This window comes from Podarcis erhardii (assembly GCF_964252035.2).
Source record: "Podarcis erhardii genome assembly, chromosome: 2".
Taxonomy (NCBI): domain Eukaryota; kingdom Metazoa; phylum Chordata; class Lepidosauria; order Squamata; family Lacertidae; genus Podarcis; species Podarcis erhardii.
In genome coordinates this window covers 64,090,056-64,205,631 of record NC_138498.1, presented here as the reverse complement: position 1 = coordinate 64,205,631, position 115,576 = coordinate 64,090,056, and the positions used below count along the sequence as shown (strand labels likewise).

Sequence of the window (115,576 nt, the reverse complement as noted above, 5' to 3'; positions counted from 1 at the left end):
ACACATAAGCTGCTATTGGCTCCTAATGAAGACAGGTGTGTGTGAGAGAGAACAGCTGATACAGCCAACTGCCGCCATAGGGTGAGGTAGATCATATTAAGCTCCTGGAATTGCACTTGAGCTACAGCCAATTTTGGCTCAAGAGAAATGAAAGGAATATTGGAAGGAGACATGGGATAAAAATGATTTAATGTTTTAATTGCTGGCTACGGGGAATCCAGTCAGTCTGCGTCCCACTTCATACAAGGTAAAGGCTCATTTACACATTCCTTACTGCTGTGAATTATCACTGTTTCGTCTGCTCAAGTTCTTCCCCATGAGAATGAGTATGTCTTAAATGCCTTTATCACTCTTGTCTGTCCAATTTTGTAGTACATTAGCATCTTGGGCATACAAGCACTCAAATGTGCTTAGACATTAATAATTAACATTTATATTGTGCATTTCCAAGTGCTCAAATTGCTTATTTCAGTTATCCTTACATGATTGCTGTAAGGGTTAAGGATAAGAGATTACATAATGCTTCCTAGTGAATTTGTGACTGAAGTAATATTTGAACTAGAAAGGTACAGCTCCTAGCTGCTGGCAGTAAGTTATCACTTGCTACTGACATTACTTGGTGATGGTTAAATTGCTATAAGACTGCCCCTTTTTACAGCCAATGGTTGCTGCCATGTAATGTTTAAATTGGCCCCATACTGCAAGTACCTGTGCTTAAATTGCCACCTATCATAATTTTTTAAAAATTGCTATATAAAGAGCCAATTGGAATCTTTGCTATTATCAGACTAATATTAATTGGGCATCACTCCTAGAAATTATAACCTATAGTTCCCATTTTAGGAAAAGCATCTTTCCTTGTAGACTCATGGAATGTCTGGTTATGAGATGATCCCTGGTGTGAGATACAAATTCCTCCATCTGAAAACAATACAAGAGCCACCTAGATTAGGCCAGTGGCCCTTCTAGTCCAGCACCCTGCTCTCAAAATGCCTGGGGAAAGCCTGCAAGCAGAATATGAGAACAACACTGCCCATCTGCAGGTACGATTTCATAGTGGCTCCAGTACAGAGCAGTTGGGATGCCTCTAGGTTCCATCTTGTTCCCCTGTGCTGCTTTAACACCTACATAAAACTGTTGGGAGGACTCATCCGGAGGTTTGAGCTAAACCCTCTTCAGTGTTGTTATAGATTCCTGGGAGCTAGGGTTAAAGCACTGATTATGCAGACTAACCTTGTTTTTCAGACCAGGGCACCACCTAGGTAGGAGATAACAGGTAGATCATGATCTATCTGTAGATCACTGGACGTCTGTGGTAGATCACTTTATAGATCATCACTGGCTTCCCCAAAGAAGCTCAACAACTTTTGCTCCCCTAAAAAAAAGCCAGTTTATAACTCTGTGAGTAGATGACAGTCTCTTGGGAGTTGGCCACCCCTGATGTAGGCAGAAGTAAAGGTTTGAAAAGAAGGTGAGAAGGGAGGGCAGATCTCTTGGTGGGCTGGCTGGGACAAGCTGGAAAAGAGAGGCGGATGGCTGTTTGGCTGCCTTTGAATCCAATGCTGCAAGCTCCTCTTGAGATGTGAATGCTGGAGATCCCTCCACTGTATATATGTGTAAATGGAACACTTAATCATAAAGACACCACAGTCCCTGCTGTACCTCATGCCGAAGGAAAAAAATCCCTGGGCAAGGGCCAAGACCTCTGGAATCTTGCACTGCTCAGAGTTTGGGGTGACCTGTAATAGTATGCAGACGACTGGTCTGGAGGGTAGGATTTGAACCCATGGCTACAAGAAAGGAGATTCCGACTCAACAGGAAAAGCTTTCTGACAGTAAGACAGTGGAACGGTCTCTCTTGGGTGGACTCTCCTTCATTGGAGGTTTTTAAGCATGTGCCATGTGCCATGGATGCTTTAGTTGATATTCCTGCATTGCAGGGGGTTGGACTAGATGACTCTTGGGGTCCCTTCGAACTCTATGATTCTATGACACAGCTCTACCTCTCACGTCTCGCTTCTACCCACTGGCCTGTGGGGGCTGTAACTGAGCACTTTCCCACTAGGCATTTCCTACTAAACACCACGGAGGGGGGTGGGACTAGATGACCCTCGTGGTCCCTTCCAACTCCACGATTTTATCATTCTATGGCTTCCAGACAGGCTGCAATCCTGTGCAAACAGGAGCAGGACACCTGTGACCTCTCAGTACAGCTGAGCTCTCTGGACACCGGCCATGCTGCCTTGGGTTGATGGGTTGATGGGAGAAAGAGGTCTCCCTCCCCCCCCAAAAAAAGCCCCCTCCCCCGGTCTGTAGGGCCACCGGTTCCCCGTTGCAAAGGTGGGGCGGGGCACTGCCACTCTACCCGTCTCTATCTCTATGGCGAGGTTACGTGTGGAGCGCTTCCGGCGTGCGGACAGTCTACTTCCGGGCGCCCCTGTTTGGCGTGCCAAGATGGCGACGTCTCTGGGATCCAACACGTATAATCGGCAGAACTGGGAGGATGCGGTAAATACTCCCCGGGGCCGGGTGGTTCCCTCGGGTGCCGGGGCGGGAAGGAGAAGGGTGCGGGGGGAGGTACTCGGGGCTCTTCAGTCTCCCGCGGGCGAGGGATCCGCTGCCGCCCGCCCGCCCGCCCAGTGAGGCGGCTGGGTTCCTGCTTCTTGCCGGGTCAAGGGAGTCCTGGGAGTCGGCAGCGAGAAGCCTCGTGCTAACCACCGAAGTCGATCCGATTTCCCACCTTGCAAAAGAGACGTTTTTGGGGAGAATGTAGCTTAGCGAAGCTAGTGAGGTGTTAACTGTTGCTGCGCAACAGTGCAGCATTGGGCGTGTGGGCTGTTCGCCTAATATGCCGAAGTGCAGTTAGGAGGATGTATTTAACTGCATGCTTTAAACGTGAGAACTCATTGCTGTGCTTTCTCTCACGGGCTGAAGAAACCAGGAGATTTGAGTTGCACTCATTTGTTCTCCTCTTGCCGTTTTTTGCTATTGTGACACAGCACTTAAAAATAAAGCTGATACTGTACACATAAGTAGCACCCAGCCCCAGAAGTGCCCGTGACACTGAATGCTTTACATCAGATCCATTTACTGATATTAGGAATGTCTGAGTTGTTCGTTCTCACATTCAATTGGAAACGTCCTGTTTATAGACATGTTTATAGACACCCTGTTTATGAATTCAGGGTTGGTGAAATGTGCTTGCAGTGAAATTATTTTCTTTCCTTCTGTGTAGGATTTCCCCATTTTGTGCCAGACATGTCTTGGAGAAAACCCCTATATTCGAATGGTATGTGTTTATTGTGGGCTATTACTAAAGATCAGCAGAATGAAACAAAGATAAGAGGATATTAACTTGCAGGGAACTTCCAATTCTGACTTCATTGTTATAAAGTATGTACTCTTTATGTGATGGATTTTGCTTCTAAGAAAATATGTTTTAGATTAAGGTATTGCTCTTGTGAATAGGGACGCGGGTGGCACTGTGGTCTAAACCACTGAGCCTAGGGCTTGCCGATCAGGAGGTCAGCGGTTCGAAAAACCACAACAGGGTGAGCTCCCGTTGCTCAGTCCCAGCTCCTGCCAACCTAGCAGTTTGAAAGCACATCGAAGTGCAAGTAGATAAACAGGTACCACTCTGGCGGGAAGGTAAATGGTGTTTCCGTGCGCTGCTCTGGTTCACCAGAAGCGGCTTAATCATGCTGGCCACATCACCCGGAAGTTGTTCCGACTCCCTCGGCCAGTAAAGTGAGATGAGCGCCGCAAACCCAGAGTTGTCAGCGACTGGACCTAATGGCCAGGGGTCCCTATTGTTCTTGTGTATTCACTTGCAAGAATAAGCAATTATTGTATTATAGTTTCCTTGGTAGAAGGTTATGCTAAATATATTGAGATGAATATCTTAGTAGGTATTTAGATCACTTGTTTGTCTGTGATTGGAAATTAAGCATTTATAAATCCTTTTAAAATCAGTTTGACTGATCATAGTGATGTGCCTCAATTTGTGTTTGCAGGCTCTCCATAAGAATCATTTTTCTCTGAAGTTATTCTTTACTAATGCTCAAATTTACACTCTGGTGTACATGCACAGCTGTTATGTAACCAGCCATTCCCACAAAGATTTAATGTAAGAAACATTTCCCTTTTGTGTATAAAAAACGACTACTTCCATTGAATCCCTGGCAGGCAGTATCCTTTATGCTTGGAAGGGAGATCAAGATAACATTTCTTGTAGAAATATGATTTTCAGTCTCTTTAGAAAGAGATGTGAGGTCAGAGGTTTTTGCATATTCTTATCAGAGAAAGTGTGAATTCTCTTCTGTTCCCTAGGACAGTCTGAGCAGATAAAGTAACATTCAGTACAGTTAACATATATTGTGGAGATAATTTGTAGGAGTTGACAAGGTAAACTGGATTTCAAAAGGCATATAATCTTGGGATACAGTTATTTTTTCTAACATGTATTTTCCTTTATTTTAGACCAAAGAGAAATATGGAAAAGAATGCAAGGTATGTTTGTCATTCAAAAGAGAGTATGTTACAGTGACATAATTTTAAAGGGTTGTTGTATTACTGGTAGAAATATTTCCTGACAATTTAGTGTCACAGCAATAAAGGATAAGCATTAAATCTTACTCATGCAGTTTAGTTTAGTTTAGTTTAGTTTAGTTCAATTCACTTCAATGGTGTCAATAGAACATGTATACAACAGTGTTGCTAGATCTACACAGCAAAACGTATCATTCATTTCCACAATGGAATAATGGAGAACAGCAAAAATATCATTGCCTAAAAAGGACTAAACACACTGCAATCAGTTCCCATCCTCATTGAGTCTTCCAATAATTACTTCCCTTGTTTTGAGTTTATGTAGTGTTGACAACTGAAAGTGCACTAGTCATGTGTTCTTCTATAGTTAGATAGGCTGCTACATGTTAATGCAATCTTGTCTCAGATCTGTGCTAGGCCATTCACAGTATTTCGTTGGTGCCCGGGTGTACGGATGCGCTTTAAGAAGACAGAAGTGTGCCAAACATGCAGCAAGCTGAAAAATGTTTGTCAGACCTGCCTTCTTGACCTGGAGTATGGTGTGTAGCTATCATTTAACTGTACTGTGCAAATACAAAATTAACATATTGTTGCCGAGTATAGAATGTTGTTGTTGTTAAAATTTTATATCCTGTTCTTCATCTCAAAGGATCCTGGAATGCTGAGTGATACAAAATTTAAACATCTAAAATCAATTTCAGTACAAAAACAGATTGTATATGGACTCCCCTTCCACATTTGGGCCTGCATGGCACATACTAGTGCTATTCCCTCTGCTTGGAGAGTCTGAATTTAGCATCAGCTTTCCAAAGCTAGGCAGTCATTGCTGACATTTTTTAATAGTGGAGATGAAGTTGAAATTGTCTCTTGCAGTATGTGCTCAGCCTGCTTCTCTTAAGGGAAATAACTGGACAGAGGTCCATGGTTTTAGTCCATGATCTACTTTCAAATGCTCTCAAACTATTTGCTTAAATACTTTGCTTATAACGTTTGTGGTCATTATTGTTTTGCTTTTATATTAATTTTGTGTTTCCCCATTATATATTAGGTTTGCCTATTCAGGTTCGAGATGCTGGACTCTCGCTTAAAGATGATATGCCCAAGTCGGATGTTAACAAAGAGTATTACACCCAAAATATGGAAAGAGAGGTGAAGTAATGTTTCTTGTGTAATTAGTGGCGTTAAAGTAAATGAACCAGATCACTAAGACATGTGTTTTCCACCTGGTTTTATTGTGTACATCCCTGTTTCTCTGCTTTTGTAGATCATGAACTCTGATGGCACCCGACCTGTTGGTGCTTTAGGAAAGGCAACGTCTACCAGTGACATGTTGTTGAAACTGGCTCGGACCACACCTTACTATAAACGCAACCGTCCACATATCTGTTCATTCTGGGTGAAAGGAGAGTGTAAAAGAGGAGAAGAATGTCCCTACAGGTATAATTATGGTGAAATAGTAAACTTTATCAAGAAAGCAGATGGCTGAGTAATTAAAAGGTTAGACGAGACAGGTGAAATTGGCACTTAACAACAAATGTCATGAAATATTGCTCTTGAATCCTTAGACATGAGAAACCTACAGATCCAGATGATCCGCTTGCAGATCAGAATATCAAAGATCGTTACTATGGAATTAATGATCCTGTGGCTGACAAGCTTCTCAAACGAGCTTCCACAATGCCTCGTTTGGACCCACCTGACGACAAGACAATTACAACGCTGTATGTAGGTGGCCTGGGTGACACCATCACTGAGACTGACCTTAGGTAAGTGCATTTTTGGATCTACTTCAGGCTTGGCAGTGTTGGTTGCATGTCTTTTGGTATGTCTGCACAATAAGCTTTGAGGTTGTGGAGTGTATTAGGTTTGAAGCATCTTAGACTTCAGGAATGTGAAAAGGGGCATTTCTTTATTGGAATATGTTTCCTCCTCAGGAATCACTTCTATCAGTTTGGTGAGATCCGGACAATAACTGTTGTGCAGAGGCAACAGTGTGCATTTATCCAGTTTGCTACCCGACAAGCTGCAGAAGTGGCAGCAGAGAAGTCCTTCAACAAGCTCATTGTCAATGGTCGCAGGCTTAATGTGAAATGGGGCAGGTGAGTGATAAGGAAATCAAGTGATGGCAACATGTATTTTTCTTTCAGAGATTCTGCCTTGACAGTTTCTGCAGTTAGCTGAGAGCACCATCTTGCTTATTCTCCAAGCTGAACTCGTGCAGCTTCTCATAGAGTTATGACACTTCTAAGAAAGCTACCCGGTTCTCTTCCTATCTATACAGTGAGGGGGGAAAGTATTTGATCCCCTGCTAAATTTGCCCGTTTGCCCTCTGATGAAGAAATGACCAGTCCATAATTTTAATGGTAGGTTTATTGTAGCTGTGAGAGACAGAAGAAGAACAACAACAGGAAAACCCCCAGAAACCCAGAAGACAAAAGTCAGAGATTGATGTGCATTTGATCCCCTAACAACCAGCCAGATGTCAGGCTACTTGGTATCTTCACTCTATGTAACAAGCTGAGATTAGAAGCAGCTACTGTAAGGGAGAGGTCTTACCTGTAATCCCAGCTCGTTACAGTACGTGTACAAAAGACACCTTTCGACAGAAGCAATCAATTCAGCAGATTCCAAAGTAGTCACCATGACCAAGACCAAAGAGCTGTTTTTAAAATCTGGAAGTCCAGCATCCACCAAGCTTAATACTTGACCATAGTTCAAATGCTTTGATTTGGTTTCAGGTCTCAAGCAGCCAGAGGAAAAGAAAAGGAAAGAGAAGGAATCACAGAATCCGGTATAAAACTGGAGCCAGTGCCGGGATTACCTGGAGGTAAGGAAAGTGCTCCTTGTTCAGAAACATGGGTTTTCTGACATTCTAGACAAGGTGAATTGTAGAAAAATTGCTCTTCTTGTTCTGTTTATTTGGAAAACAGGGGCGCAATAAACATTTTTATTCTGAGAGGTTAAGAAGGTCTCATTTTGAAGTTGGCGTAGCTAGAGACTGGCTGAATTAGGACTAGAGCAGTGTTTCCCAACCGGTGTTCCGCGGCACACTAGTGTGCCGCGAGAGTTGCCGGGTGTGCCGTGGGTGGGAGGCGGGCGAGTCGGGCTGCTTTAGCCCCGTGCGTTCTCTCCCAGCTGGAGAGGTGACGCACGCCTATGGCAGGAGCCTCCATAGGCGCGCGTCACCTCTCCAGCCGGGAGAGCACGCACGGGGCTAAAGCAGCCCCCCGCGACCCTCTCCCCGCTGGAGAGGTGACGCGCGCCTATGGCAGGAGCCTCCATAGGCGCGCGTCACCTCTCCAGCCGGGAGAGCACGCACGGGGCTAAAGCAGCCCCCCGCGACCCTCTCCCCGCTGGAGAGGTGACACGCGCCTATGGCAGGAGCCTCCATAGGCGCGCGTCACCTCTCCAGCTGGGAGAGCACGCACGGGGCTAAAGCAGCCCCCCGCGACCCTCTCCCCGCTGGAGAGGTGACGTGCGCCTATGGCAGGAGCCTCCATAGGCGCGCGTCACCTCTCCAGCTGGGAGAGCACGCACGGGGCTAAAACGCAACCGTCTCCCGGCTGGAGACGCGGGGCTGGGGCGGGGGAAGCCCGAGCTTCCCCCTCCCCCAGAACGGGACCCAGAGCTCTGGGAGCTTGCGGGGCTGGGGGAGGAGGAAGCCCTCCGCCAGCCTCCAAACCATGTTGGGAGTCAGCGGGTGGGCGCGCTACGCCTCTCCCGCTGTCTCCCGAGTTTGCGGGGCTGGCGACGGGGAGGAGCAGGCTTCTCCCCCCGCCAGCCTTCTAGCCAAGTCGGGGGACAGCGGGAAGGGCGCGCTACGCCTCTCCCGCTGTCGCCCGATTTTGCGGGGCTGGCGACGGGGAAAAGCAGGCTTCTCCCCCCCCCCCCCGCCAGCCTTCTAACCAAGTCGGGGGACAGCGGGATGGCGGCGTTCCTTCGGAGGACGCCCGTGCTCCGCGCTGGTGTTGGCCAGCCTTGCGCACCCGGGGGATCTCCCCCCAGGAGCGCAAGGCTTGCAGGCGGCGCAGAGCACGGGGCGCCCTTCAGAGGACGCCCCGTGCTCCGCGCTGTGTTGGCAAGCCTTGCGCACTGGGGGGGCGCGTGGGGCGCCCTGAAACAGTGGGTTCCCCATGCTGCGGACTGTAGCCTGCCGCCCGATGCGCGGGGCGCCCTGAAGCAGAGCGCCCCTCGCGCCAGGCAGACATGGGCCAGCCCCACAAGCTCGGGGGACAGTGGGGAGGCGCAGCACCGCCATCCCACTGTTCCCCGACCTGGTTTTTGGGGGGGAAATAAAGGAAAAAAAATTTTCCTTTATTTCCCCCCCCCCCCAAAAAACGTAGGTGCGTCCTATGGGACGGAGCGTCCTAAAAATACGGTACTTACTATTTCATAATAAAGTAATTATAAAATACCGGTACTTTCTTTGTGTTTATTTGATGCCTATTAAAGAGAGTTACTTTATATATAGTCAATATAGGCACAGAGTTAATTTTTTAAACATTTTCTAATGGTGGTGTGCCTCGAGATTTTTTTCATGAAACAAGTGTGCCTTTGCCCAAAAAAGGTTGGGAAACACTGGACTAGAGAAGGAAACTGTGCTTACGAGAGAGTCTGTGAATAAGTTTATCAGCAGGGAGGGAGGTAAAAACTAAAGGTAAAGGACCCCTGGATGGATGGAGGGAGTTAAATTATACTTTAAGGCAGAAATGAGGAAGCTGTGGTCTTCCAAATGTTGTTGGGCTCTAGCACCCATCAGCCCCAGCCAGCACAGCTAATGGGGCAAGGATGATGGGAGTTGTAGTCCAAGAACATCTAGTGCCTTGCAGATTTCTCCCTCCTGCTTTAAAGGTTGGGTGGTTGAGCTTATTTGAAATCTAATAATATAGGCCTTGGCAAGATGAGGCATTTGATTTAGAGTCAGGTAGCTTTGATAGGGAAGGAAATTCCTTTACTGAACCTATAAGAACAATAATAGACATTGAGAAAATGGACAGCAGTAGTGCTCCATGGACTTGGGTTGCTCTCGTCTGCTGAAAAAAGTTGACATCAAAGCTTTTGTGTCCCCACAGCTCTTCCTCCTCCTCCTGCAGCAGAAGAGGAGGCAGCCTCTGCAAACTACTTCAACCTACCTCCCAGTGGCCCTCCAGCTGTGGTGAACATTGCCCTGCCACCCCCGCCTGGCATTGCTCCACCACCACCCCCAGGTAATTTTCCTTTGTTTTCTGGGGAAATATGTGGCAGAATGTCTTGTCTTTGCATCTATGGATCTACTTTCTATTGCTTAGTTAATCTCTAGGACAGGTATAGGCAAACCTGGCCCTCCAGAACATCTTTTATTGGTATTCACTTAAAGAGAAGGCTAGTTGAGCGTGTTTGCTTCTTTATTCATCCCGCTCAACTTTATCATGGCATTTAGCAACAGAGAAGCGATTGCTTGTGAAGCAACATTGTGGGAAATGTAATTGTGGGGTCAGACTATTTTTCTATGGAAGATTTGCAGCCCAGTCTTGTGCTTGATTGCTAGGAAACAGCCCACAGAGTGCCATGTGGCTTACCCAAGCAAAATGGATTAAAAAAACAAATAATAAAAAAAAGAAAGAAATTGTGTTAAAGACAACAAAATCAAGGTATCTGACATTAATTAAAGGAGTATGTCAGGTGCCAGTCACAAATTTTCTCTTACCTATAAAAGCTTTGATCAAGTGTCAAAGATTGTCTGTCCTCTTTTCCGCAGGTTTTGGGCCACACATGTTTCATGCGATGGGTCCTCCACCTCCTTTCATGAGAGCTCCGGGTCCTATCCATTATCCTTCTCAAGATCCACAGAGAATGGGTGCCCATGCCGGGAAGCACAACAGCCCCTAACATCGCAAGATCATTCTCATTGTTTATTTTCTTCTTCTTCTTTGTTTTTTTTTAATGGAACTTTACGTTGGTAGCATACCACATTCAGTTACAATGTGCAGGAAACAAAATATCTCTCCTTCATAGTCACACGGCCCTGGTTCAGTCCAGCTGTGTTACACAAACAAAAAACCAGATCACTTGTATAACCAAAGAACTTGATACAAGTATTTTGAGGAAACAGTGGCTTCTTTTTTTTAAATGACCTAGAGGAATTTTAATTGTAGTAGAACTACAAATCCCATCAGCGTTTTCAATTTTGGATACTTTCAAATAAACTAGTCTTTGGCAACAAAACGAGACACCCTCCTTTAAGACAGTTTGGTAATCCCCAGTGGAAACTACCCAACATTGTTCAGAATGGCCTGGAAAGCCCTTCAGTAGTAATCTGTTTGAATGTCAAATTACTGTGTTGCCATTAAAACTAGATTCAAGTTTCTCTTGGCACTGAGCTGGAATGGAAAGATACAGGGAGGTCATAGACTATAATGAGGGGCATATGGATGCTGTGCCACTTTCTATTCAACACTGTTTCCCATCATTCATGATTCTGTCTGTGATGCATGCTACCAAAATGTTGAGGCGGCGGCATTGCATGCTTGTTAAACCTCTGTTAAAGGGGTTGGTGACTCTTTGAGTTGTGACTTACGTGGCCTTCATGTCCATTTGCTACTGAAACTAGTCTGGTTTATTTCCTAACGCAACACTTGATTACTGATGGCTCTTTTAGATATGTGTTTTCGGTATTTACCCTGTACCATCTGTTTTTCTGCATCAAGTCTGTCATGTGTCCTAGTAAAGAGAATCATATTTTTACCTATGTCCAAGTCTTATTACCTTGTGTGCATTTTTTTTTTAAAGAAAATACAGCACTTTGCAGGTTCACTCAGTGATATCTGGAATTTGCTTCCAGAGGCAGTTGTGTAAAAGAAATGGATTTGGCATTGCTTAGTGTTTGCCTCATTTACTAAAAGGATGGAATATAAAAGTGACTGATGAACATTTGCACAAATGCATGTTGATTTTTTAGGCCCCCACACTGGTGTGAAACTGCAGGTGGTATGCTATTTATCAAAAGTGCCCAAGTCCTTATTGAAGCAATTTGAATGCTTTAACAAATTCTAAAATGACATCAGAGATGAATCTCAAATATTGAAGTGTTTTACCAAATAACCAAGCAACAAGCATTTTAAAATATAGTTCATTTTATTTTCCCACATATTTCCAAATGTAAACATCACTTCCAGTTCATAAATTTAGAACTATTCCTTCACTGACAAGGATTTTGTAACAAATAATAGTCTGATATTTCTACCTATTAAATTGCCTATATGCTGTGTTATGGGAGCTGGAATGGAAAGTCTACTCTCGATGTTTGGAATAGCTGTTGAAGTGCCCCCTTTGGTAGGAATTCACTTTTAAGTTCCGTTTTAAAGAGTCCTTCTGACAGCTAATGTTCTTAATATTACATTTATTTTACATGTTGTAGCCCCTCAATCACTAACAACAATCTAAGAAAAACTGCCTAGTTTAATAGCCACATAAATACCAATAATTTAAAAATTACACAGGAGTTCCACAAAGCTGAATAAACAAAATAATAATAGCAGCAGCAGCTATAAATTAATGAAAGTTGATATTTAAATGAAAACTCTCCTATTACTGCTGGTATGTTCTCATCTATTCCAAGATCTGGAATATGTAGGTCTGCTTTATAAAATGCCTGTAACAATACAGGCAGAGTAGAAAACCCAGGACAGTGTGATCAGACCAGTGGCGCCCACTCACGGTCCATTTTGGGAACTGTATTAGTAACAAACAGGTCAGTTCAGTGGCAATCCTTTTTCCTGTTTTAATTTCAGTCCCTTTTTCCTGTTTTATTTCCAGTTTGTGGGTAGGGAGAACTTAAGTTGCAATCCTAGAATGCTGTTTACATGCAATTTCCATTGAAATGGCAAGCATTAATTTACCACCCTGCTTCCCCCCCTCCTTGAGTCCATTTCCCACTAATTTCTCTAATCCTTAAGTTCAAATTTAAATATTTTATATTAATGGGCTTCTTAGACTTCACATATCCTGCTACATAGTTAATGAGGCTAAATAGCGAGAACTAAACTTTGTGTTGCTTTCCGCAAGAGCTAATGGGAAGAGCTCCTCTCATCAGATGGCAGAGTTGGCTCTCTCAGCGCTAGTTCATTAGCACCATGGTGATGTTGTATTTAGGTTCCATAGCAAACTGCTACTGTGTCCCTGCAACCTAATTTGTCTTGGGCCTTAAAGATATGACTCATCCCTCCCTGTTCTCAAGTTAGATGTTGGGTCTTGTCTCGAATGCAAAAAACTATCTGCAAATAGCTTCTTGGACAAGCGAAAAATGAAGTTAGAAGACAGCTTTCAAATCTTTATTGCTATTACCTATATATTAATGTGATTTTTATTGTTACAGCATCTTACTTTGATGGCACCCCATAGAAAATTTTGGGGTGGTATTTGACACAAACTTGGCATCCAGACTTGTTTTTCTCTTTAGACCAAAGGAAATATAACTCATCTGAACTTGAATGTAGCTTCATGCTTCTCAGAAGGAAATAGGTTCACTTTCCTGAACAAACTAGGTTCCTTTTGAGAGTTAAGCAGCAACCTGACATCTTGGCTTTTGCAGTTCTGGGCTTGGTAGAAGGCCTCACTTCACTGTAGGATCCTTTCAAAAACATAAGAAATCCCAATATGAAGTGGGTTGCAGGCCGTGCTTGTACAGTTAAATCGTACAGTAAAAGCCCTAGGCAGGAGCTTGTGAAGAACGCATGTAATAGTAACAAGCATAACCTACTATTCCAACTTTGCCTTGTGTGTGAGTACGGTATCTATTCTATGCTAGAGAGATTCCCTTTTAGCAGGTATATACAGTCGTGGGAAAAACAAAGTGCACCTCCTTTTAATTAGGGGTTTTTACATATCAGGACATAATAGCAATCATTTGTCCCTTAACTGGTCTTAAAATTAGGTAAATGCAACCTCAGATGCACAACAACACATGATATATCGTGCCATGATTTATTTAACAGAAATGAAGTCAAGATGGAGAAATCATGTGTGAAAAGCTAAGTCTACCCTTACTGTTTCCATAAGAATTAAGAAGCTAAGTAGCAGACAGGGGCTGTTAATCAAATGTCATTGCTTAATTGATGATCAGCATGTGTGCCCACCTCTATAAAAGGTGAATTTTTAGCAGTTTGCTGGTCTGGAGCATTCAGGTGTGTTTTAACACAATGTCAAGGAAGAAAGAGCGATCCTCAATGAACTGAAGCAATGTTGTAAAGAAGAATGGGCCAAAATTCCTCCACAATGATGTGTGAGAGATAAAGTCCTACAGAAAACAATTGCTTTGTGTTATTGCTGCTAAAGGTGCTTCTACGAGCTACTGAATCACAAGGTTTACTTCATTTTTTACACATGGCTTTTCCATTTTGGCTTTATTTCTGTTAAATCATGACATAGTGTAATATGTCATGTGTTGTTGTTCATCTGAGATTGTATTTACCAAATTTTAAGACCTGCTAAGGAACAGATGATTGTTACATCTTCGTGTGTAAAACCACAGAATTCAAAAAGGGTGCTTTCTTTCTTTTCCCCATGATTAGGAGGCTAGCATGCATTGGCTTTGGAAAAAGTCAGGCAGCAGCACTGTAGCAAGTTACAGATCTTCAGATTCTGGCATCGCCTGTATCCAGCCCCGAGGTGCTCTGTTGAAGCTGGGCCTGTTTAACATGAGTTCCAAGCTGCTCATGTCTGATGGGGCTTCATTCATCTCATACCCAAGGATCACATCATTCAGTAATGGTCCGCCAAATGGGGTTGGGGTCCTGCGGGTACAAAAAGAGAAGGCTGTAGTGTGTAGCACACATTCAGTCTTAAGTGGGGAAGAGATTGCGGTATGTGTTGGTCCTCCGTGGTCATGTATTATTAAATTTATTCTCTACCCTTCGCCAGCAGGTCCCAAGGTGGGTTAACAGCAATTTAAAATTCAGAAATTAAAAACAAGTTAAAGCAAATTACATTCAGAAGAATAGTGTGGGTCCTGACAATCTGTAGTGGTCATGGCGATCGTTTTATCTAGAATTTTAAGATGTTAAAGACTAGCATTTATTCAAGTGTATTATGCAAACAAAAATGTTGTGTAAAACTCAGAGCCAGTTTATTTATTTTCACTTGCAACAGGGCAGTAAAAACTGAAAATCTGGGTGTATCTGAGAAAATAAATCAGTGTTGTTGGCACTGAAATGAAAGTAATTTTCAAGTCAAAAGGTTCTAAGTTGGAATGCTAAAGAGAAGCTTAACCAGAAGAAAATATTTTTTCCAGTATATATATTTTTTCAAAGATCCATCTTGGCACCTAGGCTGCCTTTGAAGACAGCCTTGACATAGTACCCCATGGTGCACTGCCCACTAGGCAGATCCCAATTGCAGCCTTCACTTCATTTACCTATCAATAGGCAGCCATTTTTATTTCCCATAATACTTCCTGATGTAGCATTCCTCCAGGGCAATGTGGGAAATTAAAATGAGTGCAGGCTGCTCCTGTCAATAGAGAAGCCTGCATACCAAATGCTGATTCTGTGTCCTCTTGGTCCCCTAATGGCCATGGTGGGTTTTGTTTTAAACATACAATAAATAATAATTTTCTTTTAAAAATTTTCCTTGCCTTTCAGTCAGGTTATTTGCCTTGAAACATTTGTTTTCTTGAATTGGTTTCTGGCAAGTCATAATCACTGAAACATTCAAATGAAGGCGTGGTAAGCACTGGATTCAATTGGTATACAGTGCTACTAAGGGTTCATTTAAAACATCGGAGAGAGGAAGAAACCAGGCAGCTATGTCTGTTTAGCATATATGAATGTATTTCTGCTACAGGGCCAGAAATAAACAGAAACATGAGCAGTAACCAAAACTAAAAGAGTAAGTCTTTGGAACAGTTCCCTGGTCCAACATATGTTAAAGATATTGAGACGCAGGAAGATTCTGTTTTTAAAAAAGACGTTGCAAGACAGTAATGGGAGCAGGGCTGGCCCAGGACATTTTGGCACCTGAGGCAAATCACAGAATGGTGCCTCCCTCCCTGCCAGGGTAGAAGGGGTAAGTGAAGATCTACATCAGGAACTAGAGGAGGAATAAATATCTACATCCAAATCTGCTGTCCCTGTGGATCCTGCCGCCCAAAGCAGTCGCCTCACCTTGCCTCCGGGGTGGGCCGGCCCTCACTGGGAGTGATGAAGACTAGTTGGGCATGGTTTCAGCAAGAATTTTTTTATTTAGATGTGAAGAGGCTATGAATTATGCTTTGGCACATACACTGCAGATGATGAAGTTTTGAAAGTTGCCAATTAGCAGCTGATGAAGACAAAAATACGAGTGGCACCTTGACTGCATTGTGTGGATCTCTAAGATTAAAGTTGGTGACTGTTTTCATTTGCAAAGCTGTGGGTGGAATTGGATGTGGCAAGAGGTTTCCTGGTTTATGCCGGGGCAAGGTCATCAGGGGAGCTGTGGACAAGGTAACAGCAGCAGTATTTCTGGTGCTGGTAGCCAGGGAAAGGGTCTGAATGGGACAGATTGTGGTCAGGGAAGGAGTGAAGTAGGTCAGCCAAAGATCCGCTGGGTCATAACCTGGGCTAGCAGTTGAGGAGGAGCCCAGTGTCGACTACTCTGTTGTACCAGCTTGGAGCTAGCACAAGAAAAACAAAGACAAATACCCCCTCTTTTCTGTCCTGGCTTGCAGGTGGGAAGCCTACATCAATCCATTCCTATCCAACGAATCCTTGGTTAGGAGTTAGGATTGCTTTATAGAATCAAGTTGGCGGCACTGTTAAAACTGGGAAGTCTAACTTGCAAATTATTGCCTTATGAGTTGTGGAAAATTTTCTGCCATGAACGTGATAGGTTTCATTTAATTTCTGTTGCCAGTGTGGCTACCATATGGATTAAATGGATTAAAACTGTGCTATCAAATCAGAGTATTTCCCCTAGACCTAACAGCATTGCCCTCTTGAATCTTTTCTTATAATATATACCCCCGCAAGTGAAAGACAGCAGTCAGCTAGTGCGTTAAGGAAAAGTGCCACTGTTCAAGTACGCGTGGAAGCTACACTTTCAGTGCCAGGAGTTAGGGGTGCTTGAAGCATTAAATCTTAATTAATTCATACATGAAATAGCTTTTTAGATAATGATGTACGGATTGAAATTGAGCTCCACAACAGATTTCACACTTCTCCAAATGTCAGAACACAGTTCTCGGCAATTTAAGCATATCAAAATATAGATTTACATATGACTTTGAGAAAAAATATATATTTAGATACGTAATTAAAATAACCTTTTCAGTGTTGTCATTTTTTAATTTGCAGATTAATGCAGAAAGGAAACAGAACAGAACTCTTGGTTAAAAGCATGTGAGAGTGGCATGGGATGTAAACAGAATCCTCACTTGATTCCTCTTCCTCCAGTTCCAGTGACACAATGATGTAGGAGACTTACCAGTACAATTTCAAAGTTCTGTTACTAGCAGTTGGGAACAAATTCATAAGCCCAATCATCAGTGAGCCCCAAGTCCTAAAGCATTTTTTTATACTTACTTTGTATCCCTGCAGAATGGGACTTCTGGAAAAACACTTGCAAGAAGAAGGATGCAAATGCGTTAATAGCTCCACCCACATGCCCTCCAGCTAAGTCCTGGAAGTGATACCAGACTCCAGAGCAAAGCCCTACCTCAAACAATAGCTATCAACTTTTCTCTTTTGTTGCGAGGAATCCTATTCGGAATAAGGGAATTTCCCTTTAAAAAAGGAAAACGTTGACAGCTATGCCTCAAACCAAGCACTGCCTAGGGCAGGCGTGTCCAAAGTCCATTTCAGGGGCCTAATCCAGCCTGCCAGTTGGTGTAATCCGGCCACTGGGGTAAAATCCTAAAAAACACCTCAACAACATCAATCCTAAAAAAAGGTCAACAACTTTGGTTGGCCCTTTGGTCCTCACAGCCCTTCACTTCACCACTGGCCTAGGGCAAGGTGAGGGAATCTAGCCCTCCAGAGGATGCTGGACTACAACTCCTATCATTCCTGACCGTTGGCCATGCTGGCTGGGGCTGACAGGATGTGAAGTTCAGCAACATCTGGAGGGCCACAGGCTCCCCATCCCTAGTTGATGGCGATGGGGGTTGTCCTGCACTTTTCTGAAAAGTTGGTTTATGATTATATGCTAGATTTTCTGGGGCCATCTTCCAACATTTTCATACCATAAGCCATGATGAACTGAAAATATTAACTTGTGAGAATTTTCCACAAGGTAATGAATGGCAAAGCAGTGGCACATGCAAGCATGTCTTCTACACAATTGCTGTTACTTTAACAGTCCTATATTAACTACTGCTAGTGAGCCATGGTGCTGGAAGGGTTGCCTGCCTAACAGAAGAACATCTTGAGACGCCAGCAGCGCTGCAGCTAGGGATGCAATTTAAGGCCAAAGCCTGTGGCCCTGCAGCACTCCTAAATGACCACCCAGAGAGTGGCAGCAACAAACAGATCCTGCATCAGCCCCTTGGGTGGAACAGACCTGCCTCCAGTCACCACAGCATCCTTTCTTTATTTTGTTTTTAATTCTAGTCAGCGGGAGGCAGGAATGTTCATGGCTGCAGGTGCTCGTTTTATTATTTTAAACTTACAAAATATATTATCCCATTCTTTCCACAATGAAACAGTGCTTATTCCCAAATAAATGGGAGGAATTCAATCTTGTGCTAAGGGAATTGTTCCACCAGGGCAAGCGTTTTGGCTTGACAGACAGAACAATCACCCCTCTATTCCCCCTGCGTACAGTTCTACAGGTTTTTCTGACACACACTCTAATTTCAGGGGTTGTTTGTTGTGGGGCATAATCAGCCATGAATGCTGATTGCATAATCCGCCATGAATGCTGATTAAACTTTATGCTGAACATCCCAGCTCAAAATCCCACACAGAAATTGAATGAGGCCTTACCTATTGAAGCTCCTGACATCAAAACTATTCACTTTTCTGGGAGGTTCAGGCAAACGGGTCTCATGGTCTACCTGGTAGTCCTCGCTGCTAAGGAACTCCCGCCAGGGGGACTGGTAGCCTTTGGGTATGGCTGTCCTGTTGAACTTCTCTGGTGGTACACCAGTTAGAGGTCCAGAATAGCCTGTGGTTCAGAATGACACATTCAATGAAAACATCTTAAGTACGATGGCAGAGAAACCTGAAGTATCTGGTTTCAGAGGTCTTGTTCCTAGCAGAAACTAGAACAGATGATGTGAAAGAGCAGGCTGTTTCCAGATTTCGGAGGCATTCAACAATATGGCCCTCCTGTCCTTAGTAGAGGATCTGCATGGCATCTAGAAGGTCCCATGATCAATCGCAGCATCTCCAAGTAGAGCTAGGAGAAAACTCTGCCTGAAACCAGGGAGAGCTGCTGCCACTCGGTGTACTGAGCTAGTAGTGGGTCAGTAGAAGGCAGCTTCTCCTTGCCTTGGCATGTCCTGTCCTGCTTTTTGTAGATGTGCAGTTCACACACACACACACACACACACACACAGGCAGCACTGGCTCCTTCCCCAGTCATTTTGACAAGCAGGGTGGCCGCATCAAAGGCCAGTTGCCATCCTTAGAAGCTCCCTCTTCCTTCCCCTGCCTTTCTGTATTTAATGAAGGACACCAGCTTGTCTCTGATTCAGCTGTCCTCTGCATCAGTCTGCTTAGAGGGAACGGGTATTGAGATGTCTCGTCAGACATCTCAAGGAACGTTGCTGGTGAAGTGAAGTTCCCGAAACTACAACTAACCTGGAACTAAATCTTGACTCCACCTGCGGTCAGGTACAAATGGCACCTGCTGATGCTAAGGGAGATTAAGAACAAAACAAAACAAAACTATAACAGTGTCAAGGGCTCAAGGGAATGTTTGAGATAGCTCTGGAGTGGGGCTTAACCTGGCAGCAACTAGGATCCTTCCAACGACTGCTGTTACCATTATTTGGACATTTATTGACATTAATGAAATTTAGGAAGCTGCCATGGTCCACCTAGCTCAGTATTGTCCCCACAGTCTCTCCAGGGTTTCATACAGGGATTTTTTTCCAGCCCGTTTTCAAATTCTGGGATTGAACCTGGGACCTCAAAGCAGGTGCTCTACCAGACTTGTAGAAGACATCTGAAGGCAGCCCAGTTTAGGGAAGCTTTTAATATTTGATGCAGTATTGTATTTTAATATTTTGTTGGAAGCCGCCCAGAGTGGCTGGGGAAACCCAGCCAGATGGGTGGGGTATAAATAATAAATTGTTGTTGTTGTTGTTATCATCATTAAACTGCCTACTTGCACTCTTGCTTTTGTGCTGAATAAGAGTTCTGGTCCCAGTGGTGCTGTGCCTAGATCATACCTGGAGCGATGGCATTGGGATTCAGGGCTTTGCTCATCCGCAAGACTTTGTTTGTTTTCTTTGGCACTTTGGGAGGTGTCGCCTTTCCTGAGGCTGCTTCGTGAAGTCCAGCCTGGTAGTTCTCCTTCCCTTCGGCATTATGGATAGACTAGCAGACAAAGGGAAACAGGCATAGGCTCCAAGATGTTTTCTGTCACCAGAAAGGTCTCCTCACCATGCTTTCAAGACTGAGGTAGGCATGGAAATTCAGACAGAAGCAGAATGATAAAAGGGGAGTGGAAGAAGGCCAACCAGGCCCCTGGTTGGATGAGCTTTTTTTAATTCACCATTGAGGAAAATAATTTTGCTTGAAGGAAATAGAACACATCTTGCTGCTTCTGTGAATGGACCACAGTCCAAAACTGCCTGAATGCTTTCCAGTGCTTCCACCTCCTGCTACCCAAGTGCCATGTATTCTACAATGGGATTGTTAGAAACTAGCATATCCACACTACAGTCTTATATTGGTTTCAGAGTACAGAGCTTCCCCCAAAGACTCTTGGTGGGCTGAGGCTTCTTGTTAGAAAGCCCTATCCTACCCCTCACAGAACTACAATTCTAAGAATTCCTTGGGAAGAGGCAATGATAATTATACCAGTTGGTCTGTAGTGTAGGTTCCCTTTCTCAGAAGAAAGGTACCAACAAATTTCACTTTTCAAGCTGTGCAAGATATTGAAACCTAATCAGCAAGCACTGAGAGCTACGCTTCCATCACATGCTACATAAATGACAGGACATGCAGATCAGGTACATATTTGGGTGCATGCATGAAGACAGTTACACTGCCCCCACTGAAATATTAACTTGGAATAGTTAGTGAGTCTGCTCCCTATCAGGGAAATGGGTGACTATGGGAAAGAAGTCCAAATGACATAGGTTCAGGGTGAATCTGCCTCAGTGTGTCACTTTTTGGCTTCTCCAGGTCTCATGATGGACCCTAAACTCTAGCCTAAGCAAGTGAGATCTTCCCCATGCAGCAGTCATGCACACTACCTGTCCTTCTGACATGCCAACTCCATCGTAATTAGCGTGTGAGCCTCCTCCTCCTTCAGAAGCATTTGAGATCTTGCAAAGAGAGCAAGGAAAATAATATTAATACAAGACATGGGCAAGGGCCATGGAGAAGCCCTAAGGCTGAGAGAATGCAGACACTAGTAGATTAAAGCTAAATATGGCCTCCTGTTAGAATTGGCAGTCCTGCAGCTTATTCTGCAGTGGTTCATAATTTTGCCTTTGCATTGTATGCCCATTCCCATAGCAAATATGGTGGCCTCAGTTGTGAACCTATTTTAGAAGATGGGGTGTGTGTGTGAGAAGTGGTTTGTCAAATGCATACTATATGAGCCAGGTGATTTAACTTAAAAAGACTACTAGAGAATATATGTGTAGGTTAAATGCTGGGATGACTAGATGTGCTCCAGCTACTCACGGACAGAGGTGTTAACAGTTAAATTACTTTAGGAATGAGTTAAAGAAAAGCCGTCAAAGACATTTACTGTCAAAGGCAGTTATTTGGCCTTAATGTAGCCGCTATATAAATGAAGAAGATCACAGGCCCACCACCCAACTGATTGTGCCTGTATAATTAGAAAATGGGGACTTTTTCCAATGTGAATGCATTCAGCTCTAAGTCTCTGATACTGACTTTTGCTGAGCAAAAGAGACTGCAAAGCATGGCACCGACTCCTCGAGCAGGCCCTGTTCAGGGGCCTGATCTCTTAAACACTCAGTTTGGGCAGTGGCGGCAGCAGCAAAATGAGGGGGGTGAAAGGGAGAGAGGGAAATGCACAATGCTGTTGTGGGCACAGCCCCATGATCTAGCAGGGGTGTAAATTGTCCCCTCACCATCATTTGGTGAGCAGGCAGGTAGCAATAAAGTCCTCCTCCTCAGTTGATCCACAACTGAGAAAGTGAGGAGGGAACTGTGTATCTGCCTGCCTCTATTATATGTACCGTATGTGCTGTGCGTGTGTGCCTGTGAGAGAACGACACGCCAGGACATGTGACCCTTGGAGGATTGACTAAGAGTGACTGTGGCCCTCTGGCCCAAATAAGTTAGGCACCCTTTTTCTGGAAGATTCATGTCACAGCACAACAGCTGGTGCAATAAACTTACAACTGGGTTGCATCCAATGCTGGTCCTACTCAGAGTAAACCCACTGAGGTCAATAGACATGGCTATTTTGGGGTCATTAATTCCAACGGAACTGCTGTGAGCAGCATGCAGTTGCATACAGCCCACTAATTCATTTTATTAGCCCATCGAATAGCATGTGAACAGAGATAAGTCGGTAATTGTTTAGACCAGGAGGGGTATTGCTGGCCAAGGAGAGGGTCAGAGGTGACTGCCTGCCTGCCTGCCTGCAAGATGATCTTGTCCATGCATTGAGTGCATGACCACCATGGCAAATCTTGCATGCCTTGTGAAGCTCAAAGGACAGAGGATGACCTGAGAGCAGAAGTGGCTTGACATCTTATTCTGTCTGTCATCAGTAGGAGCAGACATGCCTTGGCATCTGTTCTCAAGGCACCCTCTAATAGCTCCTAGGTGTTTAGTTGTTAAAGCCTTTCCCCCTAAACGGTTTAGGATAAGGCTTTTTGGAAGATTGCCTTCTCCCACACTGCACATCCACTGAGACTTTGCTTCATGTCGTGTGGCACAACCCAGTTTGCCCCCATCTTACTGACATTTTTGGCACATGTTTTGTTTCCTCTTATCTTTAGTTTGGTTTCTCTCCCCTCCTTTTATGGCTTTATGATCTGGCTGCCAATGCTTAGTTCTTGCTTGTTTTTACACTATTATTGGCTGTTGCTTTTAATCAGCAGTAGACAACCTCTGGTCCATGGGCCTCATTAAGCCTGGCAGGGGTTCCAGTTTGGCCCATGAGACTGTTTTCCCCAAGCTATGCCCAATCTCAAATATAATCTCAGGGTGAGGCTCTGATTGGCAGCCCCTAAAAGCCCCTTGCAAGCACTGACAATCAACTAATGAGTGGTGCCTGCAAAACTTTGTGCCTGGGCCAGAGCAAACCATCAGCTGACTGGTGGTGCTTGCAGAGGCACAGGCCCACCTGATATCACCACAACATCACATGAAGTGCTTTTCCTGTGTACGGGTGCTTGCAAAGCCCTGTTCCTCTGCCGATGCCGTTTGATTTCAAACTGTGTGGGCAAATGAAAATGCTTCTCACAGCTGATGGCTGGATCCAGCTCCCTGACCTTGCTTTTAACTGATGTTCCATGGACTATCTTGGGAAATGCTAGTGGGGCAGAAAAGTAGTGTGCAGATATTTCAATGAATAAAAACAAACAGGTGGAAAATAGAGGCGAGGATGGCATGGAGGCCGTGGATGAAGATGGAACATAGCTTACCCACTACACTTGATGCCAAGCAACAGGATTTAAGAGGCCTGCCATTCCCCCTACCCATCTCAGCAACCTAACTGGGAAGGATTCGCTTTCTCATTCTTAGGCAGTCAGGGATCCATGGTTGAGAAACAAGAGTCCATTTGGTCAGCACTGCTGCCTCCCTTGCTGCACCTGTTGCTGTGGACCCAAAGGTTGTTCTCACAGAGCTTCCTGCCTCTTCCCTCAGGATGGAAACACAACTCACAATTCTGTAGCCCGAAGGATGCTCCAGCACAAAGTTCTGCACTCTCCTCTGCCTCTTCTGGTACAGCCTGGAGCCCTTGTTGATTGGCAGGGAGAGCTCCTCCATCATCAGATCCTGAGGAATGCTCACCTTCTTTCCTAAATCGAGCTCCACCAGAGCTGAGAAAAACAGGCGTATGTCACATGGAGGCAGCGGAAAGGCTTTAATTTACAAAACACTGGTTGTAAATTAATTAAAGGTGCCCTAATGTAAGGCGGGGAAGTGAGGCAGCTCATGCTGGAGGGGAGAGAGGAGAGGGGGAAGGAGGTGTTGGAGAGCAAATCTGCATCTGCCCCATGTGTCCTGCCCTGCCCACTCCCCTCACCTGCCCCCAACTCCCCTCACCTGCCCCCAACACTCCTCAGGCATGATGGAGAGCAGTACTGAAGTGGTCAGCTTCAGTCTATGGAATGGGGGCACCATTTTGTCCTTCACCTCAGAAAGGTTGTTTACTGAGCTATGAGAAGAGCCATCTAGGCTCCACTTAGGCGAGGCTATAGAGGAGGAGGAGTTGGAGTGAGTGAAGGCATCTGCAGCTGAGCTAGTCTCCCAGTGCCAGTGGAAGGACACAAGAACTAAAATCCCCCTTCTGGTAACTGGGCATGCTGACAGGAAGGTGGTATCTTGGTGGTATCCCTACTGTCAAAAAAGCACTTAAATTGTTTGTTCTTTGGGTGGGTGAGAGGTATGAACCGGCCTGGGATCTGCTGGAGCCTTAGCCAGTCTCATTGCCCTTTGTGTGACATTGGGCCTAACCTGGAAACAATCACGGAGCCAGCCTGGAGCTGACGGAGGGATCCAGCCCTATTGTCCTGTTCCCGCTGCTACAGCCACCATGAGCTGCTGGCTATGAACGCAGTGGTGGATCCACCTCTCCTTAAAGCCCCACTGGCAGGGGGCAGGGGCAGTCTGCTTGGGACTGCAGCCTTTGCCTTTGTGAGCTAGAGGCTGTAAACGAAAAGCCCAGTGAAAACACGCCAATGCACGAATCCTGTGAAGGTCAGCAACCTCTGAAGATGATGGCAGTTGAGGACAGCTTACCTTCTCCATCTGTGAGCTCCCCCATAATGGTCTGGACCCGTTTCCTCGGCTCTCTGCTGTGATCTGAATGAAGGAGGGGGAACATTTTCTTGACTGCAAAGGAAAGCAAGAGTTTATCAGTCTCCATACAAGCTTCATTAACATTTAGAGGGGGATCCAAAATTTTGGGGTCACACGTTAACGAAGCTATTCACACACATCTCTCGTGTGTGTTGTTGTTTCTACCTAGTATTGCCTAACAACTGGCCCTACTTGGGATGTTTGTCTTTGTAAATTTGCTCTTTCTTCTGAATGTGAAAATGCTGGAAATGTTGCCACTGTCCTGGGCATGAAGCCAAATACATTTGTGCAATAATAACAAATGTGCAAGTGGATGAGAGACTAAAACTGGCTTTCTAGGTTATAGAAATGAGCAGTGAGTCATTTGAAGGACAAAACGTTTTAAGACCTTTCTGCCATTCAAAGCTGTTGTGACCGTGGAATGGGCTGCCTTGGAAGTTTTAAAACAGAGTTTGGATGGTCATCTGTCATGGATGCTTTAGCTGTGATTCCTGCATTGGAGGGGGTTAGACTTGATGACCCTTGGGGGTCCCTTCCAACTCTACAATTTTATGATTCTATTTTATTTCACCCGTTTTTAGAAACAGCCCATTCATCCGGCTTGCTCTCTCCATACTTTGAATTTTAATCCAGTTATGAAGCATTCAAAGCCCTAGAAAGAACTGAACTTTGCTCTTGGAGGTGGGGACCTAGTTGTCTGCAGGGGACTTGCCCCCCTTCCTTTCTCTGGTATCCATTGAAGAAGGGCTGTGGCTCAGTGGTAGAGCATCTGCTTTGCATGCAGAAGGTCCCAGGTTCAATCCCTGGCATTTCCAGGCAGGGCTGGCAATGTCCCCTGTCTGAAATCCTGGGGAGCCGGGGCCAGTCAGTGTAGCTACATGGATCAATGACCTGAGTCAGGAGCATAGGAACCTGCCTTCTGCTATCTCTTTTGTGACCCAAACAGATCTTGTCTCTCTAACAGTTTGGGGACAGGTTGGGGTACATTTGTAACAATTTGACTGATAAAATAAGCTCGGTATACAAGGTCGTCTCCTGAAACGTCTCGGTTCCAGAACCAAACTGCAATTAATGGTTATATTCATTTGGTCTGTATCATTATGCAGAATTATTCTCACTTAGGCAAGAAAAGGAGCCTTGTTTTTAATGCCCTTGGGTTGTAAACAAATGACCTTGAGGATAAAAAATAAATAAAAAGCTTGAGCTCAAGCTTTTTGAATTGAGCACATTACAGTGAGCAAAGTTCAGCTTCTCTGAACTACATAGTTCATGTAGGGCTGTGTGTTCCTCCTCCGTGCTGCTAGAGAGACTTCCCTATATCAGCAGCAACTATTTTAAGTTACTGACCTGGGAGGATTGGGAGATGTAACCCTGATCCTTGGTCCGTGAAGGATGGAAGCAGGCAGGCAGGCAGGCATGGATTTCTGACATGATGATCTCATGGGAGTTGGACAAAAGTACTTAGCCCTGAGATTTCAAAGGGCCTAATATTGCTAGGAGTTAAGCTGTGCAAGTACACAACCATCAGGTCTCCAACATCATGAGCAACCTTGGTTTTATGAACAATGGGGTGGCAATCCTAAGCCCTTTTAGCTGGGCATAAGCCCCATAGAATTCAATACAAGTTACTATTGGCAAGGTTAGGACTGTGGTGTTTTAAGGCATCATCCATTATACACCCACTTCAGCTGGCATCATTTTGCAAGCATGCCACTGGCATAAACAGATATGCTCTGGAGGGTGGGGGGTGGCATTCCTGTCATTGCAGCATGGCTGAAAAAAATTGCTTGTAGATTATCTCCAAACCTGGCTCTCGGATACTGAGTTTGTGCCATGTATATTCACCAGGCAATGAGTCAGAATTCAGGATGGAAATGCAATTGCCATCATTGCCGGTTGCAGAATCATGCTCTCACTTCCTTATTACTGCTTCCTGAAATCCTTTCACCATTAGCTCTCTTATCCTTTAATCCATTTAGCAGGTCTGAAATGTTAACAGGTCTCACATATCTACTATGTATTTTTTTAAAATTTCTCCATCTATTTTCTATGCAGTTGGTCACCTCATACAATACAGTGGTACCTCAGGTTACATACTGTCAGGGACTCAAGAGCGGGAGCACAGGGAAGGGAGGAGATGGAGAGCGAGGGGGAGCAATCCGACGGCAGCGTAGGAGAAGATGACAGTAGCCCGAGAGATTCCATGAGCCTCTCCAGCGAATTGGAAGATTCACAGAAGGGGGCGCCGGTGGCCAGGGCAAGGGGGGCCCCAAGGGGGACACTCCAGAAACAAGGGGCCAGCGGGGACTCCCAGAGCAGCAGTTGGAGATCAGGACCAGCTTCCCCACCAGAGCGTAGTGGGGGGGAGGAGTCCCAGGTATCGGGGCCAGCGTATTCACCACCAGCGAGAGAAGATGAGTCAGGGTTGACCACGCCTCCATCGGAGAGCCAGGGAACGGTCAAGAGGAAGGTTGCCGGCTGGGCGCGCGCGCCAAGTTCAAATGTACAGGCGAGCGGCACAGCAGGTAGCCCAGATAGGGAACCAGGTCCTAAAGCCCGCCGGAGGGAGGGGCAAGAATCAGGGGAATCAGCGTCAGAAGAGTCCAGAAAGGGTGAAACCCCAGCGGGCAGGGGGGCCCAGAGGAGGAAGGAGCTAAGGAAGAGGTGGAGCAAGGCTAGAGTCTTAAACTGGTGTGGAAGGGGAGGAGATTCAGACGGAGCTTCGCCGGTCTAGGGTTTAAGACGTAGAGCTGCGCGCTACGGCTTTGAAATGGAAACTGAACTTCAATAAAGACTTTTGTACATAACGACAGCCTGGCATTGGTCCTCTGTGAGCTGGGACCTAGGGGCAGCTCTGACACATACGCTTCAGGTTACAGACTCCGCTAACCCAGAAATAGTACCTCGGGTTAAGAACTTTGCTTCAGGATGAGAACAGAAATCGCACGGCGGCGGCAGGAGGCCCCATTAGCTAAAGTGGTGCTTCAGGTTAAGAACAGTTTCAGGTTATGAACAGACCTCCAGAACGAATTAAGTTCTTAACCTAAGGTACCACTGTATTATAACCATACTTCACCTGATGGAGGCTGAGATCAAGGGGCAGGTTTTTTGTCTGGATATGGACATAATTGGATGCAGTTTTGATCAAGATGGTGGAATTAGCCTTTCAAAACTGCACAGATTTTTTTGGTTTCTTAGAATTATCAAGCAGCACCAGGTATGAGGCGACTAGTCTGATATAAGCAACCTGGACTTGGGGAAGTTGACAGGATATAAATGTAAGAAAATACACACATATTCCTGCCTTTTCCACTGTCCTTCTCCATTCATCTCCTCCTACTCTTTACCTTTCATGAGCCTCGGAGTCAACCCAAATAGAAGAGTTGTTTAATTAATCAAGCAACAATTGCAATCCTGAACATGCCTGTTCACATAACAAAGTCCTGCTGAATGCTACAGGGCCAGCTCCCTGGTAAGCAACCATAGGATTGCAGCCTACAATGCCAGCAAAGTGTTCAGACTAATTTTGCATTGACCTGCCATCCAGCTATCACTTAGACACACTGGCAATTTCTTCAGTCTTGAACGTGGCCTGCATCTAAAAATGTGATGTGGAATCCATAAATGATGATAGTAGGAAATTGAACTTTGTGGTCACATCCTCCCTTATTTGAGAAATGCACAGACAATGTTGGCTGGGTGAGAGAATTTACTTCCCCCTTGCTAGTTCCAAGCTTCGGCATATATAACATCCCTCTTTCTTGTCCTGTTTTCAGGCCAAGCCTCTGGCTGCAGGCTGGAGCAAGTCACATTATGCCCCGTAATTCAAGAACCAGAATTGTTTGGCAAATTTAAATGGCTTTACCTCCCAATAGGAAGCCTTTTAACCATCCTATGTTACTTACTGCCACAGGACAGTCCAAAGAGAGACACACTGTGACATCTGCAGAGCGCATTAGAAACTGGAAAGCTAATTATCGCTTAGCCGACGGAGCTAATGTTACAGAGGCAAGGGCTATGTATTGCATGGCCTGACGAGATTGCCAGCTTGGACTGGGAGCACATTTCCATGCTTTTGCTCTGTGGGGGCATTCAGCATTCTTCCATTGCAATTTTGTGTTGGACAGGGTCTCCTAGAGCAAATGGTTAGTCCCGATCATAGTCTTATGATTTCCTGTGCCAGAAGCCATTTTCCTTTATGGACTGAGCAAACACCCATCAACTCATGTTCTGGGGCTAAGTGCTAATATTTGCCCTGTGGACATTAAGCTGGGCTGCCTAGCCATTACAAAGAGTGTTTTCTATATGGATACACTGAACAGCCACTAAATCTCCCTTTCCCCTTCTTCTGCCCTCCTGTCTAAGTGACCTTGCAGTAATGATGCCTCATCTAGCATGCTCCGTAGCATGGGTTATCTGCTACCCACTTTGTGTCCTTGGGGAACAAGCTTTCGCACTTATGGCGCCCCAGTTGTATCAGAGAAACATCACATGGCACTAGAAAACAGATCTAACGCCCTTTCATGCAGTAGGGATGGATTTGCCATCATGTACATGCTCTCTGCTGCTTTCCCACATCAACAGCTGCTGGAACATCTCCTGCTTATTAAAGCCCCAAATCTGCATTTTAGAAGGGGGAAGGAGAATGTCCCAAGTTTCAACTCTACAAGGATCTTTCTGTGCAAGATATACTTGGTGCATAGTCCTCAATAATATAGATATTATCCAAGTCACTAGAAGACATTGTCCAGATTACCAACATTTTTCCTCTGACGTTTCCTCACAGCAGCCTCTCCCTTCTAGCTAACTACCCCTTGAGTCCAGAGAAAAGATTCCCCCATACCTGCTTGAGCCCTTCCTCAGACCATAAAGCCCTGTGGTGAAGTCTTGAGATGGCAGACACTTCCCAGGTGAGGATTACAGCCCAGTTTGAGTTTCCTCGACCCCTTTCCTCGCCCAAGAGCGTTCCAGCTGTCCCAGGTCTTGCCCCCTTGTGTCTTTTTCGATCTCCTGCCGCCGAGATGCCAAGACCCTAATCCTCGTTACATCAGACATTTATTTCTGGCTGAGAAAAGGGGTGTGGTCTGAGGAGAGTCTTGGCGAGCTGAGCTGGTGGCAAGTGTTGAAAGCTAGGAGTTGTTTCTTTCTGTTTTCCAATGTATTTCTTATCAATTAAGAAAAAATTGGTGCGGCATGAGCAAGTTTTTATTCTGAAAGTGTGGCACAGAGATAAAAGTCTGAGAACTGCTGATTAAAATACTCCCCCCCCCCCCGCTATTTAGGATGGCTTGAAACATAATGAGCTGTAAGTTGAAAAATACAATAGTAGAACAATTTAGGGTGTAGCTCATAACCATGCATCCTATGTTCGCTTAGTGGTTCTCAGCCTCTCTCCCCGCTCCCAGGTGAACCAAATGAAAATTGCTGATCTTCTTATAAATAAATCGAGTGTAGGGTCAGTGCAGATGATCTCAACTGTAAAGGTAAAGGACCCCTGGACGGTTAAATCCAGTCAAAGGTGACTGGGGTTGCGGTGCCCATCTCGCTTCAGGCCGAGGGAGCAGGCGTTTGTTCACAGACAGCTTTCCGGGTCATGTGGCCAGCATGACTAAACTGCTTTTGGTGCAACAGAACACTGTGACGGAAACCAGAGCGCACGGAAACACTGTTTACCTTCCCGCCGCAGTGGTGCCTATTTATCTATTTGCACTGGTGTGCTTTTGAACTGCTAGGTTGGCAGGAGCTGGGACAGAGCAATAGGAACTCATCCCATCACACAGATTTGAACCACTGACCATCTGATCGGCAAGCCCAAGAGGTTCAGTGGTTTAGACCACAGCGCCACCCATGTCCCTCTCAAGTGTACAGCACCTTGTCCACCTGAATGGAGCTGGCAGACTACCAGACCACCAGTGCTCTACAGAAATTCTGCACACATATAACAGTGCTCCAGAATACTTAAAAAGAAAAACGCAAAGGATTCCTGAAGGAGGAATTTAGACCAGATTGTATCCCCAAGCTGTTTCCATCCTGTAGGGCTCTGGGTGTGTTTTTACTTATTAAAAAAAAAGACTTTGGGGCACTGTTACATGCATTAGCATGTCTTGCTAGGCCCATAATCATAATCAAGGTGGGATTTATTTATAAAATTATTGATAGGCTGCCTTTTTCAGCACAGCCCATCTGTGGGTTGCTTACCTCATGTAAAAAACCCCACAAGAATCCAAAAACTATTTCAATAGCAGCGGTGCAAGAAATTTAACACAGGCCATTTAGAATAAATAAAGCAGCAAAAAAGGAGAGAGTATCTCTCTCTGCTCTGCGTCCCAAGATAATCAGCCAGGTTTTTCAGACAACCACTTGGCACACCCTTTGTAAAAGATTTGAGTTTGTTTAGTGCACAATAGACCCATTGAACATTCTGCTATCAAGCACAATTTAATACATGTTCCAGAAAGAAGTCTACGTCTCTCCTGAACATGTGTATTAAATTGTATTTAATATCAGAGCACTCAGTGGGGCTATTGTGTTATAAATGAGATGGCAAACAAATATTTCATAGGGTGTGCCAAATGCTTGTCCTAAATGCCAGCTTGACACCCCACCCCATGGGGTGAGAAAAAGGCAAAATACAGGGTATCTCCCTGGATATCAAGAAGGGAAAGTTGGTGTGAACTTTCAGGACAACAGCCTATGTTCAAATGTGAAAGTCCTGCTGGAGTCACTTGTTTCCAAGTGGCCCAACAAATATGTAAAAAATAAATAAAAATGCAGTACAATATTTCCCTTGAGCACTGTGATACTGGAGTGAAACTGGTGGACAGCATTTTATATCTCATGTTCAAACCCAACTTTAACCACTGAACCCATTTTGAAGAGGGAAGGGTATAAGCAAAACCCGCGTTCTGCTTTACTGTGGTTGCCATCTTGTGGTCATTCTTCACCACTGCATTCTCAGAGGTAGGAAAGAAGCTTTCAATTGCATCCTTTAATTGGTATACAGTACTTAAACATTAAATGGTTTTCCCACACGGCTTAGTCTGAAATGAGAAGGCATCCACTCCTTAAATGTCATCCCCTGACCCTCCATTACTGAATTACTAGGGGAGGAAGCAGAGGATGCAAAATCACAGCCCCCCCCCCCCGGTAGTCATTGTTTTAAATGGCTCAGATTATGGGTTTGGGGATTTCACTGTTCCATCGCCACCACATAACACAATAATTTTCACACAGTAATAATGACTCAGGACTGCGATGGGGTGTGCAAGGTGGAAATTGTTTCATTTATCTATTCATTTTCATCTTAAAGCTGCAATTTCTTTCATTTTCACTTAGTTGAAATCCATCCTCTTTCCTTTTAAATCTTTCATTCATTTCATTTTTCTTTGCATTGCACTTGCCTCATTTTTCATTCATTATTGGCTCATTCATTTTCAGCTTTCATACATATACACCAAATCACATAGCCATATTCTGAAAGCAACTTCAATGTTTTCTATCCATTGATATGGAGCTTTCAGGTGTTCTGCTATTCACTCAAGGCATCATACCCTTCAAACTTGTGTCTATCTTGTATTTTATTCTGTGAGCCACCCTGAGATCTTATGATGAGGGGCAGGATATATAAATTTAATTAATAATAAGAACAACTTCATACAGATTGATAAAAAGGGCTCCCCACTGAAGAGTCCATTGATCTTTCCATTGTTTTGGGAGGTAGACCTAGCTGTATTTCTCCTGCTTTAATGTCTGTGCTTTACAGCATATTTGCATGATATTTTCAAGTATTCTACTACTCCTCTAAAGCATCAGACCTCTCAAGTTCCAGGTAGATAAGTTCTTGGCTTGGAACCTGATGTTGAACCTGAGGCTGGCAGGCAGGCAGGCAGGAGTCCACCGAACCAGGTTTCCCAGTATCAGGGCTGCAGAGCTGGAGCCAAGACCTTCATAGGCACCTTCCCCTGGGCCTGAAGAAGTGTGCCTCCTTTAGTACCTCACCAGTCATGAAGCACAGGGAGCATGCCAGGCAGGAGGTCATGGAATGCAGGAAAGGAGCCTGTCAGAGGGCTGGCCCTTTAAGAGATTTTTCTGCAAAAGGGGGCGGGGCCTATGAGAGGCAAACAGGGGAGGCTGAGGCACAAAGGGCTTCAGTTCACATCCAGCTCCCCTCAGAACAAGTTGCTGACCCGCCTTGCTCAGAGCAAGCCACCCTCACTCAAGAGGTGCCCTGAGGCTGGGGCAGTGCATGGAGCAGCAATACCGCCTCATATTCCTACTCCACATTTTCAGCAAACTCTTTGACCATCGATCTCTCTCTCTCTCTCCTTTGCAGGATGAAATTAGGCTTTGCTTGCTAGAGGGCAAAACAACAACAGGCAGAGCAGTTTGTGTTCAATGCAGTGATAAGCCAGATTTCTCTTTGTGCAGCAAAAGGTTCTCTCCCTATGTGAGCTCACATTCTGTTCTTGGGGTTCCCCCATCACCCTGGAATGGATTTTGAGGTGAAATGTGTGTGAGGCAGGGAGGAGGGTGCAAATCATGTCCTGTTAGTGCTAATCCTCACACCAGTGCAAGAATTTAAACCGCCCAGTCTTCTTCATATCCTACTGAGAATGAAGTGTAGCAATTCAAGGATGTGTTTCTCAGCCTCAGAATTCAAACTCTGGTTTTAACCTGAACAGAGACTGCCTCTTCTCTCCCCCCCCCCCCCGTGTCTCAGTGGATGTTTTGATGCCTGTTGTTGGTGATGATACGATCTCTGCATCAGGTTCACAAGTAAGGGCACAAAGAGAAGAGTTTTTTTGGTGACTGATTCTTTCCTCTCAGCTGACTTGCCAAAGTTTGAGCCTGAACGCCTTTCGGAAAGGTTACTGCAAAGGTTGCTGTTTGCACCGGGACTTTAAATCAGAAAAGGGTGCGGCAGTTTCAATGATATTTTAACACAAGGCTTATTTTGCCTTGCTAGGGGAAGCCAAAGCGATTGTTTTTGTTACCTTTAGGATGGAAAGGACCATGAAGCTAAATAAACACATTGGATTAAGAAGAAATGCAAACACACTTACTTCAACAGAGTCTCTCCCCGACCCCTGCCCCAGTGACTGACCTCAGCAAGCTATGTTCCTACAGTTTCGCAGCACTATTATTTTTATATCCAGCAGCCATTTTTGTTGTCAGGTGATAGCCACCAGAGGCATTAAGATCATTCCCCTAGGGAATACAGTTACAGTGTGCTTTAAGCAATGACTTAGCTGTGCAGGGTAACTGCTCTGCCCTCTCCTTTCCCTGCGCACCACCTAAATCTGCTCTGGAGAGTTTCAGGGAAACCTGGAGCGTATTTTGGGAGGGCATGGGGGAAGAGAAGGGGACTTCAGTGGAACTTCACTTGGATACTGCCCCTTCCCAGTAAAAGAAGATTATTTCTGAGATTCTGAGGCCCTTCTTCATGTGCCTCCTCCTTGAGAAGTTTGGAGGGTGGCAACATGAGAATGGGCCTTTTCTGCAGTGACTCCCTGTCTGTGGAATGCTCAACCCAGGGAGGTTTGGCTCGTGCCTTCATTATACACCTTTAGGTGTCAGGCAAAAACATTCCTCTTTAACCAGGCCTTTGGTTGATCTGATTTACATCCTATGCCCTTTTAAAATGTGGGGTGTGTTTTTTCCGGGGGGGGGGGGCTACAGTGGTACCTCGGGTTTAGTACTAAATTCGTTCTGGAGGTCCGTTCTTAACCTGAAACTGTTCCTAACCTGAAGCACCACTTTAGCTAATGGGGCCTCCTGCTGCTGCCGTGCCACCGGAGCACGATTTCTGTTCTCATCCTGAAGCAAAGTTCTTAACCTGAATCACTATTTCTGGGTTAGCAGAGTCTGTAACCTGAAGCGTATGTAACCTGAAGTGTATGTAACCTGAGGTACCACTGTATTGGGTTGTTATTTTTATTTTTATTATGTATTTTGTGGTTTTATATCTTGATTTTATTCTGTGAACTGCCCTGAGACCCCTGGGTATAGGGCAGTATATAAATTTTAACAACAACAACTATTATTATTCTCATTTATCACTACATTTATCACTACAACTGTATCCCACCTTTCCTTGGAGTTTGAGATGGAGCTCAAAGGCGGCACACACAATTCCCCCCCCCCTTTCCATTTTATCCTCACAACCCAGAAAAGTAGGTTAGGATGAGAGATAATAACTCACCTGAAGTCACTCCATGAGCTTCATGGCCAAGTGGATATTTGAACCCTGATCTTCTGGGTCCTAGCTGAATGACCCCTACACCACATTATGTGTCTATGGAAGTGAACCCATGGAGACTGCATGTAAGCATGGCAGAGAGAGAGAGAGAGAGAGAGAGAGAGAGAGAGGGGGGGGCCTCTTTTCTTGTGGCTAATAATTTAGTTTCCAAATAATACGAGATGACCAGGCCATGTGGGCTAATGTATTTATTTTGGAGTTTTGTTATACAGAGGCATGGTGCAGTGCTAATGCAAAGAGCATCTGGTGAAGAGACAGCAAGCCCAGTGTGTTCTTGTTTATAGAATTTCAGAACAAAGATGTCCCACAAGCCAAAAAGTCATGAGTCGCCCAAGAGGCCCCCTAAGTGAGACACTTGCAATATTTAATTAACAACATCTTTTCTCCTCCAGCAATTCCTCTGTGTTCCTCTTGAATTGAGCTGCCAGCTCCAACCATGGCAGTGTGTTACAGTTGGGATAGTAATACATCCTTCCTCTTGCTCTTTGTTTTCTGGGAGAGATGCCCAGGGAAACAGAAATACTAATAGAAACTACACATCTGCTTTGCATGCAAAAGCTCTTGTGAACTGGGAATCAATTTTGCTCATAAGATCTTTGGCATATATCCCTATCTGGGACCTTTCAAGAACGGGGAGGTCAAGGCTTCTGCTGTGAATCTGAGTCCAGGTGTTTGCAAGGAGACCTGACCGCTGATTTATAAGCAAGGGATTTAAATTTAGGCTCGATGCTTAACTGCCCCATTGAGTTCAATGGGGCTTACTTCTGAGTAGCTGTGCAAAGGTTTGCGCTGTTCAATGTGGTGCATATTGTCCCTGATTCATCTTGCTTTGTAACTTACACGAGCGGCAGGTTTATGTGAAACAACGCATGCTTGATAACTGATTCCCTAATGGGAAATAAACATTATTTTTTTTATAACAGATTATCAAAATGGTTTCTTTGCATTGAGTGAGCAAGTAGGAAATGGTTAGCTGTGCACATTCTTTTGCAGAGTGGATATCATACAATGTTTCAGAAGTCATTGCTACTATTTACATGCAGTATCTGTATACATTGTGTGTGTGTGTGTGTGGGATTCATTGTCACTATTTTGAAGAGGAAAAAAACTTACAAGGCTTTTAAAAAGCCCATTAGGAAAAATGGTATCCCTTCATCGATTAATTGTTGTGGTTTGGTTTGTAAAAGCAGGGTAAAAATTCTCATTTCTCTTCAAAGGAAATCAGCCTTCAGATTGATTTAGAAGGATTATCTTACATGTAAGAAGAAGAATTATGCTACTGAATTTGAGTCCCTGGAGCTTGATAATACAACTTAGACTTCATAGTTTATTCTCACACTCCCAAAGGAGGCTGGATCAATGCAGTCACACTAGATCAGACATCTCCAAATCTGCACCCATGAGGGCTAGCTGCAGACATCCAGCCCGCAAACGTAACAACACAGGGCCTCCTCAGAAACGAGAAGCACCTCACACACATGGTAAAGGTGAAGGCAGAGCCTGTGAAATCAGGGACAAGAGGGACAAGCAGATGCTTTTAAACCTCCTCCTCTACCCTAGCAGAGCTTTAGCTTTTCTTAAACTCACTCAAATTTTCTTTAAATGCAACATCACTAAGCAGTTCTTCAAAAATTGCTTAGAAGAGGGCTTAGACCCGGAGAGGGAGTTTTAGAAGTCTGTACCGGGAACCAAGGATACAATCAGTTTATTCTTTCAAATATAACTTTGCTTTCTTTTCTTTTCCTTTCCTTTCCTTTTTAATCCCTCTCTCAGGGAAAGCAAGAGGCTTCTTGTCTCTCAGGAAGTTCAGGGATGTGCTATTACTGATATGGTTTGCATCTCATGTTTTCAATTTCCTTATCTTAGCTTCCCTCGGCTGCAAGCAACAGTGTGTTCTAGAGGCTGCCCGCATGGCTCAGGGAACAACAAGGAGCCCTTTAGAGATTCATGGCATCTTTCAGCACCTTCTCCTAGATCAGTGCCTCCCTCCCACACACTCAACGACATGCAATGCTTCCAACTGCTAACTAACCGAGACCTTCTTCCTGGAAGATCCAAAGCTGAGCTTTCTCTCTGCCACAGTGTTCTCTTTGTCAAAAGCTCAATCAACCGCTGTTGCTTTTACACTCAACTTTCCCTTTTTTCTCTTGTCTCTACCATGCTCTCGGGAGGAGTGAAAAATCTCATAGTTGATCCCACGAGCCTCTAGAGGGCATCAGCAACCTTTCCTTGTCCCCATCAGTCCCTGCCCTCACTTTGCTGCTGCTTCTGCAAAGGACAAGTTAACTGGCTAGAGAGAGAGAGAGAGCTAGCTAGCTATCTGAGAACGGTACCTGATGTACCCATGAGTTCCCTGCCTGTGGGACTGAAATTTATCGCTTAGGCCTGTCAGTCACAACAGAGGGCCTCAGCGTGGGATCCAGTGTGTGATATGCTCTTCTCCCTTGCCATTCCTCCGGTGAAATTGGAGCAGCAGCAAAGTATCTGCTTGACCTCCAAGCCCGAGGGGCCAAGCAGCTGCAGAGAAGAAGCAAACATTTTGTAGCACTGGGTGTTCTTACACCTCTCCATGCTGAGTCAAGGAGGCAGAACTCAGGTTCTCATGGCAGCAGCAGCAGAATCTCTGTTTTGGCTTCCCTGAGCCCCTGCCACTGCTGACTACAGCAAGCGGAGGCATAAGGGCTCCAAAGTTGGGTTGACAGGTTGCTTGAAATAAGTGTCAGGGGCAACGGAGAGCAATGGGTTAAGGCAGATATGTGCAGGTCCTCTTCCCTGAAACAACCAGATTCCATTGGTGGATCCCCTTTATAATAAGTCTGGGAACACTATGTAAGAGCATTAGAAGAGCTCTGCTGAGTCTACCCCATCTACTCCAGCTTCCAACAGTGGAGGTAGAACAAAACTATTGTGGCCAGTAGCTACTGATAGCCTTGTTGGATGGAAGCAGTCCAATTGTTTTTCGTGGTCCTATATACACAGGGCTTGTGATCTCCACATGCCTCCAATGGTGCCTGCTTGAATCACCTGATGGTCTGCCCTACCCTGCTTCTCCTTGTCCCCACAAATGGGAGCCTTTGACTAGGGGGATCTGCCATGAGTCTGTACCGCCAGAGCAGCAGAATGGCGACAGTACGTCCATGCCACGTGACAAAGCTGGGCTGGCTTGCTCGGCCACCTTTCCAAGGAGCCCACCGCTTGAAGTGTCCCCTGCCTGCTCTCTCTATCGCAAGCCATGCATGATCAGAAGGAAACAAAGACGGGGGCCTAGATTACTCATTTCTGGCTCCCCTTGAATTAACGCCTAAGGCATGCTCCTGTCTTTAAAGGTTAGCGGGATAAAAATAGAGGATGCCTGCAGAATCAAGGGCAAGTGGGGCAAACATCTGATACGGCCCTGCCCATGCCAGTCAGAGTATCGCCTACATGGCAGCGCGTTACACAGCATCGCACAGGGAAATGGGCTGGACGTGGGTGGCCAGATTCGAAAGGGAGCTTCTCTGGGCAGCACAAAATAGAAAAGTCCATTTATCAGCTCCTTGATGGTAGTGGCAAGTGGAAAGGACGCAGAAAGAAGCAAAGTCCAGTCAGCCAATTCCAGTCCCAAGCAGCCTCCTTTTGACCTTTCCATCACACAGGGGGCATTCCTGACTTTGGCCAAACAAGGCCCACTCGCCATTTATTTATGGTTATTCATGAACCCATTGGCAAGGCCCACTTCTGCTGTATCCAACCTCTTTTCTAGAGGAGCCTAACCGAAGGAGTCTCTTTCTCTTGGAGTCATCGTCCTTGCACAGTCTTATACAGTCTTTAAAATGGGCCTCCACCTGCTGATATTGCTGTCATGAGAAATATAACTGATTTGGGAGTCAGTTAGCTGTCTGTCTTCCAAGTCCTAGGTCAGCCCTGCCTCTCTTCCCAACCCCTTCAGGAGATCTGCAGTCTTAATGGAGTCATACTGCACTACTCAGAGTGTCTCAGGCCTCCCATAGGAATACCTCCAGGCACACAGATTCTCATCGGAACAGGCTTTATAGCAAATGCTTGGGTCCCCACCCCCCAATAAAGAGGGTGTTTGCCAGGGACCAACTTAGGGCACATTAGCCTTGATATAGTATTGCTGAGGAAAAGTAGTCTCCATCATGCTCTCTTGTAATGCTTGGCTAATGTTCCAGGCATTTATCAGTTTTGGGACCCAGATAACATATGGACATTGGCTGCAGGGATGTCATTTTTATGTTGAGTATTTTGCCTTTGCCTTCTGGACTGAGCAGCCACTCCACCTGTGTTGTGGTGGAATATTCCACACCTCCGCCCCAGGATACAGGATTGCTTGGGTCAAATCCCAGTGTGGATTTCCAGCACCCTAGAGCCCATGAGGCTAACTTCTTTGGATACACAGGGCTTGTGTAAAGCCAGGCCTTCTCTTTGGAGCTAAAGCTACATTGCACAGATCAGCCACCAGGGGTAACTGCTGACAGGGATTCTTGGCCATGCCTCACCTTCATGTCCAGCCCCCCTGGTGTGAGGGCAGACTAGCGGCCACCGTCAGAATAGAGGGGGAAAGCCAATAACAGCTATCATATGGAAGGCAAACAAAGCTGTTGACAGGCCTCTCCTCCTGTTCTCTCGTGTTGACAGTCTGCCGGGGATTATGCTGCAGGCTGTGTGTGTCCTCATCCCACAGGATGTTACTGCGTGACAACAAAAGCAGCCAAAGCCTCATTAGACTCCCTTGAGCCAGGAAGTCACTGGTGGCTCCAGTCTAGCAGAGACAGATGAACGCCAAAAAAGCAGGCAAATGCTGTGAGGATGGAGCCCATGGCGATCTGGTGTGTTGGTGGGTAGAATCTCAGCCATGTTTCGTTCGGTTTGAGAGTACCTCTGATCTGAAAGGTCTTCCCCACAAACAAATGGGCTCTGATCCATTCTTCTAAACCTCAGAAAGGAGCAGGCTTTTTGGGAAGGGATTGCATCTGTGCAGGCCCAGCTCCTTCCTCCTGATGCTTAATGAGATGGGTGGGATTAAGTGGCTGTAGTAGGACTTCATAATATTTTGGCAACAGGCAACTTTGCAGGTTGTTTCTCCTTCTCATCTGCTGTCCTAGGTTTAGGAGGTACAGGGGGCTTCTGCAGGGAGGCTTCCCCGCTTCAGCCTCAGGCTTCCATTCCAGCCCCGGGGACAAATGTTGAAGCTGCGGATGCTGGGCGACTTGATCCCAGAATCTTCTGAGTCGAGGGATACATCTGAGTTAGTGGGTGACAGGGAGGTGAAGCGCTTCAGCGGAGAACGGACTCCTACCATGGGAGACTGCAAAGGGCTTTTGATGGTGGGGGAGCAGGTGCCCACATTCTTAGGGCTGGGACATGATGATTTCCTGGTTGTGCTTCCTGGAGGTGTGAAGATCCTGTGACTCTCCACGATGGAGGGTTTTGGAGACTGGGCCACAGAATGGGTGCCTGCTGTTCTCAGGCCATTGTTGGATGCCGCTGCGTGGCAGAGGGATGCCCCAGTGCTGGCAGGCATGGTGAAATACTTGTTCCCATTCATCCGCACTGCTTTGGGAGACTGCAGTGGGCTCTTGTAGGTGGGGGACTGGCTGCCTAGCAACCTGGGACTGTTGTTTGAAGACGCACTGGCATGAGGTGGTGCGGCAGAGAGAGGAAGAGACACACGCCTGTATCCGTCCGTCCTTGTTGGCCTGGGAGATGGCAGCGGGCTTGGGGAATGGTTGCCCACACTCTTAGGACTTCCGCCTGAGGGAGTGGCAGGAGGAGTGAAGGGCCTGAAGCTCTCTATGGCCACAGCTTTGGGAGAAGAGCTCTTCCTCTTGGCAGCGTTGATGATGTTTCTGGCCAGCAGCACCTGCATCTGTCGGCTGGACTTGGGGTCAGCCTCTTGCCGAAATGGGGACACAGATCTTTCGCTCCAGGATGGAGACATGGGCGGAGGAGGTGGGGTCATGACACTGGCTACTCGAAAGGCCTCTATAAGCCCTTCCTCGGGCTCTGGAGTTTGGGCTGGGCTCACCCAGCCGTCTAAACTGCTAGGTGGTCGGCGCAGCAGTCGGGGAGTCCACGTCGGGGATGCAGGGAGGGACATCTTCCTTTCCTGTAAGGGGAACAAGAGATGAGGTCAGTGTCCTGCCCCTTTGACATCCTTCAAGCTAAGTTTATCAGTGGAAGGCTGGTATATTTAGCAGTCTCAAATGGTCACTGAAAGAGGAAGTATGGGTCAGAGAGCAGGACCTCTGAAATTCCTTTCCCAGCTGTATCAGTTTCTCTATGGGTGACCTTGGGCAAGGCACATGATCTCACAGAATTACCATTTCTCAATGAGTTCAGTGAATAGAATATCCTGCTGACATCACTGTAAGAGGGACGGGTTCCTATGTGAGAACTAATCAGAAAAACCTTGAAAACAGAAGGTGGATAGAGAGAGAGAGAGAAAATGACACATACAGCTTTCAGCCAGACACAGGTAAGTTCCTAGCACAAACACTGCGCTTCTAGAACCAATGACAGTGACACACCTGTATGGCTTCCACTTGATAGTATCTCCCACCCAAGCATTTTATACCTGCTAGAATAGGGTTTGGGGAAGGGAATGGCAAGAAAGAAAAGCAATGCATGGGTCTGCAGGGGATACAACTAAAACTTTTCTTTGCTATCTGATGGCTTAACTAGTTGTGGAATATGTTGCTTGTTTTTAAACCATCATTTCCCTTTAAGCTGAAGGTCTTAGGTGGCTCACACACAAAGTCATAGGCACACACAATTTTCTCCATCACATGGGCAACAATAGGAGTATTCACGTCCTATCCCTGCATATACAAACAAGTACGGTAGTTTAAATCTCCTCTGTCCTTATAAACTAACCCAAGGAATTCTGAAATACTTACTTGTATTAAGCAATGGTTTTGCCAGAACCATTAAAAAAAAAGGCTGTATATTTGTACTTTGAGCCAACCACTTCTGCTACAGGCATTTGCACAATGGGGGGGGGGGACCCTAATCAATGAATCTGGATGTTATGAGACACTCAGGTTTCCCAAAACAAGCACAGGCAGGGATATCTCAGATCCCTTCTCTCCCAGCTGTGCCAGTAAAGAGGTAGGAAACAGCAAGAAGGGTTTGGTAAATGAGCAAATGTGACTGGAACCTACCTGGAACAAAAGTCCCACACTCTAGGGAAGAAGCAATGCAGAAGCATCCATGCTCTGACATGCAGGCCAGTGTTGCAGCCCTCAGTTACAAGGAGCAGCAATTACTTTTTGATAAAGGACCCAGGTATCCTCTATTTCTGATATCTCAGCAGAATTGAGTTGTGCATTTTTGGACACTTGAAGAATGCATCTCTCTCTCTCCCCATACCAGAATGCAAGCTCTAAGAACTGGTTATGCATGCTATTTCTGTTGGATCAGGCACATAGATGGTTTAAATGAAGTAGTTCCTCTACACGGAGGACATAACATGTTGCAAGGCCCCTCACCACTTAGATGACTGCATGTGGCAAATCTCCATTCAACTGCTGGTGCACATAAGGCAGATAAGCCACCCAGCAAGTGGCTTCAAAGCATGAAGTTCAGTTCTCCAAATAAACATGAAAATCTGTCAGAATTTTGTGTGAATTTCTCCTAATAAACACGCTTGTTTGCAGATATGACCCACGTACCTATTTTTTGCAAGCAATCTTCCTCAATATTATGCATGCTGATTTCACTGATATATGCATCTCTACACACACTTTTCTCCAATATATGCAATTTGGCAAACAATGGCTGGAGTAGTGTGAATTTGGAAGGGTAGCTGTGCTACGGTTCTCATACTGTTTTGGAAAATGAGAAGTTTATCTTGAGTTCATCTTTAAATGTGAACTGAATCAAATTTCTCTCTCAACCCAACTCTCTCATCCCATTAGAACCATGTGCGAAACCTATGGCTTCCCACATGGTTCTAATACCTCATGCTGAGCAAGAGTGGGCATATTTCACACTTGCAGAATGTACTTTGCTTTTCCCTAGAATACTGAGGTCCTCAAACCAGAGCCAGGGGCAAAATAATGACTTGAGGGAAGAGCCAGATGAAAAATGCCAGCTTGTGGGGTGGAACCAATGAGCAATGAGCCACACACTGAGGCAACCTTCAGACACTAGTATAGCCTGCCCAAATCTGCTGTCTTCCAGGAGTTTTTGGACTACAAGTCCCATCAGACCCCTGTCAGCATGGCTGTGCTTGCTGGGGCTGATGAGAGTTGTAGTCCCAAAGAGAGACTGTGGCAGAGACTGTGTTAGGACAAATCTACATCTGAGTTACTATGGTTTAGGAATTCTAGCAGAAAACTTTGCAGCTGGCCAACAGAGCTACATAAAGACCTGATCAAAGACAGTGAGTGAATGCTCTTATTTTATAAGTGAGGAACACTGAGAAATAAACGACTGGCAGGAGGCCAACCAAGGCAGAATTGCTATTGTTCCTTTTGCCTAGGTTCAATGCATGTGCTACATGTTATAAAGAAAGGCTGGGATGTTAAGCACAGGTTTTGAGGATCCTCAGTTCACTACTGTACAATTTGACCTGCTGGCAAGCTGGTCAGGGGTAGCCATTGAACTCAGAGCATAATTGCTCCAGATACTGCTAGGGGTACTAGTGCGGCTGACCCAATTTAGCATATGAACCCAGATCGGGAGAAGTGAAATTCATTAATGAGTGTGTTGTTCCTCTCATTTATGTAGAAGAATGGCAAGTGGTTCTATTTTTTTTAAAAAAAGAAACTAACCAACACACACAAAAACCAAGGTGCTGGTGGTACTCGTATCTTGATAAACGGGCTGTGGGTACCAGCACAAAATGGTTGCCATGGGCAGCAAAAGGCAGGCAGGAAGGTGAGAGTACTTTGTACCAGTGAGTACTGTCACAAAACAAGCCCTGCAAATAGCACTTGCTGTTTTGGGACAACTAGCGATAGAATAAGCAGTATAAGGCCATGATGGATCACAGGTGGGGTGGTGCTGAGTCTGACAACAATTGTGTGATCCCTTCAATGACTGACGTCACGGTTATTGAGACATTATACTGGGTCAGATCACTGATCCAAATGGCTCATATTGTCTACAGGACAGCCAGAGGCTTTCTAGGGTTCCAGATAGAGGTCCTTCCTAGCCCTGCCTAGAGTGGCAAGGGATTCAACCTGTGACCTTCTGCATTCAAAGCATGTGTCCTAGTTACTGATCTATGACCCTGCCAGCCTACAGAAACACTCCAAACTGCAGTGGAACCTCGGGTTACAGACGCTTCAGGTTACAGACTCCGCTAACCCAGAAATAGTACCTCAGGTTAAGAACTTTGCTTCAGGATGAAGCTTCAGGCGGCAGCAGGAGGCCCCATTAGCTAAAGTGGTGCTTCAGGTTAAGAACACTTTCAGGTTATGAACAGACCTCCAGAACGAATTAAGTTATTAACCCGAGGTACCACTGTATATCCTGCCAACCTAGCAGTTCGAAAGCCTGTCAAAGTGCAAGTAGATAAATAGGTACTGCTCTGGCGGGAAGGTAAATGGCGTTTCCGTGCGCTGCTCTGGTTCACCAGAAGCGGCTTAGTCATGCTGGCCACATGATCCGGAAGCTGTATGCCAGCTCCCTCGGCCAATAAAGTGAGATGAGCGCCGCAACCCTAGAGTTGGCCATGACTGGACCTAATGGTCAGGGGTCCCTTTACCTTTACCTTTTACCACTGTATAAGAAAAAAGGTGCTTCAGATGCTTTATGTGATTTTCCAAGTCATATCAGCAGTTGGGCAACAAACATTACAAAGAGAAGTAGAATCTCCCTCTCCCTCTCTTTCTCTCCCTTTCTTTGTTCTTCCTATCTACTGCATGAACCTCTTTCATTTCCTCAGTGTGTTCCCCCGCTACCAACCATTTCACTGTCTGCCACTAGCGGAAATGCTGACACATGAAAATAAGTGGTTTGCTTACATTTCTGTGCCAAGGATTACAGAGGTTTAGTTCATGCTCTGTATCTCACCCATAACTTCATCACAGCAGAAACTATTGGAAAGAGTGCTTAAATTTCCTTTGCTTCCAGTACCCTATTGTCTATGGAGGCTCTGTTCCCTCTCCACTGTTGCGATGATGTTTCAGCAAAGGGAAGGGGATCTAGATGCGGCCAAACAGAGGAAGTTTAGACATGAAGCATCTGCCAAACCAGATGCATTTTGCAGTCACCTCCCATAGGCACTGTCTAAGAAGACCCATAACAGTGGCCCAAGGGGTCACAAAGATAGCACCCATGAACACCCATGTGCTTTAAAGGTATAGCATGTATACAGCCTCATTTTCACATATTTCCAATCTTACAATTCAGTTCTCCAAGTTTCTATGTCAGTTTTGCGATTTAAAAAAAATCCTCATGTAAATTCATCAGCGTATTTCTCCCAGTATAAAAAAAATGGTTTGCATGCAATTTTGCCAGTGTACAGATTTTGGCAAAACAATTTCCCCTAATATAATACTTTTAAATGTTATTATTACTAATAATATACAAGGTAAAGGTAGAGGACCCCTGGATGGTTAAGTCCATGCATTTTTAGGTACACTTTAATCTAGCAGTCACATTTTTTGGGGGGTATACATTACTTGGCTGAAAAACCCCATTACAAAATTTGGAGGAACTGCAGATTTTGAAGATTGGTTGTATTTCAGTACAGTGGTACCTCGGGTTAAGAACTTAATTCGTTCTGGAGGTCCGTTCTTAACCTGAAACTGTTCTTAACTTGAGGTACCACTTTAGCTAATGGGACCTCCCACTGCTGCCACGCCGCGATTTCTGTTCTCATCCTGAAGCAAAGTTCTTAACCTGAGGTACTATTTCTGGGTTAGCGGAGTCTGTAACCTGAAGCATCTGTAATCTGAGGTACCACTGTACTGTTTTGGAAAGTTGTGCAAAGAAGGTAGGCTGACCTTTCAATAGGAACTGAATCAAAATTCCCCCCTCCCATATCCCTTATCCAGGCAACAAGAGCCCTTGTCAATACCATTCAAGGGCACACTCCAGCTGGGCAAAAACCCCGGAGGAGAATGTGGAGAAGGACTGTGACTTGGGAGGAGGCCTGGCATGGGGCTACACCCAAGAGTGTAGGAAGTGCTTAGGAAGCCACATTTGCTTCCTGGACCTCAGGTTCCCCACCTCTGACCTAGTTAGTTCCCCCTAATACTACCATTGCCATCACTGCCACTGCTTTGGGGGAAAGCGGGTGAAGGAGAGGAAAAGCCTTCAGTCATTCACTTTGTGTGGTGATGGCAAAGGTGGTAGCAGTGCCGAACAGGACTCTCTGTTGTGTTTGTTTACCTTGGAGGCAGGGCACTGTATAGTTTCAGTACAGAAACGTCATCCAGCCCCATTTATTTTTCATGGGAGTGCTGAATCTCAGCAGGGCTACTCCTATTTCTCTGCAGCGACACCCTGTCATTTTGCAAACCCTCTGTTTGGTTTGGGTTTTTTAATCCATTCTTTTTGAGGTTCTGCATTCCCTCTTACCTGTGCTGGAGTGCACAGGCAAACTTTCTTTTTTTAAAGGGGACCAACAGAGGCAAGTCTATCCTGCCCATCTGCTCTATTATGTGCAGCTGGGATGCCAGGCCTTTGTGGCTGTGGGTGTACACCGGGCAAAGGCTAAAATGTGGTTGCAACACAATACTTAGGCTGATTCGGAAGAAAAGCCTCAGTGCAATGCGAGCTTATGGATATTTTTTTTAATGCTATGTAAAAATGTAGAGTGGTTTTTAAATAAAAATAAAACCCACTTCCCTAAGTAGATGTGTTAGCCTAGTGAAAGAGAAACCTGCTCCTAGTTTTTGCTCTAGCCTAACTCAGGCATCTTGCAATCTTATCCTAAAAGTTTCCATTACACTTTAAAAACCCAACTGCTCAGCAGCCAAGGGAAGGCAGTGAGCTGAGGAATGTTTCCTTACTGCTTTGTTTCACAGGGCGTTGCCTTCAATGGCCTTTTGTTACAAGGCAGACTTTGGTCACTCTCCCATCCCTTCCTCAGGAAGAGACTGTGAACCCCTCCAGATTTATGCTGCTGGAATCTCACCCAGGTGCCCCAGTAGCAAAAAGCTCAGGTTCTGAGCTTCCTGCCATTGCTGTACTGGCCAGCAACTTTGGAGGAAATATAAGGTCCGTATTTCCCCAGGGCTACGTGACTGAAGAAGAAGATCCTATATGCACGACCTATTTATATGGCCACCTCTAGCACTGTCATAAAGAACTGTTAACCACTGGCATCATGAATGAAGGCAGCCCTGTGGTGGGTAGGAATGAATGAATCTATTTTGATTCCTCTCAGTTTCCAATTTTAAGTTCACTTCTCCACAATCTTTAAGCTCAGTTCTGCATTAATATTTTTTTTTTAAAAGTTCTCATGAAAATCCATCAGCATCTTAAGCATCCATTTCTCCTAATATAGGAATTTATGAATGCAGGTTTGTCTAATATAATGCATTTTTGTATGTTACCCTCACTAACATATGCATTTTTATCCACGCTTTTCCATAATGCTTGCACATGTTGTTGTAGAACTGCATTGCAAAATTCAAGAAGTGCAAACTCAGAAGCATATTTTGATTCTCGTATTGTTCTGGGACGTGCAAATTAGGCGGGTTTGCACAAAATGGTGACCAGACCAAAATTCCCCCTCACTTTCTCTAAAGATGGGTAACATCCCGCAGTGAATTTAGCATTGCTCCTGCAAATGTCTGACTTTCTCCAGACTTGACCAGAAAGTTTAAAAAAACAAAAACAAACTCTTGTGCTGTGTGGAACCATTTAAAATGCCTTTACAGGGAATATTGTTTGTGTCACACACAGCAGTCTTTTATTTCTTCATCACTAGACTATGAGAAATCTAAAATGTGCACAACTGAACACCTGCAAATGGACAGTGCCGAGTTTTGTTTTTCTCTTCTGAAGAGGCGGCAACACTTAAAAGACAGAAGAGCTTAGCAATGGTTTGGTCTCCTCTGATAGGGCATGTGTTTTCATTTTATTGAAATGCAATTGGGATGGAGGTGAAGAGGGCCTTACTTACCCCTCATCAGATCAATGCAACTTCCATGCAATTTCATTTAATGGTGTTTTATGGTTTATCATTGAGCACCTCCCTGGAATTTTATGATGTGGCAGTGCAGAAATACTTTTATAAATAAACTCAATTGTCAACACTGGTGGAAACGTCTATCAAACTGGCTAGAGATTTGCACAAGTATGCATAAAGGCTTCCATCTTAACTAACGCCCCAAGGATTCTGTCAGACATTTCTGAAGAAAATGGTAAAAAAGACTGCTATACCTCAACTACACTGCAGATATCTGTGGCCATAAACAGCAGTACCCTATGTGCACATGTAACTTCAGAGTTGATGGCAGAAGCATTTGCTCTATAAATACCCAGTTATCCCATAGCACTTATCCTGTAATTTTCCTGCCATCCCTGTAACTATCCCATCTTCTCCAACCTATGTATACTGCTCCTCCACAGGCACTTGCCCTATAAATTCCCTAGAATTACAGAGCTTCTCCACATGTTCTCCTACTGGGGACACGACCTACAATTGCCAGCTAGTTAGCTCTGCTGGAAAGTAGCCTACAGCAATTGGCACACTCGACTCTAGGGCTGAATCCAGATTTTAGTCCTGCTTTGAGGAGACCCCTTGAAATCAATGGACTTAAAAATTAGCTACTGATTTCAATGGGCCCACTCTTAGCATGACTGAGCCTGGAGCCAAACCCAGGGATCAAGCTTGTAATGTTCTGTTGTTGGGAATTTTCACTTGTATGAAGTTTCGATGCACAGTACTAATTTGGGCCAGGGGTGAAGATGTGGAACTGAACAAACACTGGCATGTGGGATTTGCATTTAGTGCTACCAGCCAATGGAGGCTGTTGGCTCACGTGTCTGATTGGTAATTCTGGAAATGCTTGATTTTTTTAACTCCCTTCAGTTATGTCCTCACAGAAGGATTAGTCTGGCAGCCTTGTGGGATCACAAAGAAAAGACAGAGATGTATAGAGAGACAGAGAGAGACAGAGAGAGAACTAGATTGTGTTCTTTTGTGGCAATGGGTTGAGTAAATACATTGCATCTACTTTTTTAATTTATTTGAGCTGGTTGATCCAAACTGTCACGGGATTGGGGAGAGACTGACTATAAAGTACTACACGTTAGATTTAATGGAGGTTTGGTTGCTCAACATGAGCACCTGGTTTTATGGAGCTTGTCTATTCCCAAAGGGCAGTCTGTAGTTAGCTTCCTTCAAGAGACACTTCTTAATGCCCAAAATTAATGAACGAATGAAATCCACTTGTACGTTCTGTATGCATGACTTTATTGGCCTCCCAGTTTTGCAACTAATACATGGCTCCTCATGGTCTTAATGCTACCCCAGGTTGTCAGCTGTATTATGTAATGCCTGGTGTGTCTCTTTTGAAAGAAAATGACAGGTGCTTGATTACTCTGCACAATACCAGACCATAGACCCCCATAGACGATGCTATGCTGAAAGACCTACATAGCTGACTTCAAAATCTGTGTGGAAGTAGAACACTGCAGGCCACTAGCCTTTGGGGGGGGGGTGTTCCTTACTATCCAAATTCCAGGAGAAATAAACCACCTGGAGAACTTCAGTTATTGGGAAGTACAAAAATGCAGAAAGTACCTAAACTTATTTTTGACCAGTGTGTTGGTGGTGTTGTCAGCCCCAAATACTCAGTACTCTTAAACAAATCCATGGGAGGTAATGAAAGAGCAGTAAAATTAAAAGAGATACTTTGAGGTTTGCTTTATTTGCCTTCTGGTCTTTTCAGAGCACATTCTGTGCTTCCTCTGCCCCCAACAGCCATGAGGGCCAGAAACATATTTGTTAAAACTAAACAATTAAACAATCACAATTTTATGCAGAAGATACTGCACCATGGGATCATATCCCGCACACCCCTGATTTCTGTTAGCATTTGCTAGGGTGGACAATTTTGCCTCTGCTGTGGGGCAACTGCAGTCACTTTGAGAAATGCTACTGATACTCAAACTTCACAATCATCCTATTGTCAGCTGTATAAAACTTCACTATGATATTCACCCAGGGCTAAACAGTGGCACTGAGCTATATGCATGCCTGTGCCTCAGTTGTTTAGAAGCCTGCTTTTGCCAACTTTAATATGAACATTATCTTAAATATGTCTGGGTACAGATTTCTTTGTGTAAGATAACAGCAGCGCACCTGCAGAAACCTCTTTGGCCACCAAAGGAATAATTTCAAGTGTGTCTTTAGCCTAGACGCTTCATGATGGGTGGAGTGGGCTGGCTAGTGTGTGACTTTCCAGATCAGCAAAACAGAGTAAGTACATCAGCATTGCTGTGTAGTACAAATGGGGTGCTTAGAGGCTATTTGCATCTTCTCTTCACCCTGAAGTGATTCTCAGTGTTGTTGTTTAAAGGAGACAATGAAAGAAAAGTAGAGAGTGGGGAAATATACAAAGCAGAAACATATGGGAAGCAGAAACAGGTATCAGTGGAAGTGACATTGTCCGAAATCAAAGATGTTCGAGTGGGGAAAGGAGAGCATGCCTTTTGGCGTCAGCAGAGAGCAGAGGTTGCAAGCAGGTCATGCTAAAGTCTCCGGATGCATAGAGAACAGAGAAACAAAAGTCTTGCAGAGCAAGGAAAAAATTCAGAAGGCAAGGCGGAGAGATGAAGCCAGAGATTTGATGCTCCATAAAGTTTCTGGGCAGCAGAAGAAAGAAGGCACCAGACGCTCCTCCTGTTTCAGTCAAGCTTCTGCTAACGATCTTCTAGGACTCCTATGCCTGGACTACTTTTATGCTCCTACTGTGCACTGCATTCACACACTCTTTAGCTCCCTTTGGAACTTAAATCTGCACAAATGTATGGATCCAATTGCACAAGTTCTGCTAGGCCAAGGCATCCCAGGATTATGTTAAACTGGGCTTCCACCGCAGACCTCGGCTGCAGAAAAGTCTGAGGGGAGCACCTGTCTGCTCACTTGAGCTCAGTTTCCTTAGTGTAAACGTTGTCTGGCCCATTGGAGTTTGAGATACGGCTATATTGTATGCAAATCCTATTGGATTTCTAACCTGCAAGCTGTCTTCATTTTGCTTTTTTTGCCTTTTTTTTTGCACACCACCAATCAGCAGCTAACGATGACACTGGCCATTTGCCCAAACCCCTGTACAGATACCATTACTTGTAGTAAAAAGGTCTCCACACCTGAGGCTCAATTCCAGCATTCTTGGTGGAATAAGAAGGCCTTGGAGCTTGGAAGACTCCTTTTGCTCTCGGCGACAAAATTCTTGAAGGATATTCAAAAGGCGGCTCCTGTGATGCTTCCATGCTTGTCTGGACATTCTGAGGGGCAAGCGAAGTCCTAGGTGACGGGGCGAAAGGAGCAGGATATGGTCTGCCCTGGCTGAACTGGGCAAGTGGATGAAAAACAGGAGAAGGAGGCAAGGGAGATGTTGGGCAAGAGGCCTGTCTCATATACATGGGCTCAGCAACCACAGGCTTGGGTGGCGGTGCCCCTTTTGGTAAGGACCTCACGGGATCTTTGGCTGGGGAAAGGATGAACAAGGAGGACTGAAGCTGGTAAGGCTGCTGCTTGGAGATCTCTAGCTCCTTTTTGGAAATCTCGCTCTCCGACATGTTGCTGTTGTACAAAGGCATAGGAGCAGCTTTGGGAGATCTGGCTGGACTTTTGGGAGGGCCCTGGAATGTGACTGGGGAGAGATGAGTTTCTGAAGCGTATTTCCAGGAGGGAGGGAGGGACATGGTAGGAGAAGGTGACCTGCCTATGTCTGGGTGTGATGGAGACTCAATGACATACTTCTGCATCCTTGACTGCCTTCTGGCAAATAGTTCTGCCCCCTTTCCTCTTGCCTCTGATAGGCTTTGGTTGGATTTGATCATTGGCTTGGGTTGTATTCTTGGTGACCTTAAACACGAAGACCACTCTGGGGCATTATCTGCAGGAGCCTGTGCTGGTCCTTCTATTGATCTGTTTTCAGGCAGGAAGTTAGAGGCCTCCGCGCCCAGAGCAAATGGCTCCTCTTCCAGACTGGATGCTCCTCCTTGTCCTCTCCCCTTTTTCCTGTTATCTGCTCTCTGGACTAAATTCAAGAGATCTGGATTAGGAGCCACTTTGGGCTTCTCGACAAAGGTGAACATGGACTTCTTTGTTGCTCTGCGGGCTACGGACTCCTCCAGAAGGCCTGTTTTGGTTGCTGGTGACTCCCTCTCCTCTCCTCCAGGAAAAGGTCCTGGTCTGCTGTCCACATACGTAGCCTCATGGGGAACAGGAGCTTTCTGTTCTTCAGTAGGATACAGCGCAGAGTAGGCCGGAGGTGACCTGACCCTAGTTACTGGCGGAGGGCTGGAAAACGTCTCTGCATAAGTGGGTGGAGGAGGAAACTCAGCCACAGGACTCTTCTCTGCTGGCGCCTGAGCTGCAGCCAGCAGTCGAGTCCCAAATGGTCTTGCAGTTCGGTTCTTCACAGGCAACGGTTTAGACAAAGTCAGGCGTACTTCACAGTACTGCTTATTAGTGTGTGTCACAGTCTCGCTGGGCTGTGTTTCGGTAGCTAGCACGGGTTTCTCTTCCTCAGCAGCAGGTGAAACGTCCTTGTCCTCAATGATTGGTACATCCGGCTCCTTGTTGAGAATCTCTCCGTTCTCCTTCCTGTCAATCACTGGTTCACTCATTGGCTTGTCAAGAAAAATATTGTTTTCCTGATCGAGAACAGGTGCATACAGCACCTTGTCAGGGATGTTGTTGTTGTTATTCTTGCTGTCAATATTTGGCAAATATGGTTCTTTATCGAGAACATTGTTTTCCCTGTCTGTATGCAGTACACATGGCGCCTGTTCAAGAATGGTGCTGTTATTCTCCCTGTCAGCGACAGGGACAGCATCAAAAATAGGCAGTATTTTTTCCATATTGTCAACAACTGGCACTTGCTCAGTAACTAGTGCCTTTTCAAACTCATTGGCGATAAGTTCATGCATTCCATTGGTGGAGGCTGTCCCCGTAGTTTCCTTCAGGTACACGCTGAGAGGAATTTGCTCAAAGTCTTCAGCTGGGATTTCCTCAGAGGAAAACGTGGCGTGAATTGTGGAAACGGCCTCCTCACTTCTTATTTTATGCCTTTGAGAGCCCTGCGTGTTATCTAGAGTCTGCTCCAGAGCCAGGCTTTTCTCGTATTCTTCCATGCTGCCTTTTTGCCCCCGCAACTCAGAGTTCTTGGCACAGGATAATCCTTCCGATGCTCCGATGTCTATTGAGGCCTGCTTCAAATGGGGCTCTTTCCCATGTCTTGGGCTGCTTTGGTGCTTATGAGTAGCTCTGGGGATGCGTTCGGCCCCTGCTTGCTTCGGGCTTGTTGTCTTGGGGGCTTCTAAGGTAAAAGCATTCACCCGCTGCTTGCGCCGGTGAAACAGAAGGACCCCTTTGGAGTTGGAGCTGGGTGGGGTTGTCAGCTGAGCAGCAATTCTCTGGCTCCTGGCTTTCGCTTCCTTCAGCTCTTTCTCAGAAAGGCTGGCACTTCTCGAAACATCTGAGGAAGAGAAAGGATACAGGGGACAGTGTTAACTCAAGAATCAAAGAGTCCCAGAAAACACACATACATACTACACATCTACCCAACTGGAATATGATTAATTTAAACTAAAACTTGTTGGTCACAACCCAGAAAAAAGCACCTGTAAAGAATATACAGAAAGCAGTAACTCAAAGCCAGCAAAATCACAAGCCACAGAAGTATATAGTTGTCACAAGGCTTTTTTTTTTATATGCTAATGTATTTCAGCAGATAACTACCATTGATACTAAGTTGTAATCATAACACAAAATTAAAAAATGACATACTAGACACAGCTGGCCAAAATGAATATGGTTGTCATTGTTTTAAATGCCAGTAATAGCTGCATAATTATTGCTATTAATAATAAAAAGTGGACAGCAGTACCCTGTTGTACACTCTGAATACCAGTTGCTAGGGGACAACAGCAAGATTCGTTGCACTAGGGCAAGAGAGGGCTTTTAACTCACTTTAATTGCTCTAGCCTAAATTTCTGGTATGCAGTTGAATCCCATAAAATACTGGCAGCCTGGAGGCAGTCTTTTTCATTCCTGCAGAACGATTGCTAGTTATGCTGCAGGTGGCAAAAAAAGTTGTTTAGAATACGGAAGCCCTGTCCCCTATCCTATGGTTACCAGATTTTTTTCAATGAATCCGGGGGCATTTTTATTTATTTATTTTTTGATGCTGAGTAGCAACAGGGAGTCAGTAGTGGGGATGGTGAGGCAAAAGACCCTGGGCCCAAGCACACATGCATATTGTATAAAGGTGCAAAGCCCTTATTTCACACCCTGAGAAACAAATGCGCAGAGTTTTTTAAAAAAATTGGGGAACTCCCAAGCCTCTCCCAATCAGTCAAAACAAAGGGGGAAGGGGGCAGGAGATCTGTACCGCCGGACGCCCCCGGTTCCCCTTTGGCAGTGGTGGCAGCAGCGGCAGTCAGCAGCCCAGAGCACAAGACACATCATATGGGAACTTCCGGTGAGGAAAAATGGCGGGCGCCACAGCAGTGAGTAGCTCCTGAAGCCAGCCAGAGCCAACTGCGCTACCAGACTGGCTCCAGGCTGCTGAGGCTGCCGCTGCCACGTTTCCGGGGGACACATTTGCAAATCTGGGGACATTCCAGGGACAGAATTTGTCCAGGGACAGATTTGCAAATCCGGGGACTGTCCCCGGGAACCGGGGACATCTGGTAACCCTACCCTATCCATGGGTGCAGAAATACTGGGTTTTGATGATGCTCTTCAGAATACTGTAGACTTCACCGTGACCCACTGTGTCAGAGGGCAGAAAATGCTGGGGTGTTTTTCAAGTGCATTTCGGATCACTCTGTATCACTGTTTAGAACTTTTGGGGACTGGGTTTCTAAATGGGTTTGAGAAGGAATAATGAAAGCAACAAACAAGAGCAGCAACAACGAGAGCAACAATAACAGTCCACATTGTTTTTCTTCCACTTTTCAGAAAATTCAACTTAAGCACTATGTGAATGTTTTATGTATTCCTACTATACATCATGTGCCCAGCCTTAAAATCTGTCTATATCAGATCTAGAGCAAGGGTCCACAGGACAGCATACATATGATTTTCAGGTAAATGCCAACCAAAGTAAATTGAAGCTATTCTGGCCTTTCCTATCAGTGAAGTTTAATGTAATTAAAGCAGACATATAACAGAGTGGGCAGTCATCCCATTATTTGGGAGGGCTTGGAAGTTAATCATTGATTGCAAGAATTGGGAACCATTTCCCCATCCCAACCTTGCATACAGTTTTTTCACTCTCCTTAGTGACCTTCCCTCACACCTCAAGTCCCTGCAACCAGGACCAGTGCATATGTGTATAACTGCCTTCCAGCAAAGACATTCTAATGCTTCCCCCCTTTTTTTTACAATGGAAAAATCCCAGGCATTCTACTCTCTTTATTTTCAAGATCAATTTTTGCAAGAAAAAAGTCACTGGGAGATTGTGTCCCTGTTTTGTACACAGCTTTGCTTTGTGATTGTAAATGACTGCATGCAAAAGGAATTTATTGAAAGACTTCAAATGGTTTCAGGTTGCAGTTCACTTGGTTTCAAACACCCTGTACAAACATGCTCCAAGCAGGAAGTTGGCCAGCTCGAAACTGTCTCACAGATCTCCCCTTTTTTACAGAGGCTTGGCTAAGCACAATGAGCCGGGTTATCACAAAAATTAGAAAAATAAACTATTGTCTCTGAACCCTGCTGGAGGCTCACCTCTTGCACAGCAGATGCACAGTGCTGGCCTAATAATTTTGTTTGAACCTAAACACAAGATGGCAGCGTCTGATAATAAATTTGCAACATTTGGGGCCTTTCGTATGATTCCTAACCAATCAGGGATTCAAGCTAATTAGCCAACGGCTTCCTAGAACAGAGTCCACTTAGCATCTCATAAAAGCATGAAATATAGGCCACTTGGGTTCCTCCTAACTCACCTTAACTGTCTAGGGGAGGTGGGGAGCTGCCAGCTTTTAAAAACTGTCTGGCCATGGGTCATGGCATAAGTGGCTATTAGCAACGTTCCAGAAAGGATGTGGAAGGACACAGAATGCATTTTCTTTGGGTGAGCCATTTCCTATGAGCAACTTTTCTGAAACTCCCATGATTTCATACATCTGGCAAGAGGAAACATCAGAAACAAAGGGCAGTTATAAAAAGTTTACAGGCCAACCGCTGACATTCCTACTGAGGACGGTGGCACGAGGGGGAAGCAGGATAGCTTGCCCAGACAAAGGATTCTCCCAGTTCCCCTTTAGGCTTTTGGGCTCACAGCTGGGGTCAGAATCATGCTACTTGTCGGCGATTTTGCCGTTTCTAGTGAGGGTCCTTAATTCAAATTCAACACCATAATTTTGAATTATGAAGAGAAGACTCCCTGGAAAAGACCCTGATGTTGGGAAAGATGGAGGGCACGAGGAGAAGGGGACGACAGAGGACGAGATGGTTGGACAGTGTTCGCGAAGCTACGAACATGAGTTTGACCAAACTGCGGGAGGCAGTGGAAGACAGGAGTGCCGGGTGTCCATGGGGTCATGAAGAGTCGGACACAACTAAACGACTAAACAACAAGAAGAAGTGAGGGTCCTGTGAAGTTTCTTTGAGCAGAAGATGACATATTCAATTTTGTCTGATTAGGTTGACCACTATATAAGGGAATTGATGTTAAAGCCTGCCTTCCACAAATAGGCTGCATAAACACCGTACCTTTCAAGCACATTTAAAGGACATAGGTCATAGAGTTGGAAGGGACCACAAGGATCATCTAGTTGGGAATCTTTTGCCCAACATGGGGCTTGAACCCACAACCCTGAAATTAAGAGTCAAATGCTCTACTGATGACTTCCCCCAAAGAATCCTGGGGACTGCAGTTGGTTAAGGGTGCTGAAAACTGTCGGTCTGTGAGGGGGAAACTACAGTTTCCAGGATTCTTTGGGGGAAGTCATAGCCTTTAACTGTATGGTGTATATGTACCCTATATTAGATTATTCTGACTGCAGCAAGTGCCCTGATTATTCTGAGTGCAAGAAGTGTTGCTAATGGAGAATTAACACTTTTGTTAATAGGGGCACCAGCTCCTTCCTTCATAAGGAATATGATGAGAATGTAGGACCCTAGCACAGACAGAGAGTGATTTACACACACAAACATATAAGTAAAAATGAAAGGAGGGAGAAGAGGGGAAAGGGTGAATGTAGAGGATAGGAGGGTAGGAAGCAGAGGATAGGAAAGAAGACTCTAAGGACCACTGAAGGAAAGAAAAAGAAGAAAGCCAGGGCATTGTGTCTCTCTTTTAGTTGTCCCAGGGTCACATAATATCTTGGAACTTGCATCTCAAAGTCTTGGGTTCTGTGACTGAAGTCTACCCTCAAAGTTCATAGCTGGAGGTGAGCAAAGTCAGTGCCTGGCAATGGTTGCTGCCCTCTTTTACTACAATCTGAATCATTGATTGCAGGGTGATAATGATGATTAACTTCACTTATGAATTGCTTTTTATGAAACATCTCAGAGTGATTTCACAATAAAAAAACACACATATAAAACAACTGTATCTATTTAAAAATCTAATATATATATATATATATATATATATATATATATATATATACATAATCCCCCTCAAACCAAGCAGAACGTTGGCAAATTGAAATGTGGAACTGTGATAGGAGGGTGGGATTTTTGTGTTCTCATAAAAGGCTGACATTTTCTCTCATTATTTAGCATTCTCGTAATACAAATAGGGCTTAAATGCATTTTTTTGGGAAACCAAGCCAGATGGGCAGGGTATAAATAATCTATTATTATTATTATTAATCTTTCCAAAGAGAGGAAAAAAACTTCCATGAAACATTTCATGCAGACATCGCAGATCCCAAAAGATTCATTCAACTGTTGTTTTAAGTTCAGGGGTTTAAGCAGGAGAGGGTTAATAATGGGGTAACAAGAGCCACTTCAGTTGGACAAAACCTCTGGGCAGGTCTGCCTATACCTTCCTTTTGTTGGGGAGATTTCTAACTAAGTAGCCAGGATTTGATCTCTCTCTCAGTTCCTAAGGAAATAAAGCTGGAAGTTCCTGGATGTTTTGTGACATGCCTTGCACCCTTCCCATTTAAGGATGATGCCAGGAAGATATGAGCGAAAAGAAACAAAACAAGCTGCAGTTTTAGCACCATACTAGATATGACACTAAAGGTGTAAGTAGGAAGCCTGTCACTGTCAAGTTTTTAAAAAGTTAATAGCATATGTAAGGAGAGGGTGAGGGATTTTCATATGGACTGAGGGGGTTAAATCATTTCATTCGCTGCCTCTTCCCTGGAGCAGTAAGCTGTGAACCAGTGTGGTGTAGCAGTTAGAGTGTTAGACTAACACCTGGGAGACCAGGGTTCAAATCCTCACTTAGCCATGAAGCTCACTGGCTCACCATGGGCCAATCCCCACAGAATTATTAGGGCCACTTTGAGCTCCTTCGAGGGAAAGTGGAATATAAATATAAATAAATAAATCACAAGAGTGGGTTTGACCACCCCCACTCTCACTTGCAAACACTTGTGTGCGTGTGCACACACTGAGGGAATCACAGCATGATGTGTCTGTTTTATTTATTTTCTCTTTTTGACACCACCGCCAAAATTGTTGGGATTACGGAGAGGGAAAGTTTACTTGGAAGCTGGATCAGGCCCTTGGACTGAGGGAAACCAAACTCAGATAAGCATTGCCCCTGGAACTTCTGGAACCATAGGCCTTTAACACAAATCTTCAAGCAGTCTTCATGCTCTATAAGGGCAGATCTACACCATATATTTAAGACACATCTGCTTCCCCCAGAGAATCATGGGAACTAATGTGTGATGTGGATCTGCCCTAATGACTGCTTTAAGCATGGCAAGTTTACTGCATGGATAGCACTTGTGTACAGGAAAAGTGAGTGCATGGCAGACATGGTGTGGTCATGTGTTTAGGTTTCCAAAAGAATATGGAAAACATATTCCTTCCTGACCCCTCTCCTTATTGCTCCCATAGGAGATGCTCACATTAAACACTGGCTGGTTTAGAACCAACCAACAGGAAATCCCACTTCATGCAGCAGAAAGAGACACAATCACAGGAAACAATTGACTCGTGACAACAAGGCAGAACTAATACAAAACGTATTGATTAGTTTATATGTTTGTAGTCCACCCTTCCATCTAATAGATCCCCATGGTGGTTAACATCAACTGCAAATCAAATAGAACCTCTTAGAAAACAGAATTAACAAATGACGAAAAGACGTATCAGGCAACCGACACCAACAGTGGAATATTGATCCTGCATCTTGCAAACTAAATAGAAATGTTAGCAAGTGCGGTGGTCCTCATCTCTCCCGCTCTCTTCTAGCCAGTCTAGTAATATTAAGCAGGTGATCTGAAACTCTTCAGGTCTGACTGCTTCAAGATCTGTCCAAGGAGATTGCTTGGGAAGGAAGCTTGCTATGCCACACATCTCAAGAGAAAAGCACAAGAAGAGAAGGAGTCTGGGTAAGTCAATGGTGGGCAAGGCAAAACCAGGCAGCTCAACTACCCCAGATACTGGTCAGACCCCATCCTTGGCCAGGTCATAAAACAGGGGTAGTCAACATGGCACCTTTCAGATGTTGTTGGACTACAACTCTCATCAGCCCCAGCCAACACGGCTGATGGTCAGGGATGATGGGAGTTGTAGTCCAGCAGTGTTGACTACCCCATACACACCCTGAACTTCTCACTGCAATAATTTTCTGATAGGATGAAACATACCAGGACTAAAGAGAATTCTTCTATCCCATTATCCCTACCCAGTAGGTTTTCCCACCACAGAAGGCTCAAGCCAAGTTGGGGTTCCAAGAGAACTTTGTGCAGTTCTATGAGCATGCACTCCCTCCACTGTGAATGTTACATGCTAATTTCACTGGCATCTATCTGTGATCTCATAGCCTTTTATTATTTCAGCCTCTGGTATAAGGGAACCACTGGGGATTTGATAATATTACACCGCCAAGATCGTTCAGGAAATTTGTTACAGAAAACTGGGTCTTCTAACCTATGGAACCATTCCCCTATCGCCTTACCTTTGGCATAGCTGGGCTGTGTCAGCAAGCACCAGCTCCATTTTCATTTGCCCAGGCATGAAGTTATAAATTGCTCTACACAATACCAAACAGGGAGCTGGCGGGGAGAAGCCAGGCTAAGCTATGTTGAGGTGCAAGTTAATAAGCTGTTAGTTACTACTAGGGAGAAAATAATACACAGATTAGATAATGTTGTAGGCTGGATGTGGGCTTTTCTTTTCTCCTCTTGACAAGATAAAGCTATAGATTCACAGATACTTTGGGATTTGCAGCGATAAAAGAACTGCAGGTGTGTCTACAAAGGATGACTAAAGCAGATATACCTTTTGCTTGCACCATGCATGTGCTGTTTCTTAGCCATTCCCTGAAGCCAGAGGTCTGACAACTCTTAATTTTACACAAGTCATTTGAGAACAAAGCCTGGCTTCTCCATTGTCCATCTAGCTGTCACCATTGCTACATGTACTCATAGATTATGCATTGGGAAAGATAATAACCCACAGCCTTTGATGCTTGTGTGATGAGAGATATTCTTGGGAATTTAAAGTATTTCCATCTCCTTTCCTTTTCTTTTGACCTGCAGTTTGCCAAATCTATTCATGACAGGTTTTAACAGCATTTGCCTCCAACAAGTGAGTTTATTCAAAGGTAAAACCTCAAAGAAGGAGGAGAAAATTGCCAAAAGGTGGCCAGGGGGCTCTGGGGGACCATTAGTAAATAACCAAAAGTTCCACAAAATTATACACTGTAAGGGCATTTACTAAATTTAGAGGGGGAGAAAGGGGTGCCATAAAAATACATTCTTTTCGAAAAGAAGGTTCACAGGCATGAATAAATACAGTGATACCTCAGATTAAGTACTTAATTCATTCCAGAGGTCCGTACTTAACCTGAATCTGTTCTTAACCTGAAGCACCACTTTAGCTAATGGCGCCTCCTGCTGCTGCCGCGCCGCCAGAGCACGATTTCTGTTCTCATCCTGAAGCAAAGTTCTTAACCTGAAGTACTATTTCTGGGTTAGCGGAGTCTGTAACCTGAAGCGTATGTAACCTGAAGCGAATGTAACCTGAGGTACCACTGTAGAACAGAAGAAGAAGAAGAAGAAGAAGAAGAAGAAGAAGAAGAAGAAGAAGAAGAAGAAGAAGAAGGGTAGTAAGTAGTAGTTTGGATTTGATATCCCGCTTTATCACTACCCTAAGGAATCTCAAAGCGGCTAACATTCTCCCCCCCCCCTCAACAAACACTCTGTGAGGTGAGTGGGGCTGAGAGACTTCAGAGAACCAGGAGGGCAGATTGTTTTTGTTTTGTCCTGGGAAGGGGAGGTTAGTTGCTGGAGGAATTTGTACACATGCTCTGCAACTCCACTTCCTTGCATCAGTGTTTGAGGACTCAGGACAATCTCAATTAAGTTAGCATTGTTTAATTATGTGTTGTTGCTTAAAAATGTCATGGTGGTGGGGATGGGAGGTGGGGGAAGAAAGAAAGAAAGAAAGAAAGAAAGAAAGAAAGAAAGAAAGAAAGAGAGAGTAGGACATTCTACAGAGCTGCCAGGTATGCTGTGGGTTGTTACTGCCACCGATTCCACCCACTTGGAGCTTGTCTAACTTTTATGCATTTAATATGTTTTTCATTTTCTTGCCTTCTGTGCTGCTTGGAATCTTTCCAGGGTATTTTTATCAGTGGTTCAACCCCTTCAATGTACCAGCAGCAGAGAAATGGAATTACTAATTCAAAGCACTTCAGTGAAATGGAGGGGAAGAAAGAAAGATTTCTTTAAGGGAAAGCCTATATTGAGCTGTAAATTTCCTCCCAGACATTCTTGCTCTTCCAGGACACCCTCCAGCAGAATATAAAAATCACCAACACATCAACAAAAAGTTTTGCATGGAGATTCCAGTGCGAAGCCCCTGAGTTGCAGCAAATTTGACAGTGTGAAACTTGGGCTCAGCACAAGCTGGAGAAGACTAGCTGTCTAACTGAGAGAGGCATAGAGTCCTCTAGTCCAAATCCCTGCCAGTGCTGGCAACTTGCCACTACAGCATCCCTGACAGGCTCCTCGCAGGAGTGGAATGAGCATGATGTGGAACTTGTAAAAAGTGATCAGAGATCCATAACAGCTTCCTAGGGCCCGGTATTTCTCAAAATCATCTTTAAAAAATAATATCAACTATTGTTTTCAAAAAGTCATTGCTGCGGTGATGTCTTGGTGGTTTGAGGGAGGGAAAGAAGAAAGAAGAGGTGGTGGCATAGAAATTGGCGACACCTGTCCCAATGGCTTGCAGTTGCTGAAGAATATTGAGAATGAAAGTAAAGATCAACAATGCCATTTCAGGCTACGTCAGAGAGATGGATCATAGCAGTCTGGGGACCTCTGCTCTGAGTCTGAACAAAACCTTTATTAAATAAGCTATGAGATTCATGGCGCATTCACCAGCAATCCTGTGTGACACAACCAGATAGCCATATAACTAACAAACTGGAATTGGCAGCTAGAATGCTAGTGAGCATATGTGCTCGCTCCTGGGAGTACAAAGGCTTTCATGTTCTTTCAATACAATTCAATTCTTTTCACCCAGCATCTCAGTAAAGGCACATAAGGCAATTGACCTTCACTGCCATGCCTCCTGCTTTCTAGCACCACACTCTGAGCTGCAGGGGGAGGACATGGGACCATCTGTGAAACTTCCTCCCTTGGGATTTCTATGTACATCTCATCTGTGGCTCCTTTCCAAAGACCCTTTCCTGTTTGATCAGCAATTCCACCGTCATAGACTTCCTCTTGTCCTCACTTAACACGCAGTGTAGATAAGGGGATGACGACAATGTGGCTGGGAGACTCAGTTCCATTTTAAGAACAGCAAATGTGCTATCCACCTGCACTGAGAACAGTGAAGGTGCTTCTAGGCAGTAGTAGTAGAAGAAGAAGAATCTGAAGTCAGTTTGATGAACCATCATGATACCAGCCTGCAGTTCAGAATTTCCCACATTGCAGTGACGATGGTAATAGCAGTGATGTTACTGTTTCAGAGCGCTCAATCTGGCTGGTTCCAGAATGTTGCAATTTTGTGAGGGCAATTCAGTCACACACTGGCAAATTTGGGTTGTGCAATTCAAGTGGATTTGGTGTTCTTGTGCAACAAACCTACTTTTAAATAAACAAACAAATCGGAACTTCTGTGGTAGGGAAAGTAATGGGAAGATGCACTGTAAAGTGTGGGATCAACATAGCTTGGCGCAACATCAAACAAATCAGAACAAAAGCTCAGAGAATAGCAGTCATCATACAAGTTTCCCACAAAATTTGTGCAAGCAAACAAGGAAGAGACATACTGTATAAACAGGTAACCTGGAAGCAATCACTCAACCCCACTGGGAGACAGTACCAAGATGCAAATATGATCTTCCATTATTTGGTATCACTGAGAGCAGTAATATCTCAGCCATCCCTGCCATTATAAGTGTTTACTTTATATGTCTGTTAATCCATGCCCACACCTTTGTCCCTTTTCTCCCTTAACTCTGCAGTGAAGTGGAGCCTGACACTTCCTGGCAAGAAGCCACTCCATCAGAAGAAGTTGTCCTCATTGGACAGCAACTGTAGTGTGTGTCTCATTTGCCATACTTCTTATGGGAACATGGCTCTATACCCACCATACATTTAAAGCACCTGGCTCCCCCCACTAAAGAATCATGGAAGCTGTAGTTTGTCCCTCACAGAATTTTGTGAAGAGTGCTGGTAAGTGTAGCTCCGCAAGGGGCAAACTACAGTTCCCAGGGTTCTTTGAAGGAAGCCAGGTGCTTTAAATTCATGGTAGGTATGCAGCCCAGGCTCATTCATCCAGCCGCAATGAACTGCAGGCAAGTCTTGGCCTTGGATGTTTTCCCACCCTGAAGCAAAATCTCAAAATGGCTCCCTCCCATGCTCTTTTCTTTTTAAGCGACACACAGAAAGGAAGGCCAGAGACAAGAAAATAGCATCCCCTGTGGAATCCGCTGCCTGAAGCAACAGCTTCTTGGGACTGTCGTTTTGTGGTAGAGCTCTCTGAGCCGGAGTTACATATTTCATGCCTTGTGAAGTTATTCAAATAAAGTACCTTAAGTGAATCAGGACACCCAAGAGGGTTTATATCATCTGTATCATCTAAGATGATCCAGTTCAGAATTTTCAAGCTACTTGTCAGCATTCCAGGAGATTGTGAGTGTTATAGTGTTCCTCACTTTGCCATTGTAATGTTTTAGTATAGCATTTCATAGCTCTGTAGCGTTACTTAAAAAAACCCCAACTATCCTGGATTCTTTTTATATTATCTTCTCTTTTCACAGATGTATTGTGTCATATAATGCAATTTTAATACTATCACCGCAGTGTCCGTTATGTCACTTTATGACCTTTATACAACTAAGCTGTTTTAAGTGGCAATTTGCATATCTCTTTCTCATGGTTGGAACGCGGGTGGCGCTGTGGGTAAAACCTCAGCGCCTAGGACTTGCCGATTGTCAGGTTGGCGGTTTGAATCCCCGCGGCGGGGTGCGCTCCCGTTGCTTGGTCCCAGCGCCTGCCAACCTAGCAATTCGAAAGCACCCCCGGGTGCAAGTAGATAAATAGGGACCGCTTACTAGCGGGAAGGTAAACGGCGTTTCCGTGTGCTGTGCTGGCTTGCCAGATGCAGCTTGTCACGCTTGCCACGTGACCCGGAAGTGTCTCCGGACAGCGCTGGCCCCCGGCCTCTTAAGTGAGATGGGCACACAACCCTAGAGTCGAACATGACTGGCCCATACGGGCAGGGGTACCTTTACCTTTACCTTTACTTCTCATGGCAGTAATGCAACATGCATATTGTCTTGATGAACCTGAAGGGTGACAAACTATGCTCTTAATGTAGCACAGAGACCCAGGATGTCCCAGTGAACACAGGAAGCATCAGGGCAAAGTAAGATGACTAACTTCACAGAGAGAGATCAGTGAATGGCAGAAGTCAGACCTATGTCAGCAAGGCCCAGAAATGGCTGTGCCTGGGCAAACTGAGGGCATGCTGAGGGACAGGGAACAGCCTGCATCTCCTTTATTTCCCTCTCATGTAAGGATGGGTGAATTTCAGTTCCTCTCATTTTTTCTGGTCTTAACTTTGGACTTCCACATCAGTTTGCATTTTTTTTAAAAAAAGAAGTCCTCATGAAAATTCATCAGGGAATGTATCCGAATATATGACGTTTGTAAGTGAGTTTGCCTAATACATTCATTTTTGCAAAGGCCATTCCTCCTAATATAACACATTTTGGAATGTTATTGTCACAAATGCATACATTTTATGCACTTTCCCCTAGCTTATGCATTTTTATACATATCCCTTGGCTGTAGACGTGCACTGCAAAATCTGGAAAAGTGCAAATTTTGAAGGATGGCTGTATTTCGGTGCGTGCATTGTTTTGGAAGGTGCAAATCAGGTCGGCTCGCCTTTAAATGTGAACAGAATTGAATTTATCCCATATCCCTACTCTCATTGTTGCCAACGGGAGAGAACATTATATATGAGCATTCAGCAAGCCTTTGTTTCTCCCTCTCCCTCCACCTCCAACCCAGTTTTAGGATTGCGGCCTCAGTCTGCAGTGTTCTAACGCAGTTACCTTTAGCTTGATAATAATTTTGTACTTGCAATTGTGGGTGTTAAAACACAGCTATATTTAGCTTCTATGTGCTTATAAACTTGCTTGTAGTACATTATTATTTTGCCATCACATTTTCAAATTAAGAATTTCAGCGTTCACAAAGACCAAAAATATATAAGAGATAGAAAGCTGGCAGGGGTGGCTGGCAGCAGACAGCAGGGAATCCCAGGTTTTGAATTAGATTGAAAACAAAACAAACAAACAAAATAAATAAATAATGACCCATATTTCCTTTATGTCCCTCCCACCCCCAAGGGGTTTCTTCTTAGATAAAGTAATTGTGGGTTGGCAGGAGAGGGAACTGTTATACCCTCTCATTTAAGGAATTTATCCACTCAACAGCACCCCCTCCCTTAAGCTGCTTTTCTCTCTAAGAGGTTATTATTATTATTTTTACAGAGAGCTCTTGGGATAACTTGGGGTAGAGTGATTAGAGGACAAACAGCTGAGAATGAAAAGGTTAAACAACCCCTTTCTGCCCCCTCTTGCTGCCTCTTTGCTTAACCTGAAGCCACACAGATATAGTTTATAGTCCTTGGGAACAACTATCACCTAATACAGACCAGGTTGTGCCTTAAAATCAAAGGCTGTGGATTCAGCCCATTCCTATTGAAAGATATAAACATGTTGGGCAATGTATCACAAATGCAGGGGGGAGGAATACGTCTAGTCAATAGTGGAGTATTTCAGGCACTATTACATATTGGTGACCATTCATACTGCATGTTTATACCAAGCCAGTGAATGATAACTGCATGAATAACAATGGGAGAAGGGACGTGCTTCAACCCACCATATCTTCTTGAAGGAGGAGCGAAAAGAGGGAGAGGAGCAAAGGAAAGGAAGCCAAAGTAAGAACACAGCACTCATGGGACAGGAATGTGTTAAGTGTGCTTCCTGCGAACCATTCGTATCCCATGTGCTTTTGTCACATTCCGTTTTTATGCAAGGAGGAAACACCACACACACACCTGAACTCTAGCATAAAAGGGCAGCTTCTTTTGGAGACAGACATCAGTTTTTCCATGGCAGATGGGAAATCGGTGGAAACAAATAATGGAAATATACATGTTGTGATGAACATGACCTAGACTGTGCTGTCTTCCCCACAGCCACATCACCACAATTGTGTCATAGGAAGCCACGTCAGCAGGGACTGGACTTTTGCACTGGTGTCAACAGACTGGCTCTCGATATGTTCCCCTTCACAGACCTTATACTGCCACAGGATACATTAAAATTAATTATTTTTATAACCCACCTTTTTAAAAAAGAAAACAAGAAAGCACCCCCCAAGGCAGCTAAGAAATATTGTTTGAATAGCAGAGCAATCTAAATCCACCTCCCTTACTTGAAGAGGACTGGATTAGGCAGAGTCAGCCTGCAGTTCAGCTCTCTTGGCTCAGCTGATCTCCCACTCTCTGCCAAAGATGGAGCAACATGAGCCCCACTCTGTTGGTGACAACCTCCCTTCCCAGCACTGAATGAGCTGACAGACAGGAGACCCACCAGTGGGATCCCTGCTGTGGAAAGCCAGAGGGTAGCCCTGACATAGGGTATTCTAAGGGCAGAGCTGAGTTAGCTTGGGATCTGCTGGATCTTGAGTTGATCCCACTGCCTTTGTGGGAGCTGTCTCCGTGACTGGTCCTAGACAGTGTGGATCTTGCTGACCGGTACTTTCTGTTAGCATTTCACTCCCCCGTTGTTGGATGTGTGATTGTTACATCACAACTCTGTGTTTACTTTCCAAGCTTGGAAAGTGTGAAAACGGAAGCTAGTCTTATCTCTTCCACTCTGTTGTACTTTTGTATTACTTTTCTTTCTCTCTCTCGTAGAAGAAGAAGAAGAAGAAGAAGAAGAAGAAGAAGAAGAAGAAGAGGTGAGAGGACGCCATGATTGCTTTGTCCTGTATATGTTGCTTAATAAATACTTAAAATGCACACACCAAAACTCCACTTTGTTTCTGCTATACTCTGCTGAGTGAGCGTGCACATAGTCTTCTGATATGTGGGACTGAAGATTTATGGACGTCCCTGGCTGTGCTGCATCAGTAAGATGCCTGAAGAGGTTTGTCTCATTCCGGGGGCTGCGTGTGTCCCCAGGCGTATTCCAACACTTTCTACAATGGCTACAGGGCAGGAGGGAGTTTCGATTGCACCCTAAAACATTTACTATATATATTTCAAAATATAGAATAAAAATGCCTGTACAGAAGAATTGTGCAAAAACAGCAGGGCTTTCATACAGAGTTCTGTGCCACATGAAACACTCAATGGAAGAAGTCGTTCATTTGCGGTGTAGGAGAAAGTCAGCAGTGATAGGGTCAGATGGATCCAGGTCGTTTCAGATATCCTGCCATGACTGAAAAAAACCTATCTTGTGTATTCGCCCACCATACATCACATGGACCTTTGAAGATTATTTAAGTATTCAGGTAGGTACATATAGATGGTCTCAGATCATTTAAAGTTTTAAAGATCAAGACCAGCAGATTGAATTGGGCCAGAAAGCAAACTGGTAACCAGTGAGCCAAATAATGGCTGTAGCTTCCATCTAGTCCTGCTGTTACATAAATAAAAAGAAATAGGTTGCATTTGTTGGACACTAGAGGATAACCAGTGTAGTTGCTGCTTATGACTTCTGAAATACAGAGTTTCCCCATCTATGAATAAGAACAGTCTAGGGCTAGCTTTTTTGCTTAAGCCTGCATGTAACACACATGCCCACATTGCTGCACATCCTATGGATAATTAAACCAAATATGAATGTGCCCACACAATACAGTCAACACTACAATTTATAGCATTTTGCTGTAGACGCTTTCTCGTCTTTCGCCAGAGAGTCTTTCCACCATGTCCCATCTTAGAGACAGTTGCATCGTCAGAAAGCAATATTTTTGATCTCCTAAATTACTGAAGTCTAAGAGCTTGCTTACTTAAGTTCACCAGTGCTTACTTCCCAGTAAGTATGTTTAGGGTTAACAATTTAGGAGAACAGCGCCTCATATCAATCCCTTCAAGGAAGCCCTGTGTCTGAGCATAAGCCACCTGCTATATTGTAGATTCAGGTGCATTGCACACCCTATACCATATACTGCCTCCAGAAGCACTCACACAGCATTCCACATTTTCTGTTGATTTTACATGTTTATTTGAACTTTTGTGGCTTTTCAAAAATGTCAAGCTGGCTATGCAGCAACTCAAAGTTCCTTTCCTTTTACTACTAAGTGAATATGTATCATTTGGGGGGGATTAAAATGCTATTTATCACAGGAAGGTCTATTTATTTCAATTTACTATTTCCTGCAACACAGACAAATGAACAAAATTGTATTCCAATAATAATAATTGCTTTTTTAAAAAAAGAATGTGGCTATCTCTGAAATTTTGCAGAAGTGATGGCAAAGAGCCACCCCATTGGTTTACTGGACAGAGGCTCCAGGAATGCTCCTCGCTTGGGAGCATTCCTTCGCCTACTGATTGCAATGGTAAAATATGACTTAGCTGTAGCCTCGTGATCGGGTCCCTTTTAGAAGGAGTCAACAGAGACTCGGCAGCGCCTGCCTGTGCATTCTCAAGACAGTGGTGTCATGGCAGTCACATGGACAGGCACTGCTTTTATTTTGCTTCTTTGGACATTTGCATTCCACTTTCATTTTCTGATAAAATGTCTGATGTGGCTTTCAGAAAAATGGTTATCATCGTCCTCATTAATGATGTATAGATTTATACAGTGCTTCCCTCCCCCCCCCCCCAAGAAAAATAGGTGCCGGTACTCACCATGAAGTTGTTACAGTAAGGGCCACACTTTTTAAGAACAAAAAAGAGGTGCCAGTATTGCGTACCCTTGAGTACCCCCTGGGGGGGGGAAGAAAGCACTGGATTTATACATTCAAATAAATTTTATATAGAAACTTACATAGAGACAAAATAGGCTTTAATATTATTCAAAGCAAGCGAAATGAACACAATATCAGAACAAGGAAGACAAGATAGATAAACATCAGAGAGCCATGGATAATAAAATCAAGGTGAAAAGCCTGGCAAAACAGCCTTTTTTTTCCTCTGGGCAGTGACATATATAATCAAGATGAGTGCTGAACAGATTGTGTGTGCATGTGTGTGAGGTGTGTGTAGTCTGGATACAACAACAGAGAGGACTCACAGCATTTCTATCAAGAACAGTACTTCAAATAGTGGCCAAGAAGTCAAAAAGGTATCTGAGTGGATGGAGAGGCTCGTCTGGAAAGATGGGAAGTCCTAAGCCGCTGAAGATTTAGGTGATTAACATGCTCCAAACCCTCATCTCTGGTCAAAACTTTAGCCAAAACTTTTGTACCAGCTTTTCAAAGGCAGTCCTATGTAGAGCATCTTGCAGCAATCCAGCCATTATGTAACCAACAGCAGGCATGTTTGTAAAACCATCAAGCTTGTCTTGCCTACTTTAAATGCTTTAGCTATAAGCCCTTTAAATGTGTTTTTGGGGAGGTGGAGATGGTTAGGACCTGGCATAGTCTGCTACAATTTAGGGACCATATGCAAAACATGGTCATGCTCTGCTCATGTTCCTGTCCTCCCCAATGTCTGTCCACCAAGTTCCATTTGCATAGTGCCTTGTCCACCACAAACATTTCATTTTGTCTACAGCGCAATGGGAACTTTTGAGCAGCATGCAATAACACACCACTCATTCACATTAAACCATCATTTGTTTTAAAACAATGGTTTAATGTGATGTGCAAACCAAGCCTACGAGTCCCAAAAATGTTGTATTACCAACGAATGTTAGAAACCATGGCATATGTTCAAAATTTTAAACTGTTTCATCAAGAATGTGGGGGATATTTGTAACATGAGCAAACATCTTCTTGTCCCCCTCTGAAGGTGCTTTTCATGAGGAAAAATCAGCCACCAATGCTTCTTTGAATTTAAAATGACTTATTTGTTGCCACATTGGGGAAGAATCTGTTAAAGTAGCTAAGATCAGGTGTCAAACGTGTGGGTTGCTGGCTATGGAGGGATATAAGAGTGTGAATGGTCATATGTAAAACAGCAGGTCTAGACCTAACACAGCAAAGAGAATCCAGTACAAAATATTCTGTTCTTTTCAATCTTAAGTAACATTGCAGTTCTCTTTTCCTTGGCAACAGCACAGAGAGAAAAGTTTCCTCAGTTGACCAGAGAGACTGACCCCACCTGGAGACGGGCCAGAGCAGGCCTGAGTTTCATCCTCCAGTGGGTCACCCTTTCAAGTGTTTATCTTCCTAGAATGTGGAAGAAATATGGCTGCAGGATGCTGGTGGGACTATTAAAAAACAAACCGCAGGGGCCAGATGATTATGAATTTCAGGCTTAGAAGCTGAAACACTCTGAACACACATCCAACATTTTCCCCCTGTAGTGTTGAAGGCTGCTTGGGGAAGAAAAATGAAGCTCTTGCAGGAACTGTTTCTGAATACTATTATTTCTGCTTCTATAATATCTTTTCTGTGTTCAGAGTGCCTCATAATTCTTCTTATAACCACCCGTGAGGCAGGTTAGGCTGTGACCTATCCAAGGCCACCCAGTGAGCTTCATGGATGAGTTAGGAATTGAACCCAGCACTCTCAGGCCACTGCACCACAGTGTCCCAAGAGGGCCCTTCAGAGCGGGTTAGAAGGACACCACTATTAAATACAGAATTATAGCTTGGTCAGGTCATTTGCCAACCTCAGAAACCTACCTGGCTCCATTTTGGCTGATCCTACATTGAACACACTCCTGTTGAAACACATCTGGGACACAAGCATTGTCATTTTTGTCAGTGTCATATAGAAACATCCCCCAAACTATGTACCTAATGGAACACCCTGCCACTGGAGAGTCAGCAGGTGTCCTTTGTGCCAACTTGTAAACGCCCGCTGAAAACTCTTCTGTTTTATCAAGCCTATGCTGGCAGTTAAGAGTACATAGCCACCACAATGGTCTATTTATGTTTTTTTTCTAATTTCTTTTTGCTTTTAACTTGTTGTAATATTACTGTTTGGTTTTGTGGTTTTATATAATCACATATCTCTTTACTACCCTACACATCTCTGCTCTAGCATCAGGCTCTTATTTTTCAAGAATCTGTATCCTGTCAACTGCCAAGCTCAACAAAGTGCTCTTCACTTGCTCATCCACTTTGCCCTTTCCCCATACCTCAGAGTCTGAAATGGAATGTGGCATTTTAACTTGTCTTAACATTCCTATCCCCTATAGAAGAGGAGAGGGGTTCCCCGCCTCACAGACCCCACTTCCCCTCAGGAGTCGCTAACTGGTCTTCTGCCTGCTACAGGCAGAGCATTCCACATGACCCCAATGTAATTTTATTCTTCATTGTTACGCTTCATTAAGGTCTCTTTTGCCCAAGTGACCTGTCTTGCAGGATTCTCCCATCTGCTTTTCACATCCTACTCCATTTGCCTGACTTACTGCCCCAGCGAATGAGCTCTTAATCCCTCGCTTGCTATCTCTGACAGGTTGGGAGCATCTTGGAGGCTTTAGGTTTCTCTCACCTTCTCTCACCTCTTCAGGCTTAGCCCAGAATCAAGGAAGTGTGAAATAAATAAATAAAAATCCAGGTGTTCAGAAACAGAGAGGGAAAAGGAATGGTGTGTGGGCCCCATTCACTTCTTGATTTTTTGTTTTAATGCAGATATTTCTGATTTAAAAAGAAAAGGGGCTCACACACATCAAAGCCAGAATGCAACATATAATCAGTTGACAGGCTTTCAAGAAGTACCGTAGCGTGGATCCTCAGAGTTTGGCTTATTCAGTATTACAGTCTGCGCCACAAATAAAGAAACCCAAATTATTTCCAAGGAATACCTGCATTGTACCAATATAAGTACAACTTTCTGTAAAAGCATTAGTAAATGCTAAAAACATCCATTCAAAAAAACACACACACCCCGACTTTTTCAAATTCCTACAGGTGAAATATAACTTCTAATTCCCGTGGGCAAGAGCAGAAAGAGTCTCTTTTACAGGAAAATTACTTCTGGTTCCCAAGTCTGCTTCAGTATGCAAGACAAAGCTGACTGAGACAGTATTACAAGTCCCTTTCTGGTGAGGAGGCATTGCAGGACGGCAGAGGCTTCTCTGTGGCCCCGATGAGGGAATCGTTTCATTGGAGACCCATTCGGATGGGGGCGTGAGCATAAGCCCGCGCCACCTATCAGAAGCCAGATCCTGGCCTGCATCCCAGAATGGCAAATAGGGATGCGGGCTAGGACATGGGCTGGGCGGCGGAGTCGATGGAGCAGGAAGGCTTCCCTCATGCCTGCTCCCTGGCTATTTAAGCAGCCTTCACCTGGGGCTCTACCTCCTTTTCCCTTGCCGGGTTCCCTATTTGATGTAAGTCTTAGGACTGACCGACGTGACACTTCCGTTGGCGGGCCAGAAGTATTTTGATTGCCCCATGCCCAAGCCAAACCTTTTTCATCTGTATTCAATAAGGTTGTGGCCTGTTTTGATTCAAACCAGCCTATGTGGTCCTTTATTTGTCTGTGGGTTGTGGACTATGGAGCATAATGCCTAGACCCGCAACTCCACTGGCCCTGGGAAAGAATTCTTATAACGTTATTTGGGTCCTTTTCTTTGCAGCAGTGGTGTGGCTAGAGGAACAGTGCTGCCTTCCTGGCATTCACTAAGACAAAGACGAAGCAGAGTAGGTGGTGGCAAGGCCACCCCTGCCAACTCTGACCTCACCACTGCCTCATTCCACTCCATCTAGGAATAGCAGAGAAAATGGATTCAGTTCCCATTTAAAGGTGAACCTACCAAATCCACCCTTTCTGAAACATTACACAAACCAAAACATTTTTTGAAATTTGCCCTTCTCCAAATTTTGCAGTGTGGTTCTCCAGCCAAGTAATGTACCCAAAAGTGCATACAGTAGGAGAAAGTGTGCATAAAAATGCATATACATGTGTGTGTGTGTGTGTGTGGTTTTGGTACACACACACACCTGTATATGCATTTTTATGCACACTTTCTCCTGCTGTATATATACTCCTACTGCATAAATACACACACACACACTGCATTATACGTGGGAAATTGTTTTGCCAAAATGTGTAATCAGGAAAAATTCTATACAAAAACGTATATATTAGGAGAAATTTGCACTAAACTGCTAAAGAACTTTCAGGAGGTTGGTTGTTGGTTTTTTAAAATGCAGACTGGTGTGGAAATGTAGAGAGATGAACTGAAGAATGGGAAAATGAAAAACTGGAAGAAACAGTCAGGAGTTCACCACTGCTGCTCAGACACCCTCTCCGATCACACGCTGCTGCTGTTACTTGTGCTGTAGGACTCTCTGGTACAAGACTCTTACAGGGTGTATTTTTTATCTTCAACTCTGCATTCTGTCATCGAATCTTTAAGGCCAGATAAGCTAAGAAAATACAGCTGACGGGCCTCTTACCCGGCCTCAAGCCCAGTATGTCCCTTTTATGCCCTCAGGTCGTTTGGGAGACGCTTGCTAGCAAGCAAACCCTGAACCTCCTCCCTCATGTCAACAGCATCACAGCCTTTGGCAGAGCGCTCATCTTATTGTGAACCTCAGGTATTCACTGAAAGAGCTGGAGCACAGGTTATGCTTGCCTGTGGGCAGAGTGTGGAAATTCGTAATATGGTGTGCCCAGCTCTTGCAGCAGACATTTCCAAATGCAGAGAGGGATGGGGGAGTTTCCACAGCTCCGGGAAACAGGTGAAGGGCTCAACAACAGTGTGAACAGATGCCTTGCTAGAATTCTCCTGCTAGCAGATAATTCCCAAGCATGAGTCCATCAAGTGCGAATGAGCAGCTTAGGTGCAGGAGAGGTGCTTGCTAAAGTGTCTGTAGCAAGGAAGAGTTTTTTGGCTGAAAGGTGCATAGTAAAATGAGAGATCTGCCTGTGTTCACGTAGGAAAGGAGAAAACAACAGAACTTTTGCCCACTGCTCTTAGGTCTCGTCAGTGTTTGTTTCTCAGGGGTACGCAGTCCTGGCACCTCTCTCTCTCTCTCTCTGGATTAAAAAGTGTGGCACTTACTATAACAACTTCCATAGTGAGTACCAGCACCTATTTTTCTAGGAAAAACGCATTAGGTCTTGTGGTGTGGCACTCAGGTCCCATAGCTGTTCGGTGGGCTGCTGTGAGAACAGGATGCTGGGCTGGAAAGGCAACAGACTCTCTTTATGTTTTCTGTTTCAGCTTATATGGATGTAAATATGGGGGTGGAGCTGCTGCTATTGGCCCTTCATCCCTTTTCCATTTCCAAATAAGTCTCTCATTAAAAAAATAGTTGTCAACAGAGGCCTAAGATGTCATTTAATCCACTCTCATGCTGAGATGGTCTTGCCAGCAGGGTTGCCAGCTGTCCTGATTGTCACTCCATTACTCTGAATTTTTAAAAATATCATCCCTCTTCAGGACAGGGGAGTCTCTTGTGCAGATTATTACCAAAAATATACTCGATTTTGTGAGAGAATGCTGCTTGCTATACAATACGCTGGTGCTACTAACACAGACCAGTTGGCACATTCTTTCCTCTGGGAGAGATATGGATGCTGCTTACATCACATTTTAAATGGTGCTGATATCATCAGGTATGGAAGCAGCTACAAATTCTCCAGTCTGCTGAGTTCGTAACCACAGTCCCCATCACTCAAACTGCCCCTCTCCTTGCTTCCATTGGGACTGGAAGTGAATTCCAGAGGGCAAAGAAGAGGGCAGGCAGAAGCAAGGGGAGTCAGGATGAGAACATGAAGAGGCTCCTTGGCCCTGTGCGCTCAGGTGCAGAAAGATGTAGCAGCTAGAATTTCCTGTATCAAGCTCAACAGAACTGCTTTTCAAGGGACAAAATCCAGCTCTGGGTCTGAATCTGATTTCATATTCCGGGGACATAGCCTGTGATAGAGTGTAGTGCCTCGCCCCTGCCTAAGCAACAAGTCATTTGATTTCTACAAATCTATGAAATGCTGACAAATCTGAAGGGCTCAAAAGAGGAAAAGAGGATAGGAAAGGCAATCTGTCCCAACGAGGATGTGAGAAAGATACTGCTTGTGGGTTTTTTTGTTTTTAAAAAGTGGGTCTCATTTGACCACCTCCTGTTGGCCTTTTGAAGCAGTTCAATGGGCCAGTTTATTGCACAGTGGGGGATACACCTATAAAGGACTAAATGAAAATAGGCGAAGAAGCCATAAGAAGAGAGTCTCCACCCATTTAATGTTCATTTCAGACTGAGGGAAGCAAAATAAAGGCTTGTTTTGCACCAACTATTCATAAATACTTGTGTCCCCTTAAAAATAAGCCTATATTGTATGAAGGCTAAACCTCCACACATGATTTAAAATACAATGCAGAAATGACAGGCATTTATGGCCAAATTGCTATAGTGATTTGGACTGCTGATATTATGTTTATGTGTGCCATCTATTATGTGAAACCTCTTAATGGAGAAGCAAGTTATGTTTTCCCACAGTGAATAATGCCACACACACACTAATGTTAAGTTTCTTATTGAGGGTGAAGAGGAGTGACACAGATTTTCAATACGGACGGCTACTTTGAAGGTCACCATGCAGGAAGGTGGGAAATGGCTCTGCTCTGTTGCCACTGAAGGTAGAAAATGAGGCGAAGGATTTCAGACCTAGACGGAATATTTGTAAGCTTCAGAAGACATTGTATAAATGTTGACCTCCTTCGTTGGAGGCATCACAAACATTACCTGGGTCTGTAGAATATGGCTGCAATGAACCCAAAAGTGTTTGTGACCTTCCACCTTGGCTTTCTCAGAGCTGTGGGCACTTGTGAAAGAAAAGTGTCAGGGGCAATGAGCATCCCAGAGATTGCCCTTTGCCAGTAGCAAGTCTGACTGAGGGTAGAGGTATACTGCAATTTAACGGCCATGACATAGACTAAAGCAGAGGGAGCCAAATGGGTGTGGCCATTGTGGAAAAATTAATACCGTCTAAATTCATTTTTAATTAAATGCTGAATACTCAGAATATGTTAACTCTCCCCTTCATCCCCTTCCCGACATTTATCGCATTAACGATCCCTTCCCTTCATTAATCCCAAACTCATGTTAAATTCTTTCCACCCAAAGCCAGTCCATTCGCTTCCTTAATCCTCCCAAACTCATTCTATTTACATTTTATTTTACTTTTTAAAACTTCTTTTATTTAATGCATTTATGATGATGATGCTATCTATCCAAAGTGAGGCCATTCCTTTCCTTATTTCCTACCGGTTATTTTATTTTACTTTTTTTTAAAGGTATTTAGTTTAACTGATTATCCTAATTAATATTATTTTTTTCAAAGTTCTTCTTCCCTCATCCTAAATTCCCCTAAATGGAAAGGTGGTGAGTGGTTTGGTTTTTATGAATGCATGCATGTATGCATCAATCAATCAATCTTTAACTTCTCACAGAAACGTGGGAGGACGCACCCAAAACCTCTTGGAGGGCTATATATGACCCATGGACTAAGGGTTTGCAACTCCTGCTCTGAAACAATCCTTGGAATCATAGTTTATCAGTAGTGTTGAGGGTTTTCTCTATCTTCTTAAACAGATTTTCCCTATCCTCTTTTGCACCTACAGTTCCCAGGTTGCCTGTGGGAGGGGATAACTGCTAGATCCGTTTAAGGCTGCAATCCTGTCCATGTTTACTCACTGGAGCACTGCAACTGAGCACAAGAGAAATAACATCAGAGAAGAAAATGCATAGGATCAAGGTCGACGCGGGAATGTTTTAGTCACTAAAATTTAGTGCACTCTAGAGTTTTATGGCAAGAGTAGAGTCAACCTGTTTCTAAAAGCAGAGCCTTACAGCCCTAACCATGTTAACTCAGATATTCTACTGAGCTGAAGGAGGCTTACTCCCAGGTTATTGGAGTTAGGATTGGAGCCTTAGTTATCAAGTTAAAGTCAGTGATATGGCATGGAAAGGGGGAGCACCCTGAGAGTTCGCCATAGGATTGTTTAGCAGCCAGGGTTACACAGAGTCAGGAAAGTACTGCCTCTTAGTACCCTGAAAAAAGAGTGGCTAAGCATAAAATCAACAAAAGAAAGTAAAAGAGAGAATGAAAGAGATAAGGGGAATAATGGAACAGACCGGCTGGACGATTGCCAGGATTGGGAGGGGAAGGGGTTGACATCGCAGCGTATTTGTCCACACTAACCGCAAAAAGGTTAGTACCTTCTGAATAATGTACCAAGAGACCTGAAAGCGGAGCAATAATCAGCGTCAGTAAACAGACTGTGGCAGAACCCTCAAGGTCTTCATGCTATTTCTGTTGGGAAATCATGCCAAAATAAGCTGCTGCAGACTTACCCAAAGTGCTTTGCTGCTGTTTACTTTTCTACAGTGGTGGCCAAATCCACACAACAACCCAATCTCATTCCCCCCACCTCCAAACTTTAATCTCCCTGCCCTGCCCCAGTCTTGTTCTCGGAGGCTACTATTTTATCCACACTTTAGCTGGGTGTGCGCTATGCTTGATCAGAGAATTGGAACATAATGACAGAGGGATGGTTAATTGCCTCCAACGTCTGTGTGCTTTCTGTCCCCTGTGCCCCTTCAATGGATCAAAAATTGTAATGGCTGAAGATGGTGGGCTTCACTTCTAAGTAAATATGCTTAGGGTTGCACTGCCAGTGATTTAACATGCATCCATACTGAGTGAGTCTGAAACTGCCCGCTCCGCTCAACAAACTGGTCACAAGTGTGTCGAGCCACCCTATCAAATCCACCTGATACTTTTAAATATATAAGCCAATGCAACCCATTGTGGATTAAAAAGTGAAAGTTGAAAAACAAGGGGGAAATTAGTTGCCTGCACAGCCTCTCCGGCGGTACGTTGAGAGAGCATTCAGTAAAAATGGTGACAGGCCCAGAGCTGTTTGAGAGCCACTGGAATTTATTCCTGCGCATTTGTCACTTGACAAGCTCCCTGGATTTCTAAATGTCATGGTCATGACTTCCAGTAACATCCCTGAAACTCAAAGCTTCACATTTTCTTTCCATGCTGTCAAAGTCAATCCGTTATGTGGCAAGGACTTCCACCCCTTTCATCAGAAGCTGAGTGCCAAAGATAAGAGACAGTGTTGGTGAAAATAAAAAAAATTCTAGGATGGGAAGGAATGTAAAAAAAAATCATTACACTTGACCTCCTGAATTAAGAATGTAAGAAGTGACTTGCTTGACCAGACTGAAGGCCCGTCTAGTCCAGCATCCTCTTCTCAGAGTTCCAATGGGAAGCATGCGAGCAGGACCTGACTGCAACAACACTTGGGTTGGACTAGTGTCAGGGGCTGGACTGAGGAGGAATGGTGGGGGTCGCCCCCCCTTTTCCTGAACCTTTCTGAGAAAAGGAGGATAGTATAGATTTAGAACAGTGGTTTGCAGAAGGGCATAGTTCAGAGGCTGCAGAGAGGAGAAGCTGGGAAATATTGGGAGAGGAACAGCAGGAAGAAGAAGAAGAAGCACCAGGGGAGGGACAGCTGACAGACTTAGTGTCCTTGGAAAGCATTCCTGACCCCCTATCCCCTCCCAGAACCAGGATGGCATTGAGGGTATTAGAACAGAGAGGTCAGAAGCAGAAAGCTCAGATTAGTGGGTGCAGGAGTGACATCTAATAGGGGAGATGTACAGGGGTGGGACTTTAATTAGAGCAACACCATGATAGAGAGAGAGACCGCATTCCTTTGTCTCTCGCTGTAATTATTGAATAAACTAATTGGCAAGAACTCTTCTTTTTTCTCTGCTTCTTTGCTGCCACCGTAGGGGGATCCTATTCCCCAAAGCCTAATAACTAGATGATCCTCAGGGTCAGTTCCAACTCTGTAATTATATTATACTATGATTCCAGTTCCCAGAAACTCATATATAAAGGAGCACTGCCTCTGACAGTGCAGGCAGAACAGCAAAGATATAGCACTTCTGAACTCAGAGCTGCTTATCCTATATTATCTACTGTGCCCACCAAAAACAACCCGTGGACTTGGCCAGCTGCAGCAATGCTCTAGTGCCAGCCTGACATATTTTTGTACTCAAAAGGGGGAAGTCCACCTCTCTTTATCCCTTTAATGCCACTGGGAGGGGTTGCTCAAAGTATTTGCATAAGGCCCTTGATCAGAAATTGAGTCCAGGGTGATTCATAGTAATGCAATCATTACACATATAGAGTTAGGAGTGGTAAAATGCCCCATCTGGAATTTGCTGCCTTTGGAAGGTCTACTTCATATTACTTCATGCATAATTCAAGTTTTGTTTTTGGAGTTCTACTCTGATTTGTACAGCCAATAACTTTTTCAGGGAACAACTGATTGCGTTAGCACTATGTTATTAATATAATACTACTATAACAGCAACGTGATCGCTTCATGAATGTTAGAAGAATTGCAGTGAGTGTGTGTATAGTGACGGTTTTTCAAACAAAGGAAACCAACCATGGGTTAGATCCAATTGTGGGAGACTGCTTGCACAATGGAAATCTGCTTCTGCAAAGGACTTCTAGATTACCTTCTCCCCCAACTCCCCAGAACCAGTTCCAGAATGTCTCCCAACCATCCACAGCAGATTTGGGGCATGTGCAGGGGTCATGGAATTATAGACTCATAGAGCTAGAAGGGATCCTAAGAGCCATCTAGACCAACCCCCCTGCAATGCAGGTAAGGGGTAGGGCAGGAAGGAGAAGCACTGTTGCATGAGCAGACACCCATTCACACTACACTGGATCTCATCCTCTGGAGTAAAATGATTTAGCGGGCTGAATGGCTGCATATTGGGCTAACACTTGCACAGCCTGATCCTAAAGATGCTAACTTGGAAATGGGGATTTGCATCCATGGAAGCATAGGACTGAAGCCTTGAATGAACAACAGGAACATGAAAATGGTTGGTAATTAGATCTCTCTCAGTCACTTATTTCCTCACCTGGTAAAATATCTAAAACTGCCTCCTTGAAAAACCATGTACCACTAAGGTCACTGACCCAGCTCCTAAAAAACTAAAGGCAATTAGAATTTCACCCAGTTATTGGATACATTACTGCACCATCATCAATCCCAAAGACAATTGTTTAACAGTCATAGGATTTATTTTTAAAAGAAGTCCTCCAGCTTTAATGTTTATCAGCTAACTCAAAAACAAAATATTGGCTGCAGTTTTTATCTGCTTTGTTGCTATAAGTGTTTTATTTGTTCTTTTTTATTCTTTGAGGGATTTCAATAGCTAGCTAGAAACAGACAATGAGAGGTACCAGATAGTTCATAGCGGTTGGCTATATATTTCTCATCAAAGCTTTTTACCCTCTTTCACATAGTAAGAGAAAGAACTGCTCAGATGCCCAGAGGATCTACAAAGCTAAAAATAACCCATGAGCTACATGGAATCAAAATAAAGTATATCATTTCAAAAAATGCTTTTCGAAAACCCTGTTTTAAGCTCCCCAGCTAATCCCAGAAACCAGAGATTAAAGAATGCAGAGGCACTGTCTGATGGACTCAAGGAAATTTAGCACCATCCAGATGGATCCACATGTGCAGAAGGAGGAGAAAGAAACATTCTCGCTTAATATACTGGGCCCATCATCAAGCAAAGAGCTGAAGTCCACAGGTCTAAGCACACTTCTTTCTTCCTGCTGGATTCTGGCCTCCTTGTTTTCATTCCAAGATATTGTGAGGGTTAAAAGAAAATGAGGTGGAGCTGGCAGGGTTATTGTCTCCCCCTCGTTCTAACAATGTTTTCTACCGAGCCTTTGGTAAAAGGTACTCACCACCAGACAATGCCAGGCAAGATTATTGTCTGGATTCCATTCCGGTAGCAACATGACTGTATCTGGTGTGAGTTACGGCTTTGTTCAGGCTAGGTCTATTATGTTAGGAATGTTATCCAGTGTGGCTGAATGAGCTTATGGTAGGGTTTGTCAACTTCAGTGGTGAGGAAAAATGAGCCAGGCAGGGGTGGATTGAGTCAGCTGAGCAATCCCTTTGCAGGTGAGACTTTCTTCCTTTCTTTGTTTCATGGGCAGTGGCAGGCCTACAAGAAATGACCCCAAGACCTGGGGTGTGTGTGTGTGTGTGTATGCATGTGTGTGCGCACGTGTGTGAATGTGCACAAACAAACACACATATATTCATCCCATGTAGTGATTTAAGATAAATAATTTAAATACATAATGTAGCATCCTATATATAACCAGAGAAGGAAAACATTGCATTTTCCTTCAAATGCTTCCAGTTTTTGACAATAAAGAAATAAAGACAGGTTTCTTGGCAAGACAACTGACTGGTTCTTTGCCTTAGCAACAGCTGTGTGGGATATTCCCCCCCATCCCCCATGTAAGGCAACATACGCATTTGCTTGTCCGCCTATGAAATTTCAGACTTTTGCTCCCACACATCAAAGCTCTGCATAACACAGGGCTTGCAGATCCATCTGGTCCAAGTGAAACAGGAACCCTGATTCCTCTGAGGATGTTGCACACTCATTGACCCTGGTGGGAAGACTTTTCCCTTGATGCGCATTGACTTGTGATGGAGAAGGTATTCAGAGAACTTGTATCATTGTGTAAAGCTCTCAAAAAGTAGTCCTCGCATTGCCATGCTCTTCCTGTGGGAGTGTGGGAGATAGAACAGTGGGGGCAAAGAACTGCTTCTTTTAAGGTGAGCCTTAGCAGGTGTAAGTACTGCCACACGTGCCAGCAGCTCAGCAATGACCCAAGGCCTACATACACGAACATAAATGGCCCAAGGTAGAATAAATAGTGCCCTGTATGACCAGGAAAGGAAAATGTTGCCCTTCCTTTCTTCCCTCCTCTCTCTCTCTCTCTCTCTCTCTCTGCAATTTCTGCATGTAGCTGATATATGAAAGCTACTAAGCAGCAATCTAGAGAACCCACAGTTACTTTTATCAATTGCAATGTTAATAGAGTGGAAGTAATTGCCACCCCTGCCCTTTCCACTTTGCTACTTCTTGGTGGCATCCCTTGCCATACTGTCCCATCTGCTCAAATGAGTAGCACACAACTTTATCCTAGAGCAGTTAGCAGCATAGCAGCTACAATGTCTACCATTGCATCTGCTGGAAAACATACCTTTATCGACAGCGAAAGGTAGGCTCACCAGCTTGCAGCCTGGCAACCCTGGCTGATGCACAGATGAAATATAATGCCTCACTCTTATAACTAGTACAGAAGAACCTCAAAAACAAATGGTCTCTAGATATTGCTGGTAGGTATCACATTCCAAGTAAATGATGGCGGCTGCCCAAAACTGGGCAGATCCTTTTGGAGATTATTTGAAATATATATTGTAAGCATATTAAAAAGTTAACAGTAACAGAGCAACACAATGGATGTGAACTTCTGCAGATTACACTAAAACACAAGCGATGTCCTAAGGTTATTCAACCTCCCAGCACTAGGCAATACCACTACAACCTGTGATTTTGAACCTATTTTTAATGGCATGTTGTGAACAGTAAACAATGAGAGTCAGAGCAGCCTTTGCCAGCCCAGCAGCTGTAATCCAACAGTGACTGGAGGGCACCAGGTTTGTGAAGCCTGGGTTAGAGGGCAGAAGTTTTAGGGTGCTTCTCCTTGAGATCTGCTGCCATCTTGTTGTTCTCAAAGCACAACCCTGCAGCCAGCACATCTCACAGCATCACAGGTCCAGGTAACAAAGCCTAGTCTGAATTCCTTTCAAACTGAAGAAGTGTGACTTGCTCTCATCTGTTCATTCTTAAAGGAGTAGAACGGACGTCTCCACTAGACCACGAGCTCAGAAGATGGTATCGTCCGCTGGAAGCAGCCTGGTGATACATATACCTATCTGGCAAAGGTTGAACTTAAGTTTGTCATTTCCTAAGAATCTGCAAACCCACAAAAAACTTCCTCCCAGAGCATTCTGTTCCAAATAAAGAGTTCCAAGGAAGTCATAAACTTCCATTGCTTCTCTCATCAAAAAGCTACTGTTATTCAGATAAATGTTCTTATGGAATGTTGCTCTACTTGAAAGGTCTTTAAAGGACAGTTGCCTTATCCCTTGTGGAATATCCAAGAAGCCATGGAAGCTGTGGAGCTATTATCTCTGAAAGCAAATTTTCCCCAACACAGCATATTGGAGGCTGGGGCAGGACTCAACTAAACAGTTCTGCTAAGTGGGAGACAGCACAATGAATCCTGCTAGCACAGCAGGGTTTTTCCCTCTCTCCTTATCCAAATCAGCTCAGGGTGGGGGGTGTCAGGAGAACCCCCAGAACAATGCATGGGGGGCGGATGAGGAGAAGGGAGATGGTTCCATCTGGCAATCAGGAATGTTTGCTTTGATGGAAGGATCATAATAGTGCAACACTGAATTCCTCCTGGGGAATGGTTCGTACCATCTCCACCATTGAAAAAACAGCACATGGATAAAAACCATTCACAGACCCTGTTAGCTGGGACTCTTGTGATGAAAATACACACTTTAGTGAAGCCATAACTGCAATCTGAGATAAAATAAAATTTGCCAGTGGATTGTGCCTGGCCTGACGCCTAGTGAGAGGATCAACAAAGAGAGTCCATTTGACATACAGCAACACAAACCATAGATGATGAGAAAAGAATCTGAAAGGGTATAGATCATCACTGACAACTCGGCTCAGATCTCCTGGGCACCATGTTGGAGATGGCATTTGTTTCCCAAGGAAGATCCAGTCCAGTCTATGCATGTCACTGAAGCTCACACATGGCACCACCACAAAATCAGCCAAAGACAACTATCATTTGCGAAATACACTGGTATTCTAGGCTGACTTCATGATGACTCCTTTGCAATCACAGGGTGACCCTTTTGCCCTGAATAGTCACTCAGCAATTTTCCAATGCCAGAGCAGATCTGTAGTTATTGAGAGAGTAGCCCTGGGCTAATTTTGTCATGTCTGAATATGAGTTTAAAGGAATGCCAGATCCCAATGACTGGAGAATTCTAGAAAACTGAACTCATCAGCATTTGAAGCTGCTCAAAAAGCTGAAACCTGTACCCACCAAGAATCATCCTAGTTTTGGGGGAAAAAAATCCTCCATCGATCTCTGTCTAGTTCTCATTTTTGTAAATCATGCATTACACCTGCCAATTCTTTGCCCTACTAGGGGACTTGTTGTATATAATACAAATCGGCAACAGACTCACCACTGCTTCCACTGTGGTCTTGCCTGTGTGGCATACTCTACTTTGGTTGAATTGCTGAAGTCAAGCTGGGCTGGCCCCACCATTGAGCAAAGTGAGACAGTCAGCTTAGGCAGCTGGTTTGGGGGATCATTCGTGAAAGGGCAGCAAATTGCTAGCTATTCAGTTATTGCCACATTACTGACATGGAAAGGATATGCTTTCTGATTTTTCTGCCTCGGGTGGCAAAATAACTTGCGTGGCCTTGGGTACCATGTATCTTGACTTGTGGGTGCAGCATTTGCTACTTCACTCAAGGAAGAAAGCTGCTGGGCTCACACTTTGGGAGATTAGTGCTACTAGTTGGCTGTAGCAAAATATCCGCTCCAGAACCATAGAATCCAGTGGCACCATAAAGACTAATGACTAGCACATTTATTGTGTCATAAACATCCACGTGTACTCTTTGTAGCTGTAAGTATGAGTGTTCAACCTGCTCATTGCTCAGGGATGAGACTGAGCACTCACAAAATCCTTCGCACAAACATCCTTCCAGCTTCCAAATTCTAGAAAGCTATCTTCTAAATTCCTATCACTCAAGACCTGACTGGACAATGCAGGTGGAACCTTGAGTCAATGTGATGGGTGAGACATTTGATTGTTCAGGCAGTTTTGAGACCCCAAGCCCCGGAGTATTATAAAAATTCCTCAGAAAAAGGACATTGAATTTTTTTACTATAGAACAAAGCAGTGGTTTCTAAACTGTGTTCAGGGGAGTCCTTGGTTGCTTATGAGAGGTCCCTCAATGAGAAGGCCCACAGCGCAGTGGCAGAGCATCTGCCTTGCATGCAGATGTTCCCGGGTTCAGTTCCTGGTACCGCCAGTTAGGGCTGAGATTGACCCAGGGCCCGAAATCCAGGACACCCACTGCCAGTCAATGTAGACAATTCTGAGTTAGATGGAGCCATTAGTCTGACTCAGTTTAAGGCAGTTTCTCATGTCCCTACATTACTAAGAAGCCCACGTTGACCAATGACAATCTTTTCCTGTATTTCACAATTACAGCAACACTACTGGGTACATTCTAAAGTATGTTCTGAGTATATGCAGGGCTTTATGCAGATTGGCTAAGTGATGTGGAGGATATAGTTTTGAATCAGGGCAAAAAATAACAGCATTGATGACACCCAGTGGCCTGTTCAGTGCTCCTTCCAGCATGCGTCAGACTCTTCTCTAACACAGAGGGGTACCCTGTGCAGACATTCGGGGTTTTCTCATCTCAGAAAGAAAGTCCATTTTTAAATGGTTCTTTTTAAATGTAGAAAGTTTGAAAATTACTGGCAAATAGAAAAGCAAGGTGACTTGCCCAGCGTTGTGTGGCAGCCTAGTGGGAGGGACAGCTACAGCAACTAAACTTTCTGTGGCTTTGTGCAAGGTCTTGCCCACATCTCTCAAGAGGTTTCACCTGATTTAGCATTGGCAGGAGAATTGTTGGCTAGACACAGAGAAAGAGACACCATAGAGGTGGCTCAGAAGTATTCTTCTCCTTGGGTATTTTTAGTGCGGTGACTAGAGTGATAGACTAGGACCAACCATGATGCTCACCTTGGGCCAGTCACCAACCCTCCCCAACAGTTGTGAAGATAAAATGGAGAAGGGAAAAGCCATCTATGTCACCTTGAACTCCTTGGAGGAAAGATGGGGGATATACATATGCAATAAATAAATAAGTAAAGTGACAGGTAGCTTAAGTAGCCTAAAAATATGCATGGTGGATCTGGATCCCTGATGCATAGAACGCTTTGGCTGCAATGCCCAAAGACCCAGGCTCTGAGCAAAGGACGACATGGCTGTGAATGGACTCATCCCCCAAAAGTGCTCTCCGGTTGGCAGATTATTTTTACTGACTTATAATTTCTATTTATACTCCCTCCTTTCTGCTTGTTGGGTTTCAAGGGCAAAACTAACCCTGAATGACAGGCTGAGCTGAGAGGGGAGAGTGAATAACATGATGCAAGACCTGATGACCAAAATATGGAAGATGTTCAGCTCCATCACATCCCACAGGATTCTCTTCATTGTTCTCCTCCCGCCTCTGCTTTCAGGCACCACAATATACAAATTTGCAAGTCAACCCATTGCTTTTAGACCACCACATGAAGAAGGTCTGCAGAGGCTAGAGGCCAAATGTATAATTAAAGGCTGTGTCTACACTCCCATCCAGTGCTCTCCCACCACACAACATTAGCCACAGTCCATGTCTCTCCTGCCATTTCTTATGAAATAGTGCCTTTTGATGCATTTCCTCCCAAAACCAGCCTCGATCCGAATTGAGAAAAAGAAGGACCTCACTGCATTTTCAGCCCAAGCAGCCAAAGAGACCCACGTGCCTTTGGAATGAGGTCATCCCTACATCATGGGAGCTCCCAATGCACTCTCTGTTAGTGCAACTCCCGAAGGTGTGAAAAGCACTACCTGGAATAGAGGTACTGGGAAAGGGCCTTTTCCCTCCATCCCTCCCAAATGCCATTCCCAACACCTGCTGCTGCTGACCATTGCAATTCCTCTATTCTGCCATGCCAGCTACTGGTGACACCAGCAAGGCTGCGGGCATCATCGTTGCCCTGCACGGGGGAATCGGATTCTCCAAATCAATGCATGGGGGGGGGGTGGACATGCAGTAAACCCCCTCAACCCACAGAAAGTGCAAACGTTGGGAAAGAAGCAGAGGGAAAAGCAGCAGTCACCCAGCAAGTCCGTCATCCTGCGGGTGTTTATATACTGATCGATGCCTTATACCAGAGGTTAAGTCTTACGGATGGGGAAGACCCTTAAGGGACGCTTCCCCTCCAAGAGCGGCTGTCCTTAGACTTATCCAAAAGCACCATCCCCACCCAATATGCGCCCCGACGCGCGTGGCAGCTCTTCCCCAGGGAAAACAACCCCCAAGAGTTTGCTGAGGTCGCAGCCGGAGGCGATCGGATCCCTCTCTGGCAACAGCTGGGAAGCTGGGCGGCAATCGCTGGACTCCGAGGGACTTCTTGCGAGCGAGCGAGCAGGGAGACGCCAACACCGCAAGCCGGCCAAAGAAGTGACATCAGCTGCCCCTCGACTCGCCCTCCGCGAGCAACAAGTAGCGCAACCAAACAAGCGCACCGGGTGGGGATCCCAGGAGGTTTCGCTTGTGGGCGTGGGGGGGGGGGAGAGGTTTTACCTGGGGCCTCGTGGGGCAGGTCGCCTTGGCACGCCCCTCAACTCCCAGCCCCGCGGCTAGTAGCCACCCATCCGGCCCTCCTTTCAGCTCGCCCGCTGCTCAGCATGAGAGCCCATCCGGCTGGAGGCGAGGAGGGCAGGCGCCGCTTTCACTTTCCTTTCTGCCCGCCGCTCCCCCGCAGCCCCTCCGCCTTCCACGCCCCCGCCTCTTACCTCCGCTCCGGACCCCGCGACTCCCCGCTTTGCCGCTCGCCCGGCTCCTCGCTCTCCTCCAGGCGCCTCCTCCGCCAGCCGCTCTCTCCCGCTGCCGGGGTTTCTTTTTTTTTGCACAGCAGCTCTGTGTTTGTTTGCCTGCTGGCGGCGGCGGCTCCCTGGGCTCCTCCGAAAGGGAGATCGGGTGACCCGGCTTTTCGCAGCAACTGGCCGTGTCTGTCAAAAGGGGAAAGAGGTGGAGAGCCGCCGCCACCCCAAACCCCTTCTCGGACTCCCCACGGCGAGCAAGGATGGGCCAGCCGGGGACTTGACTTTGCCCCACACGCTCTGGCTGCGTGTGCAGCGGTGGCAGCCAGAGAGCCGGAGGGAGTGCGCTGGCCTCAGCCCGGCTGACTCACTGGGACTCGCAAGCTTAGTGCCTGCCGAGGTGCTCTCGCTTTTTATTTATTTATTTCAACGCTCGCTCGCTCCTTCCCACCCCCGATCTCCACGCGCACTTCTTTTTTTTCTTTTTAACTCATCACACAAATTTCTCCCCATCAGATATATAGCCCTTTTGGTTTCCTGCAGCATTATCCGCCCCCTTGCCTTTTTTTTTAAAAAACAACAACTTGTCAGTTCCCTAAAAGGTGAATAGGAGTCGTACCTAATAGTAGCAAACGCAGCTTAGGCGTTGTGCAAGCGCAGAGATCAAAACAGTTGCTCCTCCGCTCGGTCCTCCGGGCGGCTACTGGAAATCCAGGCATGCCCCTCCTCGATCCGAAGCTGATCCTAGGAGGAGGGGACCGGAGGGCAGCTGAAAATGGCCCTCGGCCTCAGTTTCATGCAGGTGACAAGGTGGGAGGAAAATGTGGGGGAGGGGGGTGCTCTGCCCGCTATAGGCATGCAGCCCCCAATTAGGGATGCCAACTTGAATAAAATATTGGGAGGAGGGCCAATAACCCACCCCACCCCCGCATAATCGACCACAAGATGTGGGGCATGCACAATGCCCATCAACTTCGGGGGGCAGCCCCCTCAAATATTTTATGGGGGGGGGCAAAGGGATCTCAGCCCCTAGGAGTTGGCTCCAATGTCGCCAACAGGTAACCAAGGCAATGTGACCCTCTATATTTCTATTTATATGTTCTCCATCCTCTCTGAATGAATGAACAGAAGTCCCAGGGATGAGGAATCCCAGGTGAGGAATGATTTGCACTGTGCTGGCCTCTACTGAGAGGTAACGTTCATGCCCCATGTCTTTGGAGGATAAGGGGCAAAGGGTCATATCTGATACTGCAAGCTCTGCTGACGCAAGGGGGCTTCCATGCAGACAGTGTAGCACCCTGTTCCTCTCCTGGGCCCTCCGGCTCCCCACACACCCTCAACATCAGCCTGGGGATGGGGGAATGCTTCGGAACAGATTTCGGGGGATGCAGGGGGAGGAGATGATACATCGGAGACAACTAAAAAATGGCTGTTTTTCAGATTTTTCAAGAAACTATGCTGTTTAAGTCCACCTGTGTACCAAATTGCAGAGTTCACACTATTGTGGCAGTAACTCAATCTTTGGGAGCCCACATATGCCTTATTCTGAGGCAGAAATGTAGAAATGTCCCATCTGCAGACATCTCTGGTACTGGGATATTTTAATGTGCATGAAATTGTAGCTTTCCCCAACCGTTTTGAGGATATATTTCAAGAATATTTTTTTGAGTGAATTGTGAAACCAAATACGTTTAAATGCACCTGTCTTTGCCTTCCTATACCAGCCTTCCCCAAGTCAAATATCAACTGTGAAATCCCTAACATCTTTCTAATATAATGCAGACGGCACCTTCAGTTCATGTTCAGTTTGTCTACTATCCCCCTCCTTTTTTTCCCTAGAACGTTAAGATCCATCACTATGACTCCCATCAGCTCCAGCCAGCTGTGGTGGCTGGGGCTGATGGAAGTTGTAGTCCAAAACCTCTGCACCTGGTGAGGTGGGCGAAGGTTACCTTGATGTCTTCTCTACCCCTGGCTCTTACCCTTTCTCCCCACTTGCACTGTCCACCAGTCTTTCCTCTCATCCAAGGCCTCGGTCCAGTATATCTGAAGGAGCGTCTCCATCCCCATCGTTCTACCCGGACACTGAGGTCCAGCACTGAGGGCCTTCTGGCAGTTCCCCCACTGCAAGAAGCCAAGTTACAGGGAATCAGACAGAGGGCCTTCTCGGTAGTGGTGCCCGCCCTGTGGAACGCCCTCAAAGAGAACAACAACTACCAGACTTTTAGACGACATATGAAGGCAGCCCTGTTAAGGGAAGCTTTTAATGTTTGATGTATTACAGTATTTTAATATTTTGTTGGGTATAAATAATAAATTTATTATTATTATTATTATTATTAACTACTTCCTTGTTGGTCTTTGCATTGTTATCTCTTCCCTTTCCAGAGTCTCTGTTCTGTGGTACATCTGTGGCAAATGCACAGTAAATCAGTGCAACCTGGGGGGCCCAGCCGCAGTAATTCATGCGCCAGTAAGCTCAAGACTACAGTAGATCATTGCAAATGCTTTATCCTTGCGCCTAGTCCAGAAAGCTCCAGCTGGTGCAAAATGCTGTGGCGAGACTTGATGGGAACAGACTACTGCCAGCACATAACCTTGGTGCTTAAAAGCTTGCACTGGCTGCCCATGTGCTACCAGATGAAGTGCAAGGCTCTTGTATTAATTTACAAGGCCTTTAGTAACTTGGTTCCATGGTACCTTAAGGAATGCTTGATGCCTTAGATCCCTGCCCAATCACTGAGGTCTTTATGGTCTCCCCATGGCTTGGATGCATGACTTGCATCCACCCAGAGCCAGTTTTATGGGTCCAATTCTGTGCAACTCCCTTCGGACAGACTCCCTCCCTATCAGATGTCAAGGTAATAAACAACTATCTGACTTTTAGAAGACATCTGAAGACAGTCCTGTTTAGGGAAGTTTTTAATGTTTGATGGTTTATTGTGCTTTTAATTCTGTTGGGAGCTGTCCAGAGTGGCTGGGGAAACCTAGCCAGATGGGTGGGGTATAAATAAAAAATAAATTATCATCATCATCATCATCATCATCATCATCAAACTTCAGGCAACATGAAGAGTTTTCAGCAGCCCTTTTAAGCGAGGCTTTCTGACTTTTTAATTTTAACTGATTTTATCCTTTGTAACATTTTTTTGTAACTTCATTATACACCACTTAGAAACTATGGTGTTAGGTGGTATAGAAATTGTTGAAGCAAGTAAATAAATAAACCCATATTCAAGTAGTGCAAACACTGCCTCCGAGGCAAAAAGACCCTTATCACCAATATCTCCAACTGCGCAACAGTGAGGGCCCATTCATAGATTAGGTTGGTGCACAGAGGCTTCCTGAAACCTGCCAAGCAAAAGCAGATTGCAAAAGTGGCAGCTGTACATGAGGAAGGGCTGTAGCTCAGTGGTAGCAGAGAATCTAGTTTACATGCAGGAGGTCCCTGGTTTGATCCCTGGCATCTCCAGGTAAGGCTGGGAGAAACCCTAGTCTAAAATCCCAGACAGCCATGCCAATCATTGTAGACAATCCTGTGTACGATAGGCCTTTCAGTTATAATACTGGTTAGCTTTATGACGGCTGAATGTCAAAACAGCAAAGGCGCCAGATAAGCTGTTGCTAATAAGCTATATCTTTCAAGTTGTCCCTATAAAACATTACAAAACTAATCAGTCAAGTTTTAAAGTCCAAGCATCTCCAATCACTGGCCAGTTTTGAGAACTCTAGGTGAAACAGTTTAAAGTTTATCATTAACAATGTTGGCAGGGCAAACCTTATATTTCAGGGCAAAGCACCACATACGTCTAATTTCTATATACTATAATTTCTATATATGTCATAGCTTTGGTTTATGTAGCAGCTCTGCTATTTAATTGTCATTTAAAAAAAGGATCCAGGAACAATTGTTTTTCACTTTGGGAAATAGACTGCAGTTCCATCATGTCTGCCAATCTGGACTCTTAAAGTAACCCAACAATTTCTGGAAATGGTTTGTTGGTAGGCATCATAGCATATGAATGGCCATGCTGGATTAGCTAAAAAGCTCCACCCATCTCCGCATTCTGAGCTAAGGGCAGCTTTTCAAGATGCCACAGTTTCGTCAGTTTCTAATCCTAATTGGTTCTCATGAGACTCAGCAAGTCTAATCATGGGAATACCAAAGCAAGGTTTTTAGACAAACATCCACAGATATATACCGGTATACGTGGCTTTATAAAGATGAAAGATTATTATGTGAGATTCTAAGACAGACAACCATATTGTCCCCTAGACCGTGACATTATGCTGCTGTTTTACCCTGCACAGAGCATGCTAGCATCAAAACCTGGGGCAAGAGATCCTACATACTATGGAAGAGAATAACTGAAGGATAGAGTTTTCATGGGCACCCTTGGCTAGGTGTAAAGTGCAATCAGGGTTGGCCCACCGGGACTGAGGCAGCTGCCTCAGGTGGCAGAATCCCATGGGCCAGTTCCCATAGCAGGCACCCTGCCTTCCCCTCCTGCCACCCTGAAGAAGCAAGACTCACATTAACACCCCCCCCCCAGGTTTTAAATGTACAGTAACCACATTTAGAAAAATTATATACATGCACATGAGAACACGCTCTCTGCATAATGACATGTTATAAGCCTTTTTCAGTTGCTTTGCTGGGGCAAAATCTGCTGTTATCGTGGACCTGGTGTAATGCCTGGTCAGGCCTTTCAGTATATTCTCCTAGCACAAAAGGTGGCGGAATGTAATAAAAATTAATCATTAAAGTAATCGAGAAATAAAAAGTCAAAGGAAACTCAGATCCAGCTGAGCTGATCTCTGTCAACGACTAATCAGGTGAGTGCAGTACTGGCTAAATAATTCCCATCTCCACACAAACATTAAAATCTCTTCTGATCTGCACCTTTTGTGTGTGTCATACTGGAAGCTACTTCCAGCTAATCTTGCATCCTAGGAAAGTTATGATCACCATCTCAGCCTCATAATGGCCAAACAAGCAGCTACTTGCCTTACCCACAAGAAAGAGTGAGGTTGTCCCGTCCCCCTCCCACAAGTGATTAGCTTGCTGCTCTAGGCAGTGTGGCAAGAACACCCACATGAGAAGGAGAGCAGGGGTGAAGAGCCTCACCATGACGGAAAAATACTGAATGATACTCACAGGAGTGGGCGAGTACTGGCTGCTAAACCATACATGCAGTGTGATTCAGGAGAAGCAGCACTGAATCTTATGGGATTTATAGGCAAGTAACTGAGCACAGGGCTGCACCATCAGTGACCACATGGAACGTATAGTGTTTTTTTTCTTTCCCATGACAAGAATCAGGGCTGGGAGAAAAAAGTAGGGCCGCACTTACTTGCTTTCCTAGGTTCAGCCACAGGAGAAATAAGGACTCGCTTCACTTTCACCACTTTCCATTCTTGACTCGGGTCACCGTTTTTGCTAAACCCAGGCTGGAGCAAGTCCAAAGCTGGCCTTGGAGAGTCTCTCGTCGTGGGACACTCACCCCCTGATATCAGCCCACTGCCATCTCCCTTGAATGGTAGCATATCTCCACTGGCTTTCCAAGATTCCTGCAAGAAACTCTTTCTTGCTGACTCTTTTATCTCTTGCTCTGCTGGCTCTGCTGGGCGATTCTTCCCAGCTGGGAGACATCTTTGACTGCTTTCTCTCTCCTTTCCTTGCAGGCCTTCCAAGCAGCCATGTCCATCAACCAAGTCAGGCTTGGGCTTCTTAAAACCGTATGGATTTTGCTTTGCTTTGCTGGTCCCAGCGCAGCTGGACTGAGGTTGGAGACAAGGTTGCCGTAAGGTCGCCTCTAGCATTTTGTCCCTTTCTGCACTCTTACTGGGAAGGGTTCAGACAGTGCTTCATTGATTGGGTGTAGCAAGGACTAGCCTTTGATTCCTTCTAAGGGAAAAAAGATAAACCTCTACAATTTTGAACACTTGTCCAGGAAAGAAGGTTGAGTAAATAATTGCCAGGATGCTTTAATGCACTAATCTTTGCCCCAGCCTGAACAAGAAGATATTGAATGCAGGAACAGAGAATAGGATACCAAGTGTGGGTGTTGCACTTCTTCTTTTCAAAGAGGAATTGCAGACCTTTTGCTGTGAATTATTCTCTGGGAATCAAGCTGATCTTTCTGATGCTTCTTTACGGCCTTTAGCTGCTCAAGATGATCAAAGTGGAACATCTTATGGAATTCTCCTTGTCTACTGCAGGCATTCAGAGCAAACAAATCTGAAAGGGAAGAAATGCACAACATTTAAATTCTAAACTTTGTCTCTTGCAGGAAAACATGGATCTCCAGCTTTTCCATAGGCTACTTAGATGTGTGGCTATACTGTTATATTTTAAATAACAAAGGGTGGCTTTGCACTAGTGAAAGCATTTCCACACGTGCAAGGCAGGGCCCCTGATTTTCACCAATTGTCCCCTTCTCACTGCAAGACTCCCCACACCAGGCAGGCCTTTAAAAACTAGTCCTGGGGGTTGGTAGAGTCTCTAGAACAGTGTAAGGTACCATACACAGGACTGCAGCAGGTAGGGAGGATGCATGAAAGGGTGCCACCAGGCAGAAGTGATGTCCGCCAGTGCAGACGTGGCCAACCTGTGCTCCTCCAGATGTTGTTGCACTAAAAATGAGTTTACAGCAATACCAAATGCATATCCATATACAGAGATTTTTCTGAGTCTCACAACTTCCCCCTTCCATGAGTCCTATTGCGAACATTTTCAACTGCAGATTATTTCATAATCTATATTTTGTATTCATCCATATTAACCATAATACCTGTTACATTACAAGTGATATTAAAATTCTGCTAATGTTTTCATCTGCTTACAGTGGTCTCCTAAGTAAATTATAAATGTGGACATAGTACTTTTAGGCCACACACATACATTTCTGGGTTAGAAGCGAGCTATAGTGTTACAGAAATGCTTCTTTCTTCTCATACAGCCTCGGCCCAGTATACCTGAAGGAGCGTCTCCACCCCCATCGTTCTACCCGGACACTGATGTCCAGCGCCGAGGGCCTTCTGGTGGTTCCCTCACTGCAAGAAGCCAAGTTACAGGGAACCAGGCAGAGGGCCTTTTCAGTAGTGGCACCTGCCCTGTGGAACGCCCTCCCAGCAGATGTCAGAGAGAACAACAACTACCAGACTTTTAGAAGACATCTAAAGACAGCCCTGTTTAGGGAAGCTTTTAATGTTTGATGCATTACTGTATTTTAATATTTTGTTGGAAGCCGCCCAGAGTGACTGGGGAAGCCCAGCCAGATGGGCGGGGTATAAATATTTTATTATTATTATTATTATTATTATTATTATTATTATTATTATTTACTTGAAATACGATGTATTGTGCATAAGAGTGTCAAATTACAAATACTACACTATGAATGGACAGTCAATAATGTTTGGCTCTAAATTTTAGTCTCAGATTTAAGTTATATTCTATTACATGGAGAATAAAAATGTGATCTACACTTAAAACTGTGGTTACATATATCTAAGCATCTGGCGAAAGCATTCCTCTTCTCTCAGGCCTATGTATTTCTGTGTTTTTATATTATAAACCACCCTGTGATCTTTGGATGAAGGGCAGTATAGAAAATTAAACAACAGCAACAACAACATCGTCCTGTCAATATCTATTCAACTCATTTTAATTTTGTATTATTGTTTTACACATGTATACCTGCTTTACTGACTTTGTGGCTATAACACAGTGTAAATAATATGTTGTTCTAGTTAAAGCTTCCCCATTCCTTTGTTGTGTTTGGGTGCACATTGCAATCACTTTGTGGTCTTTCATCCACATGCTAGAATTTACGTGGGGTGGATTAGAGCAGGCACCATATGGGAAAGGAAGGAAAAGAACTCTATAAAGTGATGGCAGTGAAGTTGCTCTAAGCCAGGTGTCAGGAACCTTTGTCCCTCCAGATATTGCTGAACTACAACTACCATCAAACTTGGCCAATGGCCAGGGATGATGGGAGTTGTAGTCCAGCAACATCTAGGGGGTCAAAGATTCCCCATACCTATTTTAGGTCAATGAATAAATAGAATTTAAGGCAGAAACAGAACAGACTTTTCTTACTGAGTCATCCCTGTAGTACTGAGATGACTACATCCCTTAACTGTCGCCCAATAAATGGTTAATTTTGCTTCTTCTCAAAGATATGTGCTTCATTCATTTTTGGCTTTGTGTTGTTTTTTAAAGAAGTGATGATAAAACACCCAAAGGGGCTTCTTTGATGACTCAAGTTCACTGAAAAATTCCATACATTCTGGGATGGCAGTCTTAATCTCCCTGACCTGGGAGTTCACTCTGCTTCTTCATCAAGAGTCACATCACCAGGCTAATATTCAAAGAGGGCCCAGACAGAAAAGAATCTGTCGAGTACAAGACAAGAGATGTGGTAGGCACAGGCAGGTGTACAAACTCTTGCTAGCTGGGGCTCTTGCAGCATATCTCTTCCTTTTCTTCCATCTCTGATTTTCAGTTACAAACAAAGATGGATACAATAAACTCCTGCTATAAGCAAAGACAAAACAATGGAACATTTTAAAAAAATAATCCCACTGTAACTGATCCCAGTTATATTGTCTAAAGCCAGTGGGTGGTATTGCCCCCCCCCAAGGGGGAGGAATGGGATTACCTAGGAAGATGCCAAGAGGCATGAGGATGGGGGGTCATGAAATGGATAAATAAAAGCTGGCATCATTCAATCAAGTTCATCAATTTTGCTGAATTAATTAAACCAAATACAGTGGTAACTCAGTACTTAATTCATTCCGGAGGTCCTGAAACTGTTCTTAACCTGAAGCACCACTTTAACTAATGGGGCCTGTCGCTGCTGCCACGCCGCCAGAGCACAATTTCTGTTCTCATCCTGAAGCAAAGTTCTTAACCTGAGGTACTATTTCTGGGTTAGCGGAGTCTGTAACCTGAAGCGTATGTAACCTGAAGCGTAGGTAACTCAAGGTACCACTGTAATTTTAATTGGCTTCTGACTAAACATACCTTTGTAAACTGTTTTGAATTTTATTTTATTCCTTCCAAACATCTGTTCTGAATAATGCTTTTATAGTATAGGGTCAAGAATCCCAGCCTGGCCCCACAATTCTGGGTGTGCATGGCCCTGGAACTGAAATTTGTGGATGCCCACCCCCTTCATGGATAGTTTTGTGGGTGCTCGGGCACCCAGGGCCCCAGGGAGCCAGCACCTATGGGTAGGGGTAAAGGAGGGAGAATTGGGGATGAGTTTATAGAACCAAGTGGGTGGAGGCCCCCAAGTTTTGGAACTGCTAGTCTCTGTATTGCCCTCTATGGCAGAGCTCTCCTCATTCTACTGTGTCCCACCTGAATAAACCTCACAGAACTTTGCCCGCCAGGTATATATATATATATATATATCTGCTTGTGACTTAAAGCCTGCAGCATCTGTTGGCTTGAGGAGTGGCAGGCATCAGTTTCAAGCAGCAGGCTGGAACTCCCCCATGAAAAAACCACCCTCCTGCCATGCTCCTCAGATAGGAATGGCTCTGTTTCAAGAGGCTTACTGGGGAGAATCTACTGATGAGTGAGTAACAAACAAACACACACACACAGTTTGAAATGGAGCAGGCAGATGGGAGTGCTTACTCACAAGTAATTTGTCTGCTGTTCTTTTGCAAGTGTGAGCTGGACACCCACTGAAGAAGAAGAGGAAGAGGAAGAGGCGGCAGTGTTGGGAGAGCTTATCTGTCTTTCTCTAACAAGGAACCTCCCAGTGTAAAACCAATTTAAAGGGCCAGTTTCCTCCCCATTAACCTGCCTGATTCATGCCTTATCAGCTTCAGAGGTCTTGTTCCATGTGTCAACCGCCTCCAGCCCTGCCTGCTGCTGTCTGCTTTGAGGCAGCAAATGACAGGAGAGACCTGATCATGCAACTTATTCCCAAGAGAGATTCCCCTGAGTCTTTATTTTCTTTTAGATACCACTTTCTTTATTTGCTCAGAGCTTTCTGTCCTGTGTTTCTTTAAAACCAACTGTTCAGCTTTAGATATTTTTACCATGGTGAATTTCTTTGTATTTTGATGTTCTTTGTTTGCCATAGCTAAAGAATAGCAAATGGGTATTTCAAACAAACCAACAACAGGTTAAACCGAGCAATTTACAAGGATGGTGAAGAAATTTGATTCAGCTTGCATTTAAAGGAGAACTTACTTAGTTTGCGCTTTCTGAAAGAATAGGCAAACTGAAATTTTGCAATCTTACAAAATTCACGCTTTTACAAATTTCTCCAAGTAAGGTGTACAAAAATGCATGTACTAGTGTAAAGCGTGCATATGAATGCATATATTACTGAAAATAACACAAAAACGCTTTGCAAAAAATTGTATATTAAGGGGAAATACACACAATCTGGGAAAATTTTACATACAGCAAAAATGTGTATGTTAGGAGAATTTCCACTGAAATACTGGTGTATTTTCAGGAGAGCTTTTTAAAACAAGAACAACCCCCACCCAAACTGATTAACATAAGAAATGAAGTTAAGATTGGAAAAACAAGTAACTGAGAAAAACCAAAATTGACATGTTTGCCCATCCTGACATGCAAACAAACTTCAATAGTTGCTTCACAAGTGGCCCACAAGGCATTGTGCTGTGCACAGCAGACACAAAACAAGGAGCTCTGAAACAAAATTCTCTAGCCGAAGAGCCCAATCCACAAAATAGTTATATCAACAGCAGAATAAGGCTGATTTTATTGGGATGCAAGGTCCCAAGCTTTCTGCATATGTGTGCAGAGAGGGTAGACTTCTATCAGGGGTAGGGAACTTTTTCTGGTCAGTGAGCCAGATAGTTATCACACCAGCCCCTGGCAGGCCAAATTTGCAGGTGGGTGGGTGTGCCCATATGTCATCATTGTGACACCACGTGATATTGTGCTTGGAAGGCTTGATTGTTGGTACTTTAAAGCACTGTGCTGGCTATCTGAAAGCTTTCAACCCAGCCTTCTTGTTTAAACCCTCAAGGTTTAAGAAAGCCTGAAAGGAACAACTGATATCTCCCTCCTCATGCTGTAAGATCATTATGGACTGATTCACACGTGCACTGGAGTATAGCATGTCAGAGCTTTGCTCTGTGTCTTCCATCACACAGAACTTTGACCAAAATAAAAGTAGTTATGCCACATCAGCCTTAGGTATATATTGTGCTGTACTGCATGGCATACAGTGCCATTGGTACAAACACTAATGTCCCCCAAAAGCACAGATAGAGAGCTTATTCTGGATGTGATGGCTGAAGTCATTATGAATGTCAATGTGTTTTAATAGCAGCTTTAAAGAAGTGAATTGGATTAGGGCCCATGGCAAAAGTTGTGAAGGGGAAGGGTTGGATTTCCTCTCTGACTACACTGCTCTGATCTATACATCTTCACCTGCACATTCCATTTTAGCAAGGGAAAAAGATGTCACGAGTGTTAGCGGCAAGGAAAAAACTAGGTATAAAAGGAGACCTCCTGGATGTCAAGATCCAAGTTTGGGGAAATAACTCCTTGGTGAGAGAACCCTAGCAGAGATTTAAATTAAATATGTATAGTATAGTAAAGCATGGATATATAGGCTGTTAGACCTTTGAAATATGTGCCCTTGGGAGTTCCAAAAGTGTCCATTTAAAAAGTTTCTTTCCAAAGTTTCCCTCTTCCCCCAGCGTAGAAAAATGATCACACATTTGTTCAATTAAAAAACGGTTCACTTACAAACTCTTCAAAGGTCAGGTTCATGTGATTTTCCGTACATCAGTTGGAAATGTTGCACAGGCAGTAAAACTTGGCTTAGTTACAGTCCTGAAAGTTCTTAAATTCTTAATAAAGTATATGAACTCAAGAGTGCCTTGTTACAGCCATGCGCTTCACACACTGAGCATCCCTGATAGACTGGAAGGGAACAAAGCTTGTCTCTAGTCCCCCCCCAAAACGAGCTAACCCTGGCAGGACAGCTTACTCTATGGTCTCAGCCTCTTCTTGCATTAATTAGATGCAGGCATGTTGGTTACCGTATATGAGACTGGTAATCCCACAAGAGTGAATGCATTAATTTTGTGCATTATGTCATATTTACTTAGGCCCTGGTAGGCACCTGGAAAGTCCTGGTACGTATTAGGTAGGCATCTAAAGGCTATGTTTAGATATCTAAATGTGGCTTACATCTCAATGGGTGTGAACATCCAGCAATCTCTATTGGATTTCATAGAATCGTAGAGTTGGAAGAGACCACAAGGGCCATCAAGTCCAACCCCCTGCCAAGCAGGAAACACCATCAGAGCACTCCTGACATATGGTTGTCAAGCCTCTGCTTAAAGACCTCCAAAGAAGGAGTCTCCACCACACTCCTTGGCAGCAAATTCCACTGTCAAACAGCTCTTACTGTCAGGAAGTTCTTCCTAGAACCAAATTTGGAAGTCTGCATGTGTACTAAGGCTGGGAGATATCAACTTTTCAAGATCACAGTGTATCACCAACCAAACATGGCAGTTGAAAAAACAAGATGCATTGACCTCTGACCACGGGGTTGGGCTAGGACAGGGGTCAGCAACCCACGGCTCTGGAGCTGCATGTGGCTCTTTTACACCTTTGCCGCGGCTCCGGGGCGGATACAAGTGAGGGGAGGAGGCGCATTGTGTGCCCCGACACTCCCCACTATTTTAAATGTCGCAATGGTTTTGCGGCTCCCAGTTTTTTCTTCTTCAGTCCAAGTGGCTCTTTTTGTCTTAAAGGTTGCAGACCCCTGGGCTAGGACAATGCAGCTTGTTTGCACCACTCAGCTGGGGGAAGGAAACACCTCCCCCCAGCTGAGACAGCCTCTGTGCGAGTGGCGCATCAGGGGTCCTTTAACTACAGGTACTCACTGCGGGTAGTGGCACCCGCACTTCCTCAGCTGAGCAGTTTCACATAGCCCCCACCCATATGAGGGCAGAGTGGGATGGCAGTTTCACTCAGTGATATATCACTGGTGAAACCACCACCCCTCCTGAGTCCCTCTGTTAGCAGCGCCCACCGGAGGAAGGAACTCTTGAGTGAAGCCGACTTCGCAGTTTACTCCTCATATTGGTCCTGGGCAATATATCAATATATCTCCCAGACGTAACATTTTGCACTCTGCAATTTCTAGTCTCCTGGACTCAGAAGTACAGAACCTACCCTGTAAGATTCTGTATGCTTCCAGTATCATGCAACATGACCTCTGAAACCAGGAACTGCCAGCTTTTTGATCATTTAACAGTAATGCAGTAATTTCCTTTCAGAGAACAGTAGAAAAAAACCTGTATCAAGCTCTCCCCATGATATAGGTTATTGCATACTCATTTTGCATTTTATTTGATGAAAGGGATGAATACGCCCCCTTCCAAAAGGAATACTAAAGTTAACTTTCCACCTCCTACACAAATATGTTTTGGCAGGCACGGCTCTCTTCAGCACTGTCAAACTGAGGAGAAAAAGGGCTGTGAAAAAGCTTCTTATTCAGCTATCCCCATCTGGTGGGGAAGGTGAGTGCTTCAGCAGCCCAATTCAACCATAAATATTGCAACCCCCAAATGGGCAGGATAATCCCATAATATGCCTTAGGCAAACTCAGTGTTTCGGCAACCGAGTATTATTCATGCTGCGCAAGCTCATGCAGCATTTGGTTTCAAAAGCAAGTTTCTATTATTGGCCGCAAAGGTAGGTAAAAGCATGTGAGCAATGTCTGGGGAAATATCGGAAGCTCTGGGAGGAAGGATGTTTGTGAAGGGGTGGAGTAGTCGAGGGTGAGGTTTCACTGCTCTGTGTAGCTTCTTGTCCTTCCTCAAGACTGCCATCACCATCATACACATAGGGTGCAAATATATCAAAGCTAGTATATTTGTGTGATGTGTGTACAATGTTCAGCCTTTCTTGGCACAGACTCTGGAGTGTGTATGTGTGTGAACAAACATACCCACAAAGAATCTGGATCATCTTGATACAGAGTTCTGATATTTTTAGTGCAGGCTGCTGTACCAAGCCCTGCTTTAAGGTTAATGAAAATGACCACACAATATGAGAATCCTTAACATTTGTTCCCTACTCAATAGAGCTGTAAATAAACATTACATAATCAGTGCTAGCAGCAGCTCAGCAAGGGGCCTCTAGCAACAGGAATGGTATGTTTTTAAGTTTCTGTGGTCCCTTTTACAGCAGAGATCCCAAATAGTGGGTGTATGTGCCTTCTTCCGATCCCACTTACTGTGGATATTACTATCATAGTCCATCTACGGGATGGATATTTGCTGAAACTGTAATTTCTAACTGTGTTAACCATGTAGTTCACCAGTTTTCATCGTGACAACAGTGAAAGTGATTCCCTCTCTCAACCAGAACCTCTTTGTTGGAAATTGCAATCCCAACCCTCGGGTTATGCTCAGCTGGTTGGCCAAGACCTGTCAATGAGTCATGGGAGTCTTGCAGGTTCCCAGGAACAGTTGAGGAATCAAGGATCACAAGGTCAAGGAGTGGTCTGAACAACAAGAGCACCAGTTTGGCCCCTAACAAATCTGAAACGTTCATGGTGGGCCCTTTTAATAAGACCTAGAAGCCTATCCTGTGAGACTGTGGGTAGCAGCAGGATCTTTCTCAGGGGAAACTTCTGGAATATGAGATGGGAGTCAACTGAATTCTCCAGGGACCACTTCTGAAATCTTGCAATGGAAATACTATACCATGCCATGGAAAAAAAGCTCGCAGATGTGCATAAAGTGACCAGGTAGCTGAAATGGATCCCTTTTTGAGCTTCAAAGCAAAAATACATTTAAGAGGCTTCATGAAATGGAATAAGGCAGCCTTGGGGGAAAATAAGTTCTTGGGACCCAACCAGACCAGAAAACAGAGATCCATGAATGGGTTTTCTAAATTTTGGCAAATGGTAGCTGTACAGGGATGAGTGGGATCCATATCAGTGCTGGTGGCAGGGGTTAACCCTTTTTCCATGCCATTTTCAAAGTGAAAATGCCCTCTCCGGTTGCTCTTAGTCCCATTAGGAAAAGAAAAACATGTATTAATAAGCAATACATTTAAGTTTGGTGAGCAGGCAAGATTTTCATCACGGAACCGGTACAGGAGGGGGATGAACCAAACAGTCTTCCCATTTCTCCATGTTATTTGTGAATGACAAAACTGAGGGAACCATTTCATCAAATATTCTCCTCAGGACATTAGACTTTCACATCAGTTGGGGATGGGTGGCAAAATAAAATATAGCAGAGGGCATTTGACAGCCTCATCGAGTGCTAGAAGTCACTTCAGAAGAGCAGCTGGTCAATTCAGAGGTCAGGAGAGTGAAATGCTACTTAAGCCTAGTGATGCAATCGTTGATACCCAAGATGCCATTCCAGGTATAGCTCTGGATTAGATCTGATGCATAGTCAGAGCTGACAGGGCAGCCCTAAGTATTTTGCTTGCCATCTGTTGCAGTCTAATATTGCTCAATCAGTGAACTGGCATAAAGGGTCCCTTTGAGCTTCTTTGCAATATCTCTCTTGCAACCTTTTCTTATGGGGGGAACTTCCAACAACATTGTCCTGGGGGACAAATAATGGATGGAGCCACTAGAAGAGGGATGAGGAACTTGTGGCCCTGCAGATGTTGTTGGACTTTAACTCCCCCTATCAATCCCATTCTGCATAGCCAATGGTCAGGAACTCTGGGATTCGTAGCCTGGCAACATCTGAAGGGCCAACATTTCCCCATCCCTATACTAAAATATAAACATGCTGGTTACTAATACAGTAGGACTGAACCAAAATGTATATATATAAAAAAATATTCTGACAAATTTTTGAAAAAAAATTGAAGTACAGTATTCTTGATTTGTTGAAGAATTTAGTCTCTCCTATGGAGACTTTGCTGTGAAATTGCCTCCCCAATTTCCCTATTCATCAATTTGGGGTGCAGCTGTGGATCTAGTTTTCGTACTAATCAATATTCCTTTAGTGTTCTTAAAGGAAGCAAGGGGCTAAACTCTTCTTTCTTTCAGTCCTCCTGTTTTAACCTATTTCTTCTTTCACCCACCAGTACGAATTTGCAATAGCATTTCATTTGACGCTGAGCAAGCCAAAATTTATCCGAAAACAATATTCTGAAGAAAAGCTGTCCAATAATTCATCTACCCACCCTCCCTAAATATGAGGCAAAATCTTGCTGTGCTTCCTGGACCTCCAACAGGGATGTTCTGCATTGTGCAGAACTGTATTGATGCTTGTTTTTTGTTTGCTTGTTTGTTTTTTAAAAAATTTTTCCAGCCATTTATAAAAGGATACCATATTCCGGATGCCTGTCCAAAATCTAGCCTTTTTAAAATAAAAATTCTGTCTGTGATTTGTTTACTGCTGCTGCTTTCCTTTGCTTCTGCGTGGTCCTAGCCAAGCAGCAGAGGAGCTGAGGCTTTCCGGGTGGAGACAGTGTGGGATGGGGCAAAGGGTGCCCCATAAAAGAAAACGAATGGGATGGAGATGATGTCTGGCTTGTGTTGCATTAGCCCCAAGATGCACTGGATTTCATTAAGCCTGTATGCTTATCCAGTAATGTGATCTGAGGAAGCACTCAGTGTTGCTTTTAAAACTTGGACAAAGAAAGAGTAGAAGAGAGGAGATGGTTTTAAAACAAAACCTCACTTTTCTGTGCCTTTTACAGTCTCTTACTGCCTTGCTCCAGGTGCTTTCGTAGTGAACTAGAGACTCCTGCTCTCTCGCACAGCCTGCTTTGCTGCCTTTCTCCTCCCCTCCCACTCCTTTTTGACCATCCTTGACCTTCATGTACCTTCCCATAAAAAACCACAGGATGCATTTGAAAGTCTGGAACATCAAGACAAACTCTAGGTGGAGGAGGGAATGAGACATCAAGACCTTTCCCCACTCCCACTCAGACTTCACCCACCCACATCCATTCATCACGCACAGACTCCCTGAGTGGAGAAGCTGGCCTGAGCCCAGTTCTTCCTTGGCCTGTTCTCAACAGCAACAGCTTCAGAAATGAATAGGCTAGCAAGTAAGTGTGGGTGGAGAGTTCCCATGCATCACTGAGACTATGACAATTTTGTTGGGAGGGGGTGAGGAAGAGATGGGGAGCCGGGACTATTTATCCAAACCCAACTCTTCCCAAACTAAACAGGAGAAAGAAGTGAGGAATGCTGCCCCGTCCCAAACCAGAAGTTGTCAGGAAGTGACCCAAGCATCAGCAACAAGGACCACCATGGAACTGATGGAGTGATGGCTCTCCTCCTGCTTCCTGCACCAAGTCCCTGGATCTTTGATGGATGGAACTTTGAAAACCTTATGTGAGGAATTCAATCCATCTGCTTCTCTGATGGAACAATCTCCCCTCTCCTCCCCCACCATGTGCTCTTCTGGAGGTTCTTCAGACATCCCCCCCCAAAGCCAATTTGGGGAGGCATGGGAGGAGGGGAGGAGGAAAAGCCCCATTGTAGAAGTCTTTGTATGGGCTTCTGTGAGCAGGACCAACTTGCTAAATCTGGCCCATTGCTCTCATCCCTGTAACCCTGGATCTGCCTTTGGAAGGGGAAGGAGGGACATTGCTCCACTGGTGCTTGGTACACTTGATGTAAACGCCCACTAAATGATGCTCTTTACATTATTCATTGAAATAGGTGGCCATATGGGAGGCAATACATAGATGCATTCAGAGCTGGGAGGCCTAGTTGCACAGACAAACCAAGTTCCCCCTCAAACCAAGCCTCAGTCCAGCAACAGCGGGCCTCTGAAGCCTGGGACCCTCAGACCAAAGACTCTGACATAGAGGTTGCAGCCTCTGAGCTAAATACCACTAAGGGACCAGTAATGTTACCCCAAAGTCTCACACTCCACAAAGTCCAGTCACCACTGTGGACAATGTTCCTAGTGAGAGATAGAAGAAAGGCAATGAAAAGCTAGATTTAAGGTAAGATAGGAACCCCTTTATGGATCTCCAATCCTCAGTAAGGGGGCGGGATGGAGGTTGGAAAGAGAGTCCTGCCGACCAAATTATTGTCTAAAATGTACAACTTCTTACTAGAATGGTACACAAAAGATGAACAGACAAAGGAGGTGATGATGAAATGGGCAATGGATTTTGGGTATAACATCAAGTATGATAAAACTGGGTAAACTGGGTAAAACTGTGGAGTATAAAATTTACAGCATTTACCACCTTAAGAGAGAATATAATGAAAACGATGTATCCCTGGTATTTGACACCTGTTAAACTAGTGAGAATGTACAGGATGAGCAGTAAGACATATTGGAAATGCAAAGATAAAGATGGAGATTGTTACCACATGTGGTGGACGTGTGAGAAAATGAAACAGTTTTGGGAACAGATTTATAAGAAATTAAAAAAGAAATTTAAATACACTTTCCCAAAAAAGCAGGAAGCTTTCTTGCTAGGCTTGATGGGAGAGGAAATAGAAAAAGCAGATCAAAGGTTATTTATGTATGCTACAACTGCTGCCAGAACTTTGTTAGCCCCAAAATGTAAAGTACCAGAATTACCAACAATAGAGGAGTGGCAGACTAAGATGGTTGAGTATGCGGAACTAGCAAAACTGACGTGTCGAATCCGAAATCAGGAGGAAACAAAATTCCAAAAAGATTGGAGTAAATTTCTGGAGTACATAAACAATAACTGTAGAAATTTGAAGACTCTGGCAGGACTGAAATAAATCTTACGATGTAGATAGTATTGGATACAATAAGAAACTGTGGAAAAGTAACTGACATAAGAAACCTGTTGAAGGGAGGGAAGGAAGTCAATACTCAGCAGAGTGTGGGGAAAGAATGTGGGTAAATGACTGTTGAATTTTACTTTTTTTTGTTTGTTTGTATTAAATGAAACACCAATAAAAAGCATTTTCTTTAAAAAAAAGGAAAGAGAGTCCTGCCAATGACTATATAAGGGCATTTCTTTGAGAATGTGCTACACTCAGTGACCTGTCCATCACTGTGAAAGACCCCTTGCTTCCTAGGTTTGCCTGCTTGGTTCATTCCTGATCTGCCCAACTGCCTGGGGTGGACTCAACATGGCTGCTTGCAGCTGCTCTCTCCTCCTAACCTAGATTTGCCACATCTGCTTCTTCACCTTCCCAGTTGGCTGTGAGATCAACCTCACCAAGACCAGGCAGACTTGGCAGATTGGTGGTGGTGGTCTAGACTGTTTGGACTGGATACCTATTTTATACATAAAATCAAGCCATTGTATTATCACAAAGTAGCTAGAACAGAATCATAAGCATTAGAATCACCTCTCCTCTTATTGCTAGTCAATGTCAGCAAGTCTAGAAAATAAAAAGTGTTGCATCATCTCCATACAAATCATCAGCCCAATTCAGAACTGCATGCCAATATTATATGTGCACAGGGGTAGAGACCCCTCAGTTCATTTCCTTCTTTCTCACAGTACCTGCTATTTTTGCAAGTGTAACAGACAGACTCAAAACAATGAGATCCTGTCTGGCCACAGAATATAAGGAAAAGCCATAGTGCTAGTCATATCCCTTGCAGCACTGGGTGGGGAATTAGTATGATGCAGCCTTTACGTTGCCACAGGGTAGCATGACTGAGCAACATCTGGGGCGGTAATCCAGATTTCTCATAAAGCACATCAATCTTGAAAGAAAGCTCTTGTCCAGTGCTATTGCATTTCAAAGCAAGCGCCCTGGCTTTAAAGTAATTACACATTGTGTTCCCCGACAAATAGATGTAAGGGTTGTGCCATTGGTGATGACTGATATGAGATATTTACACCTTCAAAAGGAAAGCTTGGGAAATGCCTGAACATGTCCTTCACCTGGGGGAGGGGAGGAAAATCTGATTCTACTTTGTCAATCCAGAGTCTGGAAATGCTCTAGAAGACGTTCTTGAAATACAACTCCCATCAGTCTCAGCCAGCATGGTCAGGGATGATGGGAGTTGTAGTCCAGCAACATCCAGAGGACACCGGGTTTGGGAAGGTGGTCTAGTGGATAGGATTGCACACAGGTGTTCACTGTGTGAATGGAAGAGGGAGGCTGTGGCAGGAGGCTCTGCCCCATCATGTGACCACTCTTCTTATGCATTGGTCAGAATATGTGCAGACTCAGAGCAACCAATGTATGGCTAACTCCAGACATTCGTGAATCAACATGGATAATCCCTACCCATGTTGGCCTGGCTGCTGGGTAGGTTTTTGGACTGAATTAACCTTGGTTGCTTTGGTGGACAAAGTACACCAGGAGCTGGGGGAATGCAACACATGGGCTCTTCTGGACCTTTCAGCAGTTGTTTAGGCTACCCACCATGATATTTGTCTGGTCTGAGAATTAGGGACAGCACAGTTTGATGGTTCTGCTCCTATCTGGAAGGCAGGTGCTGGTGGAGTTTTTGTTTTGTTTTGTTTTGTTTTGTTTCTGCTTTATTGGTTCTTCACAATTCTGTTACAAAGTGCTTCAGAGTTTATTCCCACACCACCACATATTGTTTAATATCCATATGAAATTGCTAGATACAGTGATTTGGGCTCAAGTGTCACTAGAACTCTATTTCGGCTTTTCATCTAATCCAGATGTAGCAGTGGATGTCCTGGACAGATGCCTGGAGTTATAATGGACTGGATTGGGATTAACAAAATGAAAGTCAATCCAGAGAAGCTGGAGGTACTGTTTTTGGCCAGCTTGTTCTACGATCAGTAGGTCCACACCATACATTTAAGGTGCATCCAATGTACATTTAAAGCACATGACTTCCCTCCAAGAATTCTAGGAACTGTCGTTTGCTCCTCACAGAGCTAGACTTCCCAACACACTTCCCAGAATTCTTTGTGCTTTAAATGTATGTTGGATGCTCTTTAAATATGTAGATCTGCCCCATGGAGATTCTTTGTGCTATAAAGCTCCACATGGCCTAGAACCAGAGTTTCTGGAAAACTACCTTCTCCCACATGAACAAATCCAGCATTCAAGACCCTGCTCTGGGTGTCTTCAGAGGTGGTGATGACACCTGAACTGTACATCATCCTCCCCAAAATATTCAGCATTCAGTCTTTTATCCTTTAAGCACCAAGTGAAAATGGTTCCATTTTGTTCAGCCTTTTGCTGAGTAATATGATGTACTGTTCAGTGGTGCCCCGCAAGACGAACGCCTCGCAAGACGGAAAACCCGCTAGACGAAAGGGTTTTCTGTTTTGGAGGCGCTTCGCTAAACGAATTTCTCTATGGGGTTGCTTCGCAAGACGAAAAAATCTTGCGAGTTCCCGCGGGTTTTTTCCGCTTCCCCCCCCTTTCCTAAGCCGCTAAGCCGCTTATCAGCTGTTCCGCTGATAAGCCGCCTCTCAGCTGATCGCTAAAAGCTGCTAGACCGCTAATAGCGCTAATCCACTAAGCCGTCAATGGGCTTGCTTCGCAAGACGAAAAAACCGCTAGACAAAGAGAATCGCGGAACGGATTAATTTCGTCTTGCGAGGCACCACTGTACTTTATTGCTGTGACTAATGATAACTCAGCGTGTGCTTTGAGTTATTTTAAAATAGACCTTTTAATTATTTAATTGTATGTTGAACTGTAAACTGCCTTGAAGAATGTGTGATGGAAAGCTGGGATATAAATGTTTAAAATACGCTTTAAAAAAAACCACAAAAACAACCTGCTTAGATAAAAATTAGCAGGAATAGGGGAAATAAAACCTCATTCCAACCTCTGTGCACCATGGTCTACATGTATAGTCACCGCACACGTGTTCTAGCCAATTCCAGGCGGGATGGGCCCATAGAGAGGGCTAAGTCATATTCATACCATACATCTAAAGCAGTGTAATACCGCTTTAAATAATCATGGCTTCCCCTAAAGAATCCTGGGAGTTGCAACTTGTTAAGGTTCTGAGAGTTGTTAAAGGTAAAGGGACCCCTGACCATTAGGTCCAGTCGTGGACCTTGCTAACCCAGAAATAGTACCTTGGGTTAAGAACTTACTTCAGGATGAGAACAGAAATTGTGCTCCGGCGGTGCGGTGGCAGCAGGAGGCCCCATTAGGTAAAGTGGTGCTTCAGGTTAAGAACAGCTTCAGGTTAAGAACGGACCTCTGGAACGAATGAAGTACTTAACCTGAGGTACCACTGTAGTTGGTAACATCTTTGCTTACTTCCCTGAGCAACCTTGGGCAAATCGCTCTCTCTTGGCCTAATAAACGTCTGAAGGTTGTTGGACGGATTGAACAGCCATTGTAGTGGAAAGAGTGCTAGACCTATGCCAGGCGGGTGCAGGCTCAAATCCTTGTTCAGAGATGATGGCCCTATACATGACATGCATTGGGTCAGGGCGACCTTGAGCCAGTTATCCTTTGTCAGCCTAACCTAAATTGCCGGGTTGAGGGAACCTACTTCAGAAGTAAGAATGAAGAGGGGAGGGTTTCATATACACCACCTTGAGTCCCACAGAGAAGGGGTAGGATAAAAATCTGCTTTGAACAGAAAGTGATAGTCCTGTGTAGGCTGCCCCCTGCTCTCCTTTGAGGAAAATGGGGCAGACCTTCCAAGTGTCCCTATTTTCCAGGGATGCCCCTGATTTAGAGAATCCCAGTTTCTGATTTGATTCCAGAATGTCCCACTTTTCCTTAGGATGTCCCTATTTTCATTGGAGAAATGTTGGAGGCTATGGAGTTATCTGACCCCTGAGCTGTTTGATGGCAATCCTGTATAAAGAAGGTTTTTCTATGTTTAGTGTTTTATTATGTTTCTATATAAGTTGAAAGCTGCCCGGAATGACTAGGGCAACCCAGTAAGATGGAATGGGACGTCCCTATTTTCATAGGAGAAATGTTGGAGGGTATGGTGGGGTGCAGTTGTGCTAAATAAATAATTGAATTTATATTAAGACAGGGGCAGGATATACAAGTGTCAAAATAAATATAATGCATTTATGGAGAGAATTGCTTGGAGTGGGCGGGAGACAGCCATGGCTGGGGAGCTGGAATTACACAGCTGTAAGAGAAAATTAGATTGCGCAAAGAATTTACAGCCTTTGAGGCAAAAGTGGGGAAAGGAGAGAGGAAGTTGAACACAGGCATGCAGAATAAGAGGACTATAAGGACCCTTTGGCTTCCCTACCATTCTAACAGTAGAAACCATATAGTCTGAATCTGAGGGTGTCTGTCTCCAAAGCTCGCTAGGGATGGGAGGAGAAATTTGGTCCAGTTCACATTTTTAATGCAAATCTATCAAACTCCCACTTCACCCTAAAAATGGGCAGACCTAACCTCAGCCATCCTTTGAGATCCACACTTGTTGCAATTTTATGATGCAGTCCCCCGACCATAAAATGTGGGCAAAAAAATAATAATGAATTAATTAATTAATATGGAGAAACTGTGCAAATAGAGGAAATTGCTTGCAAAAAATGCATCCTGGTGAGAAAAAGCACTTGCAAAAACATGCATATCAAGAGCAATGCACATTAAAATGCTGGTGAATTTTCATGGTGTATTTATTTTTTTAAATCACAATCTGATATGGAAATGTGACAACTTGAATTTAAGATTAGAAAAATGAAAAACTGCGAGAAACTTCCATTTAAAGATTCACCCAGTCCTGTCTCCATTCCATTCCAGCCCATGTCGCTCTTAACCCTGTTATTTTAAATGTACCACTTTTTATTCAAATTTTGGATTGGTCTACACTTTTGAGAACACATTGTGATGAATTTGTGGTTGGACTTCCCTTTAGAAACTGTTGTCTTCCTTTAGATCACTGGTTCCCAAACCTTTCCCCCCTGGAAATTGTGGAGGGTCTTGGTGGACTGTTTAATGCTTCTTCTGCTTGTTATAATGCACTATAATAGAGGTTTGCATGATTCTAAATTGCATTTTAATTGCTTCTTTGATTTCTTATATTGCACTGTATAATGCCATTGTATTATAATTTGCAGTCCATAGATCCAAGTTGTGATAGAATAGAATACAAGAAACAAAAGAAACAACAAAAATACAATTAAAAATCCAGTTGAGTATTTAATGCAGGCATGCCACAGACAATCTGAATAAAACTTTCGCACCACTGGTGGTCCAAGGACCACAGTTTGGAAATCCTTGCTTTAGAATCACCAATATCAAATGCATTGTTATGCAGTAATGGCAAGAGAAGGCAGGACCAAGGGACAGCAGAATATTCAGAATGTGGCAGTCAGGTGGCATTGTATTTATAATCTTTCTTTTTCCCCACTGTTATTTCCTTCCTGACTTTTTTTGCTTACTCCCTTTACCCTCCTCTCCTCCTCTGTGCAGCTCTTCACCACTAACAGCATCCCCAGCATGTTGACAGGACCGACAAGTCAAAGGACATTCTGTTGATTTAAGGGTGATCAGGAAGGCCTTTCATCACGATGGCAGATGTCAGCACCTTCAGCCATCCAAAAGGCAAAGGGAAGAAAGTCATGCTTTCCAGGCCCACACAGAAATTTGAGGACCTTTACTGCTAAAGTACCCCATGTCTGTGTCTGTATCTGTGTCTGTATGTGTGCATTTTAAAGAGAAGGAGCTCATTCAGATATCTACTTGTCCTGCTGCTTCCCACTGGGAAAACCTGATATTTACCACAAAATCAGAGCCAGGGCTTTTTTTCAGTTGGAACTCATTGGAACTCGGTTCCGGCACCTCTCAGGTGGGCACCATTGCCATTATAAGAGAACAAGGGAGACATTCATGGTGAGTTCTGGCACCTCTTTTTCTAGAAAAATAGCACTGATTGGAGCAAACATCCATTGAGTTTTCCATAGATTGACATTTGCTCCAATTCAGTGCTAAAAAGTGGGTTTTCCCAGGGAAAACGGCAACGCAAATAGAAAACCATGCAGACCCATGCGTAGAAAGCAAGTGTGGACAACCCCAAGTTGAATGTAAAGTTCAGGCTGCAATCCTACGCTCTTACCTGTAAACCCCATTGAATAAAATAAAGATGCATAGAATTCCACTGACTGGATGATTTTCAGAACAACACAAAAATAGTCAATAAGTCATTACCATTTGCAAAGTCTGAGGGCCCAAATGAACATGCTGGCCCCTCAAAGCTTCTTTTTTAATTTAGCATGAGCAAAGGAGATTTTGTGCATAGTTGTGTGAAGCTGAATTCATGCCTGCAGCTCACTAAGGATGAAACACACACACACACACACACACACACACACACACACACACACTTCCATTCCATCAGGTAACGGAACCCAGCGAATGGTGCTGATTGGTTTCCCCCAAACCACGTGATGCTCCTGTACTTTATTCCACCACGCTGGCCTAATGAAAGGCTCATTGTTAAATAAGAACAGGAAAGGGATGATATACGTGTCCATTTCTGGAGGTCCATATCGACCCTTTGGCTCTCAGATACCAAAGGGCAGACAGGTCAGTGTCTTGAAGCAGTCGGGACAGGCTTCCTGATCCTAGGAAAGCACTCATGATCTAAGTGAAGCTGCCTTGCTGAGAGAATTGCACAGATCGAACTGGAGTGGCAAGAAAAAGGCTGTGCCTCACACAGATGGCAAAGCCAAGCCTGTGGAGAAGGAATCTCCTCGACTCTTCCATTAATACTGAGGGGAACATGCCAAGTTCTCGGTCTCTTGACCTATGCATGCCACTTGTGAAATATACCAAACTTCTGATCACTGTTTGGCTTCATCATCCCCCATCCATTTCCAGCCTACAGCCTTGAGTAAAGTCTGCCCTCCAGCCTCCGCTAGGCCCCCTTACCTGCAGCAGTAAAATGATGCTCTCCCCCCGGCTACCATGCCAGCCAGCAGATCCTGTCTTCTCCATCCACCTCAGCCTGCATCTCAAAGCAACTGGGTTTCTCCTCTTTCTCTCCCTCCCCTCCTAGTTGCCTGAGCAGGAACAGAGGAAGGAAGGGTGAAAGGGGGTGGGGGTGGGAAGGGGGAGGGAGGGAGGGAAGGGGAGCGTGGAGCTGAAACTTTAATAGCACAGAGCCCCTTTTGTTTCACAACATATGGTATATTTCGTACATACTGAAGACATTAGCCACCTATATTTTTTAAGAGCTTACTTCAAAAGTATACATGGAGCTCATGCCCGGCTCTCTGAAAACACACTCTGGGAAGGGCTGGGAGCTCCTCAAAATCCAAACAGGGGGAAAAGAAAGAAAAAGAGAAAGAGGAAAACAGTCCACACTGAGATGCTTTGAAAGCCAACACAGTTTTTCCCCCCTTCCTTTTTTTAATTCCAGGGATACATGTGCGCAGCTTTATATACAAGCCTTTGTGGACGATCTGTGTTAACCAAGTTTATTTATTGCTCATCTGGCTGAGGTCTCAGTCCAAGGCACATTTACACAAAAGGCAGGCGTGTTCTCTGTCGATTCTGGGGCATGGCTTGGTGCTGAAAGAGGACAGTCGTCCCATTTCCACCCCCCACCCCCCGTCTCTGCACTACTCCACACTTCATTAGCCCCACTGGAATTGACCCCACTCCAAACATTTGCACATCACTACCAAATCCTAATGAATGGGTAGCGGGGGCAGGGGGAGAGGTGTCCAATGAATTTTGGAGCACATAAGCTCTAACCCGCATGGGACATGATGCAGTGGCAAAGATAAGAGACTCCACACATCTGGCAGTAGTTTCGAAATGCATAAATATTTATCTTGAGTCCCAAACCCTTACAAAGCCAAAGAAACCATTTGAAAGAGCCTAGTATAGAGTCACAAATGGTAATTTTTCACACAGCCCTCGTAAAAAAAGAAAAAGCCAAGATAGAAAAGCACTTCAAGTAACAATGTTGTAAATGACTGAGACCAGGTGATTCTGAAATACAATATAAATGTTATTTATTTTGGGGTCTACAATAACGTTGCCAGCCTTTAAGATTTTGGTACCTGGGTGAGACCTCAGGGATGAAGTCTAGGATCAAGGGACAGAATTTTGTGGTCAGATGAGTCCAATGGTAAAAGGATGTGAAAATACAATTTCTCTAAGTTTTTAAGCTGTTCCATGTGTTCACAAATCCCCTCCTAGCAAGGGATACATTTGAGCGTGTTATCAGGCCAACCATTTATCCATTGAGGCT

At 44.6% G+C, this 115,576-nt stretch overlaps 3 protein-coding genes across 7 annotated transcripts; 1 reads left to right on the top strand and 2 right to left on the bottom strand.

The window, feature by feature from the left end:
• The first annotated feature begins 2,398 nt into the window (after positions 1-2,398).
• Positions 2,399-11,271, top strand: RBM22 (RNA binding motif protein 22). The gene is made up of 11 exons (XM_081851470.1): positions 2,399-2,508; positions 3,236-3,289; positions 4,480-4,509; positions 4,955-5,087; positions 5,597-5,697; positions 5,813-5,985; positions 6,114-6,314; positions 6,483-6,647; positions 7,287-7,375; positions 9,621-9,755; positions 10,286-11,271. The coding sequence occupies exons 1-11, from the start codon at positions 2,455-2,457 to the stop codon at positions 10,414-10,416; spliced, it is 1,266 nt and encodes a 421-aa protein (XP_081707596.1). The 5' UTR covers positions 2,399-2,454; the 3' UTR covers positions 10,417-11,271.
• Positions 11,272-11,642: 371 nt separating this feature from the next.
• MYOZ3 (myozenin 3) lies at positions 11,643-29,724 on the bottom strand. Its single transcript, XM_081851480.1, has 7 exons — positions 29,533-29,724; positions 24,630-24,722; positions 23,550-23,707; positions 20,930-21,001; positions 19,898-20,045; positions 18,486-18,666; positions 11,643-14,318 (listed from the first exon to the last, which is right to left on the bottom strand). Exons 2-7 carry the CDS (start codon positions 24,712-24,714, stop codon positions 14,150-14,152), a joined length of 813 nt encoding a protein of 270 aa, XP_081707606.1. The 5' UTR covers positions 24,715-24,722; positions 29,533-29,724; the 3' UTR covers positions 11,643-14,149.
• Positions 29,725-35,120: 5,396 nt separating this feature from the next.
• SYNPO (synaptopodin) lies at positions 35,121-114,356 on the bottom strand. Of its 5 annotated transcripts, none has more exons than XM_081851370.1 (5): positions 114,247-114,356; positions 94,534-94,718; positions 93,832-94,385; positions 51,229-53,567; positions 35,121-41,056 (listed from the first exon to the last, which is right to left on the bottom strand). In XM_081851370.1, the coding sequence occupies exons 3-5, from the start codon at positions 94,298-94,300 to the stop codon at positions 40,055-40,057; spliced, it is 3,810 nt and encodes a 1,269-aa protein (XP_081707496.1). In that variant the 5' UTR covers positions 94,301-94,385; positions 94,534-94,718; positions 114,247-114,356; the 3' UTR covers positions 35,121-40,054. The 5 variants fall into 5 exon arrangements, 4 of the variants coding, with proteins under 4 accessions (XP_081707496.1, XP_081707497.1, XP_081707498.1 ...); XM_081851371.1 differs by having other exon boundaries at positions 94,580-94,718; XM_081851372.1 differs by having other exon boundaries at positions 93,832-94,382; positions 94,580-94,718.
• Between the last annotated feature and the right edge of the window lie 1,220 nt (positions 114,357-115,576).

Bases quoted from the DNA above. Each gene is read 5' to 3' on its own strand.
- SYNPO (XM_081851370.1), bottom strand. From the start codon at position 94,300: ATGCTAGAGGCGACCTTACGGCAACCTTGTCTCCAACCTCAGTCCAGC. The intron at 53,568-93,831 runs GTAAGTGCGGCC...TCTCTTCCTCAG, and splicing joins GGCTGAACCTAGGAAAGCAA to ATGTTTCGAGAAGTGCCAGC. The intron at 41,057-51,228 runs GTGTGGAGACCT...TTCCCCTTACAG, and splicing joins ATGCTGGAATTGAGCCTCAG to GAAAGGAAGATGTCCCTCCC.
- MYOZ3 (XM_081851480.1), bottom strand. From the start codon at position 24,714: ATGTTCCCCCTCCTTCATTCAGATCACAGCAGAGAGCCGAGGAAACGG. The intron at 21,002-23,549 runs GTGAGTTGTGTT...TCTCTTTGCAAG, and splicing joins ATCCTTCGGGCTACAGAATT to ATCTCAAATGCTTCTGAAGG. The intron at 14,319-18,485 runs GTAAGGCCTCAT...TTGTACCCGCAG, and splicing joins GATGTCAGGAGCTTCAATAG to GACCCCAACCCCATTTGGCG.
- RBM22 (XM_081851470.1), top strand. From the start codon at position 2,455: ATGGCGACGTCTCTGGGATCCAACACGTATAATCGGCAGAACTGGGAG. The intron at 5,986-6,113 runs GTATAATTATGG...TTGAATCCTTAG, and splicing joins GGAGAAGAATGTCCCTACAG to ACATGAGAAACCTACAGATC. The intron at 6,315-6,482 runs GTAAGTGCATTT...TTTCCTCCTCAG, and splicing joins ATCACTGAGACTGACCTTAG to GAATCACTTCTATCAGTTTG.